This window comes from Suillus discolor (assembly GCF_016758755.1).
Source record: "Suillus discolor strain FC423 chromosome Unknown F5147scaffold_62, whole genome shotgun sequence".
Classification (NCBI taxonomy): Eukaryota; Fungi; Basidiomycota; class Agaricomycetes; order Boletales; family Suillaceae; genus Suillus; species Suillus discolor.
In genome coordinates, this window is record NW_024541309.1 from 1 (window position 1) to 135,943 (window position 135,943).

General features: G+C 44.8%; 36 protein-coding genes across 36 annotated transcripts in view; 17 read left to right on the forward strand and 19 right to left on the reverse strand.

Moving 5' to 3' along the window:
- Positions 1-986: 986 nt before the first annotated feature.
- On the reverse strand, positions 987-1,982 carry F5147DRAFT_360709 (uncharacterized protein). The gene is made up of 2 exons (XM_041429384.1): positions 1,209-1,982; positions 987-1,160 (listed from the first exon to the last, which is right to left on the reverse strand). The coding sequence occupies exons 1-2, from the start codon at positions 1,753-1,755 to the stop codon at positions 1,123-1,125; spliced, it is 585 nt and encodes a 194-aa protein (XP_041288764.1). The 5' UTR covers positions 1,756-1,982; the 3' UTR covers positions 987-1,122.
- A 425-nt stretch (positions 1,983-2,407) lies between these two features.
- F5147DRAFT_714083 (uncharacterized protein) lies at positions 2,408-3,524 on the reverse strand (the record flags this gene model as incomplete). Its single annotated transcript, XM_041438449.1, is given in 3 exon segments — positions 2,408-3,216; positions 3,229-3,234; positions 3,250-3,524. Coding segments are annotated over 3 exon segments (966 nt in total), but the record flags the coding sequence as incomplete, so codon positions are not given.
- Positions 3,525-6,202: 2,678 nt separating this feature from the next.
- On the reverse strand, positions 6,203-6,859 carry F5147DRAFT_583232 (uncharacterized protein; the record flags this gene model as incomplete). Its single annotated transcript, XM_041431704.1, has 1 exon — positions 6,203-6,859. A coding segment is annotated over one exon (657 nt), but the record flags the coding sequence as incomplete, so codon positions are not given.
- A 2,408-nt stretch (positions 6,860-9,267) lies between these two features.
- Positions 9,268-10,742, reverse strand: F5147DRAFT_656105 (uncharacterized protein; the record flags this gene model as incomplete). Its single annotated transcript, XM_041434053.1, has 6 exons — positions 9,268-9,462; positions 9,488-9,617; positions 10,127-10,194; positions 10,217-10,252; positions 10,450-10,485; positions 10,545-10,742. The coding sequence occupies 6 exons, from the start codon at positions 10,740-10,742 to the stop codon at positions 9,268-9,270; spliced, it is 663 nt and encodes a 220-aa protein (XP_041288767.1).
- Positions 10,743-11,547: 805 nt separating this feature from the next.
- Positions 11,548-13,316, reverse strand: F5147DRAFT_816040 (uncharacterized protein; the record flags this gene model as incomplete). Its single annotated transcript, XM_041443553.1, has 5 exons — positions 11,548-11,851; positions 11,878-12,649; positions 12,702-13,113; positions 13,166-13,189; positions 13,248-13,316. The coding sequence occupies 5 exons, from the start codon at positions 13,314-13,316 to the stop codon at positions 11,548-11,550; spliced, it is 1,581 nt and encodes a 526-aa protein (XP_041288768.1).
- A 252-nt stretch (positions 13,317-13,568) lies between these two features.
- Positions 13,569-14,235, forward strand: F5147DRAFT_714115 (HSP20-like chaperone). The gene has a single exon (XM_041438450.1). It carries the CDS (start codon positions 13,818-13,820, stop codon positions 14,049-14,051), a length of 234 nt encoding a protein of 77 aa, XP_041288769.1. The 5' UTR covers positions 13,569-13,817; the 3' UTR covers positions 14,052-14,235.
- A 2,438-nt stretch (positions 14,236-16,673) lies between these two features.
- F5147DRAFT_816041 (uncharacterized protein) lies at positions 16,674-18,650 on the forward strand (the record flags this gene model as incomplete). Its single annotated transcript, XM_041443554.1, has 12 exons — positions 16,674-16,712; positions 16,767-16,776; positions 16,825-16,844; positions 16,892-16,924; positions 16,972-17,068; positions 17,118-17,146; positions 17,201-17,228; positions 17,596-17,667; positions 17,718-17,828; positions 17,876-17,916; positions 17,971-17,996; positions 18,049-18,650. 12 exons carry the CDS (start codon positions 16,674-16,676, stop codon positions 18,209-18,211), a joined length of 669 nt encoding a protein of 222 aa, XP_041288770.1. The 3' UTR covers positions 18,212-18,650.
- Positions 18,651-20,885: 2,235 nt separating this feature from the next.
- Positions 20,886-21,188, forward strand: F5147DRAFT_640991 (uncharacterized protein; the record flags this gene model as incomplete). Its single annotated transcript, XM_041433049.1, has 1 exon — positions 20,886-21,188. Exon 1 carries the CDS (start codon positions 20,925-20,927, stop codon positions 21,186-21,188), a length of 264 nt encoding a protein of 87 aa, XP_041288771.1. The 5' UTR covers positions 20,886-20,924.
- A 4,800-nt stretch (positions 21,189-25,988) lies between these two features.
- Positions 25,989-27,718, forward strand: F5147DRAFT_714131 (uncharacterized protein). Its single transcript, XM_041438451.1, has 8 exons — positions 25,989-26,092; positions 26,148-26,420; positions 26,487-26,569; positions 26,627-27,045; positions 27,110-27,162; positions 27,215-27,253; positions 27,306-27,346; positions 27,401-27,718. Exons 2-8 carry the CDS (start codon positions 26,349-26,351, stop codon positions 27,711-27,713), a joined length of 1,020 nt encoding a protein of 339 aa, XP_041288772.1. The 5' UTR covers positions 25,989-26,092; positions 26,148-26,348; the 3' UTR covers positions 27,714-27,718.
- Positions 27,719-27,979: 261 nt separating this feature from the next.
- Positions 27,980-29,949, reverse strand: F5147DRAFT_839662 (uncharacterized protein; the record flags this gene model as incomplete). The annotated part of the gene is made up of 10 exons (XM_041444244.1): positions 27,980-28,320; positions 28,385-28,450; positions 28,498-28,575; positions 28,628-28,815; positions 28,865-28,902; positions 28,961-29,078; positions 29,126-29,156; positions 29,208-29,413; positions 29,489-29,759; positions 29,834-29,949. 10 exons carry the CDS (start codon positions 29,947-29,949, stop codon positions 28,227-28,229), a joined length of 1,206 nt encoding a protein of 401 aa, XP_041288773.1. The 3' UTR covers positions 27,980-28,226.
- Positions 29,950-30,089: 140 nt separating this feature from the next.
- Positions 30,090-31,215, reverse strand: F5147DRAFT_714134 (uncharacterized protein). Its single transcript, XM_041438452.1, has 4 exons — positions 31,040-31,215; positions 30,595-30,962; positions 30,442-30,542; positions 30,090-30,390 (listed from the first exon to the last, which is right to left on the reverse strand). Exons 2-4 carry the CDS (start codon positions 30,838-30,840, stop codon positions 30,243-30,245), a joined length of 495 nt encoding a protein of 164 aa, XP_041288774.1. The 5' UTR covers positions 30,841-30,962; positions 31,040-31,215; the 3' UTR covers positions 30,090-30,242.
- A 1,524-nt stretch (positions 31,216-32,739) lies between these two features.
- F5147DRAFT_763268 (uncharacterized protein) lies at positions 32,740-33,704 on the forward strand. The gene is made up of 4 exons (XM_041440628.1): positions 32,740-32,956; positions 33,021-33,316; positions 33,372-33,401; positions 33,457-33,704. The coding sequence occupies exons 1-4, from the start codon at positions 32,821-32,823 to the stop codon at positions 33,478-33,480; spliced, it is 486 nt and encodes a 161-aa protein (XP_041288775.1). The 5' UTR covers positions 32,740-32,820; the 3' UTR covers positions 33,481-33,704.
- A 2,803-nt stretch (positions 33,705-36,507) lies between these two features.
- On the forward strand, positions 36,508-38,859 carry F5147DRAFT_714144 (uncharacterized protein). Its single transcript, XM_041438453.1, has 7 exons — positions 36,508-36,674; positions 36,810-36,842; positions 36,916-36,991; positions 37,051-37,130; positions 37,187-37,417; positions 37,469-38,180; positions 38,230-38,859. The coding sequence occupies exons 1-7, from the start codon at positions 36,639-36,641 to the stop codon at positions 38,577-38,579; spliced, it is 1,518 nt and encodes a 505-aa protein (XP_041288776.1). The 5' UTR covers positions 36,508-36,638; the 3' UTR covers positions 38,580-38,859.
- Positions 38,860-39,040: 181 nt separating this feature from the next.
- Positions 39,041-41,905, forward strand: F5147DRAFT_617794 (TvLac7). Its single transcript, XM_041432560.1, has 13 exons — positions 39,041-39,486; positions 39,541-39,592; positions 39,646-39,714; positions 39,760-39,890; positions 39,940-39,968; positions 40,020-40,094; positions 40,148-40,175; positions 40,225-40,945; positions 41,000-41,020; positions 41,073-41,221; positions 41,275-41,298; positions 41,348-41,409; positions 41,463-41,905. The coding sequence occupies exons 1-13, from the start codon at positions 39,383-39,385 to the stop codon at positions 41,564-41,566; spliced, it is 1,569 nt and encodes a 522-aa protein (XP_041288777.1). The 5' UTR covers positions 39,041-39,382; the 3' UTR covers positions 41,567-41,905.
- Positions 41,906-42,557: 652 nt separating this feature from the next.
- On the forward strand, positions 42,558-43,550 carry F5147DRAFT_656115 (uncharacterized protein; the record flags this gene model as incomplete). The annotated part of the gene is made up of 6 exons (XM_041434054.1): positions 42,558-42,620; positions 42,697-42,835; positions 42,860-42,929; positions 43,023-43,125; positions 43,148-43,229; positions 43,303-43,550. 6 exons carry the CDS (start codon positions 42,558-42,560, stop codon positions 43,548-43,550), a joined length of 705 nt encoding a protein of 234 aa, XP_041288778.1.
- Positions 43,551-51,016: 7,466 nt separating this feature from the next.
- On the forward strand, positions 51,017-51,674 carry F5147DRAFT_656117 (uncharacterized protein; the record flags this gene model as incomplete). The annotated part of the gene is made up of 4 exons (XM_041434055.1): positions 51,017-51,106; positions 51,174-51,242; positions 51,299-51,385; positions 51,435-51,674. The coding sequence occupies 4 exons, from the start codon at positions 51,017-51,019 to the stop codon at positions 51,672-51,674; spliced, it is 486 nt and encodes a 161-aa protein (XP_041288779.1).
- A 984-nt stretch (positions 51,675-52,658) lies between these two features.
- F5147DRAFT_656118 (uncharacterized protein) lies at positions 52,659-57,199 on the reverse strand (the record flags this gene model as incomplete). Its single annotated transcript, XM_041434056.1, has 15 exons — positions 52,659-53,077; positions 53,124-53,244; positions 53,287-53,597; positions 53,650-53,770; positions 53,823-53,837; positions 53,958-54,068; positions 54,200-54,321; positions 54,422-54,926; positions 54,999-55,250; positions 55,313-55,543; positions 55,601-55,613; positions 55,820-56,138; positions 56,191-56,461; positions 56,543-56,713; positions 56,735-57,199. The coding sequence occupies 15 exons, from the start codon at positions 57,197-57,199 to the stop codon at positions 52,659-52,661; spliced, it is 3,447 nt and encodes a 1,148-aa protein (XP_041288780.1).
- Positions 57,200-61,557: 4,358 nt separating this feature from the next.
- On the reverse strand, positions 61,558-61,984 carry F5147DRAFT_561603 (uncharacterized protein; the record flags this gene model as incomplete). The annotated part of the gene is made up of 2 exons (XM_041430597.1): positions 61,558-61,767; positions 61,826-61,984. Coding segments are annotated over 2 exons (369 nt in total), but the record flags the coding sequence as incomplete, so codon positions are not given.
- Positions 61,985-64,766: 2,782 nt separating this feature from the next.
- On the reverse strand, positions 64,767-68,254 carry F5147DRAFT_754813 (pyridoxal phosphate-dependent transferase; the record flags this gene model as incomplete). The annotated part of the gene is made up of 13 exons (XM_041440303.1): positions 64,767-64,871; positions 64,925-65,026; positions 65,051-65,156; positions 65,207-65,259; positions 65,313-65,459; positions 65,515-65,576; positions 65,647-65,783; positions 65,842-65,921; positions 65,976-66,045; positions 66,109-66,194; positions 66,254-66,284; positions 68,144-68,177; positions 68,230-68,254. The coding sequence occupies 13 exons, from the start codon at positions 68,252-68,254 to the stop codon at positions 64,767-64,769; spliced, it is 1,038 nt and encodes a 345-aa protein (XP_041288782.1).
- Positions 68,255-68,405: 151 nt separating this feature from the next.
- On the forward strand, positions 68,406-70,274 carry F5147DRAFT_816072 (uncharacterized protein; the record flags this gene model as incomplete). Its single annotated transcript, XM_041443555.1, has 5 exons — positions 68,406-68,536; positions 68,584-68,701; positions 68,755-68,828; positions 68,881-68,969; positions 70,030-70,274. The coding sequence occupies 5 exons, from the start codon at positions 68,406-68,408 to the stop codon at positions 70,272-70,274; spliced, it is 657 nt and encodes a 218-aa protein (XP_041288783.1).
- A 247-nt stretch (positions 70,275-70,521) lies between these two features.
- F5147DRAFT_816074 (glycosyltransferase family 15 protein) lies at positions 70,522-72,300 on the forward strand (the record flags this gene model as incomplete). Its single annotated transcript, XM_041443556.1, has 13 exons — positions 70,522-70,566; positions 70,617-70,664; positions 70,690-70,809; positions 70,831-70,877; positions 70,974-71,117; positions 71,221-71,251; positions 71,300-71,352; positions 71,405-71,478; positions 71,528-71,590; positions 71,639-71,731; positions 71,786-71,886; positions 71,935-72,103; positions 72,155-72,300. The coding sequence occupies 13 exons, from the start codon at positions 70,522-70,524 to the stop codon at positions 72,202-72,204; spliced, it is 1,038 nt and encodes a 345-aa protein (XP_041288784.1). The 3' UTR covers positions 72,205-72,300.
- A 1,131-nt stretch (positions 72,301-73,431) lies between these two features.
- F5147DRAFT_777726 (uncharacterized protein) lies at positions 73,432-74,561 on the forward strand (the record flags this gene model as incomplete). Its single annotated transcript, XM_041442014.1, has 2 exons — positions 73,432-73,548; positions 74,388-74,561. The coding sequence occupies 2 exons, from the start codon at positions 73,432-73,434 to the stop codon at positions 74,559-74,561; spliced, it is 291 nt and encodes a 96-aa protein (XP_041288785.1).
- A 2,649-nt stretch (positions 74,562-77,210) lies between these two features.
- Positions 77,211-77,961, forward strand: F5147DRAFT_777728 (uncharacterized protein; the record flags this gene model as incomplete). The annotated part of the gene is made up of 3 exons (XM_041442015.1): positions 77,211-77,270; positions 77,326-77,487; positions 77,758-77,961. 3 exons carry the CDS (start codon positions 77,211-77,213, stop codon positions 77,959-77,961), a joined length of 426 nt encoding a protein of 141 aa, XP_041288786.1.
- A 23-nt stretch (positions 77,962-77,984) lies between these two features.
- F5147DRAFT_656123 (uncharacterized protein) lies at positions 77,985-78,713 on the forward strand (the record flags this gene model as incomplete). The annotated part of the gene is made up of 1 exon (XM_041434057.1): positions 77,985-78,713. One exon carries the CDS (start codon positions 77,985-77,987, stop codon positions 78,711-78,713), a length of 729 nt encoding a protein of 242 aa, XP_041288787.1.
- Positions 78,714-79,316: 603 nt separating this feature from the next.
- F5147DRAFT_656124 (uncharacterized protein) lies at positions 79,317-80,262 on the reverse strand (the record flags this gene model as incomplete). The annotated part of the gene is made up of 6 exons (XM_041434058.1): positions 79,317-79,365; positions 79,422-79,558; positions 79,616-79,738; positions 79,842-79,937; positions 79,964-80,031; positions 80,085-80,262. 6 exons carry the CDS (start codon positions 80,260-80,262, stop codon positions 79,317-79,319), a joined length of 651 nt encoding a protein of 216 aa, XP_041288788.1.
- An 800-nt stretch (positions 80,263-81,062) lies between these two features.
- On the forward strand, positions 81,063-82,026 carry F5147DRAFT_777730 (uncharacterized protein; the record flags this gene model as incomplete). The annotated part of the gene is made up of 3 exons (XM_041442016.1): positions 81,063-81,242; positions 81,299-81,493; positions 81,544-82,026. The coding sequence occupies 3 exons, from the start codon at positions 81,063-81,065 to the stop codon at positions 82,024-82,026; spliced, it is 858 nt and encodes a 285-aa protein (XP_041288789.1).
- A 4,797-nt stretch (positions 82,027-86,823) lies between these two features.
- Positions 86,824-87,273, forward strand: F5147DRAFT_656126 (uncharacterized protein; the record flags this gene model as incomplete). Its single annotated transcript, XM_041434059.1, has 3 exons — positions 86,824-86,901; positions 86,931-87,062; positions 87,115-87,273. The coding sequence occupies 3 exons, from the start codon at positions 86,824-86,826 to the stop codon at positions 87,271-87,273; spliced, it is 369 nt and encodes a 122-aa protein (XP_041288790.1).
- A 6,222-nt stretch (positions 87,274-93,495) lies between these two features.
- F5147DRAFT_777733 (uncharacterized protein) lies at positions 93,496-94,421 on the reverse strand (the record flags this gene model as incomplete). The annotated part of the gene is made up of 5 exons (XM_041442017.1): positions 93,496-93,610; positions 93,666-93,695; positions 93,761-93,912; positions 94,004-94,138; positions 94,323-94,421. The coding sequence occupies 5 exons, from the start codon at positions 94,419-94,421 to the stop codon at positions 93,496-93,498; spliced, it is 531 nt and encodes a 176-aa protein (XP_041288791.1).
- A 54-nt stretch (positions 94,422-94,475) lies between these two features.
- On the reverse strand, positions 94,476-97,301 carry F5147DRAFT_656127 (uncharacterized protein; the record flags this gene model as incomplete). The annotated part of the gene is made up of 9 exons (XM_041434060.1): positions 94,476-94,613; positions 94,907-95,030; positions 95,175-95,260; positions 95,323-95,455; positions 95,573-95,850; positions 96,031-96,248; positions 96,582-96,759; positions 96,847-97,034; positions 97,250-97,301. 9 exons carry the CDS (start codon positions 97,299-97,301, stop codon positions 94,476-94,478), a joined length of 1,395 nt encoding a protein of 464 aa, XP_041288792.1.
- A 24,206-nt stretch (positions 97,302-121,507) lies between these two features.
- On the reverse strand, positions 121,508-122,835 carry F5147DRAFT_656128 (uncharacterized protein; the record flags this gene model as incomplete). The annotated part of the gene is made up of 6 exons (XM_041434061.1): positions 121,508-121,660; positions 121,820-122,054; positions 122,098-122,117; positions 122,376-122,500; positions 122,559-122,702; positions 122,727-122,835. The coding sequence occupies 6 exons, from the start codon at positions 122,833-122,835 to the stop codon at positions 121,508-121,510; spliced, it is 786 nt and encodes a 261-aa protein (XP_041288793.1).
- Positions 122,836-124,814: 1,979 nt separating this feature from the next.
- F5147DRAFT_656129 (uncharacterized protein) lies at positions 124,815-125,519 on the reverse strand (the record flags this gene model as incomplete). The annotated part of the gene is made up of 4 exons (XM_041434062.1): positions 124,815-124,892; positions 125,007-125,126; positions 125,218-125,315; positions 125,510-125,519. 4 exons carry the CDS (start codon positions 125,517-125,519, stop codon positions 124,815-124,817), a joined length of 306 nt encoding a protein of 101 aa, XP_041288794.1.
- A 342-nt stretch (positions 125,520-125,861) lies between these two features.
- F5147DRAFT_583163 (uncharacterized protein) lies at positions 125,862-126,071 on the reverse strand (the record flags this gene model as incomplete). The annotated part of the gene is made up of 1 exon (XM_041431700.1): positions 125,862-126,071. A coding segment is annotated over one exon (210 nt), but the record flags the coding sequence as incomplete, so codon positions are not given.
- Positions 126,072-127,443: 1,372 nt separating this feature from the next.
- On the reverse strand, positions 127,444-127,602 carry F5147DRAFT_530360 (uncharacterized protein; the record flags this gene model as incomplete). The annotated part of the gene is made up of 1 exon (XM_041430070.1): positions 127,444-127,602. A coding segment is annotated over one exon (159 nt), but the record flags the coding sequence as incomplete, so codon positions are not given.
- Positions 127,603-127,977: 375 nt separating this feature from the next.
- Positions 127,978-128,548, reverse strand: F5147DRAFT_747387 (uncharacterized protein; the record flags this gene model as incomplete). The annotated part of the gene is made up of 3 exons (XM_041439943.1): positions 127,978-128,143; positions 128,193-128,377; positions 128,438-128,548. 3 exons carry the CDS (start codon positions 128,546-128,548, stop codon positions 127,978-127,980), a joined length of 462 nt encoding a protein of 153 aa, XP_041288797.1.
- A 2,082-nt stretch (positions 128,549-130,630) lies between these two features.
- On the forward strand, positions 130,631-131,335 carry F5147DRAFT_583194 (uncharacterized protein; the record flags this gene model as incomplete). Its single annotated transcript, XM_041431702.1, has 3 exons — positions 130,631-130,840; positions 130,896-131,111; positions 131,159-131,335. The coding sequence occupies 3 exons, from the start codon at positions 130,631-130,633 to the stop codon at positions 131,333-131,335; spliced, it is 603 nt and encodes a 200-aa protein (XP_041288798.1).
- A 3,152-nt stretch (positions 131,336-134,487) lies between these two features.
- Positions 134,488-135,943, reverse strand: part of F5147DRAFT_714160 (laccase) — a 2,850-nt gene continuing 1,394 nt past the window's right edge. The window contains exons 10-15 of the mRNA XM_041438454.1: positions 135,411-135,943; positions 135,337-135,357; positions 135,136-135,284; positions 135,059-135,082; positions 134,949-135,010; positions 134,488-134,895 (exon numbers count right to left, since the gene is read on the reverse strand). The exon at positions 135,411-135,943 is cut by the window's right edge and continues 188 nt beyond it. Coding sequence (XP_041288799.1) covers positions 134,792-134,895; positions 134,949-135,010; positions 135,059-135,082; positions 135,136-135,284; positions 135,337-135,357; positions 135,411-135,943 — 893 coding nt within the window. The 3' untranslated portion in view covers positions 134,488-134,791. The remainder of the gene's footprint in view (positions 134,896-134,948; positions 135,011-135,058; positions 135,083-135,135; positions 135,285-135,336; positions 135,358-135,410) is intronic.

Below are 135,943 nucleotides of genomic sequence, written 5' to 3' on the forward strand. Positions count from 1 at the left end.
CATAATATCGGAAGTCTCTACTGATCTCATGTAGGTCGCAAGAATGTCACATTTCTGCCCATAACACCGACCCCATCACCATGCTCATAGTCCATATCTATACTAAGTGCAAATTGACAAATGGTAGTACCTTGTCAATAATGCGCAGTGCGTCAAATAGTTCATGTTTTTCATGGTGAGGGGATTCAGCTGTCTACCACATAAATTATGTTCTGCACTAGGCTACGTTCTGTACCCAATCAATCATGATACTACTTCGAGTCACTTCGAGCCCCTCCGAGTCAGGAGTTCTTCTAGGAATTTGATTTTTCATTTATTCTCAGAATCGAAGGGATTCCAACGTCACTCCATCATTGCAACTCAGAGCCAGGATTTGGATGCAATCGGATACATCGTACTTGTTCGAGATATTGACTCCCTTCCAGCATTCAAATATTCACGCACGACTCTATGGGAAATGAACAGTCGACCACTTGTATTGTGAATCTACAACTGAAAGTTACGAGTAGTGATACGCAGAGAACCGCATATTGGGTATGTACAAGTAAAAAAAAATTACTCAGGCTTACTGAGCTTGGTCCAACTCTCTAAACTTGTAAATCTATATAGAAAAGCATTGGGTTCTGGGTCATGAGCGTTGGGCTGCTGGCCTTCTGAGCTCGACGACCGTTTAAGGCGAAGATAGTATCGCTCGTCAGCATCTCTTTTAAGCACCAAAAAACAGTCCACCAGGAAATCCCATGTGCTCGATTCGGAGGGTGCAGAAGCTGTCATATGACCCTGAAAAACATACTTCTTCTCGCCACATGCCACAGCGCCTAAAGTCGCCCATTCATCCAAGGGGCGTAATCTCCGTGATAGAAGAACTCCATTCTTGTAACGCAAGGAAATCCAAGCGAAGCACCACATGAACGACTCCAAATCATGACGATACAAGTGTTTTACTTCACCTCATTGACCCTCTTTGGTGAGAAGATCGAGTGCCATGAACGGCACCGTGCCCGTGCGTTCGTTACCCCGAGGACCTGGGTCACCCACCAATGAGGATAGATCGTAGTCGTTTAGAACGCCTATCCGCTTGTCGTCTCTCCAGTACCACATCAGATTTCCAGGGCTGACATCTCAATGATGGACCCCTTCCTTCCAAAGGGTAAGATGGCCTAGATGCCATGTCAATGAAAGCCATGTAAATTCGATTAAACACGTACATAGGATGCATTGACGCCATACATCAAAAAGCTCTTTGCCGTGAAGCTGAGTGATGGGGAAGAGCTTGCGGAACACAAGAATGTAGAGCACGCGACTGCCTGTAGTGGGTTCCGGAACGTCAAGCGCTTCTCGAATTGCGGACGTGGGATTCATGAACGTGTGGTGCCAAAGCAGCTCAGGAACATGGTCTTGGACAGTTGCGTGCCTCTTGGCGATCTCCTCAACCTTTTTCAGGATCTCCGGCTCGCTAGTGCGACTTGCCTCTCCCCAAAAGATCTTGGCCACCATCCCATCCTCGAACTTGCCGTATTTCTTCATGAGCGCTTCGCTGGTGACAGGGACCACATTGGTCGCCCGTCCTTGCAGTCCGTAGTGCATCACTCTTTCGTCGTGGCTGGTGTGAAGCAGCAGATCCACCTCTCCAAGTTTTTCATCCTTGATTTTAAATTCGTGGCATAGTTTCCCCTCAACTTCAATTGGGAGGAAGTCTTTGTTTTGGCCCCAATCGTGAATCTCGAAGCGTTGTAAAGTATACAACAGCACCATAAATCGCGGAAGATCTTGCAGTAGGCGACAACAACTTGAGAAAAATCCAAGACTATGCAGGCAAGCAAGGTCAGATTCGGCAACGCCGAACCCTAGTGATCAAAGGCATCATATTTTTCAGTCAATTAGATGTTTGTCGTGGCCTTCCATGGATGCCGTTGTGCTGAGCAGGTGCATGTGAAAAAGTAGTGATTTGAGTTGTTTTTGACCAATTTTTGACTTTCTCCCCAGTAACTTACTAACTACTACGTACTAACAAAGTGGTCGGACACGAGTTTTTGGACAGAACGGCCCTTGGGCTTCTAGGCCACATGTCAAATTTTTATTGTTTGTTAATAGGAACAAATACTACCTAGGTCATCGTATTTCTGCCAACAACGCTAGCACCGTGGAATATTCGAATGGAGTCCGACGCTCACTCGGAGTCGCTCCAGCCTGAGGTGACAGATGCCCTAGGCATGTATATCTCCGCAGTGCGATGGGTACGACTCGGATGTCTCCAACTATTGAGTACTTGAGTACTGATCGGCGTTTGAATCATATATGTAGATACCCAGGACTACCAAAAGTATCTACTACTGTGATTCACTACTTTGAGGGAAGGAATGAGGGAAACATACTCTGCTCGTTGCGCATCTGTTATCTTCGCTCGACCGATAGTCAGGGTCTCCAGGGGACACTTTGACCGTGCCAATAATGCCTGCATATCCTCATGAAGCCAAGAAGATCCACTGTAGCTTTTGCGGTGAGCTCCAAGCGCGCGCAAATTGGGGAGTGATAGAGCATTGAACAGGTCAGATAAAGGGCGCGTGAGCAAGGGCCCATCATAAAGGATGATGCATAAGGATTGTAATTTTGTGTGCGTGAATGATTCCATGGATTTTTTTCGGTCGGATCCTATATGGACATTTAAGGAAGAGAGGTTGGGACATAATTGAAGCAAATGGAGGAATGCGTTCGGGTTACATACGGCGATCTGGATATCCGTCAAGTAAGCCCATACGGGGCCTAAAGAAGACAAGTCCTCGATGTCGAAACGCGGCATTATGTTAATGAACTCGAGACAGCGCATAGTGGACGGCAGTCGCGAGATAAATTGTGCAATAGTTGGAATATCATGATTTCGCATTCCCAATATGGTCAGCTCCTGAAGTGCTGGGAGGTCAGTAGCAAACAGCTGAGGGTGTCTACCCCGGAAGTAATCGACAGAGACTCGGAGAAATTTTATATGCCTCATATGAGGCTGAAGAAGACTTCGTAGTTTGGTCGAGTAGTGGTGCCCGAGTTCTAATGAGAGCGGACGTCCTCGTGAACGCTTGAGCCACAAGTCATAACAGAAAGCTGCCTGCTCCCAGCCTCGGTCGTCGGCTTCCACATACAACCTGCACCATAGATCGGGCGTACCCACAGCAACCTCCCTCCATCGTTGGCATATTCTTGTTAACAGTACGGGGGCTTTGACTCCGAGCCTCAATGGGGATAGCGAAAATATGATTTCAGGGAGACAGTGGTTGAATATTTGGGATAGGACTTCCGTTGGAAAGCGCCAGAGAGCCGATAGGAGTCCCTTGTGCAAATCCATCGACTGCATGATCTTCTCCTTCTTTTCGACGACTTGCTGATGATGATATTTGACGCTATCCATCACGGCCTCCAGATCAGAGATCTCGTCCAGAACTGCATCCGATTGCTGCCGGCGCTCAGCGATAATGCTGACAACGCTATCTATCACGGCCTCCAGGCCCGAGAGCTCGTGCAGAACTGTATCCAATTGCTGCTGACGCTGAGCGATAATGTTGATAACGCTCTGACGTTCGAGCTCGACGGTAGAGTGCTCTGTATTGGGGAATCTGGAGTATGGAGTTTCAAGGACTGGAATCTAGTAATCGTCAGTAACATGACATGTGATATGTCGAAATAAAAGGAGTAGACGTACAATCACTTGCGAGCGTGCGAGCTGGAATGGATTATTGTTATTCTCAGCTGACACGGATTCTAATTCAAGAAACTTAGCACTTACGATGTTTTGTAGTGCACCGATGATATCTGAAACAGACTCAGAGATATTGAATTCCGGGTGGGGTGTCTGCATGTTGTTCGCTAAGGCGAGTGAAGCAAGGATGTAATAGGCCAGAATACGAGGGAACACAGCAAATGAAACAAATGCTATAATATTGAGTGGTACCTCCAACACGAGCAAAGTTAGGAGAGCATGATGACAACATGATGATATCAGTATACAATTGAGCCGCGAGCGAGTTGAAATTTACTCTATTACGTAATAACGAGGCACAAGCGGAGGAATAGAGTTACAATATTTTTGTGTAATTCTTGTGGGTCAAAATCATGGCCACTGCGCCATTGCTTACCTTCGGCGCATGAGCTTGCTATGGGTTCTCCTCATCGAGCTTGTATGTCTTCTCAGTCGCACTATCTCTCGAATATACATCGTCAACCTCCCATGTGTCCACGCCAGAGCAACGCAAGGAGAATTAATCAAACTATCTGAGCAGGAGGATCATGGTCAGTCGCATTGTGTCCGAGTCTACTTCTGCTGCACTGCATACCGTCCCGGCAATTCCTTTTCCAATACTCCTTTTTGATCCAGGCCAGTCAAGAACTGACCACGATCTGCTGCAGCCGGATAATTATCGCCACCTGGACTTCGAAAAGACGTGCTCCCAGCGAACTTTGGACCACCTAACTCGACCTAACTCAACCACGTGCCACCTGCCCCTCGCGTAATCCCTGTTCTTTTTAGCTTGAACAAGCGACCAGCATAACGCATTGTATGATCACTACGTTTCAGACCTTGAAGCGCTATGTTCCATATTTCCAAATACCAACCAATCTGCCCTGCACAAAGACCAGAGGATCCGCGTTATCACCACCGGGCGTTCTTCCTTCGTCTTCAGGTATAGTTGGAGGGTTCGCTTATCCTGCAGGAGCAACCCACCCTGAAGGAGAGAAAGACGGTGCTAGATGCATCGCCTGGGCTAGGCGGACGCAGGATCAATCTACGAAGTAGGCGGTGTGCAGAGGGATGAGTGTTCTCTACAGCCCAAAAAGTGTTTATGCATGATCTCTTGGTTTTCTTCGGTCTGATGCTGGTGAAACAGCCGTCGGCGAAATCTCCAAGTGAACCAAGTGTCGCTTCCGACTCGACCTAATCCGACGTCCCCCCATTTTTGAAGCCACTCGGAAATCAGTCAACGAGGCACGTCGACAGCACATACATTATCAACAACGATGTCAACATGAACACGGTATGACTTGTCAATGGCAAGCGTTGTGGCCCCCAACACCATCTATATCAAGGCCTTATATCGGTTGTTACTATGTAAATGGTTTTATACCAGCTGTAAAGTCTGCTGGAGCAGTGTGCGAGTCGGAAGAATACATTAATCGTGGGTGACGCAATACGTGAGGCATAATATCGGAAGTCTCTACTGATCTCATGTAGGTCGCAAGAATGTTACATTTCTGCCCATAACACCGGCCCCATCACCATGCCCATAGTCCATATCTATACAATGGAAGTCGGTCAGCATGTTCCAAAGTGCGCGTTAAATGACCTTACGACGTTCAGTGCTTTAACCAGAAGCATCGGGTATTCGTAAAATGGCGGAGCGTATTTACTTCCAGCTCTGGGATGGGTGAATAACACCCAAATGGAGTAAAGCGCTATAGCAAGAGAACTTCGTGCCAGCAGTAACGGAGATTGAGTGATCCTAGGGATTCCGGAACCAGATGAGCGCGATCGTGACAAATTACCGATGTATTACTGACCCAGCTGCTAATGACATTGGTATTTCGGAATACTCGGGACCTTTCCCAAAGAACTTGAATGCTCCTTCCTGCATGATATCGAATGCTTCTCCTACGCACGTGGACAATCATAAGCCTTCAAGCAATCGACAGTTAATATCGGCGTACCTTCGGCTGCAAATAGGCCAGCCCAACTCATGCTCATGGTATTGATAGTGGATGCGAGCGGTTTTCTCATATGGTGCCACTTCCGGAGGACGGACGAGATTTCATCCCAGTTGCCAAAGTTCTCGATGTTGGCCAGAAGATCAGAAAGGATGACCGCGTCATTCAAGGCGACCGTCATTCCACCCGCAGTCAGCGGGTGGCGCATATTTAACGAATCTCCTAGCAGAAACGCGCCTGCCTTGCTAGATTCTCCCTGCTTTATCGCCGGAAGATAATAATGCGGGACTCGTCGCAGACGTGACGTTTCCATAGCATTGAGAATGGGCGCGCGTACGGATGATGGAAGCTGAGGAACAACGTCGCGTATCATATGCTCCTGCAATATTGATAGTAAGTGGGGGCGATCGCGACCGCACAACAAGGCATAATTACAAACCTTGAGATCTGGCGGCGGCTCCTTCATTTCGACCAGCATCCGATACTCGTTGTTGGGGAGCTCAAAAAGGATGACCGGTCCGGCGCCTTTCAGGACGATCATGGTAGCATACTTGGGCATCGGCAACTTCAGGTCTTTCACAATCAGACCTGCCAAGTAACCCTTTTGCACAGGCTCATACGGCATGTTCCCGAGGACGGCAGTTCTAAACTTGGATGAGGAACCATCCGCGAGAACGACGAGATCAGCATAATATGACTCTAGCTGACCACCCGCTTTGGAGGCGCGAACACCTATTACGCGATGTGTGTCCTCGCTCTCGATAAGACCGGCTACTGTGGTCTCAATCACGTCAACATTGGGCGCACGCCGTGCGCGGTCGCGCAAGGCCATGATAAATGCCCCATGGTCGAAAGCTCGGGCATCATGGCCTTGAGGGAATGAGGCGCAAACGCCATTCTCCTGTCGTAGAACGTAATAACCTGACAAAGAAACGGAGCCAACATCCGCAAGGCATGACTCCAGACCAAGCTGTTTAAGCGCAGTAACGCCGCCAGGCTGGAGCAATTCAGCGACAATACGGTCTGGCTTTGACAAGGACCGCTCGAGTAGAGCTATCCGCAAAGGAGCGGCACGCTTGGCATATGTCTTTGTGGCGAGGGCATGGGCAAGGGCCGGCCCTGCTACACCGGCACCAACGATGAGTACGTCGTAAGAAGGGGAGAACGGCATGATGGGATTATGACAGGCAATATTGCTGACCGGGTATTTATCATGCCTAGATCATTTCTCTTTGGGTAATAACCTGCACCATGCGATAATTCAACATATTCGTATCGGATGACTTTTCCGCACAGGCTTGAAAAATGTTGAATAGATTAGGATATCATGACTTTGCCACATTAGGGAGACGCGCCGCTGTTCATTTCCAGTGAATTTGCAAATGCATTGTGCTTGCCCCCCTCCCACTGTAATTTCTCAACCGCGCTATCGCTCTTTCATCTGTACTAATACTGCTAAGCTCGTGCCTTGCCTGCCTGAATCGCTTGTATATCATGATGCGGTGTCATGCGAGTCGTTGTTTGTTACATCATGCGGAACTAGTAGGTTTGTGTTTGGCATCGGTAAGACTCGACCAGGTCCGGTGCCACGTCTGAGTCGGTTCTCTCATCACAAGGGTCGGAGTGATGTGTGACCTGTCTCTGCTTATGTTTCAGAAACCATGTTACCATTCGATTGACGCTATTATTGCCACTACACACTCTTACTAGTACTATTCAACTGGTAAACGTTGGATCCCTCAAACTGTGTTGGAGAAAGGTACGAAGCTTTTTTTATTTATTATCGTCTTCACTCATTCTATTAACTTGCGATCTTTGCGCACAACAGGATACGTGCGAGGGTGGTGAGCTTCAAGACTTGGAAGAAATATGCTTACTGAGCGGTGGTTGAGGTCTTTGCCACTGATGTAATGATGTTCAGGAACCACCTTGTTAGAAGCCGATTTACTTCGGAACGGTAACAGGGCACTACACAGCTCTTTCTAATTAAAACTTACTGATGCAGTGCCTTGTGACAGTTACCTGTAATGATTGCCCTTTGGAAGCACTTCGGCTCCCAAATGTTGACAAGAACAACGTACGTACGTGCAGTGTAACGGTAATGACAACGCCTCGAACACTTCATCAATTGCAAATGTGCCTCTGACCCACCCGAGTAGTAGGAACAATGGCGGCAAGAACATCTTGGCCATGAACAGGACAACATTCTGGAGCTCGCCAACGCCGATGTGAACGGCATCGACGATTCATCTGTACGAAAGCCGCCACCTAAAGCTTAAACCTCAATTAACTCAACCTGCAACTCGGGTTATCACCCATCTCTTTGCCCAGGTCGATCCAGAATACCTGCCATCCGCACTCATCGAACTCCTAAGACAAGTTTCATCAGTGCATACGCCTTCCACCGCACCAAACTCTACTCGTCTGTCATTTTCGCTGCCGTTGTCCTTCTCCGGTGCCTTTTGGTGCTCACGCCCTCGTATGATTGCCAACATCCTTGCACGTGTTGGCCGTTTTGGGATCTTTTGTTGAAGTTGGACGAGCTTCAAACATAGAGACATGCCTCCTTCACGACTTTACTTGGATATAACATTTTCTGATGTCTCCTTATCTTGTGTGTAGTCTTCCTTGAATGGCATCTGTTGTTTACTAAGTTGAATAAAGCTAAAAATAAGCACTCCAACATTTTCGTAATGGCTGGGTGAAAGCAGGAGGTGGCGAGAGGTCACACTCAGGCGCGGATCGGCGCGAGGGTTTCAGGGGTAGGGTTGTACTTACAATTAGGCCTAGTGGGGAGGGTAGTTTGGTAGGTGGATCGAGACTGCATGTTCGGCGTGGTGGGCAGTAGGCCGAGGGTAAGAAGGGTAACAGGCACCGGAGCCTACGACCCCTTGATGCGTTATTACCGTGCCAGACCTTGATTTGTCTAATGCTCACTTGCAGCAACGTTCCATTAAAAGCAATAAGCACAATCCAGGCTTAGCGCCAACCCCTGTCACTCGTGAACTCCGCTGTAATTAATGCGATGGTGGTCTGATAGAATGACGAGGATAGCAAATATGTCTTTAGCTGGCAGACCACATGCTTGGAGCCTATCATACACCATGCACTCTATTAATAAGCCTTGTCACTGAGGTGTCGGGTGCCTGCAATCACAGCTATGTGGGGTCATGGGGTCGACAGCTCGTGCGATCCTAATCAAACTAATTATATCGGATGATAGGGCTTACAATATTAACGAACACTGAATTCGCAGGCGAGAAAAGATCGAGGGTACCTGACGTTCGGCTGCGTATGTGTTGTTGTAAGTAATATAATATACCGGTAGGAGGGACTCCTTGGTAGTCAAGCTCGGACTACACCATCGTGAGCTCCGAGCTAGTGGTCAGCGTCTCAAGTCAAACGCGGAGTTAAAAACAAGACCGCTGGCGCTTACCGTAGAGATTTTATTTATCCATATTTATTGTCCACGTAGTCCTTTTCACCCTTTTCGCGAGGGGCTTACTCCCGCTTCACTATCTGGCCAAGTACCTGTTAGCTCATGCCAAGCCCATGCCACTAGTAATACAAGTGCCCACCTCAGCCTAATCGATCTAATCGGATAAGACCTCTCGAGAAGACCTGTCTATCAAGACTATGGCCCATGTGGTTTTCTGCGGCTTCTACTACGCCGACTGCAATCTCGTAGATGGACTTGAATATTACCCAATAAACTGTTCTATATGAAGACCAAGCCTCAACCGAATATCCCGATGATATCAGCATCACGGAGCGCTGTTGAAAATGAGATAGAGATAACAGTAATCGACGAAGAAGCTCCACTCATCGTGACGACGTTGACGTAGTTCATTGTATGTTCTGTATCTGCAGCAGATGTGTAACCAAAATAAAGAAGATAAGCAAACGTTAAGCATATGAAATCGGCTATCCTGTACCAGGGAGTCATGCAGGATGTTGTGGGTCAAAAATATGTAGTACCCGTGCACGTTGTATGGTGTTGTGTGTACACTGTACAGCTCCAGTAGATCGCTTGCTCCCAATGTGACAGCTGTCATTCACAGCCACACGACCAGTTGAATCATTTCGGGCGACAGGTTAGTCTAGACCTCATCTTAGAACATGACACTTTGTTCCTGCTAATAAGACTGCAAAATCATTCATTCCTATAAGATATGATATTACCTTAAGATGAATTCAAATAGGTATCAAAAGAGAGCTTAACCACGTCTCTTCTGAGTCCTCGGGTCCGAAACCAAATGGAAGTAAAAGAGTATATTCTCCTTCTCAGTGTAGGAAGATGCAGCCAACAGGATAGTCATGTCGAAGGGACAAAATTCGTGAATTACTTGACGACAGGTCCCACAAGGCACAATCAGCGAGGCAACATCGTTAGGAGGTAATTAGTGTAAGGTTTGGAGCGAGGATAATAACGACATACGTTGTGACAGCGAGCGCTGCAAAATTACGCTTGCCCTTCATTCTGATCTCGAGATATTTTGTCAAGCGCTACCAGATAAGGTGGACGCACCACCGCCTTTTTTGCGCTCTGTACAAATCGTACCACCTATGTGTGATGGATGAATAACACTGAGAGCCAAGTAAGGTCTTGAAAGACCGTAATCACCGTACGAGGCGTTCCCGATATCAACACCTTTAATTATTTCGCCATTCTCAGTGAAAAGAGCAGCTCCCACATGGAATTTGTAATAATACTCATGAACTCATTGTGCTCGTTCCACTTTTAGGGCGATAGACACATACCTTCACCTGCAGCTCGGAGGCGATCGCGGTTTGAAGCTATAATATCAATAATAATTCGTTAGTTGGGATAATTCGAACCCGAGGGTGTCACTAACCGACAAAAAGCAGGCCGAGTGCACCGCGTAACTTGGGACCTGCTGGCAAATCGGTGGCATTAATGTGGAAGAGTCATAGTACCGACGGGCACTCGGACTGAGCCGTGGTAGTAACACGTTCTCGAAGTACTCAGACGTGGCCACGTTGTTGCACTGTCCGTGTGGTTCTTTTTCTGACCCATCCTGGCGTGTATCCATGCGGACCCGGTATATCGAAGGCTCGTTTTACTACGTGGAAGCTAGGGCCTTTACATTCTATGGAAGAGGATGGATTCCCGCGGAGATCGTAGGATGATATAGTTAAGACTCGGATAAGGTGGATACGACCATGATGGGACATGCATGACGCCCCATTGCGGAGTCTGCGGACTCCGGAAGTAAGTCTTAATCGGCTCCGAGTCACTCCTCTATCGATATCGGACGCGACGAGGATGGCCCCGCGAAAGAAACGTTCGCAAAACGCAAGAAGAAGCGGATTCTTGTAAATTCGAATTATGGGATTTCTCGTCCATCTCTGACGTCCTGGTTCTCGATCCAAAGCCCCGATGTTGGCACACTCGATCTGGACCTACATCCTTTCTTCCCATCGGCCCTTCGTTCGGGCAGGGGATACCTTCATACCTACTGTCTTTGAGAGGATAAACGGAAGCTCACTCAGACTATACGGGATGCCTTTGGGAGGTGTCAAAGCAGAGGAGAAAGATGGAGGCATGAGTGTATCTGTTCGAGGCCGATGGCAAATACATAAGCGTGATATCTCCAGCGTGAGTCCGAGAGGAATCTAACAATGAACTTCCGATGCACCAGCTAATCATCTTGCTCCGTTCTCCCCAGTCATCGCCTCTCTTGAACCTAGCGCACTCTGAGACAAGCTCCTCCAGGATCGAGTGAAGGTGATTGATCCTTGTACCGCTATCCACGCGATATCGCGTCATCAACGGAGCCCTTGACATGCTCGAGCAACTTTGTGAGAGAAGGTGCGTGCATGCAACGGAACAACCGCTTACTCCGCAAGGAAGGAAAGACCACCTGGTTGCTGTGCTGTGGGACGAGCAACTGCACGCGGAAGCCAAGATGTAGCAGGTCTTGCTGGGGAGAGAACCTCTCCGAAAATCGGGACTTGGTCTTGTGCTCCCGCTGCATACACACGTCGTACTGTAGAGACGCGAGTGCTAGCCATATGAAAGCCTGGGTTGGCAGTCATACTGCGGAATGCAGGGACTGGCGCTTGTGGGAGTACAGCGCTCAGTTCGTAGCGACAAGCTGGGGGAAGTTCCACGACCAGTTTGGTTTCTGGTGTGTTACCACTGATCACAAATACAAGAATGCAAACAGATCCTCTACTAGTGATATCTCGATAGAAGGAAAAATGTTAATGTATTTCGCTCGCACCTCATCTGTCATCGTCGGCTTCCCGCGACTGCTAAAAATCAATCTCTCCAGGGGACACTTTGACCGCGCAAAAAATGCCTTCAGCTCCTCATCAGGGTATCGGACACTGCCAGAGCAGTAATTTTCAAGCACCCGCAAATTCGGGAGCGATAGAGCATTGAATAGCCCGGATAAATAGGATGAGGCGTCACAGCGGGCTAAGACGCGGAAGGTTTGGATATTGGTGTGCGTAAATGAATCTAGGGTTTCATTTGTGTCGAATTGTCCGCAAAATTTGAACGAGGAGAGATTGGGACATAGCTGGAGTAGATGAATAACTGTGCTCTGGTGCAGCAGTGTGGCGACATCGAGATTTGTCAGGTGTGACCCTGCCGGACCGAAAGAAGTTTGCGTGGTGTTGAAATACCATTCAACGACCTTGAGGCTGCGCAAAGTGGCCGGTAGTCGTGAGAGAGACTTTCCGATGGATGGGCTGTGTCTATTCCTGTTTTCTTTCAGGGTTCGTATGGTCAGCTCCCGAAGTACTGGGAGGTCGTCTAACAAAAGTTCGGGTTCGACCACATCTTCGTGAAATATGATAGACAGAGACGAAATTTGATTGATGTAGGGCTGAAGAAGGCTCTGGAGCCTGGCCGCATCATCTGCCTCGCAGACGAGCGACAACGAGAGCGGATGTCCCCGCGACCGTTTGAGCCATACGTCATAGCGGGAGGCTTGTAATTCCTCAAGGTAGTAGTATCGCAAGTTGTCAAACCCCACAGATACCCTGCACCATAAACTGGGTGTGTTCAGCAGCAACCTCCCTCCATCGTCGGCATATTCCGGTTAACAAGACGGGAGCTTCTAACGCTGATGGGCGGTTTGATTCTGGGAAACAGTGGTCCGGGAGACAGTGGTGGAAAACCTGTGACAGGACTTCAGTTGGCAAGCGCCAGAGACGCGATACGAGTCCCTTGTGCAAAATCATTGAATGTCTAATCCTGTCCTTTTTTTTGAGTAGTTGCCGGTGAATATTCTTGATACCATCCATCACAGATTGCAGGCCTGAAATCTCGTGCAAAACTGCATCTAGCTGTCGTTGGCGTTCGGAAATGATGGCGTGGATACTCTGGTCGTTGTGGGTGACAGACTGATCGGTATTTGGAAACCTGGAACATGATGTTTCCAGGTCTGGAATCTAGGAATCGTCAATGAAACGATATTTAGTATTAATGTCGCCATAGACATACGGTCACTTGTTCGGAACATGCGAGCTGAAGCGAACAAATATTATTATATGCAGATGCGAGTGCTATACAAGTAGACACTTACGATTGTCTGCAGTGCATTGATGGTGTCCAACCCGAATACTTCTGTGATTCCCTTGATTGCCTGGGGCATCATGTTGTTTGTTGGTTAATGCGAAGACAAAGGTTAGTCTCCCAAAAAATATCGAAGCTGACCGTTGCAATGAAAGGTGATAGCGCGTCAAAATAGCCATAGCCACTACGCCCAGACTAAAGTTAGATCTAGTCCCACTACGTAATAGACTGACTACGCCATTCATTGATCATTCATTGATGTCATACAAGCTAGTTGTATCATGATGTCGTCACGAATGTTTATGTATCATGTATATAACTACAGCTGGTCTCCAAGTCAGACTTATCCACTAAAGCACTTCTACCATTTCTTTACTTAATCATGTCTCTAGTGCGCACATTCTGCGATCCATTGAATCACCGAGTTCGACATGTTGTTTGACGATCCTTTCAATGCTCGTCTCCGTCCTTCTTCTACCACCCACAGTACTCATCGCCGTGATCAGACGTTCCCCAGGTAGGTATACTATTACCTTCAATCTATTAAACACTCTACAGCGCTAAGCCGCGTCAACACAGAATGGACCTACACGAGAATACTGAGACCAAGACACTGACCGCGATATTCGAACTCCCTGGTATGAAACAACAGGATATCAATCTCGAGGTCCATAGGAATCGCCTGACAATATCCGGGGAGTCGAAATACTTGGAGAATTATGACAAGGGCGGCTATGCGGTGCAGGAGCGCTCATTTGGCAAGTTCTCCAGGACCCTTTTGATTCCTCAAGGAATCAAGGTGAGAGTACACTGACAATCCAAATTCTGTGCAGCCATTTAGCGCGTACGGCCAACGTATTGTCCAGGCTGAGGATATCCACGCAAAGATGGAGGATGGATTGCTCACCGTGTGCTTCCCGAAGGCTGGACCAGACCAGCAACCCCAGCAGGTTACAATTGGGTGAAGACGCGGTGGCATCTGCCTGGTCCCACCCACAATTTTTTCGAATATGCATATTAGTGAATGCGGAAAAAGAGTCTGAGTCTTTTGAATTTTGAAACAATAATGTATCTGTACGATAGTGAATACCGGGTCCGCCTGATAATGTTCGAATCACACCTTTATTTGAATCCCGACGTGCAACGAGACGCTGCTAAGCTCCGCATTGGAGACCCAATTTTGCGTTCCAGACCGTTCTGCATCCCGTGCCATTATAACTTGTGACTTGTCGCCCCACTCAAACAGGCACATCGAACTTTTGAGCTTCGGAATAAAACAAGCAATCCGAAAGTCTGATCCCCGATAAATCCTGCCGGCGACATATCATATTCTTCCTTGCGCTTGAAAAGTACCTTCAAGGTGCGAAGAGATATGAGCACATTGCGAAGCTTGATAGCATACAGTAGCAGTAACACAGAGCGTACACCGTGGCCCGATTGATCACCGTATGGAACATTCTGCAACAGCCAAGGGCATACGTAAGTGTGTCTTGCACTACATATTTGAAGGATGAAACAAGGGCAGACCCACTCACTTGTGTTGAAGTTGGGTGACCACAGTGCCAGCGAGAGCGTGCATCCTCTGGAATGCCTGAGCCACAGGTCATAGGAAAGGGCTCGCCACTCCTAGTCTTCACGCACAAGTCTCACGAGCATTGCACCATAAAGTGGGCATATCTATGGTAACATCCATCCATGGCCGGCAAATTGCGGTCATGTTGACAATTCAGAGGTGATTGCTTACCATACAGCACTGCAGAAAGCGCCGTTCACCTCAGTTAGGCCGAGTATGGCTCTGCGAAATTTCTATACGTCTGATTCAGTGAGCTGTCAGTAGTGAATGGATGACTCTACACACACATTGTATCTCGCGTTTTAGAATATGCGTCAAGGTGGTGAAGGGGTCTGAGAGTCAAAGCTCGCAAGTCTTGATCTCGTCGGAATTGACTGCTTCAGCCGGCTTATCCATGCTAAGATCTAAAACCTTCTAGGTGTTTTCCAAAACGTCTGCAATACGCGCTTGCAAGCTCATGCCCACGAGTGCTAGTATTGAGCTCAATGGATTGTATACACCTTCGAGCAACCTAATCACCTTTTTGAGGGCCAGTGTATCTGTCGTCAGGTCGAAGGGGAGGAAGGTTGTTGCGTCGATACTGGAGACCCCATGTCAAGTCTTCTCGTATTATGCAATTGCTTGGCGTACAGAAGAGTTGATGATATCCAAAAGAGCTTTAAGCCTCTACCTCATACAAGTTCGTCATATCCGGGGATGTGGGGAAACCATGGTTCCAACATCATAATTTATGCTCTTGAACCACGAGAACAACACGGAGAAAACCGATCATGAAAAGAAAGCCCTCCTAGGAGTCGGGGATACTCTCGAATAAGCGGCCTAAACCGATGATGCATGTAGTTGCAATCATCACGGTACGTGTGACATCGACATCGCATTACCTAGATGTGAGACTTGATTAGTCTTAAAGCAAACAAATTTCAGTTGAACACACACCAGCACAACCCTGGACTGTTTCGAGCGACATGAGATGCGCGTCAGGCTCATACCAATCCCCTACCTTCACACGTACCGTCACTTTTTCATTCTTGTCCAGAAACTAGGGGGCGGCGTTGCCGTCTAGAACCTTACTTGATCAGACAGCTGTGAAGGATCCAATCGCGCCTGGTTGAGAATTTTCCATACTTCATGATCCAACAAGAGTATATGGCGAGCAAAGGCCGTCACCGACGATTGAGTCAATAAAGAGCTCGCTCTAATACTGTGATAATAGAAGTTGGGTGACAATTGATTGAACACTTGACATGCGGAGCAACTTGAACTCAGAGAGCGTCGCTTTGTTCGTCGGAGTTGCAAAAAGACTTCGGTTATGTCGCGTAAAGCCGTCACGGTTCAGAGGCTACTATTACTTCAACTTTGGCCCAGAAAACGAAAACTGGATAATTTTGATACTCACGCACACTGCTGCAACTGGTCAGGTCGACCGTAACATCCTCCCCGAGCAGCCTGAATTTTGACGAACAGTGTCTACTTGAGCCCAGTATCTTATGCTCAATGCTCTCGATAAAATGACCGGCCGCTGGGCCCTGGCGGACCAACGTAAAATGTCTAAGAATCAGGTCATGTGCAGTACGCTCATCGTAATCTATGCATCATTATTATATCATGATCATCCAAGGCACCCTAGATCACTGCACATTCCTCAGGGTATTAGTCCTCTTACTGTATCTGAACTGGTGAGGATTATGTTGATTGTCGTGCCTTTACAGGGTCATATATTGCTTTGTATTCCAATGTAACGAAATCCTTTCCTATATATCATGGTGTATGTCAATATCTTCTCACCAGTTCTCTGATCGAATCACAGTACTTGTTGGCAACTACTTGCTGCAGACTTTTATTCAGCCGCGTTGCTACTCGAAAATGTCGGTCCCGGACTCCTTCGGTTTGCAGTTAGCCAAGGTAATCTAATCGTGCCTTTTTGCAACCTTTTTCTAATGTCTCTAATTATTGAAGTATACTAATCGTGAGTCAGGCTGATATAGTTTTATCATTATTCACGACTCTCCCAAAGTCGCTGGATTAACAATCCTAGTAAGTTGCGCCTCTTCAGTCTCGTTATAGCTCTGACGTATGACCAGATTTATGACTACTTTGTCACCTTACACTCTGAAGTCAGACAAATCAGTCGCCTACGCATCGGTGCTGATCTTTCTAGTAGGTCCAATGGACCTGGGGACGGAAGTGGGGAATCACTCGGACCGTCTTCACGTTCTCACGATATGTACCTTTTGCTTGTGCGCTTATGACCTCGTACTGTGAGATACACCGCTATGTGCTACTACGCAAAGGCTCACTCCTAACTAGCCGCTATCAAGACATGGGGCACGCAAGATGTGAGTGCACCTTTGATTTGTGCAGTGCCGATTGCAACTCACATCAACATATAGTGTGCACCTTTCAATAATGCTTTAAATGGTTGGTTCAGAGTGCTTTCACGACATGACTTAAATGACATTTCGCAGGCCTACACTTCTTGAGCATCATTGCTGCAGAAGGTTGACTTTTGCATACCACATTACGGCGTGCATTTACACTCGCACAACAGTTTTGTTGATTTTCAGGGTCTACGCCTTTTCTGGCAACAAAAAGGCTTATCTTATAAGTATCCTTTCCTTTGGTTTGGTACAACAATATCTCTATTCCACTGTACACCACTGACCCACATGGAGCAGGCCGTCTTAGTGGCATCTGTAGTTATAAGTGCTGCCCCCATCAATTGGAGGATCCCAGGAGGCGAAGTCTCAAGGCTCACTTCTTAGTCTTAGTATTCATCCTCTTGCAGGTCCCCCTTGCGTGATGGAAGGGGCTCGTAGCAGCGCCATCCCGTATGCACTCTTGATGTTGTTCGAGATAGGTGAGGTGACTATCTGATTCAAAATTCCTTCATTGATAATCTACTTCCAGTTCTCATGTCCACCACTGCATTCTTGAGATATCGACACTATCTGGGTTCTCATAGTGCGTTGATCAAGAGTGTTTATCATGATGGACTACTCTACATGTTTTGCATCACAAGTATCAAGGCCATTGTTACCATTGATTTCATGCTGACATTTCTGTAGTGATATCTACAATCAATGTGATCGTTATCGCTGTGTTGCCCGTGAGTTCTTTCTTCGCTCTGGTCGATCTCAAAAGAACTGAGTGAAACCCCTAGCTCTCGTACAGCGAAACGCTAAACACGTTAGTCTGGTCAAGTATATATGTCACCGAAAACTCACATTCATCATTTCAGACCTCAAATTGTTGCGCACAGTGTTCTTGCTTCTCGAATACTATTCAATCTCCAAGAAAGCATGGCGCAACCACTCGTACCCACCTACCGATCGGCGACTTCAATCGAATTCAATGCGCGACCTGGAGGCAACGAGACAGCTGGTCAGGTAGATGAAGCTTAAACTTGCTGATAATTTTGCAAGTCATACAAATTATACTTGCCATTTGAGGTTGCTGACTATGCTCACACATTTCAGCTTGTGTTTTCCGCGGCCTTCGTATTTTAGTGGTGAGCTACTCCACCACCCAGGTGTATGCGTTCTCCATGCTAACAAACACGTTGATGAGCCTGTCGCCGACATCTGCATGTAGCCACTGCTCATCATTTCTTGTAGAATTCAGATACTCAGTGTGCTGGGACCACGCCTCATCCTTAGCGTTCGAGAGTATCATGCAAAACGTATGGTTGACTCTGACACAGAAACTAGCATGAATTCGATTGTCTCCAAGGAACGTGTACATATATCAACTAGCAGTGTTGTATAGGGACATGTTTGTCGAGTGGTCTGTAGGGAGGAGAAATCTGGCGGAGGATCCTTCGTAGTATTTATTCAATATATGGCATTTCGAAGTATATTTGACAGATTTAGAGGTCAACCCACACCACTACTGGAATGGAGTAGCTACTCGCCCAAGCTTGCACCAAGTAATGGGAATCTCAAATAAGGGTTCACGGAGACGAGGTTAGCAGGAAAGCAGGGCCAGGAAGGGTGCAGAGCTGGCAGGAGGGCAGAGCTAGAGTCAGTGTGAGGCAGCATGTTAGAAGGCCTCAAGTGTACTACTATCAAAGTCAAAGTACTAATGAGGCATCAGCCGTGATATTCTGTTAGAGACCCTGCTAAGCACGACCATCAACGTAAAGCAACACACGAGATACAGACATGCATACATACATACACCCATTAGCATGTCTCGCATGTGGGCTGTTGCAACAACCAATAAGGAAGATAACTTGTGGGTCTCGGTAACCGATATCGATGACATTATAGGTATCGACGCGAGGTGTATTAATGGCGAGATTCTTGTCTTTGAAGCAGGGGTTATGGATAATTTCCGCGTGACAGATAAAGTACTTCCAACCTTGCACTAAACGAAAGTACGATGGATGAAAGCAGAATTAATTGCCTAGAATCGATGTCAGGCTAGATAAGGTATGGATGATGATACGAATCCTGGATGACGCACATTATAGGTCAATGACACGAACAATGACAGAAATCAGATTGCCGATTTTGTTAGCATTCTGAGTTTTGTATTTGCGAAATTCTATACGTCTGATTCAGTGAGCTGTCAGTAGTGAACGGATGACTCTGTACATACATTGTATCTCGCGTTTTAGAATGTGCATCAAGAAGGGGGTTTGAGAGTCAAAGCTCGCAAGTCTTGATCTCGTCGAAATTGACTGCTTCAGCCGGCTCACCCATGCTAAGACCTTCTAGGTGTGTTCCAGAAGGTCTGCAATGCGCGCTTGCAAGCTTATGCCCACGACCGTGTGTTGGGGGTGCTAGTATTGAGCTCAATTGATAGTATACACTTTCGAGCCACCTGGTCACCTTTTTGAGGACCAGTGTATCTGTCGTCAGGTCGAAGGGGAAAAAGGTTGTTGCGTCGATACTGGGGACCCTATGTCAAATCTTCTCGTATTATGCAATTGCTTGGCGTGTAGAAGAGTTGACTGTATCCAAAAGAGCTTTCAGCTTCTACCTCATTCAAGTTCGTCATATCCGGGGGTGTGGAGAAACCATGGCTCCGCCATCATACTTTATACTTATTACTCTCGAACCACGAGAGCGACACAGAGCAAACCGATAATGAAAACAAAGCCCTCCTAGGAGTCGGGGATACTCTCGAATAAGCGGCCTAAACAGATGACGCATGTAATTGCAATAATCACGGTACGCATGACATCGACGTCGCATTACCTATTTATTAGTCTTAAACCAAACGAATTTCAGTTGAACACACGCTAGCACAACCCTGGACCGTTTCGAGCGACATGAGATGCGCGTCAGGCCCACACCAATACCCTACCTTGGTCCTTCACACGTACCGTCACTTTTTCCTTCTTGTCGAGAAACTAGGGGGCAGCGTTGCTGTTTAGAACCTTGCACAGCTGTGAAGGATCCAAATCGCGCCTGGTTGAGGAATTTCCATACTTCATGATCCATTAAGAGTATATGGCGAGCAAAGGCCGTCGCCAACAATTGAGTCAACAAAGAGCTCTCTAATACTGTGATAGTAGAAGTTGGGACAAGTTGATTGAACACGTGACACACGGAACTCAGCGTTGGTCGGAGTTGTAAAAATACTTCAAACAACGTTATGCCAAGCGATGCCTAAGGCCGTTCAGAGGCTACTACAGTCGACTCCCTCCTAACACATACCAGGTATAACCCATACTCCCTCATAGGACATACATTTTTGGATTTCCCGAGTTGGTTTGCGGGGATTTCGTGAGCATAACCCATAGGTATTTTTGGCAATCATAACCCATACCTTGGGTCGGATGATGCCGATGTAGCACCAAAATAGGAAAATATATCATGTAATCCGTATCTCAGGATGACAACAATGGTCCAGGACTCTGAAATATCAACTTCTTTGTCATTATGAAGCCTGTCGAGATCCTAAAAAAGGGCTTATGTCCATCTAACGGATGCCACGAACAACCCCACCGCACATGCCGAGACACTTGTTAAAAATGCCTTGGATGATCTCGAGGCAACCAGCGCTCTCCAATCTTCGAATCGGATGGATATTGCAGGACTTCTGAACCCAGCAATCGAGACCACCAACATTTTCAATGCGACGGATGAGGATATCTTTGAGTCTGTGATGGATGCGAAGAGGTTGCGGGAGAAGGCTGCTGGAGGCAACGACGACGACAATGACTCAGATATTGATGTGCCTGCGCCAGGCCCGACACGTTGTGAAGCGCTACAGGCTACCTTAACATTGAGGAAATACCTTGGGACCTTCGACGAACCATTTGCACGCAAGCTCGAGGTGATGTTAGGGTTGTTTGGACAGCAGACTCTTGCAGTCGAAATGCAGGGCATGAAGGACACAACGTTGACTGATTATTTTTCTCGTAAATAGCTTCATAGCACCTACTAGAGCAATACTAATGTCAGCAAGTACAAATTTTGTGTCTTCGGAGCAGTGGAATATGGCTCTCTTGGATACCCCATACTCTCTAATAGGCCATACTTTTGGGGCTATCCCGAGAGGTATGCGTTAGGAGGGAGTCGACTGTACTTCAACTTTGGCCCAGACTCAGACTGGATGATTTTGATACTCACGCACACTGCTGCAACTGGTTGGATCGACAGTTACACCCTCCCGGAGCGCCCTGAATTCTGACGAACAATTTCTACTTACATTTATAATTTAACCCAGTATCTTATGCTCTCGATAAAATGACCGACCGCTGAGCCCTGGCGGACTAAATTAAAATGTCCAAGAATCCGATTATATCATGATCATCCAAGGCACCCACATGTTCTAGATCACTGCACACTCCTCAGGGTATTGGTCCTCTTACTGTATCAGTGAACTGGTGAGTTCTCCGAGTCGCTGGCTATTATGTTGATTGTCGTGCCTTTACAGGGTTTTACATTTCAATGTCACAACGAAATGATTTCCTATATATTACGGTGTATGTCAATATCCTCTTCTGACCAGTTCTCTGATCGAGTTCCAGTACTTATTGGCGACTACTTGCTGCAGACTTCTACTCACCCGCATTGCTACTCGAAAATGTCGGTCCCGGACTCCTTCGGTTTGCAGTTAGCCAAGGTAATCTAATCGTGCTTTTTGTGCAACCTTTTTCTAATGTCTCTAATCATTGAAGTATACTAATAGTGAGTCGGGCTGATATAGTTTTATCATTGTTCACGACTCTCCCAAAGTCGCTGGATTAACAATCCTGGTAAGTTGCGTCTCTTCAGTCTCGTTATAGCTCTGATGCATGACCAGATTTATGACTATTTTGTCACCTTACACTCTGAAGTCAGACAAATCAGTCACTTCACACATCGGTGCTGATCTTTCTAGTAGATCCAATGGACCTGGGGACGGAAGTGGGGAATCACTCGGACCATCTTCACGTTCTCACGATATGGACCTTTTGCTGGTGCGCTTATGACCTCATACTGTGAGATACGCTGCTGTGCGCTACCACGCAAAAGCTCATTCCTAATCAGCCGCTGTCAAGACATGGGGCACGCAAGATGTGAGTGCACCTTTGATTTGTGCGGCGCCATTTGCAACTCACATCAACATATAGTGTGCATCTTTTAATGATGTTTTGAGTGGTTGGCCCAAACCGCTTTCATGACATGACGTGGAAATGATATTCCGCAGGCATACACTTCTTGGGCATCATCGCTGCGGAAGGTTGACTTTTGCATACCACGTTACAGCGTGCATTTACACTCGCACGACAGTTTTGTTGATTTTCAGGGTCTACGCCTTCTCTGGCAAAAACAAGGCTTGTCTCATAAGTATCCTCTCCTTTGGTTCGGTAGAACAATATCTTTGATTCCCTGTGCACCACTGACCCATATGGCGCAGGCCATCTTAGTGACGTCTGTAGTTAAAAGTGCTGCCCCCGTCAATTGGAAGATCCCAGGAGGCGAGGTTTCAAGTCTCACTTCTTAGTCTTAGTATTCATCCCCTTTCAGTCGGTCCCCCTTGCGTGTTGGAAGGGGCTCATGGCAGTGCCCTCCCGTATGCACTCTTGTTGTTCTTCGAGATAGGTGAGGTGACTATCTGATTCAAAATTCCTTCATTGATAATCCACTTCCAGTTCTTATGTCCACCACTGTATTCTTGAGATATCGACACTATCTGGGTCCTCATAGTGCGTTGATGAAGAGTGTTTATCGTGATGGACTACTCTACATGTTATGCATCACAAGTATCAAGGCCATTGTTACCAATAATTTCACGCTGACATCTCTGTAGTGATATCTACAATCAATGTGATCGTTATCGCTGTGTTGCCCGTGAGTTCTTTCTTCGTCTCGGTCGACTTCAAAGAACTGAGTAAAACCCCTAGCTCTCGTACAGCGAAACGCTAAACACGTTAGTCTGGTCAAGTATATATGTCATCGAAAGCTCACATTCATCATTTCAGACCTCAAATTGTTGCGCACAGTGTTCTTTCTTCTCGAATACTATTCAATCTCCAAGAAAGCATGCAGCAACCGCTCGTACCCACCTACCGATCGGCGACTTCAATCGAATTCAATGCGCGACCTGGAGGCAACGAGACAGCTGGTCAGGTAGATGAAGCTTAAGCCTGCTGATAAATTTGCAAGTCATACAAACAACGCTTGTCATTTGAGATTGCTGACTGTGCTCACACATTTCAGCTTGTGTTTTCCGTGACCTTCGTATTTTAGTGGTGAGCTACTCAGATGTACGTGTTTTTCGTGCTAACGAACACGTCGATAAGTCTTTTAATTTGTTGCATATGTATGTTGTGTTGTATATGAGCGAACGTGTATTACTCCTCCGATGAGCGACTGGCCTGACGGAGAAGCTTGCAAGGACCATCGCGATCTGAACAGATATAGCTAGAATACATTCTATCAATGAAGATGTGCCAGAGTCAGCTGGTATCCGTCGTGTCCTCATCCGCAACGAGAACCACAAAATATGCACGTGATTTTTGTTAACGTTAGTGCTCGCTTCATCGGCTCCGCAAGGACTATCAACAGCCCTTTGCGCCTACGACGTTGCAGAATTTAGGTAAGTTCAACCTAACCTGGTGAACGTGACTTATAGTGGGCCCGTTACGTATCCGATAATCACCACGTTCCTGCGAGAACTGACAAGTCGCGCCATTTCTCCCCTTTAGTCTCACCAGCACAAACCATAGATCTGACGCATGACAACAGTTGTACCTTCTTATCTCCCTTTTTTATCTACCTAGGGTCCTAGACAGCTTCGTGTCTATCTCCGCGACCACTCAATCCATGAGTTATTTTCACGGAATTCAAATTGATTGGGCCTTATAACAAGATTGGCTACCGTGCCATCTATTCTTGCGATTGTAAGTTCGTGCATATCATATCGTACGACCACTTACATACATCAGTAGGTCCCTCAGGAGGACAAGTTCTAAAAGTGTTGATTTGCGCACACAGAAGAACCATGTTTCGGTCCGATTCCATAGGCATCGCATAAAAAACTCAATTGTTTACGAGGCTTCAATGCATCTGGATATATGGTAAGTTTGGTTGTTAGTTTCGCATGCCAGTGCGAAATCCCTCATATAGCACTCCTTCTTTCCATCCTTATGCGAGGATCTCTCCCTCTCCGTGCCACAATACTCACAGCTTATCTTGCCTACCTTTTGTCTTAGATTGAATGCCAATGTCTATCTGTCCATCATGGACCGAAAACATGGAAAATCAAACGCCATGCGAAGTGTTCCGGGGCGTGAACAAGAGGTGCTCATGTATATGTAAGCCCTTTTCAACGGTTTCATGGGTCAGCGCTTAAATCACTCTAGACCCTATCATCTCCCCTCTCTCTTCTGAGCAAGCGTTTATCCCGAGTGGCTCAAATGTGACTGCATGCACATGGTAGGCCCTCAGTGCACATATATGACTTGGCAAATAACGATGTCATGATAAACAGTTCCTGGGCGAGTTACAACCTGTTTAGCGCCTGTATGTTCTGTACTTCTTCATCACCTTCACTGGTGAGGTAAGTCTTTTGATGTTATTAGATGTATATATGAGCCAACAGAGTGCAGTTGGGATGAGTGGATAACCAATTGTCCCACAAATATAACGTCGACAACAACGTGAGTTTCAACTGGTATGACACGACCCCTGATGATCCGATCTGAAGTATCTGTCAAAGATACATCCCTCCGGATGCAGGAGCGCTGCCTTCCAATATCTCGATACCTTGTTACGCGGGCTCCAATCGTACGTCCGTAAATCACTGACCACTAAACCACCCTTTCATGGGGACTGTCCCGCAGCTCGAAACTGGCCAAATGGGACATTTAGTGCAGTAGCTGCATCTGATATTGCTGCCATATGTATGTCCGCTTTGTTGAACCCATGAACACATGCTGACTTCAATAAGCATACTCCGATTTGACAGGAGCCGCTGGTTCCTGCGCTTCCAATGTATCATCAAGTTCATCATCAAGTTCATCATCAAGCTCATCATCAAGCTCCCATAAACCTCCGGTGGGTGCGATTGTTGGAGGAGTCATTGGGGGAGTCCTTCTGCTGCTTCTGGTCTGTGGTTGTGTACTGTTCCTTGCATATCGCAGACGCAGAAGGGCAAGACCCTCCCCTGAAATTACTCTGTCGGACAGCCCACGCTTGAACGATAAGTCAGCCAAAGACGTGTATCTGTCTCCTCCGAGTCCACACGATTCGCTATCTTCACCAGAATCTCCCAAGACAGCATTAGCCGTTGATTCTGGGGGAAAGCCCACGTGGACGGGAATTACAGACGCGCCTCCGGTTGCCACATCGCCTCTTGAACCGGCAATCGACAACGCTCCGGCGGATGGTCTTTGTAGTGCCTCTGATTCGCACAAAGCACCACCAGGACAGACCGCTGGGGTACGCGCTTTGGATGCGAGCCTGGTTACAGATCAAAACGTTCAAGCGATTGGTGTTCACGCGGGGGCAGATCACACTGCAACGGCGATTGCTGATTGCACTCCTTTACAAGAACAGTCTACCGCAGTGGAGTTTGTACGAGGACATGAGATGACGGTTCCAACTCTAGAAGGAGCGATCGAAAGCGTTCCCTTGGAGGCGGATGTCACGATGTCTCACGAAGACCATCCATCGCGGGAACTGAACTGTAGTGCAGAACCTACAAAGGAACTTCTGACCATGGCTCCAGTGTTAGAGTCGGAGGGTATCGAAGATAGCAGGGGGTACCTCAGTGATAACAGGGCGTTCCTCAGCGATGATAGGGAACTCAGCGATGCCAGGGAGTCCCTCAGATACTTTGCTGTACGTATTATCAATCCTTTTCAATGTCTTGGACAACATCAACCATCGCCCCCAGGTCAGCGACGTTGCCCCTGAGACTGCCCAACCCGAGGCTGAACAAGTCGGAAATCTCCTAGCACAGATTTACATTGAACAGGCCCCGTCCACCGCCGTCGTTCATGATGATTCTGCAAATTTCAGAACGATATCTCAAGCAGAGGCAGAGGCTGTACAAGCTCTCTTAGTTTCAGACACATACGACAGCCCGCCAACTTCCATGGCCTATCCAGTCGGAAGATCGTCTCTCCCATATATAGAGACAAGGAAAGCACCTGTATCCGAGGACCTGGTAAGTGTTTTTCGGTATGCTAAAAAGAATACATAGTCATTGGGTGTCGTTCGATGTCCTACATAGGTCAAGCGCATGGTATACACGTATCTGACGGATCCTGCAACAAAGCAAAATGTACCTCCTTCGCGTACACATGGCTTTAAACTGTGAGTGATGCTTCGTCCATTTCCCATAGTTCGAGACCGTGTATAACTTCTGTACAGTGACTTGCTGTTCATCCTGGATCTCACTGGCAGTCAACAACCATACATAGACTCAGTCAAATCATCCATTAATACCATCTGCGCAGAGATACTGGGATCGGATCATTTGAATTCAGCTCACCCAGGCGATCTTCGCGTCGCATTTATTGGGTTCCGCGATCATTATCCCCAGGAGGACTCTTTCGTTACCCGCCAATGGGACTTTGTGTCAGATATCACTCGAATTCATGCAAATTTGAGAAGTCTTCCTGGTGCTGACGGTGGTGGAGATGGGCCAGAGGCCTCAACGGCGGCTCTAGCTCGAGCTTTAACGATGGGGTGGAGGAATGACTGCAACAAGGTCGCTGTGTTAGTATCGGATGCTCCGCCCCACGGTATTGGATCTCAGGGCGATTACTGGCCCCACGGTGTACCAGGTGGTGAGAACTCGTTGCCGTTCGTCGTGGAGAACTCCAGAATTCTGAATGAATGCATACATTCCAGTGCCGGACCCTCTTGATCTGGCGAGAGAGATGCTCCAGAAGAAGATCACTCTAGTGCGTGTTTCTCTTTCTCAACACATTCTATTTGTCGACATGCATATTTTAGCATTTCGTCGCTTGCGAACCAAGCTTGAGTCGCTTTCATGTAAGAACATACCAAGGTCCATGATAGACCGTAATCATTCAATCTTACCTAGAATGCGCTTGATTTTTACCGTGGTCTAACCCGCATAACGGCGTGAGTTTCTTACAGAGGCAGACGATCCGTTCGACTGACATCAATTTACTCAAGGGGCATTGTAGTTCCACTACTTGACGCCAGGGTTATGTCGACCTGCATCATCGGTTCTGCTCTTGAAAGCCTTGCGATTCAGGATCTCGTCAACGAGTACAGGGAAACCCTCGAGGAGTTGGTTCCTTCACGAGAGCCCTCGTTGGTGGTGAAATACCTCCATGCCCTAATGCGCGTCAGAGGGCGGACGGCCGACCAGCTGATTATGGAGAATATTTATGCCATGTCTGATGATAGGAAGGAAAATGTTGAAATTTGGTCGTCAGCTCGTAACCTTGCTGATGCGAAGGCTCGATTGCGGGTAAGCTTATGATCATCCCAAGGGCTGGGACTTGTGTATTCACAATATTCCCGTCAGTCCTACTAGGTAGACGGGGTATAAATGAGAGAGCAGTGATGGGCACGAAATTGTGTAGGATACGTTTTTAGATCTTGATACGGACTTGGCCAAAACTCTCAATGCAAAGACATGTAGATTGGTGACATATCTCTAGCTCGAATGACGGGGAGTCTTGCGAAGATTAGAAAGTTGGCCTGAACACGCAAAGGCACGGGTGACCAGGATAGAAAGAACTGGGAGTGATAGATTGGTAATTAGGTGGGGCTCCTGCCATTGGATCGTAAGAGGGAATGAGTATCAACTATGAATGCCAGGAATGAGAAGATTATAGCCATAACGGCAATGCATGACGTAGATGAAGAAGTACTGGTAGTACAGCAAGCAGATCGTCAGGAGAGTACGCAGAAATAAGTTGTACATAGAACAGAAACGGAACAAGGGATGACGTCTCGCGCTGGTAGTAACCACGGCAGTATGGGACAACCTTCAGGCAATCTGCGGCTGGCGTGCGCCGTCACCTCGACTTGCCGCGAGAATGCCGCGGGTGTGCACGACGAAGATTGCAAAAGTTACGAGAACCCTAATAAGAATACGAACAAGGAAGCGATATTAATAGATTATATCAACGATTCCGTGATACATACAAAATAACCCAAGCGAAGACATCTAGCGCGATAATTTGACCGCTGTACACGAAAAGGCTTTGGGCACTAAAAAGATACAAGGAGAACGATGAGTAATAGGAAGATGTACCAACTTGCGATTCAGTTGTCCACCAAGAGCTGCAGTTAAACTTGCAGCGCCCACGGCCCAGAAGACCCATGTTAGACACAGGCTATAGCGAGTTGATCAGCAATTTTGACTCGTTGCAAAGGAGGTCTACGTACAAGAAAATATGAAAAGTCATACTACCCAAGATACTGTTTGGAGGAGGAAAGAAAAAAATGCGGTAACTAGAGTATATGAGCGTCCATGTTGAAGTGAACAATATAAAATGAGTGCAGTCTCGTCCAGCTAGACTGAAGTAGTTATGATGAACATCAAACTGTGATGTGAGCCAGGTTGATATCGCGAACTGCCATAAGGGGTTATTATTTAGCCATTGAAATAAGAAGTGGATATACCTCGATGATATCGACGAAAACAATCAATGAGAAGGCGACTGAAATACAAATACAGCAATTGAGTAAAGTACGATAGTACAGAGGACAGGGACTCACTATTGTGTCCCCTCCGTATGTGGATATCCAAATCCACTGCGCGAGGAGATTGAATTGGCTGAGGGATGAGATTGTTGGTGTTAGAGCATCGAGGTTGAGATTTTACAAGGATTTCCAGCTGAGAATGCAATCGTAACAGCTACGAGGACGCAACGTAAGTCAAACATGAATGCCGCTCAACCAAATGATCACCTCTCTGCAGATTTCATTTTAGAATATATTCGTTTGCTTACGAGCGGAGACTCACAGAGCATGTTCATTCTCTATTTTCTGAATCCTAGAAAGCAGACCTTCTTCAACTATGCGAGATGTCTTAGAGTCGAGGTCTGCGTAAAGTTTGCAGGTACGAAGCTTGTCACGAAGGCGACAACATTCTGCTTTTTCGCGCTCGATCTGGTCTTGAAGAGCTTTGATTCGCTGGAGGGAGGTTACTGCAGCTCGTAGTGGAATATGCTAAAAGTGCCGTATGTGAGAAATTGGCAGCAAACGTTGCTTTGGCGGTGCGCCCGCACAACGAAAAGGACTCACAGAATTTGGATTACCCGATTGAGATTTCAGCCATTCTTGCACCTCGGTGACTACTTTGACAGCTTCTGCGTCGGGCGTGTCTTCGCCTGAGACTAGAGACATACGATGCAAAAGGAGGCTAGCATGCTGATCATCGTTAGTATCTTGTTCAGCATCTTGTTCAGCATCGTCTTGTTTGGATGGATTGGCGAGGTAGAGTTTCTTGACACGATCTGGCCGGAAAGGTTCGCGGCAGAGAGGACATGCACTTAGGGGCAAGGAGCGAAGGCATCTGGGATTGAAGGGTCGCATATAAGAGGAGAAACATGATTGCTGGGAGTAACATAGCTTGGAGTAGGAACGCACGTGAGACAGAATATATGACCACAGGCAATTGCATGTGGAGAATGAGCAGCTTCTGAGGAGATGGAATAGGGATCAAGGCAGACATCACAGCAACTTGCAGGATGAACGACAAGCATACCTAGCTCACAAGAGAACTGTACTACTTACAGGCTCCCCACCACTGCTTCGAATGTGTGGAGCGTACCGTGAGGCGTTGAGCAGGTGTGGACTTTAATTAGAACCGGTGCAAATTTCAAACCCAGCCTGAGCACAACCTTATGCCCCTCACGCGGCTGGCCCAGAACTGTGCAAAAGCCACTCGACTGTGACGACTTAATCCTATCTATTCGGAAATATGTGGATGAGCATCCACCATGCGGTCATTACTGATACAGATATCAAAGGACTCCTACTCATGTTTTCGGTAAGTCTACTTCTTCTTTTCTTGGCTAACTGGATGGGGTGTCACGAAGTGAATCGCTGGTGCTGTGTCCACCGAGGTAAGATAGAGGCTGGTGATGCGGCGACGGTCATCATTTTCATCTGCCTGAACGGTAGAATCTTCTGGACATTCCACCCTAGAGTTGAAATGTGAGGGACAGCAGGGTTATAAGCAATTTGAATCATACCTTGCACTGAAGTTGATGTGAGTCATACGCTCAGCAGGAGCGGCGCGAACGCGGAACATCATGCTACGAGTGACAATTAAAGTTCCGGCAACCACCGAGGGCTATCAATAGGCGTTTGATGGCGATACCATAATGTTGGGCATGAAGACTCACTTCGTCCGGACGATTACCAGTGGAGATAACGTTCTCCCAAGAGAGTGCAACTCCTTTGGCGGCGGCCTTGCGCGATGAGATGCTATCCCTCAAAGCATCAAGTGTCGAAGGTGCATGGTTCACATGGACCTCGCAAGAGGGGGAGAATGCAGTATCGAAGGCGTTAACAAATAGCTCGTCCTCTCGCGCTTCGTAGAGAGCGCCGAGGTGGGATTGCGTCCAGGATATGAAGTCGGGCTTAGACATATACGGTGATTGCTGTGAATTCGAGCTCAACACTGCGCTTTTGTGATACAAAGCGCGATTGTGGAAGAGATTGGCTGTAGCTGTTGAAAGAGTCGAGCGTGTGGAAGTCTGGAGAATTTGACCTAAGATGATGATGGAGCAAGTACAAAATCGGATCATGTTCTGAGGTCTATGTCATGGAGTAGAAGTGGAAACTTACAATAAAGATCCCGATCAGTGAGTTCACGTTCAACCTGATCCTTCAACTAGTACTGACCTTCAAGCAAATAGTGTATAGGCAATTGAACAGTCGAAGTACTGTGGATCTGGTTCGTATCATTAATTGCTGATCATAATGATTGTAAGTGCTGAACCGAGGAGTGTTCAACGATTCGGAAATAGACTCAAACGTGACAGCAGTACTGTCCCACGTTGTTCCGAAACGTCCATGTCAGATCTAGCAAGTCGACCAGAAGGAAACATAAAAACCAAGTGACCTGTTCGCATTAGGCTGGGGGCTTGAAGAAGATATGTTCATCTCATTTGGTTCTACTGATACGAATCATAGCATCTTACCCCTCTTCCGATATTCTCTTCCCATGACCCAGTTGGCATTGATTGTGTATACGATGAAGCCGGATTTCCTTTACAAGATCATCTCGACCTGGAGGGTCCTGCGGTCCTGATCAACTCCCACTGGCAACCTAACCACGTGCCGCTTGTTCCTCATGAACGTGTGTACGTTCGATCAGAATCATGCCTTTCTTCTTCGCGTTCTCACCTGCCGGCCATCCATTCGCACACTGAATGTACCCATATTCTCCCTCTCTATGGGAGAAGATAGAGGGGAACCTGGGAGGAGGATCGTTCGAGCACAAGAACAAAACACCTTACGATGGTCTGTTGTACATATGGAATTTAGTCTCTAGCGGGCAAACAGGATGTGCTTTGTGACATGCTCGACCTTTGATCAGCTAGGTGAGTGCGTGTACATGCGTTGTTTCGTTTATGTATTCTGATACCCTGCACGGAGCCTGTGGTGAAATCTTGCGGACTAGGTTGGTTCCTCTAGCGAGACGTTGATTTTGATTATAACCCCCTCGATCGATAGACGCGAGGATCTAGAAGCATTTACGGCTACGTGCGGTTGCGTCGAATGAAGATCCCCAAGGGGAGGGACTTTCGATGCATCCTCCCTATCATCTTTGCCGCAAGCGATCCTTTCGAAGATTTGAAACGCACAGCCGGATGAGACGAGCAGCTTACCGAGGATGGCCTGATTCATTGGTTCGGAATTTTTTGGAGTACCCTTTCTGTATTACAATGGAAGCGACTAATGACTAAACCATCATTTCGAACTGTATGCCATCGAAGCCGCTAGACCACTCGAATTTTCTGTTGATCATTTTTCTCGTGTATCGATCACGAGGCATGCTGAATTTTCTGGTGACCTCCGTTTGTGCGTTAGAAAATTTCTCTCTGCGTTGGGTTCGAGATGCACTGGCACTGTCCTTGCTTGGCCAACCGTCATAATCATTATCAAATAGGAGTGTGTATGTGTTTCTGTGCACGCTGTACCGCGCAAGTACTCACAACACACTCTGTATAGCCTTTGAACGTGTTTCGGTTAGAAGGGGGCATTGAGGTTGACGGAAAGGGGTAAATCCGAGGGCTTTAGAGCCTAGTCTCCTGCCATGGAGTCTGGAGCTCGTGGCTCAGAAGAAACAACCTATTGCGGTTCCAGAAGGCATGCAACCGATTTTTTCTGCTTCGACCGTACTACTGGCGGCAGAGCTAGCTAGCTATAGTGTCGATGCGCTCCTCAGACTAAATATTTTTTGTGGCCCTGAATTCATTTCCAGGACTTAGTTCTCGCAAATCTCCTTTCCTGGCTATTTAGCGTCATTCCCTCCAAATGACGTAATTCCAACCGGGACTGCGTTGAGCTGCGCTTGAACTGCGCATACGGTATGAAACTGTTCGGACACTGAAACACGCTTCATGATTAGTACCATCATGAACTACAATCCAACTCAATTGATTGCTGTTTTTCTCTGCCTGTCATCCTCTGCGTATGCGCAGGCTTCCGATACGTATAGCTACAATTGGAGTGGACGGATCGCTGGGATTGTAGTCGGTGAGATATTCTTGACCGTTATCAAGAGCATTAACCGAACGATAGGGATAATTTTAATCTGCAGGCGTCGTGTTCTTATTCTTATTACTCATAGTATGCTGTATAGCTACGAGTCGACGTCGACGTAGTTCGATGCCTTTCGTCACCAAGCCGCCGACGAATCCTCAGCCAGGTCCACCTTACTCACTTCCAATATGGCATGGAGCGCAGACGTATGCACCTCCGCCTCCACCTGGTCACCCGGCCAATACCGCAAACATGAATCCATACGATAATGAGTATCCTGGATCACAACCCCCTCCCCCTCCCTATGTGAAAGGAGAAGGAGCCAAGATGCCGCAGGAAACACATTACTCCTCGGTAAGTAGTAGCATCTTTATCAAACCATGCTCCATACTCATGCCGCTACCCATAGCCTCCAGGTCCCCCGCCGGCTGCACATACGGTGAGCCAATAATATTAAAGGGAAAAGGTTTTAACCTTATCACGTTTTTGAGCAGAGAGAGAACAATCATTTTGTATGAGGTCTCACTACTCAGGAACGGGTGAATTGCGGAATAGTTCCGCGGCATCTATTCTTGCTTCAGTATGCAATTCAGATATATGATCCCCCTACTAGGAATGGTCAACGTTAACCATTGTGTATCTTTCATGTCTTCTTAGTGTATAATACTGACTGGGCTATTTGTGTATCTAAACCTAATCACACCTTTAGTTCAGTCATACGACCCTTACTATGCATTCACACAATTTATCCTACCTACCCAGTCCGGATGGGCTTCGCGGGTGCTAGTGTGTAAAATACCACCCGGCGGTCATCGATATTGATCAGTCATCTCCAAGTAATTGGCCTCCGCCGCGGGCTCATCAAACAAGAGTAACGTCATGACCAGTGCCAAGGCGTTAACTCCCATTTCCCTGAGTTTCCCCCCGGAAAGCCGACCGATGCAAAGGCAAATCAACACTAATTATCGGTGGCCGCGAGAGCCTGCACTAACGAGGCACGTGAATCGAAGCGGCCAGACTCTTCTCATGCGGCCTTCTATCGGCCAATGAATCTCGTTTCAGCCAAATGTCATGATGCAACCACAGGAACCGCTTGATTGTCAAACTCTATTGGGTCAAGCTTTCGAAGGCCATCATCTATGCGTGCAACCTGTGCGAACTACGAGGTTACATACTCATGACAGAGAAGCGTCCACGGAGCGAGGCTAGACAATAGATCGCCAAGACCTGCCCCCACGTCTCGCTTCCCGGGAACGGGCCGGAAAAGTGGTGGTAGCCCTTTGCCAAATCTCCAGCATGCTGGAGGTATGCGGAACATGTTAGGGCAAGGAATGGTTTCCAATTTTCCAATCCTGATAGCATCAATCAGAACATTCCCGTGTGCTTGATCGTGGCGTCCATCATGGCGACACCTGAAACATTGTCAAGATAGGAGCGGCTTTGCGACACGGTGATTGATCGGCCAGACATCGCATGTGATCGTAAAGTTCCTAGTGGACCATATGGCAATAGAAGATATCTCATGAGTTTAGGGATTGGTGGGAGATCAGGGTGGAGTCAGGAGCTTCGAACACATGTGTAAGGATCTCCACATAGGACGATCCTCCGAGCAGGCAATCACCGAATGGATGTCGTGAAACATTGCGCGTACCATGTGACCGGATCGTATTGGTTGGATAGCCTCGATCTTGAGAGTAGATGGACAACTAACATATTGCGGGATTCCATATGTTCGTCACGGCATGCCTTTTGGAGAGAGAGATATGACAGAAGACAGCACAACAAAAGACAGTACGACAAGAGGCAGGAAGCCTCAAGGAAGACAGGAGATCACCGGGATATCTCCGTGGCAAGAGATAAGAAGATTACGTTGTCTGCCGTTCGTATGACGGGCAGGCGCCTGTACGGAAGTCCGAGGGAGTAAAACAGCTCGGGTTTCGTGTGTGAGAGCAAACAGTACAGTCACTGACACAAGCCACATGTTCAGGAGATCGTGAAAACGCCATCGACACAGAGGATATCGAATAAAGGAAATTGTAAGGTATCATTAGGGTTGTGGAGTGGGTAAGCAAGGAACTTTGCCACCTTTGATTGACCCATGGCGTGCCGCCGGCATCTCGGAACGAAGACGGAGTAAATCAGCGAAGCTACTGAGGATTGGGCAAGTTGCTGAATAATTCATGTCGGACATAGGAAATAGGGATTTGTACGGGGAGAAATTTGGGGGTATGCGGGTTCGGTTTGCGATAACAGACTCCTGTACGCTTTTGAAAGGCCATCCGATGTGCCCTAATCAACGGCTATAGCAAACAAATTATTGCTCGCTGAGTTATCGCGACAAAAATAATTATCGCTAACCGTATGGAACACTAGGCTAGGTACTCTGAGCTTGAAGAAAGTGATCGAGGACATGGATCCTGAAATATCTAAGTGGGGGGAAAGGTCGCTTCGCATCCGTCGACACGGTGCTTTTCGAGAATCTGGGTGAGAGTGAAATGTCTATATTAGAACATACGGTTGCAATTGGGATCAGATGGGCTATAGATGAAGCTGCGGATGGCGAGAAGACTTACGGGAAGACCGGGAATGATGGAGACGCGAGGCAGACAAACAAGCGCATAGGATATGGTACTTAGTAGGCGTGGAAGTATATTGCACGGCGGCCTGGTAGGGATTGCGTGATTATCACACACTATGCGACATGGAACACACAGGGGCGCCGTTTGAACGCGCCAGGGTTCTGCAGTAGCATTAGTTCGTCGTTGAGCGAGTGTTGTAGTATGCTACATTGACAAGCTTCAGAGGGGCCAAATTAATGGACAGAAATACGCACATGAATATGAATGTTCCAAAGATAACAAGCTAGCTTGTTATTTTGGGCGATATCATAATTTTGGGTTATTCAGCGATCATAAATTCGCTTTGTAGGAGTGACGTCGCTTCGCAGCTGAGTAGCACTCAAACTCGATCAGGTACGACAGTCCGGCCGACTTGGTATGAATGCCGGTTAAAAATCGGTTCACTAGCCAAAAGTCAGCTGCCTGGGATGAAGAAACGGGCGTCCTTGGATCCGAACCTGGAGTCAGAAGACCTATGTAGAAGGCACGATCATTGACGAAACAAGGGGTGTGAAGTAAGATCGGTTGCAGTGTCAGTTGAAGTGTTGGATAAACCTACTGCGCAGATAGTAACTAGTGGTTTAGTAGTATTACTACGCGGACATGAAAAGGTGTGCCTCCGAGGGACTCGACTCTCGCTGGGTTGAATCGAGGTTAGGCTGCGGAGATGCGGGATGGCGAGTTAGTGTGAGAAAAAGGGTAGAGATGATGATTCATAGGAAGCTTACTATTGGATGAATCAGACTGACATTTCAACGAAAGATGTTTAACCAAATTTGGTATTTTAGCTTGATCTTTTCATGAACTTTACTTCCTAATTTGTATAAAATGATAGAATCCGGTGAAATCCGGGACTGTGGCCTTAATCCCGATCTCTGAATCTGATGAGCGCCGTTTGCAGTTGCTTGGGTTTCGGCACCCGTTCGCGGAATTACTTGCCGCCAGTGAAAGATCCAAACTTCAAAGACAAGGCTCCCATCCTCTCGCCCACTGCCATCTCTCTTCTGTACTCCCATCATCTCTCCCTTCATCGTCTCTTCATCCCTTTCGATAGTAAAATGGGCAGGAGAAAAATTGAGATCCAACCGATCACCGTAAGTTTCATTTTTATTATGTAGTTGGCCTGCTGCTATTCTCGGTCGCGGTTGTGCCAGCGCGCTTTACTCCAATTTTACTTGACCTCCTCTTGATCCATCATTAACGTCCCTCTCTGTAATTCTTAAACATAGCACGAGCGTAATCGTTCAGTAACTTTTTTAAAGGTAAGCCTTTGGCTATTTTTGCCATTAATAGCTTGGCACCTGATAACTTATAATTATCCTCACCTCCTTACAGCGTAAGAATGGTCTCTTCAAAAAGGCCTATGAACTTGGTGTCCTATGCTCTGTTGACGTCGCCGTCGTCATCTTTGGCGAGTTTTTTCATATCCCATATATGTCTCCTTCCTAACATGAACATCATCACCATCAGAGGAACGTGCGGGTCATCACTTGAAACTTTATCAATACTGTTCTGGCGACATCCACGATATCATTCAGCGTCACGTTCGCGTAAGTAATTTCTTTTCCTTTTTGGTCTGTTCTTTACCGACTTTTTTCTTGCTCAGTACGATGGAGAGAAGGATACCCGCACTCCCCACGATTTCGCGAACAACGCCAATGCCAAACTTCATCATGATGCCGATATTGACGATGACGAGGGTGACGATGACGACGACCCAGATTCTATTCCCACACGTGGAAGCAAGAGGCGCCACGAGCCCAAGTTCAAGGCGGAATACAGTAACAATGCGAAACTTCTGATTCCTTCAGGAGGTGAAATGGGTCTCAACGTTGATGTGAGATCACCATTTGATCTTTTTGTTCTCATTTCACTCACTCTGAAACAGATGGCTGATTATCACCGTCCTATGACCATCCCTCCCCCTCCCATGCCCCTTCATCACTCGTCACAGCTTCCATCATCTGGTGGGGGATCTGCACTTCCTATTTCCACAGAACGCCATTCGTCTTCCGGTCGGTTGCTCCCTCCAAACGGTCAAATTAGCTCTCAAAAGAAGCCACGTCTAGCGCCCAACGTTCATGGAGGCAGTGGCTCCAAGCTTTCAGGGGACGAGTCTATGTACAATGGTGGTTATCTCCCTTCACCCACGTCGGCTCATTCTACTGCATATCGATCGAACGGTCCATCGTCTCACCAACTTCCGTATAATGGATACATGGGAGTGTCAAACAGTCCCCCGCAGTCCTTCCTGCCTTCGACTTTTGACTTCCCGTCCTCGTCGTCCCGAGGCTCTAATTTACCGCGTAATAATAGCTACAGCAGCCAACGGTCATCGTATTCTCAACCTCAGGACCCCCAATTACAAGGAATGTATCACCAGCTAATGCGGCACAATCATTCGCCAGGTCAACACAGCCACTCAAGCGGTTTGCATTCTCAGCAGCCTCCAGACTCCTTGTTATCCACGTTTTTAGACAACGATGAGCATCGACAGCCGCAAAGCACAGGTCCACAATACGCGCCGCTCGATTGGCCCTCCCACGGGCCATCACAGCCGCCGCTGCCACCTCCCTCGCAACCTCCACAGCAAGAATCAGGTATGTTTCACATTTCTCTTCTAGTGGAAATATCCTTAGACCGTAATAGGGCCTCCTGGGGACCCTAGTTGGCTCGATTTCCTGTCGCAGAATGGATCTCAGTCAGGCGCTCAACAGCTCCATATGACACTACCCCCCGCTAATGGGCGAGATGGTCTCTCATGGGAACGAGATCGCGATGCGGAGCATTACTCCGCTGAACGCGGTGGTGACCTTCATCCGGATAAGTCTTCTAATGGAGGAACACTGATGTCGCCGCGTTCATCACGCAAACGGCCGCGTGCTGCATCAAGTGCTGCGGATGAGAAACGCTCATCGCCCAGCGCACGAGCTGTTTCAGGCCAGGATAAGATGCATGACCCTGGCAGCAGCAGTGGAATAGACAAACAAGACAAGTGACCAGGGTTATAATTTTCGAACAGTTTCTGTATGCATATGTTTATCTTGGACTCTGATTTTCTTGCGCAGCGATGTTAACGTACTTCATGACGTATGGGCTTGTCTGGACATGCCGGGATTAATGCCACCTTGTTATCGATATGTTCCCATGCACCGCGATTCGTGGCAGGTTTGCATATGATCATATTATTGTGATGGCTACTTAGACTTTTGGGACTGTTGGTGGATAATACCTGGATAATTTCAATATTACACTAGGATGTGTATTGACCCAGTGGAACAACGTGTCCGACGAAGCCTTGCAGGCGACAATGCTCGTTTCAAGGGAAATCCCTGGAAAACCGTGATCGGTTCACGAGATCACCGCAGTACTACGTAATAGGCTGCCAGTGGTATGGAGACCGATCATTTCATTTGCCTATGCAATTCGGTCCCTTGCTCGGGCGGCTAGTCCTTGTTCAGCTCGTCCGTGCTTTTCTTTTCCGGTTAGTTCAATAGTCACACGTCAACCATGCTGAGTCTGGGTTTGGTCTGGAGCTGTGGATCCTATACAACTTGGCAGCATCATGATGTGGTCAGTACTCGCATCGGGAGAGTGTCGGGCAAAGGCAAGGCGAAGGCCTTTGTTGTTCAGCGCGCCACGACATGGACCTCTCCTCCTGCCTTGCCGCTACTTCGCTACTTTTACCCAGAGGAAATATTGACCGATCGAAAAATACGTAACGGGAGGGATGATAAAATGATTTTACCAGCCTAGTACGCGACCTCTCTCAGTAGCATTGGTGATAGCCAAGTTTTGAACCATGTCTATCTGGTTTCTGGCGGCTTTGGTGTCGTCTTGTGCGGCACTCAATGCTGAGCTTATCATTTCAAACGCCATTGTCGCCCCCGACGGTTTTTCAATGAAGTATGTTGTTGACACGCGGTTGGTTGATTTCTCATGCTCAACCAACATTTTCAGTGCCATCGTGGTCAACGGCCAAACTCCTGGACCAGTCCTCACTGCACAGAAGGTAGTGGTCTATTTTATATGACTGTCCCTACCAGGAAGATTTACTTCATTAAGGGCGAACGCTTCCAAGTGAACGTCACGAATTTGCTGGTGGACGAGTCGATGAACAAGAGCACGACCGTTGTCAGTATTTTCTTGTATTCTGGAACAGCGCTGACCTCGTTTCAGCACTGGCATGGAATCAATCAGCACGAGTCGGCTGAAATGGATGGATCACCCATGGTGACTCAGTGCCCCATCACGTCTGGGCGCTCGTTCTTGTATGAATTCACGCCAGAGGACCAGAGCGGCTCATTTTGGTGAGAGATTTCATTTTACCTTGTATTCATTTATTTACCGGTGTCTCAGGTATCATTCACATTTCCAGCTCCAGTACTGTTGGTGATCTCATTCTTCACTGGTGCAAGCAAATCTCACCGCTCGTGCAGGTGAAGGTATGAGAGGAGCATTGATCATCTATGACCCAGAGGATCCTTACCTGGGGATGTATGATGTTGATGATGGTCGGTCTAAACCTTGACTACATGCGTAATTGAACATGCTAACGACAATATAGAATCGACCATCATTACTCTCATAGATTGGTAAGATCATCAGCACCTTTACTGCTTTGATTAAACCATCTGGTCAAAGGTACCACGTGAACGCCTACAACCTTGCCCTTGGTGATACTCCCGCTTCGACTCTCATTAATGGTGTGGGACGTTATCCGGGTGGACCAGCGCTACCTCTTTCTGTCATACACGTCGTGCCAGGAAAACGCTACCGTATTCGGTTAATGAATATGGCATGCCGACCAAACTACGTGTTTACGATTGACAATCACGTTTTCACAGTCATCGAGGCGGACAGTGAATACACGACACCTCTGGAAGTCGACTCGATCCAAATTATGGCCGGGCAACGGTACTCTTTTATCCTGGTTGCAGACCAGCCGATCGACAGCTACTGGATTCATGCGATGCCCAATTATGATACTAGCTTTGCGGGAGGTCTCAACTCTGCGATACTCAAATATGATGGAGCTCCGGCAATAGACCCTATCCCCAGAAATTGGACCATGACCAACCCTTTGAGCGAAGAGAACTTGCATGCGCTGGTAAACCCTTCAGCCCCCGGTGTAGCGGAGTCCGGTGGCGCGGACGTGTCGATAAATTTGGACGCCGTATGGGATGGCCGCATGAGTTATATCATCAATGGCTACAGCTATACGTCGCCTCCCACTCCGGTCTTATTGCAAATTTTAAACGGAAATTTGGACGTTTCTGAGCTGCAACCCTATGGATCGGTTTACACTTTGCCTGCCAATAAAACCATCGAGGTGTCTATACCTGGCGGACAGCCTGAGGGACCGGTAGGCAATGCTAATACCTCCTTACCTTACGCTTCTCATGCACCATCATTCTAGCATCCTTTTCACTTACACGGAGTGAGTATCCCTTGCTATATCCTGTTAGCACTCTGATTCATGTATCGCACAGCACCCCTTCTCTGTCGTAAGAAGCGCTGGAAGTGACGTCTACAACTACGTCAATCCTGTACGCCGGGATACGACGAGCAATGGCAGATCAGGTGACAACGTGACAATTCGCTTTAGAACCGATAATCCAGGGCCATGGTTTCTGCACTGGTACGATCTCGATACTGTTCTTGTGCCTGGCTAATTCAAATGACATCTTCTAGCCACATCGACTTCCACATGGAAGAGTAGGTGTTGTCTTGCCACCATGTGATCAATCTGATTCAACTTCTTTAGGGGTATGGCTGTGATCTTCGCAGAGGATACCAGTGGTGCTGCATCAACCCTAAACGTAACGAGTAAGGCTCAGAACCGATATATTATATCGTGACCTCATTTATGGCTTCCGTAGGCACATGGAAGCAGTTATGCTCCACCAACGACCCCTCCTCACTAACGGAACGAACGGTGGAGCAGCATCGCCGACGTCATATGAAACATCGAATTGGACATTAATTTTTTGTGCAGCTTTCGGTGACCAGCATACTTAATTTGAATTTCGCCAGTGTGAATTAGCTTATCTTTTATAATCCGTCTTTCCCGTAGCACTTCAAATTGATAATGTTCCTGCTATGGAGTATGCCCGAGGATATTGGCTGCTTATGTTACAGTGCTTTGCTGCTACCTGGTCATCTATTCTTTCATAGCTTCGTAGCTAATAAATAATGCATGTTTCTATGCTATCCCTGACCACCACATTAGTGGGAGGGTTTTGTCAGATCCAGATCTCTAGGCACCTATACTCTGATGTGTAAGAACACTTTTGAAAAAATTATACAGTTGATTGATGATGACATCAATGATGAATCCCTGACTTCCTAAGTCAAAGATAGTTCTATAGGCAGTCTCTTTGGATGAACACCACACTTGCACTTTGAGTTCTGAAGGTAACAGTTTTGTAGCACCTACACAGAATCAACTCTTTACAACAGTATCATTAAGCTGCTGTGAGCTTGAGCCCAGAAACATTTTTGCTAATAATCACCATATTATTATCTTAATTATACTGTTAGGATATACTCACAGGCTGCATAGTAAAACAGATGAGTTGTGAGACTGTTGTACTGCAGCAAAGTTAATGTTTACAATTTACAATATGTAGTTTGCAGTTTGCAATGTGTAGTGCAAAGGAATATATATAGCCTATTCAGTGTTTATGATGTGTAGTCTGCAGTTTGCAATGTGCGATGCAAAGGTAATCATCAGTAAACTTGAAGAGATAAGAAACCAGTAGATTTGACATAGTACAGATAAGGCAAGTCACACTATGACATCTCCAACCCTCTCCAGTAAGGGCCAGTTTTCACTGGACATGAATGTTTGCATATAAATAGTCATTTAAACACTAGAGAGGTGTATGGGCCCATTCCTCTTGATTGGAACTGAACTGATTCCTTTGCACAGGTGCACCCTTACACAAAGATGGCACTGGGCCTTAGGGATTAGCATGGGTATCCTCAACCCACGTGGGTCGTGGGTGTGGGTACCTCTGGGGTATGGGTGGGGGTCTGTAAGCAAATATGACTTATTTTGAAATTTAGTAACACACATTAGACATGAATCTTAAACTCTAAACCTATACATAGTGCTCTTATGATCATCACAGCATGCATCCTACATTTTTCTCAGGCACTGCCAAGTGTATTACAAAACTACCAGACAAAGCTAAAGCTGCACTAGACAAGAAGCGGGAAGGCTCGTCAAACAAACAAAAGAATAATGAAAGTGCTGCTAGTAGTTAGGGACCAGCAAGGGTAAGGGTACTTGAGGGTAGGGGTAGGGGTTTGGATCTGGAGACCCCTGTACCCCTGGACAATTGGTAGGTACCCCTGGGAATATATCCCCAAATTGATTACCATAGGAGTGATGGATAAGTATAAAATTTTCAAGTTGTACATTTGCCTTTAAATAGTGATATATGTGATTGTAAAAAGTGTTACCCTGGGGTATACCCACCATGGGTGTGGGTAGGGGTATCTATCTCTGGTACCCTTCAAAAAACCCACACCCACATGGTAGGTGGAGGTATATTGGTAGGTAAGGGTAGGGGTATCACCTCAGATACCCCAGGGTATACCCACACTAATCTCTACTGGGCCTACCGTCTTCTGCCTCAAAAGTACGTATTGCTTCACTCCGGGTCTTATCTCATGCTCAGCCACCATCCATGCAGATAATTCTCGCTCAAACAGATCGAGACCAAGGGATACTCCGGCTTCTCAAGAATTTAGGTCAAGTGTACAATTTCATGATGCAAGACAAGACTCTCGGCGGAATTCCGTCGATGCAGGGGATCATCAGACAGATAGTTCAGCAGACTCTGGAGTGCTCCCAGTTTATCAAAGATTACTCTGCAACAAAAAACTTCTGTGAGGAATCCATGAATTATTGTGCTTTGCTTGCTTGCTCATTCATTACCTATCCTCTACTATTGTTGTAGGGAAGAGACTCAGAAAAAACATTATCTCAGAAGCAGAAAGTATGACTCAGCAGTACATTGATGTGTTGGACATGCTCATGCAAAGCTTTCGGGACCAAGTCACTCGCGATGTAGAGATATTCGTCCACTGTACAGGTAAGGGTTGCACATGCTTCCGACTTTACAGAGGAAGCACTAATGAAGTTTCATTCTGTGATGGGGCAAATACTTGGCGTACTTGAACCTCTGCCTATGGATTCCCTGAACACCATCCAAGGCCAATTTTTTTTCCAGATGAGAGCAAGCACTACAAAGTGGAGATTGTGGTGGGACATATGGGATCCCTCCTTAGTGGGCAGGCCCAGTGTAGCACTCGGATCAATGCTGGGCACGTATCCTGCTAATCTCATAGGTGTCTCTCATTATACTCTCCAACACTCCTCTTACCTTCTGAGAGTTCCATGCACTCATACATTCCCTTCCAAGGCCTGTATATACTTCTGATCCTTCATACCATGTCCTGTCCGTGTCTGTTTGACTTCGCTGATGTATTTTTACCTTGTTCATCTATTATTGATTATGTCTTAGGGGCACATACATTGTTGGCCTGTTGGAAAGCTTGATTAATACATATAGCTGCATGCCTCATGCACTATTACATGCATATCTTTGTAGTGACTCACCTCGAGTCTTATTACATTTCGGATAGCTTATCTCGCTACTATTCTCACTGTAGAGATACAACAATTGCTGGACACTACATGAAGTAAGTAGTCAGCAATATAAAAATGTGTTGTGGTCATGCACAGCCTAGTCTGCTATACTTGCAAGACAAGTGCATTCGACCTGAGGGGTTTGCTGTATGGTATTAGAATAATCAGTTATAACGAAAGGGAGATAGTTTGAAGTGCAGGAAACAAAGTCCGAAGGTATAATCACGAGTCCAATGTTTTCGGGTTAGCAGGTTTGCCTCGGGTTGCGTCGGATTAGCATCAGGTTTGCCTCGGGAATATAGTGAATGTTGGGGATAGCGAATGGTGGGTTACTATCAGATGTTTCAGATAAAGAAAGGATGATATTGTGGAATCCAACTAAGAACTATGAATATCGGATGACCTCCTCCTACTTGGAGGTAGAAAGGTAAGTAAATAAGGTAGGAGGTATGTGAAATATATAGTGTCTATGTAGAATTTCGGAGTGCTATAGGCAAAAGTAGTAGTGCTGATTTTCGGATCTGATGTCCTATGTAATAAGGCACGATGTACTGCGGACATGTAATAACATGTTCTACAATGTTAGCAACGTGAAAATGAATAACTGTGCACCTAGTGGGGATAGATACGACAGGACAGGACATAGGGAGGACAAGTGTGCGGGAAAATATTGGGTCCGATGCACAGGAAACATTGGGTCTGTCAGATTTAGTGTCAGGTTCGTTGGATTAGCATCGGGTTTAGCAGATAACCATCGGATTGAGCAGATGAGTGTCGGATAACATCGGGAAGTGATTTGTGTGCAATGGGCATTTGACATGCATCAGAAAATAGCTGAATACATGCTCAGCGCAAGCTTGAGTGCTACATCGCCTACGTAGTTTCCAGACTTTCACGCTGTAGGATATAATCTGCCTTGCTAGCTACTTGCACTTCACTTCACTTTCCTTGCTACAAGTCATAGTTAGTAGAGTCACTTTCGGATAGTTGAACTTCATGCAATTGATCTTTTTGTTCATTTGGAACAATTGTTTGGCTTGACCGCTGCCATTTTGCAACTTGTTATCTCTTAGTTCTTTCAATAGGCTTTGCTTAGTCATACTTTGGTACTTCTGCAAGTCTTATACTTCGACATACTTTGACATACCCATTGTATTCCACTCTCAGAACCTTTGCTGTTCATTGGAAGCTCTTCGGATGCTTCACGCAACCTTGGACCTTCGTTTCTTGATGTCGGACCACCTTCGGATCCCTTCAGATGAGTACCTCGGTACTTTGGACATATCTTCAGAGCATTGAGTGCACTTGGGTGACCTTTCTGTTCTTTTTACTTCAATCTTAACTAGACATCCTCTGCATTTTATATCAAGGAGTAGTTCTATAGGCAGTCTCTTTGGGACAAGCATTATACTCACACATTGAGTTCTGAAGGTAACACTTTTGTAGCACCTACACAGAATCAATTCTTTACACCAGCTTGGCCTGAAAGCCCTAGCTTAGGCCTAGCTTTGAGGGGCTTGGGCTTTGCAAAACCTCAGACTGAGCCATGAGCTCAAGCCAGGCCAAAGCTGTAGCTCAGCTTGGGCTCAATAATAGCTTTCAAGAACAAAATAATCTAAAATTTGATGTAAGCATATTTGTAACTATCAGAAAGTTGCTGCTCCACTAGGGCTGCATACCATCCTGTATACAGTAGATGGCCATATACTAGGGCTGTATCTATATAGGATGGTAACAAAAGTAAGTTGCCCCAACCAGAGTCAAGTCTACATATGGAATGTACCTATAGCATAGTAAGATGTCATTGAAACGAGTGGCAGCATTGGACATAAAGTTTCAAGTGAGGTTGCTGGTGAGTGCAGAGAGGGTGCAAGAGGTTAAAGTGGGACGCTAGGAAGGTATACTGTTAAGGATAGAGAGTATGACAATAGAGTATAGTAGCTTCTATTAGTGTAAAGCACACACAGAAAACCATCAGACTCATCTCTGTCACTGTTATGTATGGGGACAACTTACAGGAGAATGTGCTCATGCCATTTTATAGCAGTCTGGTCCACATTTACAGATTTATTGCTTGTCTGGTATTCAGCACTGTCAGCCTTGACAATTGCATGGAAGCCAGTGGAAATCTGTTGGAGACTAAGAGTGAGATTTGTTGAGAGAAATCATCATTACAAGCTGAGTAGAGATAGATATTACATACTAGTAATAACAACTCATTGCACTCCACTGAGGTGCATCTCTCCTGAGTCCTGAGTGTATTCTGGATAGCTTATTGACATTGTCTATGATCTGATAGTGGAAGCTGTACTGTGCAGTGGATATGAGATTTCAAGTTAGAATAAGAATGACAATGTACTACAACATTGATGAGGGAAATAAAGTTGCAGCCTGAGCTGCTAGCTCAGGCTTCTCAATATGTTAAGCTGGGCCCTAGGCAATGGTCAGGCTCTGACTTGGGCCTGGCTCAGTATGACACTCAGAACCTCCCTGGGCTGCAAATAGGCCATTTTGATACTTGTGTTAAGGGGTATAGAGCACTATGAGTATTCCTATCCTTGTTTATTCATTGTCCAGCAAATAATCTTGTCTGAAACCGAACCTGCTTTTCCCATGCTGTGACACTCAGAACCTTCCTAGGCAGCAAATAGGTCATTTTCATATATGTGTCAAGGAGTATAGAGCACTATGAGTTTCCTATCCTTATCCATCCATTGCTCAGCAAATAATCATGTCTGAAACTGAACCCACTTTTCCCACACTTTGTGAATCTGCTTATCTGCACCTTCCCACATATAGGCTGCATTGGACATGCATTTCCATGCTTCAGATACCTCAGAAACTGTCATATTCTATTCCAGACCCTCAACTCTAAATCTGCTTCTTTGGAACACTAGATCCAAAATCCAGAGATCCAGATCTATCCATGTATTATTTCCAGAATTCAAACCTTAAATCAGCACCCAACCCCATTTAGGAATACCCCTGACTCTGGACTCCGGTTATTTATGTTTCTGTCCTGATTTATGATCCATTGCCTATGATTCATTTCCGATATGGAATTCTTATGATCCGTTGTACTTACTAATAAGCTTTCCATATGCTTTGTGCATAGCCTTGTGTTTTCCTAGTAGTATATAACTCGTAGGAATACCTTAGTTCAAATATCATCTTAGTTCCTGCTCATTCCTTTGTATTCCGGACTTGAGCCTAGTCTCTTGTCACCTCCAAGTCTTAGGAAGTATCCTAGACTACATATCCAGCTCTACCTTTGGGTAGTCTTACCTCTGTTAGTTTCTAGTTCAGACTTCGTCTGGATTAGCCTTATCTACTCATACATCCAATGTCCAGACGTCCATCAAATTTATCTTATGTTTCAGATCCAGACATCTGGATTCCAAACTTATCATATTCCAGAAACTCTAGGCAATACTTCCTGCCCCTGGAAATAAAGGGCACGTACTTGGGAAAGAGGCATAGCATATGAGCTGAGGCCAAGCCCATCTGATCTGACCCCCTTGAGCATGTGACCTTAACAGAAATACATTAGGAAGGTTCTTGTCCATCCATAGTCTGTCCAAACTCCATTGGTATGTGAATTTCCTTATCTATAAAATATGTTGCAGCCTTATGACATGTCCTTATATATTTACTATAATTCCTATCCCTTCCTACTCCAAGTGAGAGTCTAGACAGTATAAGTTGACTATTACTTGGGACTACTTACACACTTCCCTTGTACTATATATCTCTCTCTATAGGTTTACCTTCAGAGTGGTCCCTTATAATAAGCACTTTTTAGCCCCTATTAGGTCCCCTATGCCTAGATTATCCTTACCTCGTAATATACCTTTGCCCTCACTCTCTCTAAACCTTATTCCTTGACTTCCCTATATCTTGTCTGCACTTTCCCACTGTAGCACTCAAGCTCATGCTAGGCTCATATTCTGCTATTTTCCAATGCATGTCAAACACCCATTGCACATGAATCACTTTCCGATGTTATCTGACACTTACCCGCTCAATCTCATGTTTATCTGCTAAACCCAACACTAATCTGCTAATCTGATGAAACACAATGCTAACACAATGAAAATGTCCTCCCTATGTCCTGTCCTGTCATATCTATCTCCACTAGGTGTACAGTTATTCATTTTCACATCACTAACATTGTACACCATGTTATTACATGTCCACAGTACTGCATGTCTTATTACATAGGACATCGGACCCAAAAATTATTGCTACTACTTTCATCTATAGCACTCCAAAATTCTACATAGACACTATATATTTTGCATACCTTCTACCTACCTTTCTACCTCCAAGTAGGAGGAAGTCATCTGATATTAGTAGTTCTTAGCTGAAGTTCACAAATATCATCCTTTCTTTATCTGAAACACTCTAAAACATTCGGCATTCACTATCCCCAACATTTGCTATATTCTTGACACAAACCTGACACAAACCTGATGCAATCTGATGCAACCCACTAACCCAAAAACCCAAAAACATTGGACTAGTAATTATACCTTCAGACTTTGTTTCTCACACTTTGGACTATCTTCCTTTTTATATAACTAATTATTCTAATACCTAATAGCAAACCCCTCAGGTTGAATGCACTTGTCTCACAAGTATAGCAGACTAGGCTGTGCAAGACTACAACATTTTTATATTGCTGGTTGCTTACTGTATGTTGTAATTAGCAATTGTTATATCTTTACACCGCACTTTCTGCACCTTTGGTTGTGTGTTCCCACACTTTAGATAGCCTTGGATACACCTTTGCACCTTGTACATTACCTGTCCACTATTTTCCCATGCTTAGTACACTCTTGGGTCACATATATCCACAGTCATTCTAGTAGCAATTCCCTTTAGGGTCAAACACATCTATTTAGACATAGCAGCTAGGCATTAGCTTGACCCAACCTTTACTTATTATCTAGCAAGATTGTTGTTTCCACATTGGCTCAGCCTAATTAGGCTTGGCTTAGGCCAGCCCACAGCCTGAAGCCAGGCTGTGCACATCACTACCCATGGTTTTATAGAATTTTCAGCAATTTGATGCACAGTGAACCTGTTGCAAATGCATAGTATACATGAAAATAACTACTGTATGTTGCTATGAATGTTGTAAGGTTTAAGCCACTATTTTGCTCCTTCTGAGTTAATCTCATCAGCAACTAAGTCCAATAGGTTTATCCCTGTTGAACCCTACCTGGTGTTTTTGTAGAATTTCACCCAGAATGGCCATTTCAGACTGATCCTTACAAGCTTGTATAGTAACCCACAGTAAGGTTAATTTGAGAAATTAAAGAATGTTATAATGTTGGCATAGTAGATGCCGCCGATAGCTGAGTTTTAATTACATGATATCAATATTGGTACATGCTACCTAAAATCATCCATCACACCATCATTAATAGACGCCATCAACCCCCTGCTCCAACAGCTTCAAGCTCAGGCTGCTCAGCCACCAGACTGTCATCTATTCCAATGGGATCACATGCAAATTCTCCAGCATATTGCACTACTTGTTAGTATTCTTCTCACTGCCACACAGTCCTTACTTCAGGACTCAGTATTGGAGCCATATTACACATTGAGCTTTTCTAGTCAAGAGTAGGTCATGAAGCATATTGTGAGGCACTCAGAATGTATATACTGTGAACTTGGAATGGATGTAGATATATTTCACTCACTTATAGTGAAACTTCACACCTTGGGTCATGCAAGCTCATGACATGTCTCTCTTGAAGAACAACTTGCAATATTTCTGTATATGTGTGTTATGGGACTAACTGTCTGTTATGTTGGGGAGCACTTCCAGAGGTCAAACAATACAATTTCAAAGTAAGTTAATTATCATTTTTATTTATGATGATACTAATGGGCTCACAGATATTTCTGCAAGATGGTTTCCATTTTTGCATCCCCCCCCTCCATTCTATACTAACCACATACACTCTCCTAATGACACTGACTCTATCCCCAGCATGATCCATAATAATTCCAAGTTCTGGCCCTATTTCAAGGACACTGTTGGTACAATTGATGGTAGTTACATCCTAGCACACCCCCCATCATCTGACCACCCTGCATACCAGAATTACAAAGGCTTTGCATCACAAAACTATCTCTTTGCCTATGACTTCAACCTTAGGTTCTCATACACTCTTACTGGCTGAGAGAGATCTGTTACAGATGCATGCCTATATGATGAGGCTCATTTAAGTGGCTTATATGTCCCTCCTGGCAAGTATTTTCTAGCAGATGCAAGGTTCCCTCTATGTGACAAGCTTTTGGTCCCCTACCACAGTGTCCGTTATCATCTAGCCAAATGGAGATGTGCTAATACCAGATATGTTTGTTTAATTCATACTTAAAGCTTTCTAATATCTATTTTATATTTACAGACCAACAAACAAGGAAGAGTTGTTCAATCTACGATACACATCTGCTTGAAACATGATTGAGTGTATCTTTAGTGTATTACAGCTGTGTGCAAATATAATGGCACTGGCGCAAATTGAAAACACATAATAACAATGAGGACTTAGTGAAAATTTACCTGAATTTACATAGCACTGCTACAAACTTTGAGCTTTCATCCATAGGCAACAGGAAAATCTCTGCTGACCTCAAGCTTACAGCTATCCATCTTCATGAGCAGGGCATCCTTCAGCTCGGGCACCAGGCCTACCCTAACTTCTTGTCACACTCAGGCTCTACTTTGCACAGACTGATTATCAAACTCAACTATTCACCATGAGCGACCAGAATCAATTGGGGGACTTGAGGTCAGGTCCTCCTCCACACATCGAGATTTCCAACGAACCAAACCCTGCGGAACGCCCGGTACATGGCTGATGTTCATCAAGTTGCACTCAAAACGCTGACTCTTGTCAATGCATCCCTTGTCTAGGGCCGACCCCATGGCAAAATATGTTGGTTTCTGGGGAAGGTTACAAATGGTGCAATAAAAAATATTTCTGTGAGTCGAAATTGATCATCTGAGTGCACTGGAATAAGGCTGACATTGCACAAAAGTGCTCGAACTTGAGAGATTCATGTAGTCGTGACCCTGTTCTCCCGAATGTTGATCGTGAAGGTGTCTCATCTATTTCAAATATCGAGGTAGGTCACCTTTCAGTCTATGCACTCTCCATAAATTCTGGTCACGCAGATTCAGGATGCTCCCCCTGGTGTGGAACAAGGCGCTGATCCCTCATCAGCACTTCAAGAAGCCAATGATGCTGCCAAAGGCATGAATCTTCTTTCGGGACATGTGACATCTGGAGTTTCCGCCGCAAAAAATGCATCAACAGATCTTGAGGATGCATATAAATTCAGAGACACGTATCTTCAGCCTCTCAGAATATTTGACAGCATTATTGAGAAGCTTGGAGATGCTCATTGGCCCTGATGCGAACACTTACTGCGGTCCATCTCCTTGATACCTGCTCGCGCCCCCACATTCATTCTTCTAAGTGCTTATCAATTATATGGCCTTCTTGTCTGGCCTTACATTCTATTACATTGAACAATGCATGTGGGTGATACACACTGCTATTGATGTTATTCGTGTTGACAGTATTGTGCGTCAGAGTGTCTGATACTAAATATTTGACAGTGCCGATAAAGCAGGCTCTTGAATTGAGACAAAGATAGTGAGACGGACACATCACACTGTGTAATCACAACTGCGACGCCATCAAATGAAATGCATCCTGTAAACATTAAGATACACAAGAAGCAGGAGTGATGATGAGACACAAGACATTGCAACAGCCATGCACAAAAAGTTTCAGCAGACACAAAAATCGCTGGATGATAGTGTGGATAGTAGAGTGCGTCATAATAATCTGAACAGTCACATATACTGTGATCAGCAGATGGGGGGCGAAGCCCCTCATCCAACACGTGAGGTACGCATGAAGGCGCCTTCACCAGAAACATACTCCTATACAACAAGTGAGCTTGGAATTTCTAACAATGAAAGAACGCACTGAGGGGCTAGTGAGAATCACAATATTGGGAAGAAGATAAGTGGGGGCGAAAACAAAGGTCACTGCGATGCTGAAGTAATCGCTGACATAAGAATTTGCCGCAATCGATTTTGTAGAGAATAAGGTGTATCCTTGCTACAGAACCCTCCTTCTAGAAGTCGGGAACTGTACAAGTATTTACATTGAAATTCAGTCAAAGTAATAAAGATTTTACTCTACTTCTCAGATCTCTATTCTATCCATAACCACACTGAACTCAGGCTGCAAGTCTATTCCCACTATGGCAGTAGTGGGTTTTGCTGATGCCATGACCATTTGGACCTCATTGACATCAACAATTTTTGGTGAAAAATCCATTAACTCCGGCCCCAAACAGGCTCCCATCTAACTTCACTTAGGTTTCAAGGGAGCAGGAGCCGCCAGTGCAGCCCCACTCCACCCTGGAATAAAAGAAGACAGGGTTGGGGCTGGATCCTGGGAGGATGGATCTGTCGTATGGTCAGCAAAGGTAGGTGTAAAGTAAAGGAGAGGCGCTTGCTGGATTGAGCTGCCATGAGGCTGATAATGTCGCCAAAGCCCACTCCCTGGTCTCTCATCCTGGCCAGAAATGCAGCAATGTCATTCTCCTGTTGCAACTTGGGTGCCTTTGACACCCTGGCATCTGGGCTAGAATCTGCCGGTCGCTTGAGAGGCGAAGTGTGCAAATGTGGAAGTGGCCGAGGCCCCTTGCCTACTAAATCGGGCACTTCTCTCTCCTCTTCCGTTACCCTGCAGGAGGGGGGTACAGAAGTTGAGGAGGTGGCAGGCCCCTGCCAGCATTCTTTTATAAGCTTTATCAAAGGCAGAACAGAAGAATGAGTCCTCACCTGAACCCCAGCTTCTCCACTTAGGGCATCTGCAGAACGACAGAGGGAGACGGGTGACTTCTCTCCCAGGGTGGGAGGGAGGCTTTTGTGTGACTGTTTTTTTGATGCCTTGGTCCACCTCCTATGAGTTTAGGCTCATTTCGTTCTAGAATAAAGCACTAACCTGAGCTCCTGTCTCTAATCCCGTGCCTGTGCTATCCTCCCCAGCATCAGAGGCAGCCCTTGGGCCTAGGGAAGTAGAACTGGAAGGGACGGCAGACTTCTCTGCTGACAGCTCCTCAACCACTAAGGCAAGTGCCAACTGTCCAGCAGCCTCATTCTGGCCTTTGTCTACTTCCTTGTGGGAGGCCGCCTTCTTGGTCTTACCCTTAGGCTTGGCTTTGGTCTTGGCTGCAGCCTTGGACTCCTTAGGAGGAAGTTCCTCCGTCTCAGAGACCCTGTCATCTACTCCTTCATCATGTTGGAAAATAGCCCCTACACAGTGTTTCTCGTCAATTTTTTATACCAGCCAGAGTGGAAAATTTACTTAAGCTGGACGTTGCACCAGTAAAGGCATTCAACACAGCAGCCTTGTCAAAGGAGAGGTTATTTAAAAAGACATCTTGGGTGTCTGCAGCAACAAGTCGGTAAACATGGATGGTCTTCTGCTGGGGGGGGCGATAGATCCGCCCAATCAGCTGGCTTTCATCTGTGGCTGACCAGAGGCAGTCCTACCTGGAATGAAAATGAGAAGCTGAAGGCAGGGGAGATCAAGAAGATACCCACAATGATTATTAATATATTGGCACAAGGTAAATTTAGGCTGGTTAGCCCTACATTGGAGATGATTAATACCCGAGGCCCATCCCGTCTGCTGTTTTTGAATTTAGCAATGATTTCTGTCCTAGCTGGGATGGTTATTTTGCCATGGATCTGCAACACCTGGACCTCATGAAGTTGGAGAACCTGAGTTTAAGTAGATCAGCATTGAACGAAGCATAAGGGGAAAATGATGGCAATAGTACCTTCATGATTTGAGTGTAACTAGATGGAAAGGTGCAGTACACCAGGACTTTGTCACAAGGGACCCCACCCACTAAGCTGTTCTCATTTGCTGAATTGGCTGAAATAGCCGAAGGTACAAGATTGTCCTCCACAACTCTTAGCAGAGCTCGGGCATCCAGTTCGAGATGCCAGTGAATGACTTCTACCAGGGTATCTAGTTTTCAAGAGGGGTCCCTCTTCCACTCCTCCAAAGTAGAGGGGTCTGCCCACAGGTGTCCTGGGTTGCAGCTAGGATGTAGCAAAGCCTTACGCACTTGGATGTAAAAGTTCTTGAGACGTTATATCAGCAGAGGCTCCCATAAGAAAGATAGACAAAGGTACCGAGCCACCAGCAAACTTTGCCGCTGTAGAAATGCCTCCCTTCTCAACTAGTTCTTGGGCGATTAGCTCGAGGTTCTCCACCTCATGGTCATATAGCTTTACCAAGAGGGAATGCTCCTGGAATGTAGCCAAGCTGGAGATTCGGACACCGACATTGTCAACTGACCAGACAGATCGATGAATCACAACACCTGAAAATCGTTGACAAATGATGCAGATCCACTTCAGCATCTGGTTTTGGTAAAGACTGGGAATTTGAACTTGGGCATCGCCCTTGAGGTTTGCCGTGATGATGGTCTTGTCCCTGTCCCCTTGTTTGAAGCACTGGCGATCTTTGGCTGCAGACTTGTGGAGGTCACAATCCATTTTTTCTGCCTCACCATCATAGGGGCTGCCAAAGGCTTCCATACCGAGGCATCTTCCCAGATTCCAGACATTCTACAGAAATGAAGGAGTGAGCATTGAGATTAAAATTAGAGCAGGATGTTGAGAATAATGTGCTTCACTTACCATCGGTCGATTAGTGATTGGGGTGGCCGTCATGGTAACAATGGATTCAGATCTTTCACGAAGGGCAAATAAGGCCCAATAACTTTTTTTGATGTTTCTGAGGTTTTGAGCCTCATCTATCCCCACCAGCAGGAAACACCGACCATACACTGTAGTAGAGGCTTCGGTGGGGTAACTAGCCCTCTGCCGAGGACTTTGGGTGGGGGCGACGTTGCTTGCCTCCAAGATGTGCTCAAAGTCAGACTCCAATGCCTAGGGTACAAAGAAAAACTCTATCAGAGGCCAGCTAACTAGAAATCAAAATCAATGCTTACTTTAGGAGGGATGATAAGGATCTGTCGTCCTTCAGGCAGCTTGGGCATAGTCCAAATGTTCTTCCACCACAAAGCTCGATCATTACTCCACTTGCCTTTGTAAGGCAGAATATCAAAGCTTCCTTGCCGAAGGTATCGGTGCAACTCCAAAGTAAACTGATGGATTAATGTTGCCAGCATGACCAAAATGACGGGAAGATCTAGAATGTTGAGGGCACCGCCCCTCCATTGCTTTCCAGTTATTTTGAAGTAGGTTAGCTTTGAGCCTCAAAGGGTAAGGAGAGGGACTTGCCTATCTTTCCTGGAAAGCACCCATTAGCTGTATAATATTCACGATAAAATGCCAGTATGGCAATTAAAGCCATGACTTGGATGGTTTTTCCTAATCCCACTTCGTCCATGAGTAAAATAGGCTTTCCAGAAAAAGTGTTCTGGACCATCTTGGTCACCCCAACCAGTTGATGCTAGCGGAGAGCTAGGCGCTCTCCCCTTCCAGAATGTTTGAACCAGTCCTCTCCCTCCTCAGTCCATGGATTGTGTTTTCCATAGGGATCTTGAAGAGTGTTGAAAAATGGCAAACACTGGTCTGGAATCCCCAGGAGGGTCCAAAGGTGGTCCTCTGACATATGCTTGAACACCTCCACCCCTTCTGACCACTCAAAGTCACAACTATCCTTGCCATCAAGATTGAGTTCAGGTACAGAATCAGAGGTCTCAGCATCAGGGTCACAGAGCTTAAGCTGCTCCTGGATTGAGGCCGACAGCAGTGTGATATCCTTCTCTGATGCTAGGAAGTGAAGGGCATCCCTCAGCGGCTTGGGTAAGCCTATAAGAAAATATTAGGAAGTGGAAGGGAGCGCGGTGCTGGGTTGACTTACGCATCTGGTTTTGGCCCTTGTGATCTATACCTAAAACTTGAAGTATATCGCTAAGGGTCTCCCATTGCTCTGCTAGGTTCTTAAGGGATTCCTTGTCCCCATAGCGAGTGAGAATCTTAGTGAGTCCCTCTACACCCTTCAGCCATGTTCTAATGAGCTTCATATCAGGGCGCTCTCCTCCCTCCACAAGCTCCGTGAGCACTAGGCCAACCACAGTAGACGTTAGAAGGTATATAAGAATGGAGAATGGAGAAAGGGCACCTTTCCAGGCCTATTGAACTTGGGCACGACATGGTTCAAGTTTCCCCCTTTCATGTTGAATAGACTTCCTGTGACTGGACCAATGGTGTACCATAAGGTTGTCAATGAAGCACCAAACAGGCTCCTTAAGAGCGATGTGGTCCTCCGTGAAGGCGTCCATGCCAAAAAGTGCTTCTCCAATGCTAGGGTAGGCCAAGGTTATTTGAGAAGTAGCAAGTTCTGGAAGCTGATGGAAGAGCATGAGGTGTGGCAGAGGCATAGGCTGGAGTAAATGAAATCTCACATTCAAGATCCTCATACGCCTCATGATTGAATACGGGTCCAGAGCGCGCTCTACCAAAATGGCGTCCAAGATGCTAATGACTTTCCAGTGGCTCCACTGGGCATTGAAGAAGCTCAGCCACAAGTCATGCCCCTTGGTGTCATTGTCAGGTAGGCATCTGATATAATTGACTTGCTCTGCCTCTGAGAAAGCCCAGAAGTTAGAAATAAAAGTTGAGACCGCCTCAGCTGCCTCAGATGTTTTCCAGGGGCTTGAGGTCTCCGGGGTTACTGCTACTGCTGGAAAGGGAACTGAAGTAAGACCGGTGCATTCTTGCCACTTAGGCCAACACCAAGGGGGGTGGAGGACCTTAATTTCAACATGCTCCCCAGAAGTAGGCACCAAGTCATTGTCCTCAGGATCTCCTTCATTTGGAGAAGGTGCTCCGAGAGCTAGAAGGGCTCCAGCTGTAGTTATGGTGGGCATCTTTCAAGAGGTGAAACAAAGCGAAAGGGTAGTTTTGGTTGGTATGGAGGGAGCACAGGAATGCCAATAAATACCATTCTAGAGAAAAAGCCTAGAGCGACATGGAGCATGGAATTCCATCGGTAATAGTAGGCATCTGAAAATCCAAAATCTAGAAACAAGCCTTTGAGGGCATTTACTGAAGTCGTCATAAGTGTTCATAAGTGTATAAATTAGTACTAAATGTTCATTTCAGTAGTTTTGCAGATGGGCCTACTCAGTGACTGCTCACTGCATACCATCACATCATTCAACAACTTGCTTGTGCTCATGTATTGAGCTGATGGAGAAACAGTTTTCAAATTTGCAGGCATCTCTGCTGCTCCTGCTTGAGCTATGCATCGCTATAGGGCCTTGGCCAGGGGAGCATCATGCCCGAGTTCATGTCAGATCATGTCGGGACCTTTTACTAACAGCGGGAAACTAATGTTTTATGATTTGCCGCCAGTGGAATTACATCCAAAAGGTGATCCAGAGTGCTCTGGAGCGCTCTAGGCTAGGTCTGGAATGCTCTAGGTCTAGATGGTTGGAATCTTGCAAGAGGTAACTTAGCAAAAATTTAAGACTTTGCTCCTCGCTACCACCAAGCAAGCTCCATCAGTCAATGCTTCCTCAATTGGTCATCACATATTACACCATTTTTGCCACAGTAGTGGCAGTTGCTGAAGCAGCAGGTAACACATGATTGAAAGCTGCAGAAGCAGCTTTAGAAGATAACTGCAGATGCAGCCTTAGAAGATGTCTGCAGATGCAGCTTTCCGTAACTGCAGAAGCAGCTTTAGAAGATAACTGCAGACACAGCTTTTGCTAACTGCAGATGCAGCTTTAGAAGATATCTGCAGACGCAGCACTGGGACCTGCAGTTGCAACTAGTTATATGAGTAGATCAATGTTGAGGAAGGCATAGGAATGTCACAAATGATCATACGACCAAACAACTAACCAAATAATAGCTTGCGAAGTGTGGAATGTGGATGAAATTTTCAAAATCAGTCTTGGAAAAGTGATGGCATTGCGCTCCACAATAACATGCAAAGCTGCTCACAGCAATAAGCTGGAGACCTTCTAGTGCTTCTCAATGACGATCATGTCCATTGATAGCCTTCTGCTCGACATTAGTGCTATCAGAAGCGCGAGAACGCGGCTCGACGCACCCATCCCAATCCTATCAATAGCTTTGTCCAACAGCACCCATTCGTCATCCTCAGCATCCAGATCTGCCCTGACGCCATCCACACCCCATTCTGCATCCTAAAAATAGGTCATCCCATCCGCCCAGAAATCTGATGTGCAGTAGGTGGCAGGGGCCATCTTTAGCTGCAGGGGTGCGACCACTTATGTACTTATGACTGATTGCGCAGGTAATTAATCCTACGGCATAGCACGATCAAACGGCGATGCGTCGAAGGGCATGAAAACGACAAACGGTGGTTATAATTTTTCTCCCAAACGCACATGTATTTGCCAACTTCGGACCTCTCCTCCAGGCCTTCAAGCTGCTTCAGAGCTGGAGTTCAAGCAGCTGATGCCGTGGCTAGCGACATACATAAGACAGGCCTTAGGGCAGGCCTTGCCCTATTATAGTGTGTAGCTGCTATAGGGGCAAGCACGTGCACAAAACTCACCTAAAGGTGATAGAAGAATTGCGCTACCGCAGCACCTCCTTTGTGACCAAAATGGTACAGGTCTGGTAATCCTCATTAATTCTGTTCTTGAATGGAGGAATTGGCGGAGATCAGGTGGAGATCCATGGGAGGGCTCAAAGGCAAGGGTAGATGCATGGTTAGCTGTGGTGGTGCCAGCGCTGAGTTACTATATATTTGCCTGAGGTTGAATGCTCACGAAAAGCAGCAAGCTGATGGTGCTCGTTGGCCATCTCCATCATGTAGAATGGCGAGATGAATGGCCAGTATTATCCATATATGAAATGCCACTCCAGAGCAGACCCTAACCCTAGGGTAACCTTTGTAGTACCTGTAGGATGAGGTCGGTGAGGCCCAGCCCGCCATTTCTTCTCGATAGCGCTCGGAAATGCAGTGAATGCAGGAGGCAGGCTGCTGCCTCCATTGGGATATTGGAGCACTCTGACCACTCAGGCCTCCTTTACATCTATTTGGTTAAAGCAGATCGGAGACTGCATCTGTGGGAATGAACCTCTATGCCTTCATCAGCCTAGTTACATTGAATGAATAGTCATTTAGCCTATGGGAAATCTAGGACATCCCAAAAATGGGAAGCCTCCATGAAAAATAGGTCAATGTAGTGCCCATTAAATCCCCTTCGGCTCAGTGTTCCAGGTGTGATGGGCGTTGAAAGTGGGGTTGATAATTGGTGTATTATAGAAAATGACATTGCAGCCCTGGGCAAACTCGATGGGGCCCTGGCGGGGGGGCAGGACCTGTGGGAGGGCATGTGACGTATAGCCAGTGCAATTGCACATCGCAGCCTTCTTCTTGAGGTGGTTCATGAGCGTCTGAAACCTATTAGTATGTAACCCGTAAGCTAGGTCCGAGCAAGGCGAATGGACTTGAAAGAAAGGGGGCCAGCACATTTGTTCATGAAGTCCACTGCAGGGATCTCCTCTTGCACTACATCCCACGAGGTTGAGGCTGAGATTCACGTATAAGCCCTTCCCCTGTAAAATGAGACTGTCATCGCCTTCCAGAATTGGCTGCTCGTCCAGCAGGGCATTTGTGAGCAGAGAACTATGGCTGGCTGCTGGTTTAATGGGGAGGCCATTGGGCAGCGGCCACTAGGGCGAGGGCCCCTGCCCTGAGCATGCACTAAGGCTAAATCAGTATGTGAGCCTGGGCCCATGGGGTCAAAAGCAGTAGGCAGGTATGTAGTAGCCACTACTAAAGCAGTAGGCCTGTAGTTGGGACCCTCGGGAGCAGCTGCTTGTGCATCTGCGCCTTTGGCCAGGCCAGGGTCGGCCTGTGCTACTTGGTGCTTCAGCAGGCTGCTGCAAATCCCGGTGGAGATGTATAGGAATAGGAACAAGGGGCATGAATTGCTCACTGCTACTGCTGCAACCCATCACTCATAACATGTGGAGTGCAGGCAGGTGGTGGGAGTTGTTGAGGTTGAACAGCAGTTGAGGCATTTGAGGCTTCGAAGCTAGGCCCGTGACCAGCCTGGCGTATACTACCATGGTTGTACAGGTGGTGTAGCCAGGCTGGTTGATCTCGGAGTGGCATGGCAGGGCGAAGCGAGGAGTTTGAAATTTGATAGGTGCCGGTTGTGCCGGAGGTAGTTCTGATACAAGTTATGCGTCTGCGGAAGAGTTTGCATTGTTGACAAGTAATGTTACCCAAAGCGGCATACCGGCATCTGCTCAATTTCAAACTCCTTGACTCCGAGTTTGACCAGTCTGAACGTCAATAAATTCTCACCATCTCAAATTGATACAATGCTAGTCAGACTGGTATAGATTTGTCCCTTCAAACAAGCACACCACCCCCTACATTGCTTGACAGCAGTGCCGTATGCTGAGTTTGAGTAATTGGTGGCACTGTCGGATTGAGTTTTGGGGAGTGGTGGCTATTTGTTGCACTACTTCATAGCAGCTCCATTTTGCACCGCCTGCACCACCTTCATCCCATTTACTTCAGCACGCAAGCACTACACAAAATTTGCACCACTCACATTCTTCACACCATCTACGAGCATGAGAACAGTTCGTCTCCTTCCCCCTATCCCTTCGCTCGCTAACCTAGATCCAAGCTCAGACATACCTCAAGTAACGTACCTTGTAAAATGTTGTATTGTTCATATTGAATATGGTGGAATATATGTGCCTTGTGAGTCGGAAGTAATTTTGTTTGAACGTGACGTGAAGGCATCTCAAACTATAGTATCTACGAAAACCCCACTCTATTAGACCTCTTGCTGCAGGGTATATGGATCAGTGATCGTAAGTAACATTTTGACTTGTTCTGTCCCTTCCTGATACCGATCCCCCTAACTGCTCACTGGCGCCTTCGACAGGTGCATCACCAGGTTGATAGGTGGATGGAGGCTGTCAGAAGGCGTTGGGTTGCTGATGCTTTAGGGTTAACAATGCTAGGGTTAGGATTACATGAAGCAATGGTCGTATAACAGCACTCACAAGAAAAGGAGAAGCAACTCCAAGTTTGAGATGCGCATGAGCAAGTGCAGACAAAGATTTGAGAACACCAGCAACTATTTGATGGTGAGCCATTGCCAATAGTTTTGAGCTGCTGCTTACCTCCTGCGAACCACCCAAACCCAACTGTTCTTTTGACGTCATTGCCCACAAGAAGTTCATAATCAATCAACCGAGGCAAAGATGGATTCTCATGTGAACCAAGGAAGCGGGCAAGCAATTCCATATTGTAGGGCTGACCCTTCATGGTATGAGAAAACATTAGATGGGTGCGGGGTGTGGAAGGACCTGAACACAAACCTGGCGCAGAAACAGGAGATGTGACCAGCTCATTGAGTGGTGTCTCCTTGATTCCTAGCACAATATGTACCGGATCCAGCATCAGGTATAATTTAGCGCCAGCCTGAAACAGAACATTGTCAATCACCGCCCAGCTCGATGTATGAATGGTGATATCCTACCTTGATAAATTGGTCAATGGGAAACACTCGACAGTCGCAGTCCTGAATGAGAACGTTGACATCGAGGTGCTGAACAAGTTGTGCAACTTCATCAGGCGTAATGGGGCAGCAACACTCCCATATCCTTGATGGATCTTCTTGTCGTATGCCCACTGTGACTTTTGCATGTTCAGACAACACCGTAGCAAGTGTCCTGCGAGCTGGCAGAGAGTAAGTACGCTTGGCAAGTGGCCTGGGCAGATACTGTGACGAGCGTCAGAGGCTCACAATGATCACGGTGTCAATGAGTGAGATGGGACACTGCTCGATGGGGAAGATGGATGAGAAAACAACGAAGGAGATAAGGAAACGGAGAGATATACAGTGAGTTAGTGCAGGGTTTCTAAGATCCACCCATGCAGAGCCAAGTAGGCGTCTCAGATTCCGATCGTAATTGAGAGACATTTAACCCAATAATCCTGAAGCATTGATGATCGGAAAACTCGCAAACCTCAAGGAATTCTGTTCTCATTGTAGAATATATCATGTTCATACCAGGCCACAGTAGAGCAACTCGACGTCCGCCAGGCAGCATACATCAGTACCTGCAACCAAAGGGGAGTCAATAAACAAGAGGGGCCTGCACCCCCTGCATGCTAAGGGCGTGGGTGTGGAGGAAGGGGTGGTGAAGCCATGCTCACTCAGCCTGGGGCAGGGATGGGCCATACCAAGTGTCGTGGGTGGGGGAGGCGGATGGTGCAGGGGAAGCTCAAGCTAAAAAAAGAGCTGCTTACCGTCGCAGCACCCATCCTGTGCGTCCATCTGAATCAACTGGGGCTTGAGGATGCCGGCGTGGGATATGTGAGGTCTAATGGGTGCTCAACAAGTGGGGGGCATGGGCCATGAGAGAGAGGGCCAGGAGCCACATGTAAGTATCTGCCCAAACAAGCTGGTCCGTGCATGATGGATTACATCTAAGTTATAGATGTCTCAATTCACAAAAGTCACAAGACCGGTTTGAGTCAAAGCGTGTGATCTCACAGGAACCACGTCACATAGTGTCACATTCACACATGTCCTTATTATTTGTAAGCAACATTCTCTACCCATTGCTACCTTGCCACCAATGCTCATCATTGCACGTTTGAGTGCGCGACTCTGAGCTGACACCATCACCCATGCTTTGAGTCAAGGTTGACCAGCATTTAAGAACAATGTGTTTATTGACTGAGGTGTGAGACAGTGAGCTCCGACAAAATCCACTTTTGACTGCTTGAATAGTGTGGGACCCTAACAGGACAAACATTGATCAACATGATGGATTCCCTTGTTGAACCTCCAAAATTAAGTGCACCATCCTCAACCACATGCCTGCTACATGGTAGGTTTCCCTTCAGGCCACTGTCTATAACCATGACTAACTGGCATTAGTAAATCAACTTCCACCCCGTATAGACGTCCCAATGGTGTGCGTCATTGGGGTCCCCATCGCTACACAGACTTGACAGTAAGTTGTATAGACACCCAAATATCACCAAATGCCCACTAGCCCACAGAACCCCTTACCAGATAATGATTCTGCCACAAAGTTCCCCATCTCCTCTGACATAACTGGCACAATCATGGAATTACCTGGGCACCGCATCCACACCTTGGAGTTTCTGCACCGCAATGGATCTTGTGCCATGGGTGGTGATCTAAAACTACTGGAAAGGAGAAATAATGGATCCTTAGCACCTTTATGTGGCGCCCAGCTGTTCCCTTCTTCCAGTCACCTTTACTTTATTTCTCCAGATGACTGCGTTTATGAGGTACAGGTTGCTCATGACATCGTTTTCACCCTCACCTTTCCTCGTCAAATTAATATGGTTAGGCACAAAGCCATCACGGATTGAAGTATCTACAAATGTAGTGTTAGTTTTTCATTTCCATGCTTCAATCAAACACATTGGGATTGGGTCCAGAAAAACTAGAACAGTGCTAACTATTCTAGATTTGGTGATGCGTGCCCAATGGACAAGAGGAATGGAATTTCTGCGACCAATTCCAAGCCATCATTTGTAGACCCAATCAACCCTGCGTATAGAACTTATGCATATGATAAAGACGAGAGTTTGGGTATGCATAATGATAGATAATGAAACAAATGGCTATAAAATGTGTGAAAATAATATAACGAGGACGATGCCATGAAAATCAGCAAACTTGCCCAGTAACCTTGCAACTTGCAGAAGATACAAGGCTAATCACCATCACCACCGCCCCACCAAATTAGTTGTATGTTCATGAGAGTAGATGCATCATGCATGCCGCATCAATGGGAACCTTATCTTCATGTCTGAGGTTCTTCATCGAGCTCCAACTTCCCCATCACTTCTGCAGACCCACCACTCGAAGCCACATCATTGGCACTTATGCTGCGTAATGAGCCAAGTCTTGGTCTTGACGTTTCTCGCCATATCCTCATGGGCTGCAAACCTCTGTTCTCTCCTTCACCATGTCCACTTACACTCAAAATAGGGCTTGCGCCTGCCAAATCTCCACCTATACTGCCTCTCCTCCGGCTACCACCAAGCCCCTCCAAGCCCGCAAGGAACATTTCATTCATGTGGCGTAAATGTTCGTCGACTTCTTCTTCTTGTGTCAACATTGGACCCGCGGAACCTATGGAGTTGGATTTGGTGTGTGATGGGGTAGCAGGTCGGCCCTGTGTAGACACAGGAGAAGGTTGACGTTGAGCATTAAGTGGCTTCCACGCATCAATATCTTTGACAAAGATGGATATCTCATCGTCATCAGTGGGTACACCAAGGAAGGAGGTACTCTGCACAGGAGCGTCATCAGTACTATATTCCATCTACAAATAACAAATGATGAAAAATGAAGCAACATGCAATGCAATGCAATATCAGTGAGGTCGATGTGGATGATTTTCAGTAACAAATACCCCTCGCAGAAAACTTTACTGACCTTTGATGCTAGCATGTAATCCGCCAGCAACAACAACGTCTTTCTTCAACAGACGAGGAATGATATCGCTCGCTGTGAAACCGTCGGGGAAGTAAAGCTGTATATGGTATCAATGTCTCAGTCGCAAAGGAATCAAAATACTGTACACACTGCAGACATGCCATTCGCCTGGATGTCCTCACTGAGAGACACGCCCTTGAATCCGATTTCCTCTGCTGCCTTCGTGACGCATCTGCTGACCTCCTGGTGGAGCTTGAATCATTGCTCGAGTAAAACAGAGCCCTGTATGATCTGGGTGAGGGACACATGAAACACGTTGATGGGTGGCGTGGTGAAGTAGGCGGCAGGGTTGTTCTCGTAGGCTTTCATTATGGGTAGCCATCTATTTGAGAATAAATCTATGTCAGGATAGAAAACATGGACTGAACGCACTTCTTCCAGCTGCCGTAGTAGGTTGTGACTGGTGTTGAACGGTTCTCGAATACCTTGAGAAGTTTGTATCAGTAGCTTCATGTCACGGTATTGGGGAAAGGCAGACCTGGATGGCTTTCTGAGAAGCAACGAGGATGCTGAGACCCAGTGGTGTGCCCAAACCTTTCTGGCTGGCTGTCAATACGACATCAATGCCCCAGGCATCCATTTGGATTTCTTCGCTCGCCACAGAGCAGATGGCATCAACAATGACCTAGTATCAATCCATAATGAGTACATGTGAACTGAGGAGTCTTTTGGGAAATTACAAGTGTGTCTGGAGAAACTCTCTTCACGACGTTTGGAATAGCTTTGATGTTGGACAAAACGGCTACACAAGATAGATCAGTCCGATATCAGGAACCTATATAATATCAGGCACCCTGAAACATATCACTAACCTGTTGAGGTGTCGACGTGAGTTACTGTAACAATCTTGTACTTCTTCACTTGAAGTGTGTTCTCAATATCAGCCTCCTTAACAGCACCACCAATCTCAGCCTTTATCTGGTCGACATTGGCACCATAGGTCTGCAAACTGGAGAGCCATGAAGAATGAGCAAACACTACGACACTTGCCCCATCATTGCCCCTACCAGTCTGCAAAACTATCGGCAAAACAACCACTATGCAGAACAAGCACATTTTTGCCTGGTTCAACGAGATTTGCAGAGACCTAGCACCATAAATAGACACATTTTGCACCCTGAAATTAACATCAGACTCATACCTGATCCCATCCCAATGTGCCTGACCCAGCGATCAGGAATGGCTGCGCATCCTCTGAGTAAAGAAGTTGTCTGACAAACACGTGAGTAAGTTATTGTTCGGCCGCTAAGTCACCATGAACTGCGTGTCCTTGCCTAGTCATGTGAATGCAGTCACCAAAGACTCTTGCAAAGTTGGGTGACATATGCGACATCGACAGATGTGCATTGGCAAAGAGGACCTATAAACATTTTTATGAGCATTACAATTCATGCAGAAATGACACAAGAGTATACGCACCTCATCTGTGACCTCAATTGGTCCTGGGATGCTGAGAATGCAAGACACTCAGATGAGATACATTCCACACAGGCAAAAGCACAAGTAGACATACACCAGAAGTCTGTAAATGACAGATGTGGTCTGTCAGTCTCAGACAACTTTTATACAACCTGAACCATGACTCACTTGTGTGGAACCTATCACTATTCAATATTCATGTACAGTATCTCATTGGTGGTATGGGCATGTCTGTGAAAGTGACAGACATTTGATTTGTTGACTGTTCGTGTGCTACTGGAGGTCCAGGTTTGCATACAAGTGCACCAGCCTCTTTGATTCATCATCTACACACAATAGCCATGAAGGCAAACCGTACTGCACAATATTCAAGTTTATGTAGTCCATGTCTTCCAGGTATCCTATACTACAAGAAAGAAAGAGACTGATTCGGGATGCAAAATAAGAATACATGGCTGCCTGGATTTACTGTCTACTACGACGGATATTGCAGACAGCCAAGGAAAGATCATACCAGATCACCGTAATGCCCCTCGCACGACAATAAACCCAACAACCTCAACGAATTACTTCTGCACATCTCCATCCCATCGAGCACTGGCTATGATACATGTTTCAAACCCCAGATTCTAAGCCGAAACGCGCGGAAATTCATGGCTCCTACCGATTTGCTTCATCTTATCAGCGTCCTGAGTGTATTCTTTATTGGTTGTAGGTACAAAGGCCAGCTCTGGGGTGTCAGGATGAGTCGCCGATTAGGTTGGTTCGCTGGCTTCGTCATGACGTGGAAATGCACATGGTCGACGCTTTGCCTGGCAGTCCTGCCGTTGTTCTGATTATTGTGTTAATATAGCGTGCAGACGGAGAGAGCAGGAGGGGAGAGATGTACCTGGATGACATTGTATGAATCCTCACCATTCATCGCTGCTATCTTCTTCATTATGGGACCGACATCTGTGAGGAACTCATCTGGGAGTCCGGGATCCGTTAATGTATGAGAGTGGTCTGACATAACTGTTTAATGCAGATTTGGCTAGATCAAACGGGGTACGCACATTTGGGTATGATGAGCGTGTGCCCATGAGAAACAGGAGGCTTTGCAAGAAAGGTGAGACTTTTAAGTGTGGTCATTGGTGATTGAACATTGAATGGTGATGGGGTGGCATACCTGTATTTCATTTTGTATAATTTGAAACACGGTACTTCCCCAGTGAAGATCTTGTAGAATATGCAACTGAAGATATTTTAAGTGATAACAACATGGATGTTAGGTTTGGAGCGTACTTGGGGTTGAGCTTTGTGTCGTGCGGAAGCATGCCGGCGTGTATGTTCATAGTGTCGGTATCAGCACTCGATGTTCCATGGGGAGGATCCATGGAATGGGAAATCGTAGTAGGGAGCTAATCATGATGAAGATGATGAGCTTCTAGATCGGTTGATGCTGCAGAGTGATATGACAGGGCAGAGAGCAATTAGAACAAGGAAGATTGTAAAAAAGGTGTCAGGAGCAGCCTAGCACGTCACGATGGAGGTGGGAACAAGGTTTATTTTCAGTTGTACAGACGGAGAAGCCACATGGCGAGAAACCGCGATGAGTTCAATGACATTCAAGTTTGGTTCGATGACACATGCTGTGCATGATGCAAGACCACCCAAACACGCCCAATTTGTCCTTGCCACTGGCACGGAATCTCGGCACATCCCTTTTCTGGACTGTGGGGTCTTTCTCACAGCCATCGTGCCCCGGGGCATGCACTTAGTAAGTGTTCCCTGCCATACCCCCATGCCCCATGTCAACAAAGCCTGCATGAAGCATTCTTTGATCTCAGCTGACGGCACCACCATCTTTGCAAAACTATTATACATAGTAATAAAGACCTACCTTCTCACATCTGGATGAACTGAGACTGAGTCTTTCCCGCACCTTTATCCATCACTAGCCATCAGTTTCCTTGCGCTCGTTTCTCACTGAGCACCCTTCATTGGGGCAACATTGGTCATGGAAGTTTGGAACGCACAACAGTAAACCTCCCACAATACCTGCACCAATGTGAGCACAATCCACTTCATGTTTGTAAGCCTATGTGGAGTTCAGAGTCAATGGTATCTTTTCAGATATAGACATGCTGCCCCGTCTGGACCTTGGCCATGGATGAGCTTTGAGTCGGACATTGTTTTGGAAACCGAACTTGTTCCCTCAACCAAAGAATCAGTGGAGCAATGGAAGTGGAGGGGATATCCTCAAAACTTGTTCAGGAACTGGGTTGCTGATCGAGTTGCACGGTGTAAGATGGTCAAGAATTGTTCCAGGGACCCTCAAGAAAATGCAGGATCTATTATGTCGACGTACTTGAATCTGGAAAATTCAAGTTGGCTAGGGACACTAATCCAGCTATTGAGGTTGATGAAAGCGCTATAAGTCAGCTCTGGGATCAGTTGCAGATAGAGGTGAAGCATGGTCATACTTTGTTGAGGGCCAAGTTAACCTGTCTTCCCTACAGCCAACAGGTCTTCATCTCCGGGTGTTGCTCGTCGACAACATGAAACATCCCGCACTCCAGATGCTGGGAACAAGGTACTAGAGATTTATTTCTTTAGATATGCGTTCTGGGTTGAACATCAATTAGGTACAACATTGAGCTGTGCTTTTTCACATCCTCCTTAAACTGGATCCCTTCTCAATACCAAGAAGAAGTTGTCAAGAAAAAAGGAGATCGTAAGTGCTCTCCATGGTTTACCCGATGGCGCTTTTAACTTAGTTTTAAGGTATCGCAGACATTATGGTAACACTGCTCTTTGTACATGGGACAAGCCCACCATGTCCTTGCAAAACAAGCACATCTCCTGTGCGTCTGCTAAGCTCTCCAGGAAAGCATAACTTAATAGCTTGTCCAGGCGGTGAAAAAGCTATAGACATGCAAGAGTCGCTTCATCTTCACTCTGGTAGAGTCTCCCCCTCATTTTTGGTGTTGTATCTTCATGTTTGTTTCAGTTTGCTCGCCGGCGGAAAAGTACCTTCTTGAAGACCTGCTCGCTCTACACATGATAGGATCATCCGACCCCAGTGGTAGTACTATCATACCACCCAAGTGCTCAGTGGAATAGGACAACTGCAGAGCGATTGAAAAATTTAGTCCAGAAAGTGGGAGAGGGCGTGTATTGGCAGAAGATATTCGAATAGTCTAAGGATCCATCATTAGTCTTCTTGGCTATCCTTTGGTATGCGCTTTACGCCTGGGACGAATCCTTGGACCATCTGTACACCCACATGAACTGGCTGGTACACTTCTTTGTCGCTCATGTCGTTCAGTCATTCAGTTATGTCATCATTCAGGAAATAAACAGACTATCAACAAATGATAACAACCTCACAACTGAGTTGCACACTATCCAGGCTCGACTCCTCTGCTGTGCTTCACTTCTCAAGGATTTTGGCAAATCTGTGACTTCCGTCAGGAACACGCCGAATCCCATTCTGGAGTCCTCCAAATTCAGTGGTGGCATTGGAGTAACCCACAGCAATAAGAAAACATACCCTTGAGTTGCGGATGTTGTTGGTTTCTGTACCGTCCAACAAGGTCCTACTGTAGCAGAAAAGATCATGCTTACACAGCGCAACAACGGTAATTGTGCAGGGTAAGTATTTTGAATGTTCCACACTTGCAGACATTCTAATTAGTCTTCAGTTGCAAAATTGAAATACACCATTGACCACATGGGACTGGACACATTCAAAGCAGAGGTTGAGAGTTGACTTGGTTATCCATTGGCTCCAGCATGGCCATACACGTTCAACCACAACATCGATGACTTTGGCTGGTCAATGGGAGATGATGGCAGGCGCCACACTATGCTCTTCATCGAGAATGGGTGTATTCAGGACGAGCCCGACTGTGATTTTAAAACTGGTCTTCGCGAGATCGTCAAAATACACAAGGGCACATTCCGTCTGACCGCGAACCAGCATATTACAGTCTCAGAAATCTCTATGGAAGATGTGCCCGAGATGATCTACTCATAGAACTAGTTGCAACTGCAGGTCCTAACACTTCTGTGAGACCTCAACTGCATCTGCAGATATCTAAAGCTGCATCTGCAGGTCCTGATCTCCTTCCACAATTTCCTGACGAACCAATCACACAGCGGAGAGTTTTTTGTCAATGTGTCGAAAGTACGATGAAACCTATGCCATATGTATTGCCGGTCTACAGGCCTACGAACGTACAAACAGAAAGATATATAGTTCCCTTTCATTCTACTGCGGAAAGATGATGACCCTAATGCATTACATCTTGCTTGTCTCGGGTGTTATTGTACGTGTTCATGTCAAATTGACAATTTACCTGGCTTGACACTGGAACAGATTTCAATTCACTACATTATGAGCTTTATGTATGAGGAATATGGAAAGGTGACATCCATCTCAAATATCGCAGAAAAATGAACTGGTCCGAAGTCAAAACCTCTACAAAACACCCGCGCCCGACGAGTACTGCAAGCCGGATTCGCCCGTGCACTTACAAGATCGCAAAGCGAACACCTCAATTGTTGTACTTGTACAGAACTTTGAGCTTTAGGAAATCATGAGCAGTATGAAGCAACTCGAGGATAGGTTCAACAGAAAGTTCCAATCTTCCTCAACGACAAGCCCTTTATGCAGAGCTTCAAGCAGTGCGCCCTTTTATGCTTAAATTATTGAAACCGCTAACAGGCTATAAAGTTACATATGGACCTTGACCAATGCCATGGTCAAATTTGGTCTCATCCCATCCGACCATTGCCATCAACCATCGTGGATTGATGGAGAACAAGCAAGCAAGTCTTGCGATGACATGATTAAGAACGATGTGATTTATGGAGGTAGGTTATTTTACAGCTCTAAGCATACATGTAGCGTGACGATCTTCCAGGTAGTGTTTTGTGCGTATGGTAAGTTATCATCGCTGCTTCTGACTAACTGCTCCTAGATATTGGAATATGTGTCGCTTCAATTCTGGTGTACGTGATCATAATGCATCTTGGCAAAGTTGTCTCACTAGTTCTTAGTTCTTCTATCGACATGAGCTCTTGCAGAAGTACTGGTACTATTGGAGAGTCGAGTGAGTGGATGCAGGCGAAGGAGATGTGATGTAGCTTATCTTCACCAATCAGGCCAGACATCCAGCTTTTCTGCGACATGGACTATGATACCTTTCTCATGATGCAAGACCAAAACAAGGTGTATGGTAAATCAAATGATGCTTTCAATTATACACTAGTCTCAGACATCAACAGGATTTACCATGGCAATATCTGAAATACCAGCTACCATCCCAACACTATGGAATGTTGTAAAGTGTAAGCATATTTGGCATTTACTATGATTTCAATCTCACCTTCCTCTAGCTTTCATTGATGCTAATCCTGACTTGGTAACTCCTGGAAATGTGATGGAATTTCTCTCTGATGATGGCAGGGAGTCCTACAGTCTGTGTCACTGTATGTTACTGCACATCACGACATTTCCCCATGCTAATGAAAACATGTGGCCAGTCTGGAGCAACTTTGAAATTGCAGATCTTGACTTCTGGCAAGGCAAGGCATATTCAAAATTCTTCGAATATCTTGATGAGCAGGGTGGATTCTATTATGACGTGAGTCTTGCGTTTGCACGCTTTGGGACATGGTTTCATTTGGGATAGCATTGGGGAGATGCACCAGTTCATAGCATCAGAGCTGCACTGTTCACAAAGAAGGAACAAATTCATTTATTCAATGACATCGGGTATCAACACGACCCATTTAAGCACTGTCCACAGGGAGATGTGCACACGAAAGGAAAATGTTGGTGCGACCCTGATAAGAGTGTTGGCAAGTATCTCTATATAAATGTTGGACTACGATTGAAGCTAGTTTCTTCAGACTATCAGATATATTCATGCCTTAACCAATATGATAAGCTATTCCCATAGACCAAAACATCAGTGCTGTCATGGCGTATGTTCTTAGCAGTGAGCAATGTGTCCATATATGACACTCGATGCTGCACTCCACGATCTGCAGTGTCTGCCTCTGAGAGGCATATTCATGATGGACTGTACTACACCTAGTCAATGATGTGGTTTTGACTTGTAGAATGGATTGCGAATATATGTTGGTATGAACTTATAATCCATGATTGCTCTGGTTTTTACTCACGGACACTTCTAGTTTGAGTAATTGTATGATGTGCACGCTCATTAGTATGCATCAGTGACATCCATAATGGACAGTAAGACTTCCATATATGTCATGACTTCATCTTCTGCTTTGTCATCATTTTTCGGTTCTTTCGCCACACTGTGGGGTCAAATCGATACCAGGAGCTTCTTAGCCTAAACTGCGTAACAGAGAACTTACATGCAGTGGCTGTGCAGCATGCGGGTTCTCTTCTCCACCTACCCCACAGTGCCCATTGGCAGGCTACAAGTACTCTAGCAAGCTCCGGTGCCCTGTCTGCAGCCTGCCTTCTTTCGAATTTTCTTTTCTGCTACAAACTCTAGTAATGGTCCAGATCGTTGTGTGCAATGAAGGCAAGTCTGGTGTGGAAGCTGGCCATGAGTAGAGAGCACTGGCACACTGATCTTGCTCACTTGTGTAGGAAGTTCACCATTGTGAACTCTCGTCACACAAAACACGATAAGGGGAGGAATCATCCACCCAGTTGCCATGACACCTTCTACCAGTGGGGACTGTGATCACCGTCCTTGCCAACACCTGCTGCCGTGTGCACGTAGATTCCTGCACTTTTGTGTATCAGTGGATACTTGCATTGACGCAAGAGCTTGCACCGATGCAAACTCCTGCATTGACGTGGATGCCCACACTTATGCTCACACAAATGGCTTCTTACTACTTTTGCTGCTAACTGTCTCATGTAGCCTCACCTCGATGCATCCTCTTGTGGCTCCTATAATTTAGGGATTCAATGTTCACTTTGGTGTGTCGCATTCACTCGTACTGATGTGGGAATAACAGCTCATCTTGGCTCACTCTTGCACAGGTCAGTGTCACTATCGGAGCTCTGCTTGCAGCTAAGCAGACATCTTTCTCATTCTCAGTGACACAACCGCATCAGAGCAACCACACAGCCTGTATCTACTAGTAAGCACTCCATTCATAAATCACACGCATGGTTCGATGACAGTTAACAAGTCACCATGTCCAACGCAGATAAAGCAGAAAACTTTAGGCGATTCTCTCCTTCCATCCTCTCCAATATAACCGCCAGCATTTGTGAAGAAGAGTGGAAGTACAAATTTCTAGGCTCGGGGAAGGTTTGTCATTGCAGGTGTTGCAAGGCATTTTCAAGCCAATGATATCTCGCCATACAATAATGGGTCCAGGATTGTAGGTTCTTGAATAATGACCATTTTTACCTTGAATGCATGTATGCACAGGATTTGTTCCACCATCATGATGTGGGGCATTGTGGACCTCATCACAAATATTGCAAGAGTCCTGTAGATGTGGTGATATCTTGAGACTCAGCCCCCTTCACCATGAGATCACACCTGAGGCCTGAAGCTTTGAAGATCTGAAAGGTCCATTTTTCGATCACTTACATTTCCAGATCGACACCTGAACTCTTCACCAGTCTGTCATGATCAATCATTTCTTATCCTGACAGAGGCTGCCTAGTACTGTCATGGTCCCGCTGAGATCATGTTTATACCTCTGACTCGTTTCAGATCATGATGATCCCAGGTGGAGTTGTCTAGTTAGCACTTAACACAACATCTGGATGGAATGCGGCACATCCTCTCATCAATTATATCCTCCAATGGGGCGCATGTAAGTAATATTGGAAGACACAAGACAGATATATAAGTAGAACATGGATTTCCGAATGACGTTATTGAGTAGCGTAAGACAGAAAAAGGAAAGTGCGATGATGAGAACAGCATTTGCGTCAGGGTGTTGCAAAAAATGTTCTCAGTCCATCTCCTCAGACTTGGGGCATCATGGCTCGTAGCCATTCAAAAGATTGAGATGCCTGTTGACCTCGTCCCACTGTTTCAGAAAGTAAAGTTTGAAGTGCCATGGGTCCCATGAGTCTCACTGGTCAGTAACTCGGTCAATGCGAGGGAGCATGGGGAAGAGGATGTTGTTACAGGGATCTGTAACACCTGCTAGAGCCCCAGCTCTCCCTACACCTGCCCCCGCTCTGCTAGACTCCCCGCGCGGCGGTGCGCCGCCTGCGCCTAGAAAGACAGCGGTCTGGACCGCTATGACCCCACCTCATGGCGCTATGACCCCGCCTGATGCTATGACCCCGCCCCTGGCCTAGACGGCCTTGTACCTGTTCCATGGAGGCTGTACGCCTCATGGACACCCTAGATCAGCGCATGTATACAGCATGTCGCTTCATGAAGATCCGGAGCGCCCTTGGCGCCTCATGTATGAAGACCCGGAGCGCTTGGCGCTTCCTGTACCTATGCGCAGCTGCACTTGGCGCTGCATGTATGATCAGAGGCTAAGCCTCATGTACTTTATCTAACCTCATGTCTGGTTATCTTAGATTAGAGATATACTATAGATTACAGACTGAGCTTGAACACCTACATACACTATGTATAAGTAGGCACATTGTTGTAGATTGATCTTTACTTTAATCTACTAGGTTCTACCAAGAACTTGCTCATCTTAGCTTAACCGCTTCCTTGTGTGAGACCGCACTTCAGAGTCGCCTCCATACGCCTCTGCACGTATCCGCTAGCCCTGCATCTCGACGAGCGCCGTCTTACCGAGATCGCCGGAGGAATCCTTGACGTTCCGTCAAGGCTAGACCACGCTCAGCTTCAGTAGACTCACTCGAGTCGTCGCTGAGAAGACCTATCCTAGTTCGCACACGCCGACCTACAGTCGACGTAACAAAAGATTAAAGTCTATCTGATCGTCGCCTATCTACGCGACGCACACCCAGATACGCACCTTGCCTCGACCAGCATTGTATGATAGGACATGCCTTACGTCAACAATATCGCATCCTCCTCACGGATGACTCCCGAAGAAGAGCGCCGTACACACGTAGTGTCCCCGAAGAAGGCGCTGACGATGAAGACCGCCGTGATACGGCGAGAAAAGAATCAATCGAAGACCGCCTTGGCCAGGCGAGAAAAGAATGAAGCCCGACCCTCATCCACACGCACGAAGATCGCCGCGGCCTCCCATCTCAACGGGAAAGAAATCCGCATCCGCCTTAACAGCAGGCGATGCTTCAACTGCAACGCGACCGGCCACCGTGCCAGTGACAATCTCTGCCGAGATAGGAGAAAGATTGTCGATGAAGACCCGATTAGGTCAATTAAGACCAGTCGGTAAGAAACACGAATTCCGGGTTCCCGTAACCTTGATTTCAGATCGAAGAGAAGCACCGATAACGACTTCTATGGTCGTTGACTCGGGTGCCTGCCGATCCTTCATTCATAAGGATTATTGCAAGAAGCACCGCATCTCCTCGCACCCGCTGAAGAAGCCACTCACGGTAACTAACGCGGACGGATCTACTACGGCCGGAGGGCCTATCTCCCGATACTGCACCCTCACGGTCAAGATCGATGAACGGGTAACGCCTGTTAGGTTTTACCTAGCTGAGTTGTCATACTCAGATAAGTTCCTGCTTGGGCAACCATGGCTAATCGCCAACAACCCTAGCATAGATTGGACGGCGTCCACTCTGACCCTCGCCGCCACCCCCGAATCCAGAGACATGGAGCGGGATATAGATGCCGAACGGAAGAAGAACGGCCTGACGCCCCTCTTCCAGAAGAAAGATAAGCGAGTCGCTGACCGCTCACAGACGAAGAAGAAACTCCGTAAAGAGTATAAACTAGCACCGGCACCGGCTGCCATGCCCTATGCCACGATTGTGGAAATCCCCGAAGAAGGACCCACACCCCAGACTGCCGCAACCTCTCAGCCGCAGCAGACCGCACCACAGCCCGAAGAAGCTGTGAGGAGCCAAGCCGCCAAGACTTCTACGTCTTTGGCGCCCCCATCAGTCCCGAAGAATCCCTTCCCGACTCTTAATGAAAAGAAGAGGCCTTCCGTCGCCTCTGAGCCGAAATTAACATTCTCGGCAGAACCCGCGTCTGTCCTTGGCAAAGGACGCGCTATCGCTACCGCAGAACCACCCCCTGCTAAGCACCCTAGACTGGCCCCTGAACCAGAGAAAACTCAGACGAAGTTTATGTTTTCCGGAGAGCCAGTATCTGTTCTCGGAAAAGGAAGAGCCATTTTCACGGAAGATCGACCGGCAGCCAAGAAACTCCGGTTCGATAACGAAGAAACCGTCCCTCTCTGTCACCAGGACATGCCTATGTCCGACAGCGAAGACACTGAACCGGGCCATGCTGTAAGCCCCGCGACACCCCCAGCAACCGACATACATATGTCGTCGGTTGAACCTGACCAGAACCCAGTCGAAGATTATTTCGACATGGTGATCCAGCGCTTGAATGCGCGTCTTCTGACGCCGCCCGCGCTTCCTGACCCAGCCCTATTGGCTGATGAGGACTCTAATGAGTCCGACTCCGATTCTGACGAAGAAGACAACCCCGGATCCTCATATATTCGGACGATCGGCGATTTCATTTTCGCCTCTCCTTCTGACGACCCTGACTGCGGAGAACTCGAATTGGACTTTTAATTTCGTTAATCGTGGTAGATCAACGTCCTAGTGACGGGGTAAATTCATCATTGCTTTTACCTTTTCCACATCTTTTCTATCTAATAGGTCTCTACCCCTTTCGATTCTCGCCGACACGTCCACTATGACGCTAAACTAGACCCGAGTCCGCTATAACTATAAACTAGGTCCGAGTCCAGCACGACTATAAACTGCGCGATTGTCCGGAAAGACATTAAACTAAGACTGTCTGAAACGACATTAAACTATCTTCCTCGCTGGACGACCCCGGACACCCTCCGGCCCCCTATGCTTGGATACCCCCTGTCCTCGACCTCGCGTAAGCAATTAACAAAAGGTTACGACACCGTACGTCCGAAACGACGCTTAAACTAGACCACTCTTCGACGATCGACTTTAACAGAAGATCCAGAAGACGATGAAGACGAGGGAATCCCCAGAGAAACTCCTGCAAGCCTCATGCCCTTACCTTCCCCCTGATCGTCCGGAAAGACGCTTAAACTATCACGAGGCGAACCTTTCGGAAACTCCTGCAAGCCCGCTAGATCCTCTAGATCCGCCGACCGTAGACTTACCAACAAAGATAACGGAACGCGCCCACTCATCATGGCAATGATTATCACCCTCTGATGCATAGATTAGAACACGAGGAGCGACACGCCCTCGCTGATTGAACTTTGATAGGGTTCAAACGAAAGATAAGTCTGACTCAAGCGGAGCTTGGAACGACCTAGGAGGAACACATAAAGACACTCTCCCTACAGTTAACATTCCTCAGAACCTCCCATCATCATGACGACTCCTACTGAAACCCCTACCACTGTGACGCTGAAAGGACTCCGACTACGGACGAATCCTCGGCACGATTGAGAATTGCGCGTTTAGCGAAACCGCTATCCTCACCCCTGCGTACTCCCGAGAGATCGACAACATCCTCGGTGACATGAGCGCAACTGTTGCTGCCAGCACGTCCCTCGCTGTGCACATCATAAAGACCTACGAAGATGCTAGAAGACGCCTGCACTTCGTACAGATATAGACGAAGGTACTCGGACGCTCGCCATGCTCCACCTTCAGAAAAGAATTCGCGCAATGGCGCTTCACCTCCTACCGCTCGACTTCCCCGACCTTGTGAACCTCGCGGTGAGGACGGCCTCAGCAAAGCCTCGCGCCGAAGAAGAAACTAGACCCGTGCGCCCGCTGCCCAGTAGAAAGAGAACGGCCACGATGGATAGAACCCGCACGCTCTGCAAGCGTTGCGGCGGATATGGGCACACTTTTAGACAGTGTCCTGATTACGTCTGCTGCATCTGCAGCGAGATTGGACCGGATCATCTATCGATCCACTGCCCTGGACTCAAGGGACGCATCGTGCTCCAAGAGTTTTCAGATGAAGAGAAGTTTTTCGAAGCTCTCTTAGATTGGGAGCAGAACCATAAAGCACTCGCCGACCTCGCGCTCGCCTTCCCTATTCCACCTTCCCCTATGCCCGCGACGCCGATACCCCTCACGCCTGTGCCAGCAACTCCCTCGACACCCGCACCGTCCTCCCAGCCTTTGGACGTAGTGTTAATTGAAGCCGGTGACTTCAACCTTAGTAACGGGGTAATGTTACAGGGATCTGTAACACCTACTAGAGCCCCAGCTCTCCCTACACCTGCCCCCGCTCTGCTAGACTCCCCGCGCGGCGGTGCGCCGCCTGCGCCTAGAAAGACAGCGGTCTGGACCGCTATGACCCCACCTCATGGCGCTATGACCCCGCCTGATGCTATGACCCCGCCCCTGGCCTAGACGGCCTTGTACCTGTTCCATGGAGGCTGTACGCCTCATGGTACACCCTAGATCAGCGCATGTATACAGCATGTCGCTTCATGAAGATCCGGAGCGCCCTTGGCGCCTCATGTATGAAGACCCGGAGCGCTTGGCGCTTCCTGTACCTATGCGCAGCTGCACTTGGCGCTGCATGTATGATCAGAGGCTAAGCCTCATGTACTTTATCTAACCTCATGTCTGGTTATCTTAGATTAGAGATATACTATAGATTACAGACTGAGCTTGAACACCTACATACACTATGTATAAGTAGGCACATTGTTGTAGATTGATCTTTACTTTAATCTACTAGGTTCTACCAAGAACTTGCTCATCTTAGCTTAACCGCTTCCTTGTGTGAGACCGCACTTCAGAGTCGCCTCCATACGCCTCTGCACGTATCCGCTAGCCCTGCATCTCGACGAGCGCCGTCTTACCGAGATCGCCGGAGGAATCCTTGACGTTCCGTCAAGGCTAGACCACGCTCAGCTTCAGTAGACTCACTCGAGTCGTCGCTGAGAAGACCTATCCTAGTTCGCACACGCCGACCTACAGTCGACGTAACAGATGTGAGCAACAGCCTCAGCATCCGCTAAATGAGACTGGGTCAAGTTCGATGATTGTAGGATGCCTTTACGAGCGACATTTGAGCTCCAGTAACAAATGTAAAGTAGAATAGAAATATACCTGAATTGTGCGATACTCAGAATGATTCTTTCCCTCTCGTCCAATGGGAGTTGTGCCATCTCGCGGGTATCACATGGCAGGTAGACAATCTTGGCTTCTGGTTTCTTGCTTGCTGAATTGGCGTGGAGTTTCTTTGACTTGAATGTAGTTGCAAAGAAATGAAAGATAAAAAGGGGATTGAGAAAGTGCATTACGTTCATGACGGGGTCAGAGTGCAAGAGTATTGCATCGACATGATTCTTTGTCCAGCTGGAGTTTGCCATAATAAAGGGCGGGAGAGCGCCAAGGAGTAGTGATATATTAGGAAACGGTAATACCTATGAGGTGTGTTATGATAAGTACCAGTCACAAATGGAACCACAGCAGGAGATAAAATTCTAAACAGAGCGGGAATGTAAAAGGTGGATCACTTGTACTCACCACATCTTCCCACGGCTCAATACCAACGAGCCTGCGACATCTCTGCAGTTGGTATGACCCGCCTTTCTGGCCTTCACACGGGCCAGCATATCCGTACTGATTGTTGGATAATGGATATATACATCCATAGGTATGGACCCCTTAGTGATCCATGCAGCTATGTAGAATGTGAAAGCGTAACCCATGCTGTCTAAGCAGTATGAGCATCGATAGCCCTGCAGCATCCAAAACAAGTAGACCTACCAATGTATAAGTCTGGAATGACTTGGGATAAAGCTTCCCAAGTGAGGAACATGGACCCAAGACTCTGGCCAAGAAGTGTAAAATGCGGCCAAGTGGCATCCTCCACTAAATGTCTTCTCTTTGGGAAGACGAAATGTAATGTTACGATTAACAATGAACCCCCTTTACTACTAGCCATAGGTTTACAAGGTAGATTGCTGAGGTCAAGTTAAAGAAGCATACAGGGTATCTACTGACTATATATACGTAGAATGAAGTGGAGCTCTAACATACAAGGGGAGTCTGAATGGTAAGCGTCCAATGGGATAAATGCCGCTAAGGAATTAGGTAGAATGTTCTGTGAAGTTCTGTGAATAAGTGAAAGGGTGAAAGGTGACAAGGTGAAGAGGTGAAGTGGTGAAGAGGTGACAGGGTAAGCCTAAGAACCGTAACATGTAAAGATTTGGGATCAAGAGAGATATTGAAGCGTGCTTCAACTTGAGCTATAATCTGTTCTTTTGTCGCATCAATGTCTCCAGTATATACTAATGAGACGCAGTCAGGATGTGCACGTTGGGCAGCCACTATAGCAGTCCAGAGGACACGTTTGCCTCCCCCACCTGCATTGCTACAAAAATCCCACGAGTTAAACATTGCCCAGTCCTTGGCGGAAAAACCTACCAGTAAGGATGGAAGAAACCGATGAATTGAGTGTTTGATGTGGTGGAGATGGGCCAAGATTCTTGATGATTCAGATGTATTAGCCACCACGACACTGCAGTAATATGTCATACGTCTAGACAAGGTCTAAATGTGGCTTTTGAAATATAAACCTTTGATTACGGTCACTTGAGGCTTATCATAGTGGGAGTGTGTGGGCACCAAATGTTCTCATTTGGAACTTGTAGCCTTACGTATTGGAGAGTGGACGTTGAATTGATGTTATGTAAATTCTGAGTCTTCTCCTGCTTTCACTTTACCCTTCGTTCACCCATCGCTATGGCACAGACAAAGCAGACTTGCAAAAAGACAACAGGAGGGTCTGCCAAGTGTGGTGTGCTACTAAAGTTCAAGAAGCTTATGGGCCACGGTGGTATTCAGGTTCTCAAAACCGTACAATCTAAGGGAGCTTTACCATTGGGTGAGAAGGCCGTGCTGAAGCCTTTGTACCATAACATCGTAAGTTTACAAACCTTGGTCCTCTTCTTAGTGTGCAGCTCACAAAATTGGATAAGTTCTGCCTTTTTTGCTGGGATGGAGGCTCTCTGTATGAATGCTCCATATGCCCACACGTAGTCTGTACAAAGTGTGTCGTTGTTCCGGTGGAGTTCCAAGAGCGTATCAACGACCCCGATGTTCACTTCATGTGCCCTGGATGCCATGAGATGCGTGGAAAGGGTTCCAGGGGTGGTCCCATGATGCCATACTTTGTAAGCTTTTTCTTTATCTCTTGGAGATATATCTATTTGACTTTAATTAGGGATTTAAGGACTGTGATGGAACCCCGGTGCTGAAGGTCCCCGCTACTATTCATGGTCATATAGAAATGGCCAGTTGGTCGCAGATATGTAGCAATCCCATCCTTGTCTTGCACTTCATCCTCACCATCCTCGACCCTGCCGGATCACCTGCGACCACAATGCAACATAAGCTACGACCATATAGGCCCAATGATGCCTTGCAATTTCATGAGATTATATTTGATATTGGGATGGATGCAAAAGCTGACCTGCATGTTGAGTCCATGAAAGCACTCGTAGACTGCCTGAAACACCTGGAATACAAGCATGTTGAAATTTTCATCTACACTCATTCAGAAACCGACCAGGGCGACATATGGGGTGGGTTTGAGGATGACGAGTTTGTGGGAAAAGGGAGGAATAGACTCGCAATACCAGGCGATCCTGTCGCATACCCTGTGGACGATGTGAGTTGGATACCTCCCCTTCTTTATGGCATGTAATCCTTTGCAGTTCTTTGCAGGACTTTTTGTCAGTGGGATTGAGGATTATGTTAGGGGAGCTACCCTTTGGATGCTGATTTGTGGGCACACGGTACGGGTGCCGGACTCATTCCAGCTTTTGAAAACCTGCGTGAAGCAGTGAGTAACTTTTCTGTGCTGTGTTAGTGTTGCCCCTCGATGAACGGTATTTTTTACAGGTATCAGGTGGAGCATGTGTTTGCTTTTGGTGCTACATCGCTTCACGCATGCCTGACCATACCACTTGTCACCATCTACATCCGACATGTACTCGTTGAAGGATTCGAGGTACAAGAAGTCATTTCCGACCTCCTTAAGGCATGCCCTCGCCTCGCAGTGTATTCATCCATCATACACATGCACAACCCAACTGCCTTCCACCGGCGTCAGCCTACCATGATGGAGTACCATCAGGGAGTAAAGCATGTCCCAACCGCTACCACCTCGATGACCATTTCAACGTATATGTTCTTCCAAGACACCCGCCCATTTTGCCTCAAGTCTTATTACATTTCGGATAGCTTATCTTGCTACTACTTTGCCTACACAGTTTCTGGACTTTCACGCTATAGGATATAATCAGGCTCACCAGTTACTTGCACTTCACTTCACTTCCCTTGCTATGAGTCATAGTTAGTAGAGTCACTTTTAGATAGTTGAACTTCATGCAATTGATCCATCTTATTCATTCGGAACAATTATTTGGCTTGACCACTGCTATTTCGCATCTTGTTGTCTTTGAGTTCTTTCAATAGGCTTTGCTTAGTCATACTTCACAAGCCTTATACTTTGACATAACTGCCATATTTCACTCTCAGAACCTTTGCTGTTCATTGGAAGCTCTTCAGATGCTTCATGCAACCTCGGACCTTTGTTTCTTGATGCTGGACCACCTTTGGACCACATCGGACGAGTACTTTGGTACTTTGGACACATTCTCGGAACATTAAGCACACTTTGAGTAGCTTTCCCTTTTTTTCAACTTTGATCTTAACAAGATATCCCTTGCATTTTATATCAAAAGATATTTCTATAGGCAGTCTCTTTGGAACGAACATTACACTTGCACATTGAGTTCTAAGGTAACAACATTTGTAGCACCCACATAGAATCAACTCTTTATACTGTTCCTGTTATTATTCAGGAAAGCTTGCTTGGCCACTCAAAGGGTGGTTCAGAGGTGTAGCAGATGACTGGTTTGTTGCAGACTATCATTACTACCCCAGGTAACCACAATAATGAGTAAGTACTTCCTCTCCAGGCTGGTTTCCCCTGTTCATGGCACCCTTTAGCAACATTGATGCCTGGTTCAAAGCTCATTACTTCCTCATGTTTCCATCAAGGTCTATTCATACTGATGGTATCTATGCCAGTGTCATGGTAAGTTCAATTGATCTGCTTTATCATGGGGGAGATTTTGAGACATGCTGGTGTGTGGTTGATTGGTGAGGTGTGTCTCAACTTTTATTGGTCAGTTATGAAGCTCCTCACAGAGCCCAAGATATTTTGGCAGGTATCATCACCCAAACAGATTGTGTTACTCTCTAGGCCCTTATTTATGCTGCTGAGGTTCTCAGAGAACATGTCTAAAATCACTGATCCCTATGAACTATACAAATACTTCCACCTTTCTGAATCTGGCTTGTTCATTTCTTTCCCCCCAGTCTGTCCACACTAATTTCTATCAATACCCAAAACTTTTCTAACTTTGTTGAGTTCCCACCATGCCTTATCCAACTTCTTGAAGTAGTCTTGAAGCTCATACTCTTTCTGGAGTGCCATTAACGTTAACCAACATTTTTCCTCCATAGTAGTCTGAATGAGATCGGGTGGCAATACTGAACAATAAGTCTGAAGGCAATCTTGTGCTGTCACCATTATGATGTTCCAGATCTCGTGAAGTTTTGTTGATATTACAATGTAAAATTTGAATAGTGTATGTATAATGGCTGAATTGCATATGATTGGTAGAGTAGGTGTTTGCCAGTGAGGGCTTGGCTAATTAAGTACTAGTGCTTAGTAGTTTATAGAAAACTTTATCAGTTAACTTATGATCAGTTTGACAGGAGTCTCAAAAAAGTTATTTTGTTCCATTGTATGTAGATGATTATAGTTTGGAATGTGTTTGATAATGATCGGATACTGTATGTACAGCTAGCACTAGCATTCAAGTTATACCAATAGTAGATGAGTTAGTTTAATTTTTTTTTCAATAATTTCCTTAATTGGATTGTAGCGCCAAGTTGATACACCATGGCTTCCAAAATTCTATACACTTTCTCACACACAGACAGAATACACCCACATTGTGTGAGTCACTCATTTGCACACATATCTTGTATTATAGCAAAATCAGTACTGCTAATGACATTTTTACTTGCTTGCTTGCCTAGACACCAATAGTGTTCTGGCTACATCATGCTCTCAGAAAGTGCCTGTTCTTATCTTTTGACTTGCTACTATATTATCATCAAACAACTCACTGGCAAATGATCAACCATTGCCAGTTAATTTCTGACAACCACTTACAATGCATTATTTAGTCCGACAGTTACTCAATTAGTTGACAAAGATCTGATTACCTTCCATCAATGGGGCACTAGTGTGACAACCAGTTATCATTTATTATCAAGTCTGACTATCAATCAACTAGATGATACAGACTTAATCATCCTCTATCAGTTTGGCACTTCCTTGGCAATACATTATCATATGTTATGAAGTTTGACCAATAATTCACTAACTGACTAAGGTTTATAAACTCTACCTAGTCATACCACTGACTCTCTGATTTCCTGATGTTTACTTTACCTTTCTACCTCTGAGTAGGATGGAGGTCATCCAATATTTGTAGTTTCTTACTGGATTAATATCATTATTTTTTTATCTGAAATATTCTGAAACATCCAATAGTAACAAGACATTTATTTCTACCGACAATCTCTACCCTTCCAACACATTCCCAACATAAACCAATATAACCCAACATAATCTGATGCAATCCAACACCTAACCTGACCCAAAAGTATCAGATCCAATGTTTTTGTCTTTGAACTATCTTCCTTTTTGTATAACTAACTATTTTACTTTACCAAACAGCAACCCCTTAGGTCAAATACATTTATCTCACACGTATAGCAGACTAGGCTGTATAAGACCACAACACATATATATTTGGCTAGATGCTTACTTTGTACAGTGTCTAGCCATTATTGTATTTCTATACCAGTAGAGATTACCCCCAGCACTGTGGATATATGCAATATAAAAGCAAGAAGGGTAAGTGAAGCAGGGGTCAGAAGGAGTTGCAAGCTATCTAGGTATAGTGGGTTATTTCTGGTTGGTGGAGTTGGAGCCATAAGATATAAGTTCACATGCAATAAACGTAACAACTTATATACAAGAGCAAATTTGACAGTGTAATTAAACTCTTATAGCACTTATATTTATTAGGTCATTTTCTACAAAAACTGAGGGGTATGCCGGAGTGATGGAAATTGTGACTCATCTTAGTCATATCATTGTTGCTAGGCTCATAATTATATGCACAGAACATCACATTAGCTTTGTCTTCTGTGAAAATGTTCAGGGAAATTACAATCACCTAGCTAAGCCTTAAATTAAGGTTTCTGATAGAGAGAATGCTTACCACCACCTTGTAGCCCCTGCCTTACATAACTGTATATTTCATCATGATATCCCTTTATTCTATATTATGGTTCTTGCTTAGCACCACAGCTACTATCTGGAGCTACATGATCTCAACTTAGGATTCATATATAGACAACATAATTTCAACTCCAAATATCTTTTCTATCCTAGAAGGGTCTCCTACTTTCAGCAAGTCAGCCTTATCACACAAGTTTAGGTGGCTACAAAAGCTATTATAATAACTTAAGGTATGTCCTTCTAGTGATATTGTTTAATCCATCTTTTAAGTATCTATGTGTAGGGCAATAGAAGATGTGGTTAGAGGATTGTAAGGCTATATATTTCATAGGTCTCTAGCTTCAAATTTTGGACCACTATGGAGGCATCCTCATTTATCTAAGCCTACAGAATTTTTAAGTCTAGCTGCACTCTCAATCATCACAACTTGATACTACAGAGGTGCAGCATTGACATTTTTGAATTCAAAGAAGGTAATGATGGTTAAGAAGTGAATGTTTAGTGTGAGCAGGGTGGACTTAAGCATAACCAGATGACTTGGGATATTTAGAATCATAATATCAATAATATGTTTATAATGGAAGTAGTATAGATTGTGGAGGATACAATATAACAGAAGGATTAGAATATGCACTCAGATGTTCTAAAGATAGAGTCATAGAGGGGGACAGATGCAAGTTGACAAAGAGGTCCTCAGCATTTGAAATACCTCACATAAGTAAGTAGAGCTTAGATAAAAACCAAAGGCTGATGAAATGACTAGCAGGTGAGAGAAGTGATAACCACTATCATATATTAGACATCAAATATAATATCCACCAGTAGAAGCAGAGATTATATATCATGCCAAGAGTGCCTGGACTGTATGTTACAATAAGAGCATGTTCGGATAGAAATATTTGCATGAAGTTTTGAAATATTGATCACACAAATTCGTCGGCATTGTCCCGAAAGTTCGTCGGAGCTTAAACCTTCCTTGTCTCCTACTGTACATACTAATCGATGGAGATCTCTTGCTCCTCCTCCTCCTTTGATATCCACCAGCGCAATAGACTGATCGCTGGTGTCATCGCGATCACTGCGATCTGTACTCAATATACCAATCTTATCATGGCTCAACCTGAGGCCCATGAAATCCCTACAAGGCACACACCTGCACACTGGAGAAACAAAGAAATCACCGCACTTGTTAATCATATGTATGATAACTGTGCAAGGATACCTCCGGCAACTTCAAGCCACAGGTGTATACTTCTGCACTAACAGTCATCAACGATGATCCCAACCTTCAACCATTGCGGATCGGTCCAGCAAAGACCGTCAATATGGTGAAGAGCAAGTGGGCATCAGTGCGTCCATCCAACTCTGTCCTTCACTCACTTTACTGATTCAATATTTCAGCTCAAGTCTATTCATCACGCTATCGATAAATACCGCAACCAGACTGGTACACACTGGGACGGTGCCAATGGAGCTGGGATCCATGGCCCTGCAGTGTCCGCTGTGTGGGATTCATATGTTGCGCTCAGTGTACGTCAGCCCCTTTTATTTTTCAAATAAAAGCTAACATTTTTTAGTCCAATTCTCACATGCGTTCATTCTGCAACACAGGCTGGCCTTACTTTGAGAAAATGCAGGAAATAATTCCCTTGGGTGGCGCTAGAGGGCGCCATGCCTTCCACCCAGGTGTTATGGGTCCTCCACCAGTACCAGACGCTGATGAGGATGAGCCTGGCCTTGCTCAGGCTCCAGCCCTCTCTTCTGCCAGTCCTTCCACCACTGCCAATCATTCATCTGTCACCGGCCCTTCATTCACCACCGGTCCTCACTCTAACACCGGTGGTCTCTCTACCGCTACCAGCTCTGCTGGTGCCAAGCGCCCTTATGAGGGCACCAATGTGGATTCTGTCGAGACCACTTCATTTGCGTTGACCCATGATTCAGCTCAGCCGGTCTCCACCACCTTGGTGTCCGCCCCCCCCCTCAAAGAAAGCACGTTCACACGTCTCTCAGAAGATGACTAATGTGGCCAAGATGAGCAGTGCAACACAGGCCGCCAAGATCACGCCTGCTGCTGCCGTGATGGGACTGCAGGGCACTGTCAACCGTCTGACAGATATCTTTGAAAAATTCATTGTTAGTTCCATGAATAATGGTACCCTTCCGCCTCCGCCTCCGCCTCCACCTGTGCCTGAGCCTGAGGACAGCATGGACTTGGTAACACGCGCGGCACACCTACTGCAAACTGAGGATGCCGACATGCCTGCTGACCAGCGTGCCGTCTTGATAATGGTCCTTGGTGAGAAGAACAACGAGAGATTCCTGAAGTTCTATGTGTCCCTCACAGACAAAGCAATCAGGTGTCCGTTTATTGAGAAGCTCATCACAGATGCAATGGCGGGCTGAAAATATATCATGTACCTTGTTCTTTACTGCTTGCTTTCGTTTCAATGTATGTACAATACTACATGTTCACAACTGTCGCAATGCATCAATGTTTGTCTGATTTTGGAGGCTACAAAGTGGTACTTGAAGTGTGAATTATTCTGAAGCAAAACTGTCCTGATCCTCATCCTCATCAAAAGCGTCCTCGAGGTCCTCATCCCCCTCATCAAGATCTATCCCTTCGAAAGTACGTTCTAACAAGATGCACTGATAGTCATTCCACATCGCAGATCCTTGACGAAACTCAAGTTCGTTATCTTCTTCGATAGCCGCAATATTGTCTTCTTTGGCATTTCCACCAGAATATCCACCCTGCCAGTCTTCGTCGTCATCTTCATTGTCGGCCTCGTTGGTGGGGATGTTTGTGGGATCATGCACGCGGATGAAGTTGTGAACAGCACACAGTGCGGCGGGAATTCGCGCTTGCAACTCCATGGCATATGCAGGCGGCAACAGCAAGATCCGAAAATGACGCTTCAAAATGCCAAAGATGCGCTTGATGACGTTTCTTGCTGATGTGTGTCGCAAATTAAATAGTTCTTCTTTATTAGCAGGCCTGTAGGGAAGATGAGTTCCAAATTGAGCTTGATTCAAGTAAAAGGACCTACCTGGTGTTTGCGCATCCCCATTCAGCTAGGTGATAGTGCACACCTCGGTATGGCACAAGTAAGTCGGGACGGAGTGGATAACCCGCATCTGCAAGAAAATACTTGCGTGGGGGAACTTCGAAGTCATTCAGACACGCATCTTCATAAACACGAGCGTCCGTTGCAGAGCCTTCCCAGCCGGTGAGCGCGTAGGTAAATTTGAGATCGAAATCACACGCAAAAAGGCAATTTTGAGATAGGAACCCCTTCCAATTACGATACACAGCATGGTCAGTAGCCCTGGGGGTCACCTGAATATGGCTCCCATCTATTGCACCAATGGCACCTTTAAAAAAAGGCCACCACTTAGGGTTTCTGTGGACTTCGCGAGGGACGGACCCATCAGGAAACTAGACGTATGTTGAATAGAATGGTTTGGAGGAGAAAGAAACGAGGATCTTGCGAAAGTACCTATGCGCTAGAGTCAGATATCCACTGCATCCTAGATAAAAATAAATGTACTTAGATATTGTTTCGTTTGAGTGTTGGAATCTCTCCCCGACATGTCTGACTAATAGGCCGGTCACCGAAGCGTACAGAAAGATAGCAAGTTGTTCCTCGAGGGAGATGAATTTGGAATCTGAGTGGCCCATAGCACGAAGCTGAGTGATAAGCTCCACAAAGGCAGAGGCATGCATGCCAAGTTCACAGCGGATGCGCTCTGGGTGACCAGTTAGTAATTCAATAACCCAGTCCTGCCCAGAGAGGGTCGAGGTGTGATATGGTTGTCGGTCCTTGGGATATATGGTCTGCAATGTACCATGTGTTGCAGCGACTACTATACTGATAACAAGTCCTATACATTTAACAAGACGATCCTGAACCTCCGGTTGAGGATTGGAAACGAGCAAGGCGAGCCGTTGACGATCCATTTCGAATTGATCTTCTTGAGCATCCATGACGAGGAGATATATGATATGCGATATACCTTTGAATATCAATTGATCACAGCTGCTGATTTAATTAAAGCTCCGACAAACTTTCGGCACAATGCCGACGAATTTGCGTGATCAATATTTCAAAACTTCATGCAAATATTTCTATCCGAACATGCTCTAAACAAAGTGTGTTATCAGCCCTGCAGAAGAAAGGCTCAAATATATCAACCAATAAGACTTGAAGCTTGAGTAAAGAAACAATAGTGTAAAATACTAGCAAAACAAACATTGATTAACATAATAGATACATTAGTATCTTTTCATCTTGTTCCCTTGTTGAACCTTCAAAATCAAGCATGCATATTTTCAATCATATGCCTGTTATATAGTAGATCTCCCTTCAGGTCACTATCTATAACCATAACTAACTAGCATTAGTAAATCAATATCCACCTGGTACAGATGCCTCAATGTTGTTCATGTAGACTGTTGTCGAGGTTCTCATCATTACACAGACTTAACAGTAAGTTATATAGACACTCAAATATCATCAAATGCTTACTAGCCCACAGAACTACTTACCAGATAATGATTTTACCACAAAGTTCCAAATCTCCTCTGATATAATTGGCAGAATTATAGAATTACTTGAGCACTATATCCACACATTGGAGTTTGAGTATCACAAAGGATCTTGCTATCTTTAAATTCTTTTGATAGGCTTTGCATAGTCATACTTCAGTACTCTTGCAAGTTTTATACTTCAACATACTTTAACATACTCACTATACTCTCTCTCTAAAACCTTGTTGTTTAGTTGCAAGCTCTTTAGAATCTCTGTACACCATTGGATCATCATTTCTTAACTTCAGATATCTTCACTTGTATCACACAAGTACTTTGGTACCTCAGACATACCTTGTATAACTTTTCCTTCTTTCAATCTTTAATCTTAACAGACATCTCTTATATTGATATTTAAGAGATAGTTTGGGTTGAATTATACTCACACTTTTGAGTTTCAAGGTACTCACTTGATAGTGCCTACATAGGATCAACTCTTTACATTGTCATCCAAGCTACAAGAGTCATTGATAAATTCTGCACTTTTGAATATCTTTAGGTTATAACCTATGTTGCAGTAGACTTAGAAGCTAAGATGTTATGATACTATAACTCATCACAATATCACTAAGTCCTTTTTAGTCTATGTTATTATTATTTTATATTGAGGTGCCAGTACCATTATATATACAAACAGCTATAATATATTCCTGCTTTAAATGGTTTTTTTATTCACATAGTCCTGTGATACTATTTACTAACTTTCACTTGTGGAGAAGGGTTCTATAATAAATATACACCTAATTTTTTACCAAACTCAGTATAAGAAGCATGATACCCTCCACCAGGGACCCAATGCTTGTTGCAAGGGAACCTGAAAGTTAGAAAGTCCTGTCCATCCTGTCCATCCTGTCCATCCTATCCATCCTGTTCATCCTGTCAGCATTAGATTCATTCCTATCAACTGACAAATGACCATCGTACTGAAACATGCTGCTGATAATCTCACTGTGTGAATGAATTCATAGACAAGTGAACAAAAACATCCCTTGACTCTTGAGAAAGCACAATGCACTAGAGCCACCTCTACCTAAGGTAGAAGTTGTTAGCCCTAGGTAGAGAAGATTGATAATTGGTTTGCACAAACATGACAAATGACAATGAGCAGCATGCAGGGTGTTGTGCTGCCTGGTGGCAAGAATTAAAATATTGAAGTTCCAATAAATTCCAAAAGCATTCTGAAACATTTCTGGATGGCCAAATTAGGCCAGGATGATGCGGATGATGCAAACAGTATAGATGAGATGGTCAATCCATTCCAAATTTCTGGTATATACCTTATTGCCTACATCTAGTTCAACCCTACTTATACACTATGATAGTTAAATGCCAAGTCTTGTCTTGTCTGGGCTCCAACTACTGTGTTTGGTTCATATTTTTAGTTTTCTATGTATATTTGTTATATGAATGTTAAATCTAACAAATTTCTCTTTCCATTCTTACTATCTTTTATTTTGTGCTTATGGTATTTGAGACATTTGCCTGGCAAGGATATAAGTTACTGTCCATTTAACTTGTTCAGTTTCATATATGGTTATCTTTCTTAAATTGTGTTTCTGATTAACTTCTTAGTATGTGTTTTCTTTATTAGAAATTCTTAGCTTACTTTTTATATAGTACTATGTTCTTGATGAAGGTGCCTTGGTGTATTTCTTACATGTCAGATGAGGTACATTGCCAACTTTTTATTGCTCACAATATATATGATTATCCTAATTATTATGACACACTTTACTATTCTCATTATCATCTTGCAATTTTTGCATCTACTGAAAAGTTTTGTGTATGACTGTTGAAGTATCTTGTGTCTCCTACTGTTTACTAGTTTCATTTCATTTGACTGGTTTCCTGAGATACTTGGTGGTCTTACTATTTTTATTTTTATTCTTTTTGGGCTTACTTTTAAAAGACCATAGAATGAGTTTAGCTATTTTCAATATAATTAGTTATTAGTTTAAAATAAATATTATGAGAGACTTATAATTATTGAATGTAAATATAATGATGGCAAAACTAGAAAGCACCTTTTCTGATTTTTTCTAGAATAAAAGTAGAAATGAGTCATTAAATATTAACTATTTTATGTACTGTTTGGCTTTCACTTAGGGTACTAGATTCTATCCCACTGAGCATAGATGATGACCACATCCCTCTTACATGAATGTATGTCTTACAGATGATCTTCAAACCAAACTTCATTTTCAGACAACCACTTTTTATGCTATTTTTGTATCTTAGTCAAGGTATTAAAGGTAAGCCAGAAGCTACCTTTGTTTATTAACTCTAGCAAGAGGTTGATATCAGCCTGAGAGACTGTGTTGTCAATATGGAGACTGGTGTGGTCTACATGATAGTGTATATAAGCATTAGTTGAAAAATCAGACAGTCTGACAGACAATAAACTTGATGGTTCATAATGTAATGCAATGTACCACACAATGCCACCCATTATAAGAAATCATCAAGCATATGGATAGCATAAGAGGGGTCAGACTCAAGACTTATATGTTTCAAGAAGTATTAGACTGCAAACAAGAGGTTAGCTTGATGCATAAGTTAGGCCAACAAGCTGATTAGGGTGCATAAAGACTCTTTAATTGAGCCCTCAAGTAAAACATTGGATAACTAAAAACCAAAAGAACACATCCAGATATTAAGCTCTTCAAAAATATAGTCGTAATTTAGTCTTTTTCAATGCAACTAGATGACCAGATATAAAGTGCCATGTATAGTATTTGAGGTTCATAATCCATAGACAGGGAACACAAACAGGTGTATCAAATGCTGTAATAGAAGTGGTATTGATGATTATATAATAAGTAGTTGTATTGTCATAAACAAGACTCTTTATCTAATCTAAGGATGACATCTGAAATGCTAGAGGAGACATGTATGGAGGGCCAGAAAAGTGAACTAACGAGGCCATGACATGAACAGAGAATGCTATCTAGATTAGAAATTAGTAGCACAATTATATTAATACAAACAATGACCTATGATGATTGGGATTTAAATAATGGTGATGTGATGAGGTAAATTCACATGATGTGATATTTTTCACTCCCTCCCTAGGTTTGTCATCAGAAGTTGGATAGGTCACATGACTAGCAACAAGCCAGGATGACTTAGCTATATACCTAATGACTCATTGGTTTGAACTGACTCATTGTGACTAGATGATGAAATATTTATGAATGCGCGATGATGAAATAAAGAGACACAAATGTACCATTATCATTAGTGCAAACATTGTGACCCACAGAGTTGAGTGAGTCATCAAGAATTTCGATATCGTTGTCCAAGCTATGAGGTGATGGTTGCCATTGTTTGCGAAGGACAGGACATGGTTTGGGCTTACCAGATGAAGTCTTGGGTTGCTTGGACTACTCTGTTTGAGGAACAGGAGTGTGTGCATCAACAGGAGGATCATCGACATGATAAACAGGTGCAGACTCAAAGCATGCAGGTGCATCTGTTGGTCCTTTGTCTTGCTCCAGGACAGGAGGACCCCTGACATCAACTGCTTGACTCTTCCCTTTCTTTTTCTTCTTCTTTGGAGCAGGCTCCTTCTCCAATGGTTTGTCCTCTTCGTCATTTGCCGATGCCTCAATATAATAATGTATGTGAGAATAGAGTAAGAGGGAAGAATATATCGGGTGTGTTTTATGACATATATGAAAGGATGACATGACTTACCATCATGAAGGGGTCTTCATATGACTCCAGTATTTCAATACCAAGGGCCACTTTGTGGGTATCTATGTCAAAAGACATGGTAGGGTCCTTGTTGAGTAGACAGTAATGAAGTCTTGCATGGTTGACCTCTATTTCCTGTGTATGGAAAAAATCAGTTCATTGATTCGCCATGGATAAAACAGTGGCATCTGCGGCCATGTATATACATGCCCCGTTTTGTGCCAAGTACCCTCAGATGTAGAAGTTGCATGACATAAAATAAAACACGCATACACATGGGCCGCACATAGACCCATGGCCATGGCAGATCAAGACTTACTTTGATGACCTCTGCCAATGGACGTGTGATATTAGCAGACAGCAGGGAGTTGGAACCAGAACCAGAGTGAACACATGACATGCCCATCACATAGCTCATGAATTTGTTGAGAGCATCTCAGTCTTTCTCCTCAAGAAGAAGACAGTCATGCATCTATTGCTGCTTAAGGATGGCCTTGCCTTTAATGCTATCAAGGACCTCCTTGGGATCTAACTGTGACTCATCCAGCTTTAGTCCGTTCCACCAAACCCATTCCTGTATGTGTTTTAACCTTCCCGCCTCACCCAATATCTGTACCTTTTCAAGAAAGCCTGCTCAATCAGCCTATGAAGTGCCCTAACATACTTGTCACACAAGAGCTTTGGGCAGTACTTCATTATGTACATCTGTTCAATGGCTATAGCCCTAATGCAAGGCTCAATGTCTCTAGGACCATTTTTGAGTGACAGGCTCAGCCAATCCCAACTGGTTGTGTGCAGTAACATCATGCCTGCAATTGCTTGAGCTTCCATAGTCAAGTTATGGTTTTTGAGGCTGTTCTTCGTCCTTTTTGATAGAAGAAATTTGTTAAGTGCCTCACTCACGATGGTCTCAGCCGCTGGTAGCTTCTCATATGTGGTGTTGATTTCTTTCTTTTTGCGTGGTCTTGGCAAAAGCTTGTGCTTGTCATACACAATGCAGTTGTTCAACTGCATCATCAAGGCACATCTGTAAGTTCAAATGATTTTGGTGACCTGTATGAGCTAACATCAGCATCTTTAAATGCATATGCTATCAATATAGTTGCTGACCTCTCTGAGGTTATTATGTCTGTGGTCACTGAATCATGGATCTTTTGCGATGTTCACCAACATCACGCTCAACCAATCATCCATTGTGTGGGTCTTGGGGTGCAGCGCACAATAATAGTCAATGAGCGTCTCGAACCATCGACAGACCTTTGAATGTATTCGTAGGTGAGCCAGTCGCTTCACATGTCCTAAAATAGAGGGAAGCTTACCTCTTCAATACCTTTCTCTATCTTCATGAACGACGCCCAAGCATATGTCATCGTGAATCCTCCCAGCAATGGCTCTGGAGCTGCTGTTTTGCCTTCCTGAGGTATGAGGTGAAGCATGACACATGCAACGATGCTATCAAGGTGTGTTAAAATTTCATTATTCTTGATATTGGCATTCGACATTAGATGTCATGTGTCCCACAGTGTTTTGATGACTTTTGACCTATAGGAACTTAAATGCATGATGTACTTCAGAGACATGTCTCCAATTATGTTCATGATGTTGCTGAACGCATTTTTTGTGTGTTTGTCTATGGCCTCAAGGACTTGGGCCCATATCGCCATGTCACACCATTGACTGCCCTTCTTCATGGACTCATGCAATGCCTTGATTTGTTTTATAGTGTCCTTGTTCCCTTCTTCGGCTTGTTCCTGCAGTTTCATCATGGTAGCATAACTCATGAATTTGTCTTGCAACCCTAATTTCCTCAAAGTGCTGATGTAGATTTCACACCAAGACAGATATATCTTTGCACAAATGTAAGTAACACTAACATTCTCAACCTTGAAAAATGAACTTACTCCCATGCAAATGTCAATGGACTTTGACAGCCATGTCACTGAAAATTCCTGTCTATGTCTGATGTGCAGTCCCAATGCCAGGAGTCATGTAGCAAGAAAGAGACACAGTCTGTTGTGATGCAGCACCTTCTGCAGACATGAGTTCTTATCAGCTGTGGTGCAAATCTTGGTAAGCATTTTTGTCGCCAGGGTATCATATTTGTTCTCAGGCAATGTGTCATACACGACCTTAATTTTTTTCAATGCCCTGACAAGCGACTCCTCTTCTATCTCCTTGTACTCATGCAAGGTACTATTTCTACTGAGATGGTTGGCCAAGTCATCCCCATCCACAAGCAATTTATCTGCAAGTAAGTCCATCAATAACAATTCTGATGATTTTGATAATGCTTGCCATAGGAACTGTGCCAATGGTGTCTCAAACAGATTATCAACACATGATCCGTGCTCAGAATGGTGGCATGTGCGGAGAATATCATTTTTCCAAATATGAGTGGTCATATATCAGCCACATAGCTAACATGCTATGATCCATGCATAGAACTGTCCTATCTGCGGTCATATGACACAGTAAGTGCATCAATATTCCTTCAACACCATACATCACGCTGATGTTCGACATATGTATGCTCACAAACACTGTTGGACACTTGTGGCAACAATGGATCAGAGCTCACCTTGATTGTACATAATAATGTCCCACTTGCCGATGTTGTGGAGAATATCAAGTATATTTATATTGCACTGTTCTGCCCATAACTTATTGTGATGCTGAACATTTTCTGTCGACAGTTTTGACATGCCCATGATCTTGGTTTGCTTCTTATTGAGGGTTTCTAATTTGTTGCACAAGGACTGTGCGCATCATCTTAGTGCCAAAAGACAATGCTGGCCCGATGTGACCACAATAGGATTCTGGTCCTTCATTTTTAGTTTGCCCACCTTCTCCGGTTCATCAAAATTCCTCAACAGTGAGTTCTTGTTCTCCATGTGTTTCATATTGATGATAATTGGGATTGCTGACATCTCCTTCATCAGTGTGATACTGCTTGTCTTGAAGGATGCAACCAATTTGTTCATTTCCACATCATTTTCAGGTTGATCATTGTACACCCCAAATTTCAGGGTATCTGCAATATCCAACGAATTTACCCATGCAATGCCAGCTTTGCATTTCACAACCCACGAGTCCAATTTTTGCATCTCTTTGCCTGATGTCTTTCTTCTGACCCACAGGTTCTATTGGCCTTTGATCCAAGTGCAGGTGTGATCCACCTTCATCCTGATGCACATTAGTATCTCATTTGTGAGTCTGTCCTTCCACTTTTCAATGTCAGATACTCACTTCTCCTTATGCTGCTTTTCTTTCCTCCGCCTTTCAATTTCTTGGGAGGCATTTAGATTGAAAAAATGACAATGTAGGGCAACATGATGGTAGGTAACTAACAGTTAAATTTTTCACTATCCAGCTTCCAGCATTTTTATTTACCCTGTACCCTCCGCCCTCTGCCTCATGTTCTCTAGAGGTCTGCGAGCATCATGTGGTATTGTCATGTGATGTTTAAATTAGTATACATGTAGTTGATAGAGTATTGACATCTATATCTTTATGTATATATACTATGTACTATAGAGTAATAACCTCCACAGATGGAACAGTGCTAAGTGTGGAACTTTACGATACGTAGTCTATACAATGTATATAATAATATATAATGACAATTACATTTATATATTTAGGTACATTATATACTATCAAGTTATGGCTTCTGCAGATGGAACAGTGCCGAGTGTGGAAGTTTATGATATGTATATGATTGAATCTCATGCACATGTGTTTGTGTGATTCATTTGATTTGCTTATGTTAGTACACCAATGGAACTGTTGTGAATGTGGATGTGAAAGTGTATAATCCTATATATTGTTCATATGTTGACGCCATCTGAGGAATACAGTAGGTTACTTATATGTGTATTAATGATATCTTGGGTGGGTATAGTGATCAGTTTGTGTGATATATGAAATTTCCTCATGGTGAAATGATGTAATGGTTATATTTACACTTGATATATGATATATATACTGGATTTCTTAATGATACATTACCAAAATTGATTTGACAGGCTTTTCCATTTTTGTTTTTTGGGGCCAGGGGGTTAACATAACTATATATTTAACCAAATCACATTTACAAATATCCTATATAAATCAAAAAAGAGACTCAGTTTACAACTCATCTAACACTAAGTTGTGAGTGAGGTGTGATAAGTGTCAGTACCAGTGTCAAGAACTATTCAAGACTGGGAAGAACATTCTCAAGAGACAGTAAATACTACAAACTCATCATACTAAGCAACCAGCTGTGAGCTCACTGTGTACAACAACAAGCAAGCAAGGTATAGCTACAGTTATATCCAAATTCCTATTTTTCTGTTTCTTTTGTTTTACTTTCACCAACCTTTGGTGTTCTTTTTCCAAAAGCATATTCCATAAAATTCATGTTGTCTCTACATCCACCTAAGACTCAGAGTAGCTTAGTAGGGAGACTTTAGGGATTGATAGTGAAGCTTGACCTCACTCATCTGATTAGTGATACTGAGCCAAGGTTTTCTTTGCCTGATAGGCTTTAGCTATTGAAGAGGGGACTTGGTAGTAAATCCAAGGATGTCCATTCCTGAGTCTGTTTGAATACTCAAAGTGAGTTCTTTGACATCAGGTACAATATTGAGCTAAGAGTTCTATAATAAAGCATTGACTAGTCTTGATCTTTGATTCTACCTGTTTTGTGCTGAGAAGGTTGATCATTGTAATTCTGCACCATTCTTTTTGGAGTATAGTTGGTATGAGGCACTGTTGTTGAAAGGAAACTTGAGGAAGAGTTCTATATTCTTTGGTCTTTGCCATACTATCAGGCTGACCATTGTTTGTTTGTTTTTCTGTTAATCCTATATTGTTGGATTGACCATTATATTTACTGATCTTACAGAAGTACCTTTAGCTGAACATACCTTGGGTAGTATATAACAAGCCACCCACGAACAACCATGTTATCAGTTATTGGTATTTGTCTGAATTGCTGACCATAGAGATATTTGTTTTTATAGGTGTTTATCTATAGATCATCTATCTAAGAAGACAACAAGCATCTCTCTCAGCATGCTGTGAAGAAGTAATAGTGACTGGCCAGCAAGAAAGCTAGAGCACTAATAAATCCAACTGAGTGCGGGTGTACTGTTTTGACCCCAGAGGATTGCTATGAAGCACTTCCTTCAAATATAATGTGAAGGAAGCAAATGTGATACAGAAAGAACTAAGGCAATCTTGGAAAAACAAGTCCACTGATAGGAACAAAAGCGAGACCACAGGTCTGGTGAGTGTGTGATGCAAAACAAATGAAAGTGAGAGGATCCTAGGTAAAAAGTGGCGGGTTCTAGGTCAAGCATGGTTCTGCAAGTAGCAGCTAGGTATAGACGAGGTTTATGGCCAAGGTATAACTAGGTATGAGGTGCTAAGTCAGAAACCAAGAGCGGTTCGGATCCATGCAGAGCCTAGGTAAAGAAAACTTAAAGGCACGTTCTCAGAGTGATCAAGAACACACGGGTTCAGAGTAAGCATAAACAAAGCTTGTCAATTGGTCAAAGTATTAAGAATGTCTAAGGTAAATCCACAAAACAAAGGTAGCATCTGAGGGAAGGGAAGTATTGTACTGTATGTAATGCACGAGACTTTATCCTACTGTGTGAGCATCCAGAACCTGTAGGTGAGAACTGTAGCGATGAAATGAGGCAGATAAGTAATATGTAATGAGAGCACACACAGAACAGGATATGTAGTTACATGTAATTGGCCTCGCTATCATTTAGTCAAACCGAGAAAAATGAACATGCACCAGCGGAGATAGGTGGACATGGAAAGGACATGGACAGATGATATGGAGAATAGTCCTAAGTGCGGATGCATGCCAGTTAGTTATCAGCTGAAGGAAACTTGTTACTAGAGGGAACTGGAATGACATAGTTCCTACAAGTTTCTATAGGCCTTGACATGAGTATCAAAAGACACTTGTTCCCACCCAGTGTGGGTCCGAGCGTCATAATGCTCTTAAGCTTCTTATATAGCTGCCTCCTTCACAGCCTAGTCCTGAGCTTCTTGTACATGAGGAACATGTTCTTGAGCCTGCTGTGCATAAGTGTCCTGTTTATGCTCTGCCTTAATCTGATCCACCTTTTTATGATTGATTTTCAAAAGTTCAGCCTTCCTGTCCCATGTTGATGATTGCTGATATATTCCTTCATTATGATGCACTAGCAACATATCCATGGATATTTCAGATGATGCTTGACAAGATGGACCAGTGATGGTGTTTAAGGATGCAGCAATCTGCTACTGCTGGTGTCCTGTAGTCTGACATTCTACCACCATGGCAAATCATCTTGCTCACTCCAATATGGGGTCTATGATACTAAGTGGTGTTCCAAATGTGTTGTATTCAATGGTATTAATTGCAAATAACCTACAAGATAACAAGTCCCACAATTGAGCACATGGCAGAGTGAGGCTATGATTGTAGAATGACTGCCCAAAGACCTTTTTCAACCACTATTGCACCTTCTCAGTAAACATTGACATGTCCTGTTCCAAACTAAGGGAATTGCCTATTGTGTGGTTAGCTTGAGTAGCACAATCATACACAAAAATTATAGATTTCATAGCAAAAAGACTTGTTAGTGAAGTTGATTTGAAATGCAACAAAATGCAGATGTGTTGAGAGATATACTGGTGTATAGAGATATATTTTTCCATTGCAAAACTCTGAGAACTGCTTTGATGGGAGGTGATTGTTTGCATAATTAGATCTGTCTGCAGCAATTTAAACTACATAGCCAAAACTTCTGTCAGTGAGGGCAATGTTAGGGTGTATACCTCATAACTATACTGTGAGGAATTTGACCATCATGTCAACAATGGTATCAGACAACCATTCAGAAGATAATAAATGTGTTAACTTAAGGGTTGTTTGCAGACTGAATGCAGCTGAGCCTACAATTGGTTGGTTCCATGAGAGATGGCCTAGCTGGATGCAGGCAATTCTAAATGTTTGTAGCCCATCTCTGGACATTCTAGAACCTAACCACTTGTCTCTGATGGCATGCACATGATGTAACGCTTGTCAAAATTTAATTGTCCAGAGAAGTAAGAGCTTCCCTTGAGAGAATAGATTACATATTGACTACTTTCCATTGAGAAGGGCCTGACTATAAGCTTTCATCATAATGTCTACAAAATCTTCTGAGAGTATTAGAGCTGCCATGTCCACAGAATCAACAGGAAAAGCAGTCTCAAAAAATGATAATAGTTGGTCAGAAATGAGCTGGACAAAATCCATATTGAATTTTCATAGTTTGGATACTGGTATTTCATCATTAGGAAGTAGAGAACTGAGGATATCTCTGGGAACTGTCAAAACTGCCTTGCACAGCTCATGAAGAGCAGAAGGCAAGGAAAGCCCTTCCAGAAAATTTTTAGACTACTGAATTCACTCACAAGCTGCTGGAACATTGGATAACACATTAGGGGCCAATGAAGACACAAGAAGTAGGTATTCCAGTGGTGATACATTTAGGAAAGTAGGTGTGGAGTCTGAGTTGCTCAAGGCATCACTTTTATAATCTGAGTTGTCAAAAAACACTTTAATGTTGCCTGATTAATATATATAACTTGCTGGAGCAATTTTTTTTCTTCAGCTGATTGATTTTGTTTATAACACCAGTGATTTCCTGTCACACTCTGTTAGACATTGCTACAAAAGTCTGCCTCCTTTTTGTCTTGCCCATGAAAAGTAGTATTTCCTCAGGCCTCCAAAATATATTAACCAGCATGATACTGTTGAGAGCTGGGACATAAGGTTAGCCTACAAAGAACATTAGACACAGGATTATGACTTACAAGAACAACACAGTTTTTTAATCCTGTGTTCCAAATGTAGAGCAACCATAGATTGATGATACTAAACATTAATGTTTGACACAGACCAGATACTAGGGTGACTTTGTTCAAACATTGATGTTCGATGCAAAGCAGATACCGGAGTGACTTTGTTCAAACACTAACATTCTATGGAAAGCAGATACCAATGATTAATGATTGAGTTAGTTAAACATTGGTGTTTAACTTAAAGATTAGGGATTAGAGTAATCAAGAAGCATGTGATCCATAAGTTCCAGACACCAACCACTTTAGTTCAGCCACCACCACTGTCACAGTGACCTCATGTAATGTCACACTACCAAATTGAGTAACTTTGTCATACTGAAAAAATTTCACTGTTGAATAGTAGACATGTCATTGACACATTGCATGCAATACAATAAGCCAGAAACATATATATATTTATTTCTGAGTAATAATATACAATTGGAAACTATGAAATCTGTGAGAACATAAGATAGCAAGTGTAAGGCAGCAAAACAGAGTGAACAAGAATTGTGTGCATGAAAGGAATAGAATGGAAACAAACCAACTAACTAGACAGAAGTATAAGTTTTCTTTGCATTTTCAATGCTGGTATCATTAGGTTTCCGCTTATGAGAATTAGACCCAACTTGAACATTTTTCTTCTTGCCCTTGAAAAAAGATATAAGCCATTGTAATATGGCAGTGTGGTAGAGAACAAGACAGGGGTGGCAGGATAGATAGAAGCTGCATCAAGGGAATGTGCATTAATATTAATTGGACTAAGACTCAGATTATGCATTCATTGAGTTTAGTCAAGCTCAAAGGAAATTTGGTCTAAGTCTAAAATCAGAGAAGCATAACTGCTTTGTGAGTTTGATGCTTGAGATTCAGCAGAAAACCATGATTCATAACAGGCTAGGTACATCATGTAGGCTCCTGGCTGAATAATAAGAAGAAGATATGGACAGAACACTACTGATAATGATGATGAGTATTCTGGATAGAAAGAGCAGTAATATTTGCAATATCAACTAAGCACTACAAAATATTGGGTTTGACCCCTAAGCATTGGAAAATGGATTCCTAATACTTGAATGATTCATGTGCAAAATAAGGAAGTATATACTTAGTGGGGCTAACGAGATGAGATAGGACATGGGAGGGCAAGTACACAGGATTTTGGGTTGGCCGATGCAGCTGAAATGTTGGGTCCACTAGTCAAAGCATCAGGTTGCATTGGGTTGAGTAGATAAGCATCAGATATCATCAGGAAGTGATGTAGGGATTCATTTCTGGCTGGGCTTGCAGAGACTGTTTTTACCTTAGTGTTATGTTTGCACTTTTGTAGCTTACATAAGGAAGTTACCTTTTCACCAGTTCTACTATGAGTCTGAGTATTCAGCAAGTTTCTATCATATTTCCTCTTCTCTGAGCCTTGAGCCTGGTCCAGAAACCCTTTAGGGTCGAATAGCAGCTAGGTTCTGCAAGACCCAACATTGTTCAGACTCACCATCTGAATTGTTGTACCTTCAACTGGAGCCCACCGCGAGGGTTTCTTGTGTTTCTAGGCTCTTCCAGCTCTCCAATCATCCCCCAAATTCGCCTATTATCCTACCACAGTCATTCCTTATCAGCTTCTCCCATATTCCCAAGTTTTCAGCATCTTGTCCTCCTCCCCAGCGCATTGATAAGCGTTTTTCTCACGCGTTTTTCGAGCGGATCTCTCGCAAACTTAGGGTCGTATTCCCCACGTCCGTCCGGTCATTTTGAGCCCTGGCTCATCGAATTTGGAGCAGTAGTTGTGGAGTTTTTGAGTTTTTGGTGTTTTTGAGAAGTTGAGGGGAGATAAGGGTTTTCTGGGTGCTCAAAGGCCTGTCTCTTTTAGCTCTTTTGGCCATTTACCATCCTTCAGTGGCTCTGTCCATTGCCCCAATCTGCTTCTTGATAGGACCAGCCCTTGTTGCCCTGCACCATACCCCTTCCTCCTCCTCCCTCTTGCACCTCCGCACTTTTTCGCACTTTCACCAGCCCATTTCGCATTCGAACCCCCTCGACCCTATACCCGTTTTGAAGCCCCCGTTCATGGCTTTCATTCGCGCCCATCGGCGCCACGATCCGATACGCTGTTCGCCCACCATTCGCGTTTTCCGTCGCCCCCCATTTTATCGCACCTTTTCCACCATTTTATCTATATCTCCTCACCCTTTGATCGCGCACCTATCGACCCTATACTCATTCTGACCGCATTCGCCGCCGCTTTCCATCCGTTCGATCCGCTCCCAGATATGTCCGCGCGTTCCTCCGCAATCTGCCATTCTCGCGTTTCCCTCCCTTTTCCATCATTCTTTTCATATCTTGCTCAGTTCTTGACCAATCCTAGTCGAATCTATACTCATTTCGAAGCCCTCGTTCGCCCCTTTCGATCCGTCCACTCCCCGTCATCATCCATGCAACCATCATCGTGTTTTACATCACTTTATCATCGCTGCTCCTCCAGTACTCAAAGCAAAGTCTGGAGATTATCGTTTTATTGCATTGCCTGACCCTCACTCACTGGCGCAGTTTACCTGGCATACGCGTCAAGGAAACAAAAGGTGTTTGAGGACCCCCAGGTTAGTTTTCTTAGTTTAGCTTAGCTTTGGTTTGCATAGGTAGATGACTGGGGACAGTCATGATTCAAAGTTCCCATGAGATGTAGGGATTCATTTCTGGCTAGGCTTGGAGAGACTGTCTTTACCTTACCTTATGTTGGCACTTTGTAGCTTACATAAAGAAAGTTACCTTTTCACCAGTTCTACTATGAGTCTGAGTATTCAGCAAGTTTCTATCATATTTCCTCTTCTCTGAGCCTTGAGCCTGGTCCAGAAACCCTTTAGGGTCGAATAGCAGCTAGGTTCTGCAAGACCCAACATTGTTCAGACTCACCATCTGAATTGTTGTACCTTCAGTGATTTGTGTGCAACAGGCATTTAATGTACATTGAAAAATAACTGAATATGAGCTCAACATGAGGCCAAGTGCTACAACGGGCAACTCAATACTTTTTAGTGTTGTCTTGGATAATAAGGCAAATTGCAACTGCATCTCCCTTATTATTGTCCAGCAAGTCAATATAATATGTATTAATGATTGTCTGCTCAAGGATTGCAATGCAGGCAAGGACATGCATACAGTATGCCTATAATTTACTTGTCATAGTGGACCACTCATGCACATGAAAGGATATCAGGTGCTGTTCCCTCAATGGTCAATGGCATCTGTTGAAATGCTTGACTTGCAAGACTGAGGTTGGTACAAATTATAGTGCTTCACTGATGTTAACTTTGTCCTACTGTTCAAAATTTTTTGAGTGTCAGCTGCCTCAGCATAAAGCATGACCATGCATGCCTAATACATTTTCCAAAGGCATTCCTTCTGGTGTAATGATGAATTAGTCCCTTTCCTACTCTTGTCATGCCCCAACTTATCATCAGTATTCTTATCGCTCGATGGTGAGTTATCATTATTGTCATCTTCATCATCACTCCTCTTCCCTTTCTTTTTACCCCTTTGCATTGTAGGTAAACAACAATGGCTGAGCACAACACACAGTAAGCACTCAGCCAAATATAAAAGCTATGGTCTTATACAGCCTAGTCTGCTATATTTGCGAGACAAGTGCATTCAACCTGAGGGGTTTGCTATTTGGTATTTGAAATCATTAGTTATATGAAAAGGAAGATCTTTGCGAGTCGCTAGGATGCAGTCTGACACTCCAAAAACCAAAATATGAAATGATATTGCCGCCACCATTGTTCTACAAAAGTGTTGTGTCTATGACTGAGGCAGATATAGTACTGAGCAGTTTGGGCGAAGGCGCGCAGCACCTCCCGGTCCTGAGCTGCATATCCTGCAGGAAAAAAGGTGAGCTGCGATTCCCATAGCTGTAGGAGTCCGACAATGCGTCGAGCGAACCGAGAACACCCATAGCACTAGGAGGAGGGCATGTACTCACTAGGAATGTTTGTTTATCGAACACGGGGCATTGTGTAGCGCAAAAATTCATCTTGAATTGCAGGAGTTGCTTGCAGGTATGGTGCCAAAATTTGAGCATGCTCTCTAAGATAACTTTGAAAGGCATCACTGGCCCATCGTCCCATGGTTTTGACAACGTCAAAAGGCACATTTCGAAGGAGGTATTCTAACGTAGCGCCAATTCTTATGGCGTGACCCTGCAGGGGGTCCAAACCAGCGCTTTTGGCTGCAAGTACCAGCTGTGCGATGAATTTCGACTTTGTTAAGGGACAGTGAGTATCGCCGAATTTGTATGAGAATAATGCGCTGTCAGGTAGGGGATCATTAATGCGGAAATGATTGGCTAAAGCTGCCTCTGGATCAGTTGGGCCATCCTGTCGTGCCCAGAACACATCTTCCCCGGTTTGAGATGTTTTCATGTGAGGTAAACGAAAGACTGTGGTAGTGAGGTCATTGCGATCTGTTTCCTTATGAATGTCGGAACATTTGACGTGAATGGAAGAGTTGAACGCTGTAAGGCTTCGAACTGTAAATTCTCCAGCCCGCGCAATGGAATAGAAAGCGGTTGTGAGGCAACTCCCTACTGCAGCGTCAAGAGGAATGTTGGGGTCCAGCTCTTGTAAGATACTGCTGATGAAGGCCACCATGTACGGTGGCCGTTTCTTCCGTTTCGACGATGATGGGGTGAGGTTCTTCATGGCTTTCAACATGGCGTCTATCTGATCATCGATTAAGCACCAAGACTTCCCATGCAGGATGTGCCAAGCGCAAATGCCTTGGACGTATCCTGATATCATTTTTCCTGAATATGACCTGGCCAAGTCTGATATGAAGGCTGAAATAAGTTCGGAGGATGCCGGAGTGCGCAGGTTGTCTTCGATGGCTTTTGAGTCGCAATATACATGAAAGGCAAGGATACCACTACCATATGCTTCCCTGGTGCTGCTGGCCCATGCGTGAATCATGACGTCCTGGATGCGTTGGGCGTCGGCGTGCGGCAAATGGGCTGATGCTGTTCCATCTCCTATTGGGAGCCACAGCCAAAGCCTGTCTTTGGCAGCACAGTGAGGGCGCAAGGAGGATATTTGTAGGGTAAGATTGTCAGGATAATCTGCTACTAAGTGATGTTTTTTAATGAAGCGGAAGCTGTATGGTCACACATGGCAACTTACTAAGCCTGCATCGTTTCGAAGATTTTTTCTCCTTGACGATGGATCTCGTCGTTGAGATTGTTGCGGGAGGCTTGGGAGCAGGAGTGAATACTGCCAAATGGCTGCGCTTTGATGCTCTCACGGGGTGTATGGCATACAGGAGGGATTGTGGGATCGTCAAAGTTTGCGATGAAGGGTTGGAGAGCTCTGGGAATGCATATTGGGGGGAGCAGTAAGCTTGAGGGTGGGTATATTCCTCTGGATGGGCTGTCCGCTGTTACAGGCATCTGTAACGCCTACAGGAGCCCCCGCTCTGCTAGACTCCCGACGCGGCGGCGCGCCGCCCACACTTAGAAAGACAGCGGTCTGGACCGCTGTGACACCGCCCCTGGCCTAGAAGGCCTTGTACCTGGTCCATGGAGGCTGTACGCCTCATGACCACCCTAGATCAGTGCATGTATACCACATGCCGCTTCATGAAGATCCGGAGCGCTTCCTGGCGCCTCATGTATATGTGCAGTCGCACCTTGGCGCTGCATGCTTGATCAGAGGTTAAACCTCATGTATCTTATCTATCCTCATGACCGTCCTCATGCCCTGTTATCTGTGATAACATAGATCTATAGATATACTATTAGATACAGACTGAGCTTGAACACTTACATGTAGCACATATAAGTAGATGGATTATTGTACTATGATCTTTACTTTAATCTACTTGGTCCTACCTAGAGTTAGCCTTGTCTAATCCACTTGGTTTTCCCTGAAACCCCGCACTTCTAAGTTGTTCCCCACGCCTTAGCCGTATCCGCTAGCCCTGTATCTTGACGAGCGCTGTCTTACTGAGATAACCAGAGGAGCCCTTGACATTCCGTCAAGTCGCCGAACACCCTCAATGTTGGTGGGCTCACTCGAGCCGACACTGAGAAGACCTATCCAAGTTCCCCATATGCAGATTGACGGTCAGCGTAACATCCGCTGGATTGTGGGCACTGGGTACGAAGCGAGTGAGGAAAGTGCATTGTGAAGATGCGGCAAGCTCATGGATACGCTTGAAGATGGTGTTAGTAGCTTTGTTTTGACTCCGGCCTTTCCACCAGCCCTCAACAACTCCCCGATTATCACCAAAAATTTCAATGCAGCTGCCTTCTGGGCTTTGACCGAGGAGTGTGATAATGAGGAACTCCATCCCGACTGCCTCTGCCCAATTGATGTCTCGATTCTCATCTTTCCATCCTGAGAGGAGCCACCATGCTCTCCATCGACCATTGATCCAAATCACGATGCCAGTACCTGAGCTAGCATCTGAGTAAGCCGAGGGGTCAATGACTTCGACGGGCCCTGGAATGGAATGAGTGATGATGGGCTGCTGGAGACTGGCTTTCCACCAGTGGAGGTCTTCTCCCGTGTGCTTGGGAGGGGAACATGGCATGTGCGGACGATCGTGGAAGATGGATAGCATGGACTTGAGGGAGATGAGATAGGCTCGCCCGGCAGGTAGAACCAAGGATGCGTGCAGAAGCTTTCCATATAGTTCTTGTACTTCTTGAAGGGTGTGCAAGGACCGAGCTTCCCAATCTCGGATGGCAGCCAGGTATTTTTCCTTCTTCTTCTGTGGAATAGAGACGGAACACATCGCAATGTCCCAGAGGAAACCGATGAAGGGGGCGCACAACGAAAAGGAAATGTCCTTCGCCAGCTCCCAAGGGATTCCCAAAATTTTGGATAGGCGGTCGATGTTGTCGAAGCAATAGGTGAAGAGTGCGTCCTCTGGTGAACGAGCGGATGCTGTTGATAGATCAAGGATGGGGAATGATAAATCTTTGTCAAACTCCTCGACTCCATTGTCTGGCATGGTTGAACCTTGATACCATTTGCGCCCTCCATCAATGAGCAGTCCCCCGTTTCCAGCGATGATAGCGGAGCGAGTTCTACGAAGGTCGTTATACACTTTAAGATGTTCTCGAAGGACACGAATAAATAAATGGTTGTCCACCCATTTGGATAGCGGACCGATACCTTGTGATCTGAAGACGTTGGTGCCCGCGTCTGCGATCTCACCATAACTCCCTGCGGAAGCAGAGAATCCGAAGCAAAAGCTCGAGTCAATAGCGAACTCATCTTCTCCCGTTCTGACGACCAGGCCTGGCCATTGTGATGGATGTAGGGGAACTGTGTGATAGGCTTCCGCCACGTCGCAAACTGCTGCCTGCGATCCTGGGGGAAGGGACCAGATGAGAAGGCATATGGTTGATGCTGTTCCCCAGGTGCAGGGGTAGAGGTCAGAATCGATAGAAGAATTAATAGAAGATATAGTGTCGGACGAGTATAAAGGAAATGAGAGGTTTTGTATGAGCTGAAACTTGCCTGGCTTTCCTGGTTTAGGGACCATGGAAAGCAGGGCCATCTGGAAAGGACCGATGAGTTTTTCTGTGTTTGATTTGGATAAGGGGCCGATGTAGCGTCCCGTAGCATATTCACGATCCAGTATGGTAGCGAAAGCGTCGAAGTGTGTGTATAACAAAGGACTATTAGGCGGTGTGTATGTGCAGGATATTTTGGGAACACTTCCCATGAAGCCAATGCGTAAACCGTTGGGAATATGTGCATATTTGTCAATGAGGTGCGAAGAGCGAAGATGTAACCATGCTTCAGGTTGATATGGAGTGAGTGCCCTACATGCTCTTGCCTTGAGGACACTCCTGAGCTCCGTGATCTTTCGCTCCGCATCCAGAACATTCGTGGACGTGAGATCGGGCTGTGTTGGAACACCCTTTTGGTCTTTGCCAGTCGTAGCAGAGTTCGAGGCCCTCGGGATTGACCAAGTGACCCTCTGTGTTTCGATGGCATCGAGTTTTGGTTCGCTTGTCCCAGAGAAATTCGGAGGTGCATTTGTGAATGGGGTGACGGAAGCGGCCAAGGCAGAGGGCGCAGGCCGAAGAGCCTGATTGGCCTGTGCCCCCTTGAAAAGACTGTTGGCCTTTGTGAGGCTTCTTAGCGACTTGGTTGGTCGAGCGGTAAGGATGGTAGCGTTTGTCATCAGCGGGAGAAAGCGGGTCTGTTTGCTTCCCCCGGTTCACACTGACTTCTCAATCTCGAGGGCGAGATGAGAAGTTGGTAGCTGGTAGCGTGTTCTGTAGCGGTATGGCGTGAGCAAAGGAGCCAATCCAATTGGATGGACGATAGCATTATTAGGGAAGCGAAGATTACATGTATGAGTGAGCATATATGCGAGTGAACGTAAGTGTAATGTTCAAGTTAGCGTTGAGGTGTGGGTAGCAGTGTTGTGAAGTAGCGAAGAAAAGGGTTGAAATAAAGCAAGGGCAGGATTAAGCCCAGGTAGCGAGCAGCATTGGTAGCAAAGTTCAAGGGAAGCAAATGGAGATGCGCGTCATAAGACGAGGCGAACAATGAAGGAAAGGGAAAAGGTTGTGTTAATGTTCGAACGATTTGCTAAAGATTGAGATGATGCATACCAACTTCAGACTCTTGTCGCGCTCTGCCTCCCATATGTCGTCCGATAAGGAATTGTATAGCATATTGTTGAATATGCCGATATTGAATCCCTGGTTCTGAACGAGCCGGTCATGCCATTCGCAATGAACTGTTCCTGCATAACGCAGCAGGGTCTTCTCACCCTGGGGACGCATCTGATGTTCGTGGTTGGTGATGAGCGTGAAGAACAGAGCAAGCGCTTGCTGATGCTTCTCTGGCCATCCACTTTTTTCTATGTGGACAAGGAAGCTAGTCTTCGCCAAGTTGAATTGTCGCCACGATAAGTCGTGGTCCTGCAAGGCCTTGCTGGAAGCTTTGAATGATGCTAGTGTTTTGAGTGCAACTATGCCGTCAACTTTTGTGAAGCCGAAAGCGTCGTCTGAGTCTGACGTGGATCTAGAAGTGATGGAGGCTTCACGGCAGCTGTCAGGACTGAAGTACCAAAGTTCTACGTACTCCATGCTTTTTATCTTCTGGATGGCATATTGTGACAGTCAAGGAATGATCACGTCTGCCACGATTGCTCCTGCGTCGAAGTCGTTAATCTTAGGCTTCTTCTTCTCCGCTTCGCGTTGTTCCTCCTGCTGCTCGGCTTCCTTCTTGGCATTCTCATGCTCTAGGCATTCCCGCAGGATGCGAGCATCTTCTTCTGCCTATTAAGTCTGAAGGTATAATTATGAGTTTGATGTCAAAGTGTTAGGTTTGATGTTTTTGGATTAGTGGGTTGCATTGGGTTACCTATATAGTCAGTAGTTACCATGTATGTTTCTCTAACTTGACCTTAGCAATCTACCTTGTAAACCTACGGCTAGTAGTAAAGGGGATTCATTGTTAATTGTAACATCTCTGCTCAAACCTATTATGCTTGAGCATTCTTTGGCATTGATAATTGTATCATCAATAACAACAGCAAATCTGCTTGATTCTCACTGGAAAAATACTCAGATGGTAAGGACAAGTATAAAGTGTATAGGGAACATTTTTTGATTGAAAACTTTGTCTTTTCCTGACTATTCTACATGAAAAAGGTAACTTTAAGTGATAGATTTGAAGCTGTACATGTTTCTTATTCTTTTTTTTGTGAAAAAAATACAGTACTGTGAATCCATGTTGGAAGGTCCTAAGTCCCAAAGTAGAGGGCTTGGAATGTATTGTTGCATGAGCTATGAGGTATTTTGCAACTCTGGCCCAACAATAGTATTCAAATCAGAGGGACACTTGAATATATGTTGCATATTATTTCATCTGATGTCATCAAGTTCATAGAAAGATGGTCAAGTGAAGCCTTCACTATTTACCTATATCACCACACTATAATAATTAGTAATGTTCTGGCCTGGCTTGGAGGGGGCTTGGGCTTTCAGAAATTACAGGCTGGGCCAAAGCCTTCGACAATAGCTTAGCCCTAGCTTGGCCTGGCCTGAGCCACAGCCCAGGTATCAAATATATAAAAATGGGTAGGCGAATGTTATCAATGATTAATAGGTAGATAAAACAAAAATCAAACAATATCTATACTATATCATCCTTGTCATTCTCAAGCAGCAATACATCCAAACTATCTTTATCATCACCCTCACTTGCTATGGTGTCATTAGTGTTTGGTTCAGCATTGAACTCATCAGCTCCTTCAGTTAATGATGACAAACCAGGCTGGCAGAAAAGGAGGTCATGACAAATGGCACACTTGATATATTATAGTGCCTCAATAATGTTACATTTGAGGCAATTACAATGCTTGCTAATGGTGATATCTCCTTGTGAGAAGGTGCACTCAATCGAAATGGATATTGCCATGATGGACAAGTAATCTTGAGCAATGGAGGACCAGACTGGTCCATATCTATGTGCATTCATCTACCAGACATCAGTGATTAGGAATGTGCTGGAATGTAATCACTGCAGGCATTTTCCCATTTTCCTCCACCAAACATCCAAAAAATATTGATTGAGAAGATAGAAAATTCTCCTCATTTTCCTGTCAAAACATTGAAAAAAAGTAATTTATGTTTCAATAATGTTCTGTGTGTGGGACATGATACAAAAATTGGTCATGTTCCTTCAAGAATAATGCTGTATTTTCCATGTATTGTCTTTAAAATAACAGCTTAAAATAATGTTAATTTTTTTCTCTGTGTTTTTCAATATACACAAAACATTTGAAAAACATAGTATATTTGAAAAACACAGAGAAGAAAATTAACATTATTTTAAGCTGTTATTTCAAAGACAATACATGGAAAATACAGCATTATTCTTGAAGGAACATGACCAATTTTTGCATCATGTCCCACATATAGAACATCATTAAAACATTTCAATGTTTTGACAGGAAAAATGAGGGAAATTTTCTATCTTCTCAATCAATATTTTTTGGATGTTTGGTGGAGGAAAATGGGAAAATGTCTGCAGTGTTTCCTGCTTGAGATCTTGACACCATTGGTTGCTCAGGCTGTGACATCAATCATCTTCTTGAATTTAGGATATTCAAATGCTTGAATAGGCTAGATAACACAAGTATAATATGAGTCAAATGATAATGTAACTATGAGACAATAGGAGACATACTTGGTCAGTGGTGACAAGCCATTCAATGACAGCCTACTTGAATAAAGTATCTGAGTATGGGACAACTCAATTAGCAATCTTTCGTTTGGTCAGATGGGAGCTAATGGCTTGCTGTTAAGACCGTGCACAAAGGATAGGACTAATTCTGAGGGGCTTGGCTTCAGCTCGTGTGCTGCGCCCCTTAGCTGAGTATGTGCCCTTAATTTCAGAATGATGTTCAGAGAAAGTCTAAGGAAGTCTGAAGGAGTGTAGGAAACTTTGGAAAGACTTTTCAGAGGAGTGCGGGAAAGTTCTGGAGGAACTTCCAGAAATTACAATGGAGGTTTTATCCTAATACAGATATATATAATGGCTACTCAGGATACATCCTGAGTAGAAGCAAACAGAGAAAATACTGTAAGGACAAAGTCCAAAGCAGAATAGATCTGGAGGACCATGGGAAAGATCCAGAGGAGTGGAGGAGCAGAGCTCCGGCCTAGGGAATTCCTCCCTAGGCCTAAGGTGGATATTCAGAAGGAAAGAACTAGTATGAGGATTTAGAGTAAGATCTAGTGCAAGGACTAATATGATATTTAGACTAAGGAAGTACAGGAGTTTCTACAGGAGTTTATATACTAGAGGCAAGTCTGTGCAGATCAGTAAGCAGAGAGGTAAGGCTATGTACGAGCATGTAAAAATGTATTAGTAAGTGAAACAGATCATAAGAAAATGAACTCAGAGATTAAACTCATACAAGGATCAATAAGCAAAATGGAAACAAAGATAACTGAAGACCAGAGACAGGTGATTACCATAAGGGGATGGACACTGATTTAAGATTTGGACTCGGATATGAAGTATAAGTCGGATCCAAAGATCCTGAGAGGTGGATAGCAGATCAGGCGTCCGGATATCAGATCCAGGAATTAGACCGAATGTACTTAGAGTGATGGGACAAAGAATGAATGATGCAGGCTAGCTGTGGAGGTATGAGGGTTCAATGTATAGAGATACAGAGGTCCAGATATGGATGTGCGGATGTGGATGTGCAGAGGTGCAGAGATCTGGACAGATAGAGGACTAGGGACATGGACAGGAGGTCTGGAGGTCCAGATGAGGCATGGGAACATTGTCGGACATAGGTCCAGAATGTGGAATATGACACTTGCTGGTCAAGTTCAGTTTTTTCCTTGCAAGCCTTGATATAGCCAAGTAACATGGACTCACATGAGTTTTGTTTTGCCCATATACAATACTTACCCTATGTAATACATCAATACAAAGATTAGGTAGAGTGTGTCAGTAACTCACCACAAAGTTAGCTTCTGCATGCTGATGGAGTGTAGTCATTTTATTGACGAGTATACATTGTTTCCTGTCAGCTAATCAGTGTGTGAGTATGGCAAAGAGTGAGTAGACTTACTGGCAAATCTTGCACTTACGGTGTTTCTTGACTTTGCTGTTAGACCCAGCATAATTGAATGTAGCACCAAAAAAGGCTTCAATGTCAGCAGTCCTGAGCATGCATGTTGACCCCATGTGCATGTCTGTGATCGACTGGACATCAACATCGATGAGGATACCATCCTCACTCACTAAGTCCAAGTCTGTTCTCACAGCTGATTTGCAAGGTTTTTTTTGCTAATTGTTAAGTGTAAGTCAAATCACATCACAAAGGGGAAAATAACAAACTTACGTTTCGGATTTGTACACATGTCTTCGCATTCTGAGTCATCATTACCAGCATCTGAAATCTCTTCTACATGAGGGTGTTTGTTATTAGATGTAAATGGGGTAGGCTGAGTTGTAGCAGTGGCAGGCTCCAGTGATGGACCCAGAGCAACAGTCTGTTGATTGTCGGTTGTAGATTTTGCCACCTCTGCAGCATAAAATTTGTTGATAGCTTTTGTTTGCGATGGGAGGGTGGCCTTCTCTGAGTGCTGGAGAAGTGCAGCTGTTGGTTTTGTCTATTGTATGGAATGTGTAATAAGATGCTTCTTGCTATCAATGGAGGCTGGGTCTGGGTTGGTCATGTGAGGGTAGTAGGTAGTAGTAGTAGGCAGTGAGGGTAGAGATGCATGTACAACAGATCAGCAATTTCAAACAATATAAGTTTGTACATGTAGAGCAATAGATCAGTAAATAATATAAGTTTAACAAACCATCAAGCCTCCAGACAACGATATAGTGCATTAAAAGACCTGTTCTGACACTAGGGTGAGTAGTGTCGACACTATGAAGTTGTGATAAAAAAACATAGCAACTCACTTATCTAAGGGCCTGTTTTGACATTGGAGTGAATCAGAATGTTGAGTCCTTGAATTGTAAAAACACATTCTGACAGGTAGCTGAGCGCTGACCAGTGATAGGTGGTACTAATAAGGGGACAATGATAAAAATAGACATGGCAATGGCAATGCAACATGTCCAAGTCTGAGGTAGTGTTTACCACCCTAAAAGCCACAGTCTGGGCTGGTGGCTCCAGCTTTGCAAAATGGTAGGCCAGGCCAAAGCCCTGCACAAGCCGTGACTTTGGCCTGGCTAGGCCCAGCCCAATGGGGGCCAGCTTAGGCTGGCTCATGGCTTGAAGCTGGGTTATACACATCACTAGTAATAATGGCACCATACCTCCAAGACACCCAATAATTGAACCTTTCATTTGTTATACTATGCTACAACTTCAGGTGTGTCTCATCCTGCTCCTTATAACAGGGAGTCTAAGCCATGCTTGATGTGTCTCTAGGCTCCTTATGTGTTTGAGAACCATGGCTCATCTTAACCTCTTAGATTGAGAGTGGTGTTTCTAACTGAAAACCTCTGTGAGGCTTTGCTCAAATACTTACATGTATCTCTCACTTTCTTTACTCATAGATCAGATCTTATTTGTGTTACAATCAATCTAATATTTATTCTCCGACCAGAAAAGATAACAGAATACATACTAGAACATAAATATACTATAATATATCTACAGATTATTGATTTCTAAAGAGATGTAAGGTGGATTCTGCAGTCTCTTCAGTGCCTCTTCATTTATTCTCACAACTGGATCCTCTAAGGATATTTTTGAATGTAAGAATAAACTCAAAGGTCTTTTGAATTTTTGGTAGTACAGTGAGCTGAGCAAGAGCTTCAATATTGATATTCAGCAGCTACCTGCACTCTAATTCAATCTGGTACTCGGCTTATTGCTATAGCATGTGTGCATCTGAAGTAGAAGAACATAGTTTTGGAAGATATGGTTCTAGGAGATGTGGTCTTGGAGTGGGTAGACATGGTTCTGGAGTTGGAATACAAGATATTAAGTGGTTATTAGCAGCAGGAAAATTAACATTGAGGTCAGAAAAATCATTCCCATGGGCATAGTTACTAAGCAAATCTATATCATTGTCATGCTATTATTAAGTTGGTCAAATTTCAACTGAAAACAAACATTAAATATATGTACATACAGGTATATCAATATCAAACTTAAATTCCAAAGGTTGTTCAAGGTCTGATTGCTCTGTCTTTGATATGTGCACACATTTGTGATGTCCAACCCTCTGAGTAGATGTATTGTATTCCTCTGTAGATAGTACAAGGTCACACAGTACAGCCACATATTGAATACTTGGAGGTTTTGATGCATAAGATATAGTGCTGCCTAAAGCTGCAGATACATTTAGATAGTGATTATTTAGTAAGAGGTTATCTTCAGCTAATACTTACTGTTATATAGGATTGTCTCAGCCTAAATCTGTTCCTTCTCTTCATCTGTTTCTACATGCTACAGATGTTAATATCAGGTCACAAGAGAAACAATGTGAGGTCTCCTGAAATTTTTCTTGTATATTGGCATGTTACAGTGTAGCACTTGGATCAGCGTTGGGCGCATATCTTGCCAATTCCACAGATAACTTATATTGCATCTTCTAACACTTCCTTTACCTTCCAAAAGTTCTGTACATTCATCTGAGTCATCCAAAGGTCGTCTATCCCTTTCCAAGGCTTGTCTACACTTCTGATCCTTCATACCATGTCCGTTGTCTTCTTAGATAGATAATCTATAGATAAACACCTACAAAATCAAATATCTCTATGGTCAGTGATTCAGACAAATACCAATGACTAATAATGTGGTTGTTCGTGGGTGGCTGTTTACACTTCCCCAAGCTATGTTCAGACAAAAGTACTTTTGTGAGGTCAGTAGCAATACCAGTCAATCCAACAGTATGGATGCAATAGAAAAATAAACAGAATGTAGTCAGCCCAACAGTATAGTGATGACAAAAAGAAATTGATTCACTTCAATGGTATGGCAGTGTTTAGAGAACAGAGAAAGTCAGCCCAACAGTATGGTACTGATAAAATAAATAAATAAATTGATAAGAGAAACCCTTCCTTCAGTAACAATGCCTCTTGCAATAAATTTACTACAGAAAAATTGTGCGAAGTTATAACAATCACCCCCTCAGCACAAACAGGTAGAATCACAGGTCAGGACTAATTAATGTTCAGTAGAACTCTTAGTTTACTATTGAACCTGCTGCCAAGGAACTCACGATGAGTATTAAACAGAAATCAGGAACAGACGTCCTTAGCTTTCAGTACCAAGTCCCCTATTCAACAACTAAAGTCTAGCAGACAAAGAAAAACCTGGCTCAGTATCGCTACTCAGATGAGTGAGGTCAAGCGTCACTATCAACTTCTGAAGTCTTCCCACTAAGCTGGTGCTTAGATGGACATAAAGACAACACGAAAATCCTGGAATAAATTCAGAACAATAACACTAGTATGTGAATGAACTGAAAAAAAAAAGACAAATGAAAAAAAAAAAACAGAAAAGAAAGAAAAGAAGAAAAGAAGAGAAAGAGAAGAAAAGAAAGAAAGAACTAGAGGTTCACCAGTAAAAAATCAAAGAAAAAGTTTGCTCACTGTTGAGCACAGTGAGCTCAAGATATTTCACAGTTGATGATGAGCTAAAGGTATTGCTGGATGTTGCTTACAATGACCTCTCAGTTAGTTGCTTAACAGCTTTTGTCACTGTTGCTGATATTGATCACACTTCACACTCAATTTTATTTTGTGGGGCTTAAAAGCTCTCTGTGGGCATATTTTTATTGGCAAAAAGTGGGGTCTTATATAGATAAATTAGGGTGGCTGTGCTACTATTTCCCACGTTCTAAGGGAAATAGGCTTAGTCAGATTGTACCAATACTATTTACTGTTGGTCATGTGCTTTATAATTTGTATCATCAAGCTTTAGTCATCTCAAAAGGTTGCTTTGTCATGATTTGGTTTAGGATCATAGGTCACCTGACTGTTAGAGTCATATGACTTAGTATCATGTGACTAATATTAAGTAACAGACTGATTATGTTATTTGTTGGTGTCTTGTTATGATGTTACTTTATTGTCCGTAGAAATGATGTGAGCCGTGTATTCAGGGTTTTAAGAAAGTTCCCACAAGGCAACTCATGCAAGAACTATTTTTCACTGTTACCTGACATGTGTGGGATTCAGTCTGAGTCATTGTTGTTGCTGACTAAGCAGAATTTACCTACAAAATTAAATATACAAAAATATTCAGCCTATCTGAGTCTATCTGAGAAATGAAATGAAAATACTATCTGAACTACAGTCTGAATCATAAAGTAAAGGAAGATTGTTTCATAATGATTTCTAGGGTATCGGGCTCATGGGAGAGCATTAGTCATCCATGCACTGAACCAGTTTGGTGCAGGTCACCGTTTGACTTTGCTGGTGCATTTTTACTTTGTCTGTCTATTATTGATTATGTCTTAGGGGCACATATGTTGTCAGCCTGTTTGAAGTCTCATTTATTTGAATAGTATGTATAGCAGCATGCCTTGCACTGTAATGATACAACAATGGCTGAATAGGGAACACATAGATAAACTCTCAGCCAAATATATAATGTTGTGATCTTGCACTCCCTAGTCTGCTATACTTGCAAGACAAGTACATTTGATCCAAGGGGTTTGCTGTTTGGAATAGGTCTGTAGTTAGTGAATCGAATATATGGTCAAAAGTCTAAGTGCAGGAAACAATGTCCAAAGGTATATCTATGATGTCTGATGTATTTGGGTTTTGGGTTAGCAGGTGTTGGATTCAGGTTTAGCAGGTTAGTGGGGATTGTGATAGCAAATGTCGGGAAAGCAAGCAGTATGTGGATTATCGATAATGACGGGAATTTCGGATAGAAAGAGCAGTAATATTCACAATGTCAACTAAGAACTATGAAATATTGGGTGTGACCACTAAGTATCGGGAAACGGCTCCCTGCTACTTGGATGATGAAAATACTTGAAGTCAGTCCAATATATATGTAAGTACATAGAAATCTGGAAACCCATAGGTGAAAGTAGCAGCCGAATATTTTGGGTCTGAAGTACATGTAAATAAACACGAGGTACTGCTGGATGATGAGAAAACATATAATAGTGCTGGCTATGACGTGAGTAATGTGCGAAATAATCAACTATGCACCTAGTGGGGCTAGCAAGACATAATGGGACACGGATACAACAAGTGCACAGGATTTCGGATCAGCCAAAATGTCGGGTCCGCTAGTCAAAGTGTCAGGTTTTGTGGGTTTGAGTGGGTTAGCATTGGGTTACATTGGGGAATGATTGGCAAGTGATGGGCATTGGACATGTATCAGAAAATAACTGAATACATGCTCAGCGCGAGCTTGAGTGCTACAGCACGTTATTACATGCATATCTCTGTAGTGGCTCGCCTCAAGTTCTATTACATTTCAGATAGCTTATCTCACTACTACTTTCGCCTATGCTGTTTCCAGACCTTCATGCTGTAGGATATAATTTGGCTTGCTAGATACTTGCACTTCACTTCACTTCGCTTGCTACGAGTCATAGGTAGTAGAGTCACTTTTGAATAGTCGTACTTCACACAATCAATCCTTTGTTCATTCGGAATGATTGTTTGGCATGACCACTGCCATTTTGCATCTGCTGTCTCTAAGTTCATCCCAATAGACTTTGCTTAGTCATACTTTGCAAGTCTTATACTTCAACATACCTGCCATACTTCTCTCTTGGAACCTTAGCTGTTCATTGGAAGCTCTTTGGATGCTTTATGCAACCTCAGACCTTCATTTCTTGACATTGGACCACCTTTGGACACATCACACCAGTACTTCAGTACTTTGGATGCATCTTCAGAAACACTGAATGCACCTAGGGTGACCTTTCTACTTTCTCTCCTTCGATCTTAACAAGATATCCCTTGTTTTTTATATCAAAGTGACATCTTGGACTGTGTAGGATTCTCATATCATACCTTTTATCACATCAAGAAGCTCCACAACAAGACTGGCAATATTGTCAAGCCCAGAAGTGAATATCTCAGACGTCCACAGACTCTCAACTTCAAAGACTTACAGTATCTTCTATTCATTGATGAGACTTCGAAGGACAAGCAAACCTAGTTTTGAAGATGCGGTCGAGCAAAGAGGAGTTGCCAGGCATCCTATAAGAGGTCCATTTGTGCATGGACAATGTTTCACAATCACAGCTGCCCTAACAATCAATGGTGTCATTGCTAGGACATGTGGTTGAGGGATCTATGTGATGAATGGGCTATTCCATTATCTTGAACACTCTGTCATAAATTTGGCTGTCATTTTTTTGTCCATCACACTAACTTCTGGTCATAGCTACCTAACTGTAAAGCTTACCCAGGCAGGAACAGTGTCCTAGTGATAGACAATGTCCAAATTCATCATGGTGAAGAGGTTCAGGAACTTGCAGATAGATTTGGTGCACTGATGCGAGGCTTTGTGAATATATACTATTCTAACCTAAGCTTAGTACTAGGTATCCAAATCATTTTCTTGCCTCCATACTCCCTGGATCTCAACTCCATTGAGGAGGCATTCTCAAAGCTCAAAGTGTGGATTTGTTGCAACAATGACTTGTCTTTAGCTGCTGCAGATAATGATAGTATTCTGTATGACTTATGAGAGGCATTAGATATCATAACAGTGGAGGATACTCATAGCTACATTTGCCATTCAGGTTATTTCTAGGCTAGAATTTTACAGTATAGTTTTACAGCATAATTGATACACAGTGAGTGACAGTGTTAGGACTTCAAACAATAATGAAACATATTACTCCCCACATCATCGCGAGATAGCATCCTTTAGTTCTGCAAGTTCCCCACAAAGCAGGACAACCTTCTGCAAGTCATCAATAGTTACATAATGAAGAGTGTGTAAAGAATTGAAATCATTTTTGAGGAGTTTTTTCTGAAGTGTATCTGAAATATTGTATGTTGAGCAGAAGTCAATGAGAGTCATTCAAGGTCCCAGAGAAATAAGTTGTGCAGGAGATAGCAATGACAGAGCAGGATGCATAGCAGGAGCAAGATTTTGCAATGAAAACTGAGGTGCCATGGATGCAGAAAGGCCTCAAATTGCTTGGAACAGCTCAGGAGGAAAATTGACATTGACAACAGGCCCACTGGATGCAGGGACAGGACCTGTTGGTAACTCAACCAGTACCATACTGAAGTAGGAATGATTTAGAGGCATTTCAAGTGTCACATAATTGGGGCTTTTTTCCTAGGAATGGTTAAGTGCAACAACAACTGGGAAAACTGTGCATACCATTGCTGATGCCAAACAATCAAGCAATGGAAATAAGAGTGGTATATGGGAGCCGCCATCTCCAGGATTCACAAAACAATGTTTGCTGGGATAACCTGGCTTCTTGCGACATACCCAACAATCTGTCAACTTTGTGATATTCCAATTCACTGGTTTCATCTTGTCATCAATATCAGATGCCTTCAGTGCCTGAAAATTCAGTGAATGATGAAGCATTCTTGCAGTTTTCACAACATTCAATGTGCCTTTGTTTTTTGAGTCTTCTTTTTTTTCCTCTTCTTCTCTGCTCTTCATTACTGCTATCCTCACCACTACTTCCATTCTCCTTGTCAGATTCTCGGTCTTTATGCTACCATGAAGTTAGATTGTGAAAAACTTGTTGCGACACATACCTTTTTGAGGTCAGAGAGTTCTTAAGCATATATCATTATAATTGGTTCCTTGATCTTCATCAGATGCTTGATGAGTTCCTTATAGTCAGCCTCATTGGATAGCAAGGTAGGCTTTGGTGAAATTCAGACAATCAAAAAAAATGCTTTATAGTTATCAAAGGAAAGACTAGCAGGTGATGTTTTTTGTCGATCTTGCAGAAAATCTGGGCTTTGAAAGTATTGAAGGGTTCATCAAGATGAAGGGTCAATATGGTGCTGGTACCACTCCATTTTTTTACATTGTCCTTCTTGATTTCAGCATATGGAAGGATGAGAACATTGTATGTCACTTCATGAGCAGGTTCCACAGTAGCAATAATTGGCTTGGGTTCTGTTAGAGGAGCTTCAGAGCACTTGAATAACACTGCTCCAACAAGAAGGTGATCAGTAGTGACATAAAGATGCATATGTATATGCACTACCTTTTTTCTTCTTAGGTTTCATAGCCTGCTTTGGAGGTGGAGAGGGAGATTGTACAGGTACTGGCACTGGCTTGGGGATAGGGCTCATTGCATCAAGTTCACAATTGATACTGTCGTGCATTACTTGGAGCAGAGTTCCACGGTCTGTAAATACTGTTGATGACTCACTCAATGATAGGAAGCTGGTGTCTGTTTTGGAGGATATGATTTCAAGTATATCCTCATCAGATTCATCAATGCACTCGGCACTTTTGTACATCTGTTGCTGATGGCCCATGTTTCAGAGAAGGGCCTGGGCAAAGTATGATGGCACAATACAACAAAGTCCCTACAACTAAGTTAAATTTCACTAAGTCCTTTTTTGGTGCTCATTGTTGTTATATGTTTTCAATTTGCGCCAGTGCCATTATATCTGCACCCAGCTGTAAAATGCTGTTTTTGTATTCTCTTACTGTCGCCTGAGTATCCCATGAGCATCCAAGTGTGTATCCCTGCCACCCTATGTGCCATCCATAACTTTATATGTACTCATAGTATCATATTCCATTCTGGACCCTCAACTCTAAATCTGCTTCTTCAGAACACCGAGTCCAAGATCTGGAGATCTGGATCTATCCATGTATCATTTCCAGAATTCGAACCTTAAATCAGCGCTCAACCCCATTTAGGAATACCCCTAACTCTGGGCTCCGGTTATTTATGTTTCCATCCTGATTTATGATCTATTACTTATGATTCATTTCCGATACAGAATTCTTATGATCTGTTGTACTTACTAATAAGCTTTCCATATACTTTATGCATAGCCTTTTGTTTTCCTGGTAGTATATAAACCCCTGTAACTCATAGAAATACCTCAGTTCAAATATCACCTTAGTTCCTACTTATTCCTCTGTATTCCAGACTCGAGTCTAGTCTCTTGTCACCTCTGAGTCTTAGGAATATCCTAGACTACATATCTGGCTCTACCTTCAGGTAGTCTTACCTCTGTTAGTTTCTAGTTCAGACTTCATCCGGATTAGCCTTATCTACTTACTTCCAACATCTGAACATCCAGTCAGATTTATCTCACGTTTCAGATCCAGACATCTGGATTCCAAACTTGTCATATTCTGGAAACTCTAGATGACACTTCCTGCCTCCGGAAATAAAGGGCACATACTTGGGAAAGGGGCACAGCATACGAGCTGAGGCCAAGCCCTTCTGATCCTGATCCCTCTTGAGCACATGACCTTAACACATAGTCCTAATGGAGCACTTGTAGATGAGTTAGATAACAATGAATATTTCAATTATGATAACCCTTCTCACTAAGAGTGCCTGACGACGACAATGAGTCTGACAGAGGCAGAGGCATGAAGGAAGCACACAATCACATTGCACACTACATGTGGGAGGATTATCAAGTTGTCTTACAGCAGCGTAGTTTGTTAGATGATTCTTTCAATAACATGTAATACCACAATTCAATATATTGATTTCTACAAACAATGTACTACAGTGTAATGAAGGTTGGGGCAGTTGAAAAACTGCATCAGGCATAAGGGGTCATGTAAACCTAAGCGAGTATGAATGTCCTGGATCATGGTTTTGTACTACTATTCATTAGGCCCAGAAGGTTGAATCCCCAACTACTGGGCTGTTGAAAGAAAAAATCACAGCACATGTCCCTGTCAGTAATATATCAGTAGCTGCAGGGTCCATAGCAAAGACTTGTTATATTATAAGCTGCTCTGCAAATGGCAAGTCAGCATCTTCAACCTACAACATCTGCATGGCCCTCAAGCACTAGTCCATTACCCAATCCTTGGGATAGACCATGTAGCTCTACAATCACATCTATTAAGCAATTGACAGAGCTCTGGAACCCTATCACAGCTACAGCAGTGATGATCTTCAATATCTTGTTATCTGATGTCTTGGCATCCTTAGTGACAGTGCTCCAAGCCTGCATGTAGCCTGATGTCATCTTTGGTTTTTTTATGGAGCCCAACTTAGAGGGAGGCAGTGGCATCTGAGTACCAGGTTCTTCATGTTGCATAGAAACTGAGGCAGAAGGAAATGATGTAGTTAAATCACAAACTATATTAGAGTAAGAGCATTTAGCGCTAGATACAACAGATGTGGAGATGCTGTTGATGCTGCAAATAGAGGTGGGACCTTAAGAAGTAGGAATGGCAAGAACAGATGCTGCAGAGGCAGTGCTGGGACCAGCATTATTCTCAGCTACTGGTATGTCAGCACTGGATTCTGAGCTCAAGGGAGGGGAGAGAGCCATATGAGGTTGGTACTCTGTGCACCCTCATATGCCACTGCCTTGTGAGATAATGCTATCTATCTGCTCATAGTGTCTCCAGCCTAACACACAAAAAGGACACATGACTGAATTTTCCTAATCAAACAGTAAGACTATTGCTATTAGTATGAGATATTATTGACCTGGCATACCTTTCTTGAAATGTATTCATTCCATACTATGGTTGCAGCTTCACCCTCAATATTGGCTCCTCTAACATTATCCCAGTGGACACCAGACAGCTGACAATATTTCTGACTATCATAATAGGTCTGTTTAAACTATATGATCTCTTATCAGTCTATAGCTAAATGATATATTAATAGTATGACTTACCAACCCTCATTTTGTCTTATACATTACCCCAGTCTTATGTGGACCATGCTGAAGGTACTCAGCAATAGCCTCTGAGGCACCACTATATCTCGCATCTTTGAAGTTACCGGTGTCGGCAATCTTGTCTCAATTGTTGAATAAGTATAGAAGAAGCTGATCAGCCTGTGTCAGTCCAGACAGCCCTGTCTGTATGAGATGATGATTCCTGGGCTATGGGACAGAATGTGGACCTAAGCTGATAGTACTATAGATACTACACCAGCCCAGATGTTATTCCAATCTCATAGATCTTTAGTCATGTATTGAGGTCAAAGCATACAACTAGACATGGTCAAAGGTGGATTTAATCTCCAACATTGGGCTTCAAACCAGGACTGCTATGCCAATATTACAACATCCTTCAATATTTCAAATTGACCTTACCATGGGTTACCTCCATACAAGCTCTAACATTTCAAGTTCTACTTAGGGAATGACACAGGTATACCCGTGGGTGTCGCGAGCATCATCCGCACCCATACCCGCAGATATACCTGCACCCACACTGTGGGTGCGGGTTTTATGGTGGGTTGGTGGGTATCACACCCGCGCCGACACCCATGGGAGGTAGCACCTGCGGGTGCACAATAACATAGGACAAAAAAACAAAACAAAATGTACCTAAGTCTAAGTTAATGTAACAAAATCCTGTCCCACCCATCCTCAAGCTCCTCCTCAGTGTCACCCTTGATGTCAGGCAAGGTGGTAACCTTCAACACGTCCTCTGTCTTGACAAGGTTCAGATGGCTCCATGCACCGAGGCACAGCAGCGCCCTTGTTGACTGTGCAGATAGACGTGAACAAACATGAGAGAGAAGGAGCCGACCACTGGCTGAAAAGATGCTCAATGTCAACTGATGTAGCTGTAGATCATGTCAGAATGATTCATACTTAAAAAAAGAGTCGGGCATACCAGGAATTGTAAGATAGTCAAGTGCCATGCGGAAGAGGTGAGGATAGGAAGTGTGCCGCTCATGCCACCATGTGATAGCATTAGTAGACACATTCTCAATGTCAGCGCTCAGGTAACAGTCTAGTTCATCTCCCATGTCCGTCAACTTGGGTGGAGCAAGTGCTTGCATCTCATCAAAAATATGCTAAGGAGGTCAGTCAAGGTAAACAGAATGAAGATAAGTTAAAATTAAAAAAAACTGTACAAGATGTGTCTACCACCAGAACAATGTCAAGTTCCATCTCAACATCAGCATCGCCTTCAATCTCCTATATCCAAGTAGTACCGTTCAAACTCGGCACTGCACCAGACTTTCTGCGGTCTCAATCCATCCCTCCTCCCAACTGGCAGACTTGAAGTAGGATAGTTTATGGCGTGGATGTAAGACTATTAAAAAGTAAAATCAATGACTGAGATGGACAGAAAAATTGAGACATACCCATGGCGATCCTATACACCTCTGATTTATCTGTCATTTGATAGTATCTGTCAAGGGTCTTCTTGGCAAGTCCAATGGCAGAGCGAATAGATGGTAGATATTTAGTGTTGCAAGAATACAATGTCAAGCACTCATCAATTAAGTCCATTGCAGGTATAACGGTCGCAAGATTCAGCGTCGAACGAGAGAAAAAAAGTGTAGTATCCTTGAGAACCTTGTCACGGTCTACAGGTAAGCATAACAGGTTGCTTATCAAATAAACTCACACACCTTCAATATGTCACAAAGTTCCTTTGCAATTTCCCACTCATTGTCAGCCAGCTCAAACTTTCGCAGGCCCAGCTCTCATTGCTACGTAATGACATCAATCGCTTTGCAATGCGCAAGGGCGTACCGCAACATATCATAGGTTGAATTCCACTGGGTGGAGACATCACGTGGCATGTAAGTTATCGACATTTTCTGTTCACCAAGAATCTTGTGCCAGGCAGGGAGGAGGAGTGTTGTAGAGTTGATGAGCTTGTAGGTGAGTTTGTGAAACTGAACGAGGGAACCGTCAATTTAGAGGTGAGTTTGTATGTATCCTAACCCACCTTGACAAGTACTAACTTAACGGGCCAGATGTTTTTTTGCAGCTCGACGGATTGGTCATTTGGCAACAAAGCAGCATCATTCACCCACCCTTTGTCTTGTCTTCAAGTTGTGGGTCGTCTTCCGAAGTTTCCTCGCTATACTTGGCTATCATCTCCTGATCTTCCCTCTCAATGCCCTCACTCAGCTCAATGAGCTCGTCATTGATGTTTTCGCCATCTTTCTTCGACACATCAAACTCCCATATCAATGACTTTGCAACAAGGTTCACGGTGTGCAGAAAGCACCATGTATGACTTGCCTCCCCTGCAAACTCAGGAACCAATTGTTCAAGTTCGTCAACCATGACGTTATTGTTCAACGCATTGTCACATGTTACACTCAGGATCTGCTTGTTGGATCAGCAGGTACATTTTTTCACTATCTTAACCCTGACCTTGTCTAAGATCCCAAATTCCTTTAGCATATCTGCGAATACAATCATGAGTTGCTCGCCTGTGTGAGACTGGTACTAGCAGGTCATTTTTGGCTCCCTCATTAATGTAAGTATCTTTGTACCATAGCAACTTCGACAATGTCCAATGGAAAGCTCAGTGGGATCCCATCATGCTCCATATGTACTGAAAACGCAATGAAAGCTCGGTGGTTCTCCGAAGTCCATCCATCCATTGTGAAGTTCAGTTTGCCGTCATATTCCTGGTAGGTTTAGTTTCTTTTTATACCTTTGAACAAATGAAAATTGACTCACTCCCAACATCTTAGCAATTCATTCGTGTGTTCGCACAAACACAAGTTTTACATCACTCGAGATAGTTCTTGGAGATGGTATGTAATATTCTGGTCTCCCTGTCTTCATTAAACTCTGAAATCCTCTATCCTTGACTATGTCAAATGGTCGCAGGCTCTCCGCTACCCAATGAACTAATTCCGCCCTGCATAGCATGTTAACTACTGGGCAGATGAAGCTCGAGGAGGACCCACTTTGTTTTGGTATGAGTATGCTGCCTATGCAAGTATGTAACCTTTCCTTTTCCTTTATGCTCGAATGAACTTGTTATTGACCCATTGCGAAGGATACCAGCAATGATCTTTGTTCGGACTTCGTCTGCATCCTTTGCTTTGCAGGCTGCCTGCAACACTTCATTGCCCCAGCAAGTCTTTATATGCTTTCACATGTTGCCTGTCGACCGTGCATCTTTTTTGTCAAGGAATCAGCAGATACGGACTTTGCATCTTTTGCCCATGCACTTGAATGCATGCGCACAATGACCATGAAGAGTCTCAATGATAGGTGTGGAATCAAAAAATGCATAAACAGGTGACGTCCAATCCTTCATTAATTGTTCTACAGTTACTAATGTTAGTCAGTGCTCAGAGCACAAGCTTGGCCTCCTACTGAGTTCGTCTTCGGCACTTTCTTCTTCATTGTCGACATCCATGATGGTACCTTTGCTTGGATCTTTCTCACCGTCACTGATAACAATAGCATCTTCATTGGATGTGTCGTCTTCGGAGAGAACTGTGGCTCGATGGGTTTTAGGTGGGGCTTGCTCGACTATTTTTCCAGGAGCCAGAGGCTGAATGGGCACTTTAGGAACTGCTTCCTCGACATTTTGACTGTGTTCTCTTGCTGGCCTGGTCTTCTTGTGTCAGGTATGTGCGGTGACAGTGCTACTATTGTCAGTCTTCCATTTTTTGGATGAGTTCTCGAGTCTTTTGTCTATTGCAGCCTTGGCCTTGTCTGTAAGTTTTGTAATACATTTTGCAGCGGTTTTGATAAATGTCGGATGCATACTGTAGTTTGGTAGGGTACTAATGTCAATATTATTGTGTTGTTATTACTTTTTACATTAAGGTTTAGGTTCTGTATAGTCGGAGTTACTGATTGGTGGACTGACCCACCATATGGGTGTGGGTACAGGTACGGGTGTCTGAAGTCTGTACCCGCACCTGCACCCACGTGACACCTGTACCCACGACCCGCCACAGGTGCCTGGTACCCGTGTCATTCCCTAGTTCTACTACTTATGTCTCAAAGATCTCAAAAGTCACAATCTTACAAGGCTATCTATTCCAATTCTCATCTCATCTATCTCTTCTCTCATCTTTTAACTACTATTCCCCTTCAAACTCAAGTCTAGCTTTATGAATGCCAACAAAAGAGTTGTACACACAGAGATGCATAGCAGTGTCCTGTTCTTTATTCATACTGTAGAGTTACGACACTACCTTCGACTAGATTTAGCTGTGACCATCTTACCCTTAGCTTCAAAGCTTCAAATCATGATGTGACATGTGACCTATCCAAAATACTGTAGAGATACGCACTTAAGTTCATCACACCATCATAGGCCCAGCAAATTGAACCTATTTTGTGTGACAGTCACACCCATATTGAGGTCATCGAACTTATATTGTGACATGCGGTAAAAACACGAAAAAAAGTCCTAGTGCTGCCAAAAGTCCTTGTACTGAGTATTTGCAACGCGTCTGAGACTCAGTTGGTCGTCACACACAATGAACCTATGCGCAGCATGTCACACGTCACACCCTCCTTCGAACTTTCAAACCTAACGTTCATTTGGTCACACCCAAATCGGGTCGAACCTAAGTGCATATCTCTACAGTAGGTTCACTCCAAGCTAGTGATGTGCAGGGCCAGGGCTCAGGCCCACAGGCCCACCCGGCCCAGCCCAGCCCAGCCCAGTAGGTGGGCTGACAAGGGCCAAGGGCTGGGCCCACCATCTGTGTAGGCCCATACCCGGGGCTCAGGCCCGGGCTTACTAAATATACTGACGCACTTCTCGGTCAATTCTGGTATTAACTGTACAGCTAACTTAAACTCTTTCCCACAGCTATTCTGATCGATGCTATTCTGGTCGACGGTGGTATCGGCAACTGATGCCACCTTTACTTAATCCCGACGCTCCGGTGTGCGCCAAGCGGGTACCTGCACCTTCCAAAAGGTTAACTGATGCTGCTAACACCGCCACACCTGAACTCAGCACACACCTTGAGGCCGTCAACCTCAAGCGAGCCAAGGATGCAAGACGCTTAGCTGAGGATGCCAGACAGGCTTCTGCACCACCTACCACAGTCCCAGCCACTTCTCACTCTGTCTCATCTTCTAGCGAGGAAGATTCAGATCATTCTGCTGCACCCAAAAGGCCACAAAGTAAGCAATACTATATAGACTCCCCACTCATGTTACTTAAAGTTCTTTCACACAGCAAAAAAGTCTCATACTCTTCAAGTCATTACTTCAGACTCAGAAGATGCACCTGCTGCAGCCAAGCATGCATGCAAGAAGAACAATAAAGGTAAGTAGTTCGATATATCTGAATTTACATAGGTAGCTAACTGTATTTTCAGATGCAGATTCCATCAACGATGAGGGATTTCTACTCAACATTGATGTCATGAGCCTCTCCAGCAACGAGATCAAACCCAAGCACGACAGGAAAGATCAAGACATCAATAAGTTTTTTAGTCCCAAGTATTCCGAGATCGGTGTTGACGGCAAACCTCGTGTTTATCATGATTGCACCTTGTGCTCCAAGAAAGGCCCATGCAAACACTTCATGAAGGACCTGTCAACTTGCTGTCGGCACCTTCAAAAAGACCATAAGGTAAGATCAGTATTTGTGATTCTCAATGCTCATGATACTAATTGAACATTCATAGCTCGCCTACAATAAATGGGCCCAGGATAACAACTTCGAATCAATGCTTCCAAAGGCCATTGCAAAATGTCGTGACACCGTCCTCAAAGCCAGCGCCAGCCAAACTGGCCTCGACAATCATCTGCATGACCTACCACCAAAGGCCAAGCATGTGCTGCCATACACTGACCAGTTATTCCATGAGGCTGCAACAGAATGGTTGATTTCTACTGACCAGGTATGTTAAATTTACATAGTACTACACCATCTCACTAATGAAAATAGCCGATTCAAGCGCTGGAACACCCATCCTTCCACCTCGTGATTCATGTAGCATCACGATCCACACATGGTGTCAAAATTCTGGATCGAAAGGTGACGTGCGCCGAGATTATTGAGATGTTCAAGAAGCAGATGAAATATCTTCGGACACGGCTTAATGTAAGTTTTTGTTTCGTTTGAATGATACTACCACTCACTTTTGACTTAGAGCAATGCTGTGAAAGGTGAAATCAGCAATACATGCAATGCATGGCAAGCCTCCAACATCGACGGATACTTCGCTGTCTCCGGTCATTGGGTCGAAGAGCCATCGTCAGGAGTATGGGTTCTCGAAAGCGCACTGTTTGGGTTTACAAGACTCAACAACTCTCATAATGGCCGCCGTCGAGGTCAAGTACTTTTCAAAATCATTGATCACCTCAAAATTTCGCACAAGGTAATGTTTTATCTTACCAGGGTTCATGTTACTCACCACACATTTAGATTGGGCACATCACCTGTGACAATGTGACAAATAACAACTCAATGATGGATGAGTTTTCAAATCAGATTACAAAGAAGACCAGGAAGGCATTTGATGGAAAGGGATGCCGTATCAGGTGTGTAATTCATTCTAGATTCAGCCGTATTCGTTCATTCCGACATTTTGTTACTAGATGTCTTGCCCATGTTATCAACCTGGCGACACAGGTGCTCATCAAGACTCACACAAAATCAAAACATTACAACCCTGCGAGCCCTGAAGACCATATGCCAAGTACTATTGGTCACAATCAGGACGAAGTTGGGCTCATTCAAGCCATCGCTGTGAAGGTATGTACATGATATTTGGTCAATTCAACTGACTAACTTAACAAAACAAAACAGGAGCGGTCATCAGCCCAGTGCAAGCAGCTTTTCAAGGAGATTCAGATCCGAGAAGGTGCAGAACGCCCCCTGCAGTTGCTGCTCGACATGCCAGTCCGATGGTCTTCAACATACATCATGTTAGAGCATGCTGAAACACAGCGAAAGGTGCGTCTTAATGTGTTCACAGTGTTAAAATTTGACCAATTTGACCGTGTCACCTACAGTACATCAATACATTTATCTATGAAATGGGCCTGAAGGAGCCGAATCTGGAGAAGTGGAAGAAGATTGGCGAGTTAGAGCTACGAAACGACGAATAGAAATGTGTCGAGTTGTTCCTTGATCTTCTCGCTGTGAGTGTACTCATTCTTGTGTTCAAATGTGCAATGATAACATTCACGCCCCGTTTAAAGCATGCCGACAATGCTCAACAAGCATTTTCGTCGGATCGAAACCCAAGCCTGCACCTTGCTATCCCAGCTCTCGAGGTGTTACATAAAGCTTGGAGCTTACGACTCACACGGCCGAAGTACACTTGCTTCAAGGCACCACTTCAAAAAAGATCACAATGTACTATGAGAAGACTAGTGACTCCAATGCATATATTATGGCAATGTGTGAGTATTTTATGGAGTCCTATCTAGCCCTACCTGATGACTGATTCAATTCATAAACAGTGCTTGATCCCAATGAGAAAATGAACCATTTCAAGAAGTATTGGGACGAAAATTTGCAACAAGAAGCTCTCAAGAACACGGAACGTGTTGTGAGTATTCCAAAGGATTTTTGTTTCAATAATTTGACTGTCTGTCATCAGTTTCAGGAGTACTATGTGCGCATTCATGGTGATGCTGAACACATTCCGGTCAAGAAAGGTCGCACATCCAGAATCAAAGTTGCGCAGCTTCTGCAGGAACTTAGCGACAATGACAATGACGACAACATGCCAACCTCATATGCTCCATCTGCGGCCACATCATCAATTGATCCACAGAAACCCTGGCTTCAAGACTTTAACTACTATGTCAATACATTTGACCAGCTGGCCGAAAACCAATCCATTGTCCAGTGGTGGGGGGTATGTATTCCTTCACTCATTCACTCAATGAAGATACTGAATCTATTGAAAGTTAAATGCAATGAGGTATGGACTAGTTTGGACAGCTATTGCTCGCGACTTTTTAGGAATCATGGCCTCGTCGGTATCGAGCGAGCGGGCATTTTCTTCAGCTGCGCTAACAATTACAAAGTGTCGCAACCGTCTCAAAGCCTGTAGGGAACTGCATGGGTATACCCCCGGGTTTTTGGCGGGTTTTGAGTATCTGGGATGGTAGCTCTTCATCCTGCAACAAAAACAAAAAAAAGTTTATGCAAAATGATCCAGGATTGGCTGAGATATTGCTAGTCCAACAACTCAGGCTAAATCTTCAAAGCTCATCCCTCCACACATCAATCTTTGCAAGCAAGTCATGATTTTGCGAGTTTTTTGACATTTTGAGTACCCACCTGCAAAGATTGATATGTGGAGGGATGAGCTTTGAAGATTTAGCCTGAGTTGTTGGACTAGCAATATCTCAGCCAATCCTGGATCATTTTGCATAAACTTTTTTTTGTTTTTGTCGCAGAATGAAGAGCTACCATCCCAGATACTCAAAACCCGCCAGATACCCCGGGGTATACCCATGCAGTTCCCTAAGCATGATTTTTATTGACATAGAGAGTTTAGAATAGTGTTTCGTTGTCGTGTGATTACATACTCAATCTACTATGTCAGGCCCAGGCTTCAGCCCAAGCCCTGCCCAGCCCAAGCCCAAGCCCGACATCAGGGCTGGGCCAAAATATTGGGAGGCCCATACCCACTCAAGCCCAGGCCCAAGCCCGGCCCACACAACACTACTCTGAGCCCATTGTTTCGAGTTTGTACGCATTGTGTTCTTGTTGTGGTCCGGCAAATGATAATTGAGGTAAGATGATTTTTGGTCTCATTAAAGCGCTGTATGTTTTTTTCCATACAAATTTACCACATGTCACATTTTAGCTTCATCTTGCAAATACCAGTGTGACGGTCACAGTGAATAGCTTCAATTCAGAGCGTGGTGTGACGTGTGACGAATTTAGTGTCGTAACTCTACAGTAGTCTGGTCTTTCTCAGAGTTTAGCACAAGAGGAAGCAAGCATGTATATGTTTGCCTCACTGAACAAAAGGCTCAGAAAGAAGTTCAGGAGTAAAGTTACATCTCAGAGCCACCAGATCAGATAAAAGCAAGTTACCACAATCTTCAATACACAGATGGACACACAGCAGGTTGTGCACATAATTACAAGTATCAAGCACTGACAGTGAATGAGCACGCACCAAATCATTGAAGCCGTCATTGAAAAATTATCAATGAAAAGGCGGAAACTCAGAACAGACACTGAGCAGCGGTAAACCACGCCCTCGACACTCCGTGATACTCAAACAGTCTTTGAAACAGGCTGGATACAATAGACACAACCATTTATTATCTGCTGGTCTGTTACAACAAGCGAAACGGGAGGAACTAAGGTAGATGGAGATAGCAAAGCAGATGAAGACACGTCCACGACAAAACAAAGGGTAAACGACAAGTCCTTCAAATAGAATGGTAACGGAGCAAGGACAAACAGGAGTAAGGACCGAAAAGCGCAGGATATATCGCAGGAAATTCTGAACGTATAAACTCTAAGGCCTAAGGAGGGAGGTCCGTCAGGAATGTTATGATAAATCGAATAAAGTATGCTGGTATTCGAAAGCTGCACACAGAATCAATGACCGATTCGGTGTTTTATATGACGTCGGCGATGCTGCTCCACGCTTTGTTCCGATGGTTCCAAGGCGTTGTAGGTGGGACATAACTGCTTCCATGGGCCTACGGAAACCATAAGTGAAGTCAGGACATAATATATCAGTTTCGAGCCTTACTTGTTATATTAAGGGCTGATGCAGTATCATTGGTATCCTCTGCGAAGACCACAGCCATACCCCTAAAGAAGTTGAATCAGATAGTCACCTAGCGGTAAAACAACACCTACTGTGCCAGGTGGAAGTCAATGTGGCTAGAAGATGTCATTTGAATTAACCAGCTACAACAATAGTTTTAGGATCGTACCAGTGAAAGATCCATGGCCCTGGATTATCGGTTCTAAAGCGAATTGTCACGTTGTCACCTGATTCACCATTGCCCGTCGTATCCCGTCGTACAGGATTGGCGTAGTTGTAGACCTCAGTTCCAGCACTTCTCACCACAGAGAAGCTGTGCTGTGTGATACATGAACTAGAGTGCCAATAGGATATAACAAGCAATACTCACACCGTGTAAGTGGAAAGGATGCTAGAATGACGGTACATGAGAGACATAGGTAAAGAGGTATTAGCATCGCCTACCGGTCCCTCAGGCTGTCCGCCGGGAATAGACAGCTCGATGGTTTTGTTGGCAGGCAAGGTATAAACCGATCCATAGGGTAGCAGACCAGAAACGCTCAAATTTCCGCTTAAAATTTGTTGTAAGATTGGAGTGGAGGGCGAGGTATAGGTGTAGCCATTGATGAGAAACCTCAAGTTGTCATCCCATACGGATACTAGATTTAGCGACACGTCTGCGGCACCAAGCTCCGCGACACCAGGGGCTGCGGGGTCTACCAACGCATGCAAGTTCTGTTCCAATAGAGGGGCTTTCGAAGTGGAATTTCTGTAGATGGGGTCTATTGGCAGAGCACCATCATATCTAAGTATCGCAGAGTGGAGACCTCCTGTAAAGGTGGTATCGTAATTGGGCATCGCATGAATCCAGTAGTTGTCGACCGGCTGGTTTGCAACCAGGATGAAAGAGTACCGTTGCCCGGCCAGAATTTGGATCGAGTCGACTTCCAGAGGCGTCGTGTATTCACTGTCGGCCTCGATGACCGTAAAAACGTGGT

Coding starts and splice junctions, on each gene's coding strand:
- F5147DRAFT_714115 (XM_041438450.1), top strand. CDS start 13,818: ATGGACCTACACGAGAATACTGAGACCAAGACACTGACCGCGATATTC.
- F5147DRAFT_617794 (XM_041432560.1), top strand. CDS start 39,383: ATGTCTATCTGGTTTCTGGCGGCTTTGGTGTCGTCTTGTGCGGCACTC. Junction 39,969..40,019: donor ACATTTCCAGCTCCAGTACT/GTTGGTGATCTC, acceptor CCGCTCGTGCAG/GTGAAGGTATGAGAGGAGCA. Junction 41,021..41,072: donor ATCCTTTTCACTTACACGGA/GTGAGTATCCCT, acceptor TGTATCGCACAG/CACCCCTTCTCTGTCGTAAG.
- F5147DRAFT_714131 (XM_041438451.1), top strand. CDS start 26,349: ATGGCCTATCCAGTCGGAAGATCGTCTCTCCCATATATAGAGACAAGG. Junction 27,046..27,109: donor GCCCCACGGTGTACCAGGTG/GTGAGAACTCGT, acceptor CATACATTCCAG/TGCCGGACCCTCTTGATCTG. Junction 27,163..27,214: donor TCCAGAAGAAGATCACTCTA/GTGCGTGTTTCT, acceptor TGCATATTTTAG/CATTTCGTCGCTTGCGAACC.
- F5147DRAFT_714134 (XM_041438452.1), bottom strand. CDS start 30,840: ATGTCTAAGCCCGACTTCATATCCTGGACGCAATCCCACCTCGGCGCT. Junction 30,543..30,594: donor CTGGTAATCGTCCGGACGAA/GTGAGTCTTCAT, acceptor GCCTATTGATAG/CCCTCGGTGGTTGCCGGAAC. Junction 30,391..30,441: donor CACATCAACTTCAGTGCAAG/GTATGATTCAAA, acceptor TTTCAACTCTAG/GGTGGAATGTCCAGAAGATT.
- F5147DRAFT_763268 (XM_041440628.1), top strand. CDS start 32,821: ATGATTAGTACCATCATGAACTACAATCCAACTCAATTGATTGCTGTT. Junction 32,957..33,020: donor GATCGCTGGGATTGTAGTCG/GTGAGATATTCT, acceptor TTTAATCTGCAG/GCGTCGTGTTCTTATTCTTA. Junction 33,402..33,456: donor CCCCGCCGGCTGCACATACG/GTGAGCCAATAA, acceptor GTTTTTGAGCAG/AGAGAGAACAATCATTTTGT.
- F5147DRAFT_714144 (XM_041438453.1), top strand. CDS start 36,639: ATGGGCAGGAGAAAAATTGAGATCCAACCGATCACC. Junction 36,843..36,915: donor GTTCAGTAACTTTTTTAAAG/GTAAGCCTTTGG, acceptor ACCTCCTTACAG/CGTAAGAATGGTCTCTTCAA. Junction 36,992..37,050: donor CGTCGCCGTCGTCATCTTTG/GCGAGTTTTTTC, acceptor CATCACCATCAG/AGGAACGTGCGGGTCATCAC.
- F5147DRAFT_360709 (XM_041429384.1), bottom strand. CDS start 1,755: ATGGTGCTGTTGTATACTTTACAACGCTTCGAGATTCACGATTGGGGC. Junction 1,161..1,208: donor ATGGCGTCAATGCATCCTAT/GTACGTGTTTAA, acceptor CATGGCATCTAG/GCCATCTTACCCTTTGGAAG.